This window comes from Colius striatus, chromosome 1 (genome assembly GCF_028858725.1).
Source record: "Colius striatus isolate bColStr4 chromosome 1, bColStr4.1.hap1, whole genome shotgun sequence".
NCBI lineage: Eukaryota > Metazoa > Chordata > Aves > Coliiformes > Coliidae > Colius > Colius striatus.
The window spans coordinates 29,938,368-30,071,097 of record NC_084759.1 but is presented as its reverse complement, the minus strand read 5'-3'; the positions used below and the strand labels follow the sequence as shown (position 1 = coordinate 30,071,097).

Sequence of the window (132,730 nt, the reverse complement as noted above, 5' to 3'; positions counted from 1 at the left end):
ACCCAGGAACAAATGGCTACAATCTTGGTCTTATTATTTTGCATGTGTGTGTGTGAGCCCCTGGCCCATCCTTCACATGCTGAGGAGTCCTGGAAAATTTTCAATATCACAAATGAATGCCTGTATATAATATATTTAGATACTGGTTTGTTGGGTGGTTTGGGTTTTTTTTAGTAGACAACTTATTTTGCCATCTGAAAAATCTGCTGCCTTCAGGAGGGACTGGTTTTATATTATTTGGCTTTTCTTTAACCACTTGAGAGTTTTGGAACCTTTTGAGGCAAGAGGAGGTTTTAAACAAGGGCCGTTTACTTTTCCTCCCCTAAAGCCGACTTCTCATAGTGCCTTGTGCCTTTTTTGCCTCAGCAGGTAAGGCCTCATTGTTTCTGCTTTCTGAGTTGTCTCCCTTGCCTTTTTGGGGAGCTCCTCTGCAGCTATTTGCTGCTGATTGGACTCAATGGTCATAAAGGTCCAACCATAATAATTCTGTGTCTCTGTCTGGGGGAAAAATAACATCTCTAGCAATTCAGCAAGTCAGATTTCTTCATTAGAAAGACAGTATTGGGAATGTTTGTGGGTTTTACTTGGGCAACTAAAGCAATGACAGAGTGACTAAACTTTATGGTTAATGAAAACTTATCCTCATGCCCACTTTTGGAAACACCACTGCCTTGAGAAATCAGTTTATTTTCAGGTGTTGCCTTATGCTGAATCTTATGAGTACATGGTGCTCAGACAAGTCTGTAGCAGGGAGGAGGGCTGTTTGCATGATGGTTTTGTTGTTGTGTGATTCATTTTTATTCTTTGGTCCCTCCTTCTCCAAATTGAGGACTGGTCAGATGTCACAGATCACAGAATCACAGAACAGTTTGGGTGGGAAGGGATGCTAAAGATCAAGTTCCAACCCCCTGCCATGGGTAGGGACACCTTCCACTAGACCAGGGTGCTCAGAGCGCCATCTAATCCTTGAACAGTTGCAGGAATGGGGCAGCCACAACCTCTCTGGGCAACCTCTGCCAGTGTCTCATCATCCTCACGGTGAAGAGTTTCTTCCTTACATCTAATCTTAACGTACCTTCTTTCCATTTAAAGCCAGTACCCCTCATTCTATAACTACATGCCCTGGTAAAGTCCCTGTCCGGCCCTTGTAGGCCCCGTTAGATACTAGAAGCTCTAAATCCTGCTGTTCAGTTGTATCCTGCTCTTGCTTGCTGCCGTCCCTGAGCCCATTGTGCTCTCTGCCCTCTCCAAGGATGTGCCTGAGTTGGGGCTCCATGGTGTTGCTCCAAAACTCTTGTAACAAGAGAGCAGGCAGCCCCTTTGCAGAAGCTTTCATTTAAGCATCCTCTCTCATCTCGTTAATCTTGTTTTTTATCTCCACTCTGAAGCAGCCTCTTGAAGACTTGATGGAATCTGTGTTACAAACTTAAGGTGGAGGGAAAGTGGAACGGTTGAGAGTTCAAATTTAGCTTTTCATTACTTTGTGTAAATTGAGTGAACTTCTGAATTGCATTAATACACAAACTAATCTCCTCTTGCTGATGTCAAACTATTCCCTCGCACAGTCATTAGAACAAGCAGTAACTCGGTAAATTACAAGCTCCGTAAGCTTTTGTGGGAAAAGATGAACTGTCCTCCGCAATTTGGCCATCATGTAAAGCATTTCTGTGGAAAAGTTAGTGGGTGATTTTTCAGAATCTCATTTGAAAAGCCAGAATTTATTTCACAGATAATCCTCCCCATGATTGCTACGTAACGACTCTGCTAAGTGCCTTCTGACATAGATTTAAGGGATTGTATTGCTGTTGTGCACACCAGCCTGTATCACAGCGTATCGACTCCAGGCACATCAGGAAACTGTTCTGTAAAAAAAAAACCCTATGTCAGCAGGGTTTACCTGGATGTGAAAAGCCTATCAGCTTAGATTTCAAAGTGCTTGCCTTTGTTTCATGCTGGCATATGTCATCCTTTATTAATACTGGGTAAGAGTAGGGTCTCCTCCTTCTGAAACCTTCAAATAGGTGTGGAATTCATAGTGAAATCAATGAAAAGAAGGCTTTTGTGGGAGGCATAAAATAAACTGGATGTTTAAGGGGAATTCTAAGGAATAATATGTGTTAATAACAAAAGAAACCACCCATTGGGTCTGCTGTTACCAAGGAACAATTAAAAGCAATAAAGACACTGCAAGAAAACTTGCTGATCTCTTTGCATTTCTCTTCAGGATAAAATATTGAGCTACTATGATGTTCTGGCAAAACATCTGGAAAATTGTGTTAGAATATGGTACAGCAATTCTGTCACCCAAGGAAAAACTCAGCACTTGTAATTTAAACACCTGTTTCTGGAGAGATATTTTTGTTTCTGCTGTTGCAGTCAGTGTTGGCTTTTCTGGATGAAGTGCGTTTCACAAATAATGAACAGCAAAAGAAACGTGTTTAATTAGGGCCTTGATAGTGTCATGTTGAGAGCACAAAAGTGGCATTGTTGATACAGCTTTCTTCTTGAGAGAATGATCAAGAGGAAACATGGGTGTGTTTCTGTCCAGTAGGAGATGGAGTTTGCTGCATAAGATAAAATGCTCCAGAGAGCCCCAGAAGTCCAGGACTACTCCCACATGGGGACTTGTTTTGTTTCTTAAATGTGAACTTGGTTATTTCTGTCCAGCCAATTATAAATTGTACATTGATTCAAGAGTAATATAGCATTAAAAACCAGAATCTGTGAAAACTTTCTGTACAGGCATCCTTAACTTGAGCTGCCCTACCCCTATATGGTGCATATAACTTCTAATTGCCTGATTACCGAATTCTCAAGTAAAACACATGTATGTGATTCTCTGTCCTTATGAATTGTGTGTATTTTATATGCTGGGAAAAAGAAAAGAAAGTTATGCAGTGTCTTTCAGCCAACAGCTTTAGATTTTCTTCGTGTTCTCACTCCTGAGGTGTCATGGGTTTGTTTAGAGCTGCTTTTTGTTTGGTAAAAGGGGGAGGAGTCAGTGCTGGTCCCAGTAAGCACAGAGCCCCAGAGACCCACTGAGGAGGTGGAGAGGAGCTGCAGCCCTTGGGATGAACATGTCAGAGTGTCCCATGCAGGGCTGGCCAGCCTGTGAGGGACACTGTGCTGGAGCAGGGAGGACTGATGAGGAGCCCGTCTGCCTTGAGGAAAGACAAGCAGCAGGAGCCATCGGGAAAGGACTGGCCAAAACCCCCATTCCCTGTCCCCTGAGCCATTCAGGGAAGGAGGAAGTAAAGACACCGGGACCAGGGCTCTGAGCCTGGGAAGAGGAGAGTGGTGGAGGGAAGGTGGTCTTAAAGGGCTGGTTGTGCTCTTCATCATTGTAGCACTCTGTTGTTTTCTGTTTGTTATGGTTTTGTTTGGTGGTGGATTAAATGTCTTTTTTTCCATTTTCTCCCCCAAGTTGAGTAGCCTTGTCTGTTTTGCCTGGGACCATAAGTGCCAAGTGAGCTCTCCCTGTCCTTAGGGAGTTCCAAAGGCCCTTAATGCTTAATGGCTGGTCATGGTCCTTTGTTTTGGGCCTAAACCACAACAGGAGGGTATTTTGTTACCTGAAGTCAATGAAGAACACAAATGCAGGCTTCAGTCATTGAGCACCTGTGAAATGTATCTTCCTAATGCCTCCAGCTTTGGTAGCCAAATGGGAAGTGGTGACCTTTCTGGGCTTTTAAATGGTGACATGAAGACTGAGGTGTTACCTGTGCAGAGGTGGTCTGTTCACAGCAGCCCCTTCTGGGTCCTCCCACAGGGGCTGTCACCACAACAGGCAAAAGCTCTTCTCATCAGCCCATCTTTGTTCCTTGATGTTCTGATCATCTCTTTACTATCACTGGTCTTTAAACCAATAATGAATCCCATTGCTCTTTGAAATGGTACCCATTTTGAATCAGCATGGCAAATCAAGCCTTACTTTTTTCAATAAAGAAAGGTCTTTCTTTAAGAATGGGAACTTAAGGTCTCTGGGAGACAGCAGCACAAACTGTTACTTCAGTGGGAGCAGCTGCAGCTGGGACTTTGTCGAAATAAGCAATCAAAGCATAACTATTCTAAAGCAATTCTCACAAGCACACTTCAGGGGGGGTGGGGTTGCAATGGTGAAAAAGTAAAGCAATGGCTGTCCCAGGCTTTCAGCTGCTTACCATTGCAATCACTTGCCTCACCTCACAGGGTTGTAGCCATTTATGCTTGCAGATGTGCACCTGACCAGGAGTTTGACAATTTCCCAACCAGCTACAGCTTCCATGTATCCTGTGCTGTCTCTCTCCAGGAGTCTTGCTCCCTGCATTTACCAGTACCCGAGCTGCTACAAAACACTTGATGTACATCAACAAACACTTTTTGCTATGACTTAACTTGCATGAGCCCTGGAAGAGCCACTGCAGCTCTCCCCATCGATCCTCTTCATGGGCTGGTTCCACGAATCAGTCAGTTGCAGTTTGGCAGCTATTCCTTCATGTTTCCTAGGATTCATCCTGAAGTCTTGCTGGCCTGTGCAGGGTTGCCACTCATCAGCCACTTAGGGTCAGGAAGGAATTTGTCTGAGCCCAGCCACGATGGGGAAGAGGACAGGTGTTGAGTTATTCCATTGGCCTTGGCTCATGGAAGAGAAGACTCTGTGCCCACTCTGGAGCTTGATAGTGGCATTTATGGTAGAACAGCAGAGCTGTGACACCATCCTGAACTCAGCATCTACCTTGGTTAAGTCCCTCAAGCCAGACTGGTTCAGACACTGGCTCAGTCCTGGAGCAGGAGAGCCCCACAGGTACATGCCCACCTTCCTTAGCCTGAGCAGCCCTGTCACTCAGTAGGACCATCTTCACAATAACCATGCCCCTCCCTCAATGAATCTCTTGAAGACACCTCTCTTTGGTGTCTGGCCAGGGGGCTCTCACGGTCATACACTGTTGGCTGGATCTATACTGGCTGCTTGGCTCAGATCTCTGTGGGCATTTACAATGCCTGACACCTCCTGTCCCCATGAGAATAGAAGGGGTGCAGCCACATGTCTAGCATCTACTCAGCACAGATTGGCCTAAGTTCATCATGACTTCTTGTTATTAATTTGTTAAGCATCCCTGGAGCAGCAGTCTCCAAAGTAAGTGCTCTGAAACTGGCTTGGTGCATGTTATACAGCAACACTGCTTTGGCTTGGCATTTGGGGCTGAGGAGGGAATGAAAAGCCCTGTGAAGACACCTGGTGTGTCTCCCAAGTCAGGATACAGGAAGCCACTCAAGCTCACATGTCTACCCAGACAATGCTAAAAATCAGCAATCCCCTCCCTCCCTGCAGCACATCAGCACTGGAGATGGGAGGACTTCCCTGCGGCGTCCTGAGGGCCCCCTACCAAAATCACCCCCAGTAGTGTCCCCCACATTGTTCACAGGGAGGTCCCATGTTGCTGCCTTGACAACCACCACCCTTGAATTCCTACAGAGTGAGTTGCCCCGTAGAGACAGCCTCCTTCTCTTCCAAATAGTATTTAGAAGATGCTGAAGACACAAAGATGTAGTACCATAAACTCTGCCTTCAAAGGAAATGCTGGTGTGGCTCCTCTTTCTTGTCCGGATGGGTTATACATACATGAGAAAAATGCACTGTTAAAACTGTAGTGGCTGTGCATGTGGTTGGGACACCAGACTTCAATCTCATTAGACACATTCTTGCATGGCTTTTGTTCTCATCACTGGAAACACACTTTAATGTTTTCCAGAGGTTACCCACCATGGAAGATGCAAATAGCCAAAATAAAGCTGAAGAGGCACAAACGTGAAGGAGCAAATAGGCCAAGATATCATTGCCTGTGGAATACTGAGGTGATCTGCTAAAAGAGGCAAAGGGAGATGGGCTCCCAGGTTGCTTGATAGCAACCAGGATCAACTAATGCAGCAATTTGTGTTCTGTGGTGCTTTAACCCTCAGGTACCACTCTCCTTAGTTTTCCCCTCTAACATGGAGCGAGGTATGGGAAGAGCATCTCCAGGAACCACAGTGTGACAGGAATGGAGTAGCACATGTAGAAAGGAGCAGACACCAAGATGCAGCTGATGGCCAATGTTTGCAGTTCCTGGGGCCCTTCGCCATCACAGCTTTAGTCATGAGGAAACCAAAATTCCATTCCACCTCAGACACACTCATCTGACCATGCTGAGCATGGAGGAGGCTTGGAGTGCATTTACACTGATGACACAGAAGATGAAGGATCTTTTCTGCTGCTTGACATACGATTTTTTCTGTTTATCTGTTTTGTACCTCTCCTGTGGGGGCAATGAAGGTTTGGTCTTACCAGGGGAATGTCTGTGCTATGTGAGAACAAGCAAACCCACCTCTAACTGCAGCTTCCTGGTGTGGTGCCCTTCAGCATCTGATGCCCCAGAGGACCAGGAGATGGTGAGGAAAAGCAGTTGGTTCCCATCTGGGGAGAAAAGGTATGATGGAAAACCAGCAGCTTCAGGTAAAAAAGGAAAGCCCACAGCCTGGGGGAAGCTGTCTAGAAACCATCAAGGACTTGCTGTGGTTTCCAAGGTAACTTTCATCTTCTGCAACCCAGGTGAGGCTCAGACTTTATGAACACATGGGCAGAATACAAATAGTGGGTATGAGGTGGAAAACAAAATGCACACAGAATGCCATGTGTCACTCCAGCTGCTCTGCTAGCAGTTGCTTGCCTTCTACCCTTCTAAGGCAAAGTGCCAGGAACCTGGCCACCACAGCTGAACTTTCAAGACTCATTGCTGCCAGAGGGAAGCCAGGTAATTCAAAATTACAATAGGAAGGTTTCCAGCTGGAGTTGTGACTCCAGAGCCCATTAATGTGCAGGTCATTGGCATTCACGTTGCATGTCTCTGGCCTTCCCTAAGTGCTCCCCTGAGAGCATCCACTAGTCTGCTGGCTGGCATTGGCACCATCTGGGCTCGGATGTTGCCTCAAGACTGTCCCAGGATCTTCTGGGGAAATAAAGAAGTCAAGGCTGCCCAGACATCATCTCCATGGCAACCGCTGGAGTACTGGGCTGTTGTCAGAGGAGAAACAGGTAACTATTCACATGTGGGGTCACCCAGGTCAATACTGTTCACCTCTGCACCGCCTACTACAAAAGCCACTGTGTTTTAATTGCTTCTTCAAAACCAGCATGAGAAAGGAAAACAAGTGCAGTGAGAGGATGCACTCACAGACACATATTGAATGCGATACTTTGATGTATGCACTATTGTCCACAAAAAGAAAGTTTCCAAGAACAGAGAAACCAAGGCCACCACCAAAGGATTTCCACAGTTCTTCCTTTTGCTGTCGTGCTGTGCACAGGCAGGGAGCCAACCTCAAAGATGTCAGTTCCCTGCAGAGACCGTGGTCAGGTCATGGCACTGCTGCTGCCCTTGGTCCAGTATCTTCTACTACCTTCACACAATCCAGGCCTCAGCTGGGAGAGTGACACAGGAGCCAGGCCAAGTCTGTTGGGGCAGAAGCCAGCATGAAACCATCACAGCAGTGCTGAGGGCTATGGGCAATGCTCTTGAGGAGGCTTCTGCACAGTACTGATGCTCTGGCAGGAACTGGTACATGGCCAGGAACTAGAAGGGTGCCTGGCAATGACACCTGCTACAAACATCTGAAAAACTTGGCATCACGAGGCCCTCCTTTCCAGGTGTTTGCAGCTTTCCTGAAGTATTCTCCCAGCTGCCATTACCTATCCTAGATGTCAGTTCTGCTCTACCCACAAGACTCCATGTCACTTTTCTTTCTCAAGTGTTGCAGACCACAAACTCTGGTAGCTCTGCTGATACTGAAGAGTTCCTAGCCCTGTGTTGCTGAGAAGCTCTGGTTTGGACTGAAGTTTGGGAGAGGCAAATCAGGGAGTCTCACTAGCATTGGGAAGATTATATTTTTTTTACCAAATCTACCTCCACAAACACTGAGAAGAGACTGGTTGGAGTTTGAGGAGCAGCTCCCTGAGACCTACTCTGTTGTTGCTGTACCCTCAGGCAATGGGGCCAGCTGCAATCTCCTTCCCCAGGCAGGCAGGAGCTGCAGCAACACCAGGCCGAACAGATCTGTGAGTGAGGGGCTGTCCACCCCACAGGACTAGTTTTCTCCCTCTATGTGGCTGGGCTGGCCTGCAGGAACCTCATGGTCTGCTGTTTTGAAGGATGCAGAGATGTGCTCTGCCTCGTTTATTCCTCGGACAAAATGATGTCTTACCATCAGCTTGGCAAACAGTGACATTTCTGTCCCATCCCCCTGTGTAAATCCTGCTTATCAAGGTCCTGGAAAACAGAGTGGAAGGAGCTGCCTGGACCTCGGTTAGTCGTGATCTTCACTAGCACTGGGAGCTGGGCACAGACCAACAAGCTGATACCTCCCAGAAAATGGACCTTGGGCTTTCTGCTTTGACACCTTCTGTATCCCTGCTGTCCTAAGGAGGAAACGTTACCCAGTAGTGGATTTGGAACATGTCAGCTGGTTTTAGGCACACAGAGGAGGCAAAGACCCGACAAACATTTGAGCAGCAACAGCGAGTGAGGTGAGACACAATGAAGGCAGCTGAGGCATCATCCTATTTTGACTGTTGCACAACCCTCAATTAGCAGCTGAGCAGTTTTGGTTGGAAAGTCACATTAAAAACTCTCCACAGGGAAGAATTCTTGGTTTATCAGCTAAGCTGAGACAGTGAAGATCTGCCAAGTGCTTGGGAGTTTGAAATGCAATAGGCACAACTTTGCAAAGGCAAAAGAAAGCTTTTTACTCAGCCTGTCAAAAGATAGAATCTTCAACTCTTCATACAAGTCAGCTGGATAAAGTGCTTCCAACAGGCAATATTTCTCACAGTACAGTCATTCTGCCTCTGATGTCTCAGCCCTGCTTCTCAAATAAAGCCTACAAAACCTTCCCTAGCTAAATCTGAGAGCTGTATCTCATCTCTTTCCTGAATACTAAGGGTTTAGAATACACTACCATCCTGCTCCTTTCACCATTCCCACTAATCTCTCAGTGCTCCACATTGTGCAACTATTATTCTACAAATTACCCGCCTCTCTTTTCCCCTTAGGAGATAACTGCCAATATCCTCTTCATGTTCCACGAGTGCTGTCAGATGTCTAGCTCAGACACAGGTGTAATTAAACCCAGAGCAATTGTTTTCCCATGTGCAGTTTAGGTTTGAAATTCAGTGTGTCTTTCCTGAGGAGCGTGCATGCCCCAAACCTTATCTGCTTCCTCCAGCTATATTAGCTGGCTTCATAAAAGCTATTACACCTACCTAAAAATCTTTATCTTTAAACCTTTGGCTCTAGCAATACTGACACGCTGAAAGGATGCATAAACTGGAAATAGGAGAGGCAGTGTGCAGCTGGGTCTGGTTTATAAAATATAGAGGTGTAACACTGCGACACGCTTCACAGAATCTGTTTCACAGGACACGGTGGAGTTTGAGCACTGGTTTAAAATCATCTTTGACTAGCAACACTGATCCATGGCTACAAGCTTGGGTGCAGCTCAGCCTCCCCTTTGCTTTTTCAGCCCGTGCCTCAAAGGAAAACCTCTTCAGTCCTTTTCTCTGGATGCTCCTCTCCAGAACTGAGTCTCAGTTCCCCATATGTAGAATAAGGAGGTAATTGGCCTCCCTCAGTTCTGGGAAGACAGATTTGAGGTTAGCCACTCTAGCGTGCTGTCAGCCCCGCTGTGTATCCATAGCTGCTCGGGGTTGCTCCTGGCTGTGGACAGCTGTGCTACAATGAGCCACCCTCACTGCTCTCCAGGGCTTTGCACAGTGCCTGTCAACTGACTGCATGAGTAGGACAGTGTGGCCTACCAATACCTCCCAGGGCACCTGCAGAATACCCCTGTTGTACATTTGCATGGAGGGGGAGGATATCTCTCCCTGAAGCCAGATTTCCTCACTGGGAGCTTCTGAAGATGGCTTGTCCGATGTTTGTGAAGCCCTCCCGTGCTACAGCAGCAGCTGCTGTGGGAGATCCCGTGGAGAAGGAGCATTGCTCATGGCAGGCAGCATGCAGGGCAGAGGATGTGAGATTCCCCACAGTGTGAGCTAAGCCAGTGCTACAGCAAGGCCTCCACGGGGAGTGCTGACCACATGAGGCTCGGCTGTGCGGAAGGGCAAGGGGCTCTGGGGCCAGAGTGTACCCAAGATGACGGCAAGACAAGCAACCCAAGGACTATCGCTACAATATGTATTTACCTCCTTCAGAGAACCAGCAAAGAGGTAAACATCAACTGTGGCTGAGTGTTTAATAAAATATACTAAGGCTTTTCTCATACCTGGGCATATTTAGCATCTCTGTCCTTGGTTTGCTCCTCTAGGTGTCTAGTAAGGACTGAGTTTGCACTGTTCTCTCTCTTTCACAGGTTTTCTAGCAGGATCTCTTTCTTCAGTTGGCTCTCCAGTTTCCATGTATTTATGGCAGTGCAGTATCTTTGAGATTTCGTTGAAACCAGTGGGTGGTTTCAAAAGCTAGGGAGGGGACAACTGTCAAGCAGACAATACACCTACACAGATAGCATGACCACAAAGGTCCCTTCCCATAGGAAAACAAGCTAAACACTATGTAATCATGACATTCAAGGCTCTATTATAATGTAGAAACGTAGATGTGGAGAAATAATGCCTAAATTTTGGCCTCTTTTAACCTTTGGCTACTTGAGTCTGCAATTTGAATGACTCGTTCAAGGAAGCGTTTTTCTACGCAATGCAGCACCTCGTGTGATGGCACATTAACTTTGTTGTAGCATGTACAGGTGGAAGAAGATGCCTTTAAATTTTGTGCTGATTTCCAGCCTTTTCTGCATTCTTCCCACACACACTCTCTCTTTGCACAAACACGTGCGGGATCAGCGATGCGAAAGCCATCCACATCTCCGTCCCTGGGCCATCACAGGTGACGGAAGGCCGATGAGTCTGATCCTCAAGCCTTGCACACAGAGGCTTATTGAACTTGACAGCACCACTTATGTGCAGAGAGATGACTCACTGGAGCAGAGGCTGAGGGATTTGCCCCTAGTTGTGGATCTGCTTTCTTCATAGCAAATATTAGCTGTTCAAACAACACTCATATTTCTATTTTGGGTAATTGTTTGTTTACAAGTCCAGACTAACAGCAGTGAAAGAAGGAGAATCTGCTACCATCCAGTGCCCTTCCAGTGCTCTCAAAAGCAGCTTACAGAAGCTACATTTCTGGAAAGGGTCAGAATAGACAATTGCTGTAAATGCTTTAGAAAGATGTTATTAGCTGCCAGACATTTCACATTTCCTGAGAGGAAGGTGAATATCTGGCACTTTCCCTAGCAGGTTAGAGGAGTAATTATTAGTGTGGAGACTTAAATGCTGACTCTTATCTTTGACAGGTTGTCGATGATTTCTAAAACGAGGGAAGTATCACAGTGTTTTCAACATACTAGCAAATATTCCAGTGAAAAGCTGCACAGTTTTGGTGCTTAACTGAAGCGCCTTTGAATGGCTGGCTGAAATAACTTGTACCATTGCTCAGCAGAAGCAATGGATGGTTCAATATCTAGGCCTTTTGTTACCCACAAAAATGTGATATAAGTACACATCTGATCCAAAGGAAATTGCCACCCATTCTTCTTACATTTGCTTTTCTCTGTGTGAATTCGTCTGCTGTTTCAGCAACCAGTTCAAAGTCTTTCATCACAACCGTAATCATGGTTCAATCAGTAACATTTTAGAAAAGGAAAAATGCCTTGACCTACAAGTGCTTGAAATGGAGGTCATGCCAAACCTACAACTCACTGAGATGTGAGGACATTTAGAATGACCTGCCTTGATTTTCAAAAGCTGAGTTTTACTGAGCAGTCATCTGGATGATTTCATGTTGTCCACATCTCTAATCTAGCAGTAGGCTCCTCTGTGCAAGAGATGCTGTATGTCTGGGAAGCCTAAAATGCACTGGCAGGCACAGGGGACTTCTGACATCTGCGTTTTCATCAGCACAAGTATGGTTTGCTGTCACTGAGATCAGAACAAAAGAGCAAGGAAGGCAAGTCCCAGAAATTTAATCTCAGCTCTGTCACTCACCTCTCCACATGGTGAGTAAAACCTTACATCTTTTTCTTCTTTAATTTTAACCCTCCACATGTTGAAAAGTAGCATTTAGTTGTTAATGTATTATTGTTTAAGACTTAATGATGGGAGGAAGGCTCATCTGAGCCAAAGGAAGGGCTCAAAGTCAGTCAAGCAAAAGACACAAGTGGAGGAGAAATCAGATCTCATTATTCCTAGCACTGCAAGAACAAGGCCTTCTCTCTCATCCCAGAAGATCTCCAAGATAGTTCAGGTAATTTAACCAGCATGCTGTTAGGGAGATGTTATCAACAAGAATAACATACCACCAATGAGGATAAAGCCTGTGCCTGGCTTCAAGTCATTGCTTTCTCAGCTGCTGATCAGAAGTGTTGGGATCTCCAGCAGTAGGCAGGGGCCAGCAGAGGCGCTGGTGGTGCACAGCAGGGACAGTGAGATGAGCGAGGAGCTCAACTGGGGCCAGCCTTGCTCTTTGGTGTTTATTTGTGAGACGGCGCTGACTCAGAAACGGCAACAATAGCAAACCTTTAACAGCAAATCGCTAAATCAGAGGCAGAGATGTTGAAGGCAGAGACATGTTGTGACTCATATCGGGGTGTTCCTAAAAGGATGATGTTTGGTCTCTAAGAAATAACTAGGTAATGTGCCATGCAAGGATGAACCAGATCTGCAGAGCAAGGCAAGAAAACAGAGGGAGAGTATAATTTCTTGAAGAACAGTGTAGAAAAGCAAGTTGATGATCTCTTGCAGAGGTGCTCTGAGCCCCTGACTGCGGAAGGACAGATTAGGCAAATGCTCTGCTAATAAGAATACTGAAAGGATAATGTTATATGTGATTGATGCAGGACTGATGCTGCACAAGAGATGGGGCTTTTAAGAAGGTGCATGAGTAAGAGTATAATGGTAATGCCTTGAAAAAGCTGTCACAACCAGGAAGGTTATTTAAGTGAGGACAACAATGTATGTTAAAAATGAGAGCAATTATCTAAGGTGATAAAATGAAGGCAAAGAGCTCAAATTCAGTGAATAGCAATGAGAACCACCAGAAGCCAGAGGGTGAAAAGAGAAAAGGTCCTGTGAGCCTTAGGGCATGCAAAAGTAACAGGATGAGGTTTTTGAAGCTAGTGAAAATACTGCAGGCTCTGAAGGCAAATCTCATTGCAGTGAGGAATGGCCTTCTGTTATTTATGTTTCTTTCTTCTGGTAACTCTAAGAAGTTAACATTCAGCATTGTTAGGTAAAGCTTCACTGCTTCATCCTTCAGAGTATATGAAGCACAGAGTTGAAGTCCTGATCACATTGGGTGTCCAGAAATCACACAAGTGTATGTGAAACAGGACGTGAGCTTCTGGAGAGAGGTGGACACATGCTGCAAACTGCATCTACTGACTTGAAGGCTGCTGCTGAACATCTGGTGTCCAGGAGCAACCATTTCCAGTGGTAAGCCTGCACTTTTCATCAAAAGTGGACTATGAGGAAACAGCCTCTGATGATAAATAATCCCCAAATCATTGTCTTTCTTTCCCCCAGTCCCATGTGCCATTTGCCAGAAGACAAAATGAAGGAACACAAGGCCATCAGGGTTAACTGCAGTCCCAGCCACTCTTATCACCTGTGGTACCCATGTTCTCATCTGATCTTCTTGTCCTCACTGGGGTTTTATTTGCTGCTTTCCTCTGTTCCTCTTCTGTTTACTTTCCTCCCACTGACTGAAATGCCGTTTCTGTTCTTCTTTCATGTTTAACTCATAGTGATCAACTAGAAGGCAAAATCTCAGACCTTACTTAACCTCATCCATCAACAGAAACCCAGTGGAATGTGATCCACTTGTAGGTCTGTAACACTTTGTGCTTATTCCAGTTGATTAATTTCAATACAGTGGGAAAGGCCTTTGTGGCAAAGAGAACACATTTTGCTCTGCCCTGTAGAAGCATTGTTAACTTTTGCAATGAGAAGACAAACCATCCTGGTGTAGTCATATTTATTAGATCATTAACACTGTTTTAGAGAAATGCCAACAATCAGCACTTAGCAATGAAAGAGAGCTGGCAGTAAAGCCCATTAGATGGAAAGGCTTTGGAGGGAAGCTGCAGGTAGTTTGCAGCAGCAATGAAGCAGACTGAGGTCTCCAGTAAATTATCTCATTGAGAGCTTGTTGGGAGGTGATGCTGTGGCTGAGCTGTAACCAGGGTAGGATACAAGGTTAGATGCAAATATATGTGGTTTGTTTCCTTCAACGACAGCAGGTAAATATGTGGCATTGCAGGATACCAAGAGCAATTGTTCCTGAAGCAGTGGCACCCACAAACTAGATGCCTTTATCGCATTTCTGTATACAGAACGTCAAAATTGCATGTACTTGCCTACGCTTTCAACTGCAGGCAGCCACAGGAGGTTGTCAGCCAGTCCTACACACATCCAAACAGCGTGACCCCTGATGCCGTGAAAGCGCCAGTCAGGACACAATAGCCGATGAGACTATTAAGCAGGTATTTTTTATTGCAGCACTGGGTGTACAGGGGATCTCTGTGCCAAACATGCACACCCAGCAGTCAGACTTCTTGTTTTAAATATACAAAGATCTTGCATATTCATTATCCCAAAAAAGTTGGGTTATACTAATTACTTCCGAGAAATCCATACCACACGCTCCCCCCATAGTTCCGCCCTGGTCTGTCCCGGTTACGCCTCCACCACGCCTCCTTCGGTGATCTTCAGGGATGAAGACCTTAGTCTTCCTCACGGTGTACTCTTCACCTTTCTGCTCTAGGTATGAGTCCAAACAGCAATTCTGGTTCTAACCAGTCTTTCTCAGCTGCTTTTCTTCTCAGGTCAAAGTTTAAGCATAAAACATGCGCTTTCAGGAAACATCTTCCCACACGCCTTATTAAAGAAAATATATGGTTACAGGAAGGATCTGCCTTCCTGATCTTGTTGCCTAGGTTACATGTGCAGTAATAAGAGTGGACACTGGATAATGGAGGTTTATCAATAAATCCTACCCTTAAACTATTCTAAGCTAACTTTATATTACATTTTAAACTAACTTTTACATTTTAGTCTGGTCTCCCTGTGATCCTTTATTTCACCCCTAAACAAGACTGGCTGGCTTCCCAACAGCAGCCTCCTGATTTTCTTTAGCAGCCTTCTAGATTTGTTCTTCTGGTCACTAATGTTGTCTTAGCTCAGCTTAGTCACAATCTTCTCCTGCGGTCACTGAAAAGCTCCTTCTGCAAAACAAAAGCCCACTAGGAGATCATTTATATATCAATAACATCCCTTGGCAACTGTGTGCAGTCTATACCTACATAATTATGTGGCAATGTAACTGACATATAATCTTGTTTGTTTAATAAATCCTTTGAAAACTGTTTTGTTTTGGTAGTTTGGGGATTTTTTTTGGTAGCTGAACAGAAAATGCCTCTCTCTTCACCAGGCCATTAGCAGAAATTCCAGGAGATGTGTGACTGTAGCTACTGCTGACCTTTTGTGCTAAGGTAGAACACCACCAGAGAAAACTCAAGAATTGGAATAAAGGTAAAAAAGTAGAGGACTGGAGAACAGGCAGCACTCAGTTCTATGTAACATCTTCTAATCGTCTAAGGTGAAAAGTCACTTTAGAAAGCAACAAAGCTATTCCAGGTTACAAAGACAAATTGCAATGCAGGCAAGAGAATGATGCATCTCAGTTGAGGATGGCAAAGGTCTGTCATCTGCTTGCCCTGGTAGTTCAAGCATTAGTGGTAGTTTTGAGATTTGATTCTTGCACAATTGTGAAGGCACGGGCTCTTTTCTGGATGGAAAAAAAACACATATCCAGGCTATAGGAGAGACTTGCACTGGCCAGTGGAGCTCTGCTGCTGCTGTATAGTACTTGTAATGGAATAGGCCAAGCAGATCTGTAATCATCTCCCTCCATTACTTTTCCTCTTCCCTGCTTACCTTAGTTTCTTAATGAGGAGCTTGGCTGTCAGGAATGAACAAAGTCAGAGCATTAGCTGTTGGTGGAAGAGTCTCCTTCCTGGCTCAGTGTTCCAAAGTGAAAGTCAGCTTCTGCAAGATCTTCTTGCCCGGCAGCAGATCCCAGCTCTAGCTGCAAATGTGTTGACCCTATGGAGGCCCAGCCTAGCTCTTATATACACAGCTGAACTCAGGGAACATTCAGATGTTGGCAGCACTCAGCTTCTCTAGCACACAGAAAAGCTAGAAAACTATTGTATTCTATTGTTGCTAGCAACAGGACAAGGGGTAACGGGATGAAGCTGGAACACAAAAAGTTCCATTTAAATATAAGAAAACCCTATTTTACTGTTCAGGTGAGGGAGCCCTGGCACAGGCTGCCCAGGGAGGGTATGGAGTCTCCTTCCTTGGAGGTCTTGAAGACCCGCCTGGATGTGTTCCTATGCAACCTGATCTAGATTGACCTGCTTCTGCAGGGGGGTTGGATCGGATGATCTCTAAAGGTCCCTTCCAACCCCTACCATCCTATGATTCTACGAAAACAGACTGGAAGCGTCACTCCATCCATGGAGAAGAGATGTGAAATCAGGTTTCTGGAACATTACTGTTTCTCAGTGAAATGCCTCTTGAAACCTGGGAACTAAGCGATGAGCAAACATCCCAATTCTACTAGAAATCACTTGCAGATGCCAAGGGCTCTCACCAAATGTGAAGTGTGACTCAAGTAGGTGCTGGTCCTGCAACATGCTCAGCACCAGCAGCCAGAAAAGAAGGGTACTCCAGCCATGCCCAAGGAGACCTACCGTGAGGAGGAGTAAGAAACAACCAAAACATTCTAGCTGCATGAATCCAAGCAAACACTTTGTTCTTAGACACCCAAACCTCTGGGCTGTGAGATGGCCAAGCTGAATCTGGCCACAGGAAGGAGGCTGTGGCCTGTGGCTTTTAGGGCCATCTCTTGGGACAACCAGTCAGCCAGCATGACCTGGGCAGCCTTGTGGTCTCTCCCAAACTCTTCCCTCTCCTACATGTCCCCAGCTACACAAACTTCACACCACATCCACAAGTTGTGGGACAGGGGCTTGCTGGCTGTGTCCCAGTGCCTTTCAGGGAAAGGGTAGCCTGTGGCCCAGTGCTGTGGTTTATCTTGCAGGGAGAGCTCATGGTTAGACCTCTGCTGCATGTCTGGATTGTGAGTCTCAGAGCAGCAATGCCTCCATCTCTGTTCAGGTAAGAAAGGGCTTTCATGTGCTTAATGGGATTTCACAAGACCACAGCCAGGAGCTGCAGTCCTTCTCCTCGCATTGTGCCAGACACACACTTCATCTCCTCATTCACCATGTGGAAAGTAATAAAGATGGGGGATCTGCAAACTCATTGCTGGCAGAACAGTGAAAGGGAGCCAGAGATGGCTGTGACTCCATTTTCCTGTCACTCAGAGCAATGATCTTCTCTGCAGTCATGCACCTGGGGTAGGGAAATTTTGTTCCTTGTGTTAAAATTCCACATGTGCACTCCTTACTTATAAACTGAAACACAAGTTGAGATCCACCTGCTTAATATAATTCAGTGCTTGCAGTTTACTGTGATTACAGCTGATTTGTTTGATCTAGTGTATGAAAACTGTTTGTCATCTGCTACTTTATCTGATGTGGAAGGTTTGGGGACATCTGCACAGAGAGCAGTATAGATCTCCGTTGTATTAGCTCATAGCACACTAATTATAATGTGTTCAGTTGTATTTCCTTTTTACACAGCCTGCTTCACTTCCTCAGGGGTTCCTCTGCGCTAGGAAAAATACGGGAAAAAAGTATGTTTTCATCAAGACATCCAATGTTTCTAAAACAACATTATCCCATGACTTCTTCCTGCCAGGCAGGGATTAAGAACTATGATGAATCATCTTGCAACTAAAACTGCTGGGGCTGGGGCAAAGGAATCCTGACATCTTCAAAAGCTGTCTTGTGGGTCCTCCTCTCTTTAGTGCCCAAGCTCACCAGCCAACTCTCTGCCTGTGTGTCCAGGTCACTTTCCCTCCAGTGGGAACCAGAGAGCCGTGTCTCTAAAGGTCCCTTCCAACCCTACCATTCTACGATTCTGTGAAGCAGTGACCAGCACGTGCATGAGTGCCGTCCCTGGTGACAACCTTGGAGAGGGGTATACACCATGTCAGGAGCTGAAGAGCCTTCTCAGGTGTTATACTTTAGTGCTACCTGAAAATAAAGCAGGTTCTCAGCAAAGAAAACAGAGCTGAGTGGTTTGAGCACTCTCACATGCAATTCATTTTGCCAGAAGGTGTTTTAGTCCTATAAACTTGTATTGGGTCTGACTGAGATAGTGGCAATTTTCCATAGCAGCCCTCACAGTGCTGTGCCTTCTTTTGGTAGCTAGAAACGTGTTGATAGCACATCAGTGTTTTGACTACTGCTTGTACAATATCAAGGCTGTCATAGAATTATAGAATCATTTTGTTTGGAAAAGACCTTTAAGATCATTGAGTCCAACCACTAATCTCACACTGCCAAGCCCAACACTAAAACTAAACTATATCCCTCAACACCTCATCTATGTATCTTTTAAATACCTCTGGGGATGGTAATTCCACCACCTCCCTGGGCAGCCCGTTTCAATGCTTAACAACTCTCTCAGTGAAAAAGTTCTTCCTGATGTCCAATCTAAACCTCCCCTGGTGCAACTTGAACCCATTTCCTCATGTCCTGTCATTCATTACTGGCGGAAAAGAGACCAACCCCCAACTCACTATAACTCCCCTTCAGGTAGAGAGTGATCATATCTCCTCTCAGCTGCTTCTTCTCCAGGCTAAACACCCCAACTCCCTCAGCCACTCCTCATCAGACTGTGCTCCTGACCCTTCACCAGCTTTGTTGCCTGTCTCTGGACACCCGCCAGCACCTCAAAGTCCTTCTTGTAGTGAGAGGCCCAGAACTGGACACAACATTTGAGATGCAGCCTCACCAGCACCAAGTACAAGGGGACGATCACCTCCTTGGTCCAGCTGGCCACACTATTTCTGATAAAAGCCAGGATACTCTTGGCCTTCTTGGCCACCTGGGCACACTGCTAACTCATGTTCAGCTGACTGTCGATTAACATCCCCAGATCCTTTTCTACAGGACAGCTTTCCAGTCACTCTGCCCCAAGCCTGTATCATTGCAAGGAGTTTTTGTAGCCCAAGTGTCTTTCCAGCACTTCTTCCCCTACCCTCAGCAGTAGGCTAGGGGGAGTTAGGATCCTGGGGGGAGACACGGCCAGGACAGCCGAGCCAAACTGACCAAAGAGATGTTCCATACCATATGATGTCATCTCAGCACTATATACTCGAGGAGGAGGAAATGGGAAGGGGGGGTGAGATTTGTGGTTTACATTTGTATTCTGAAGCAACCCTTATCTCTACCACAGCCCTGCATCCTGGGAAGGGGACAGACATCAGCTGTTGATGGTAAGTAGAGAGTAATACTTTTGTTTCCTTGTGCTTTTCACACCTTTGCTATTATTTTATTAAACCTCCTTTTACCTCAGTCCATGAGGTTTCCATCTTATTTTCTCCCCTCCCTGGCTTGCTGAGGAGGATGGTGATAAGAGTGGCTTGATGGGCACCTGGTGTCCAGCCAAGGTCAACCCACCACAAAGCTCCATTTGATTCCTGAGGAGTGTTTCCAGTGAAATTTGTCTGATGGTATCCATCACTGACACATTAGATCCAAGGAGCACACCTCCTCTTGTCCTCACTGGGCTTTGAGGGACACTCGTGAGTTCCTCATGGCAAAACTCCCATCAGCTTCCACAGGACAGCATGAGGCCTTTTGCATCTGCTGCTGTGCTCATTTCCAACCAGCACCATCAGGCTGCAGCAATTAGCCCGTTCCTAAACCCCATGAAAAGAAACCACGTGCAGCTGCCAATGACACCGCAGACTCTTCATCTCACCTAATTGGATAGAGGGGAAAAAAAACCCACAGCGAAAGGTTGCACAAGTCTGAATTTGGCCACCTCTCTCCTCAGACACAACACCTGCTTCTGGAAAGTAAGAAGGAAATGGGTGACTAACTCACAGCTCTGCTGCTCGGCAGCTGGCCCTTGGATCCTCCTCCATGGCGCTAAATGTGTCCCTGGCAAACAGAGGGTTGAGATTTTAAATAAGGAATTAATGAAAAAGCTCTCTTTTCCTGCTTGTTGTGCCTTCAAATTCAGTTTCCATGGAAACGGGTCTGGAGAGGCTGCCTGGAGGGAGACAGGAGAGATTTCTGCCTGGCCGCCTTCCCCTGCGGGTTGCCAGCTGAGCCACCTCAATTGCCAGGCTGTTATAGAGGTTTTGGCTATTGTCATTTAAGGCTGGAATAGGAGTCATGGCTCCTCATGGGTTCTTTCTCTAAGGAGTCCTGAGGTGGTCAGCCATGCTGCTGTCACCTGCAGCCAGGCCCTTGCAAATGAGTAGAGCTCCTTTCCTTCCATTGACTGTCTGGTGGAGCGCAGGTTCATCTGAACCTGGCATGATGCTGCCTCGCTGGAAATGTCACTCCGATTAGAAACATTCACCTCACAGCTTTTTTCTCTTTTAAATGCGGTGCCAGGTGTGATCTGAGCACACTGACTGAGCTGGGAGTGGTGGCAGAGGGACAACTTTGTCATTAATTCAGTGTTTATCCAAGGGGAAAATTTGAGACTCCATTTGGAGAACCACATTCAGCTCTGGGGTCCCCAACACAAGACAGGCATAGACATGTTGGAGCAAGTCCAGGAGAAGGACGGGAAAATAGTCAGAGGACTGGAGCACCTCTGCTATGAAGACAGGCTGAGAGATTTGGGGATTTTTCAGCCTGGAGAAGACAAAGCTCCAGGGAGACCTTCTTGTGGCCTTTCAATATATAAATGGCACTTATGAAAAAGACAGGGAAAGACTTTTTACCAGGACCTGTAATGACAGGACAAAAGGCAATGGGTTTAAACTGAAAAGAGGGTAGGTTTAGATTGGACATAAGGAAGAGATTTTTGAAGGTGGTGTAACACTGGCACAGGTTTCGCAGAGAAGTTGTGGGTGCCTCATCATTGGAAGTGTTCAAGGTCAGGTAGGATGGGGTTCTGAGCAACGTGATCTAGTAAAAGATGTCCCTTATGGCAGAGGGTTGGACTAGATGACCTTTAAAGGTCTTTTCCAACACAACTCACCCTGTGATTCTAGGAAAATTATTATCACTGAGGCACTCATTTCTGTCAGACACATCACTAAGCTATCTTACAGCAGCCCATATCCTGAAAAATGGCCAGAGAGCTTCTGTCTGTGCTCAAGGTTGCAATGTTTCTTGGAGTTATGCTGGAGGACCATGCTGGGTATAGAGAGCAAGGCAGGATGCAGCTGCATCCATACCTTCCTGGATATCCAGCTGTGCCTCTGGGTTTCTCTTAGAGGGAATTCACTGGCTTGTTCTCAAAAGGGAGCCCAGGAACAAACTTCCCTATGTACAGCACAGAAAATCAGCAGAGTAGGACCCAAAAGCAAACTGTAAAGTGATGGTGTCTATGTGTGTAGATCCATCTTTTTCCAGGTGAACAAAACCTAAATGTCTCAGACCTGTATTATATATGGGGGTCTCACAGTGTGAGGAATGGTGCCTGTTTTCATCGCTGCTGAGATGCATCTGCTTCCATCTTTGTTGGTCTTCGAGAAGATGCCTCCGGTGTGTCTGTAACAGGCTGTCTTAATGAAATCTGAATTTTCAGTGGAAGCTGACTACAAATATAATCTTTCATCCACCCTCCCAAGTAAGTTCTGCAGATAAGTACAGTTCCAGTGTAAAATAAATTTTAAAATGCAATTAATCAGTAGTTCCATGTTAGCTGTTGCTGCTTCAGATATTCATAGAAGCATCGCCCTCCTTGGTTACCTAGATGCTTGCTTATAATTAGAAAGGCAGACTGTTGTATCTGATATGTAATACTGAGACTGTTTTCTGCAAGCCAGGTGAGAAATGTCTTGCATATTGTACCAGAAATATTCTCTGCTTGCTGCTGGTGCAGTCTCAGACACATTACTACTTTGACTGCTGTGCAACTAGACTTCAAGGAGGATGTGAAGTCCACACAGGGGAAAAATCAGAGAGCAACAGCCAGAGGTCTATAAAATATGACCTATCAAACAAAACAAAGGCATACATTTCAGTGAACAGATAAAGCTAAACTGTAGAGAGGAAGGTAATCGTTTCTGTGCACACAAGGTGTGAGAAAGAAAGGATGCTTAAACTGGCAACTCTTCGTTTAAAGAAGCCACCCCTGTAGCACCCCACTACTAAAAGCCTGGCCCAGGCAAAACCACTACAGCCTTGTAGTCATGGTAAACAATCGCCGACTTGTTTTGTTTGTCCCCTTTGTGACATCACTGCACGCAGCGCACCCCTGTCCCTCACCAAGCCGCCATTTCTCACCACACGGGACAGTGCTGCCACGGCGGTGTCTCCTCCCTCTGGACTGCTCCGACAGTTTCTCTACACCCCTTTGCATGCTGCAGCCGCTCTGCAGCACGCCGCGACACCCCTTCCCGCACCGGGAGAGCAACCCTTGCCGTGTCCTCCTCGCCGACAGCCGCCTTTTCCCCGGCGGGGACTCGAACCGGCGAAACAGCCGTAGCCAGCGCTTCGCCGTACTCCGCTAGCGGAGGTGGTTTGTCCGCCGCGACCCACCGTCTGCCGGCGGTGCGCTGCCGGGCGAGTCCGGGCGAGTACAGCGGCCGCGGGAGTAGGAAGCGCAGCCCGCCGGGATCGCGAACTCCCCCCGCCGTCCTTTCTCCGCCTCCGCCCGGCTGCTGCCCCGCCATGGCCGAAAAGGGCGAGCTAGACCTCACTGGGGCCAAGCAGAACACAGGCATGTGGCTGGTGAAGGTGAGAAGCCGCCGGTGCGCCGCCGGGCCCGGCGCGGCCTGTGGCGGCCGGGCCTCCCTTCCCCTCCCGCCGTGCCGTGCCCAGGCTGGCGGCGGCGGCCGGCGAGTCTCGCGGAAGAGGCTGGGCGGCAGCGTGGAGCGGGGGGAACCAGCCCGCGGCCTGGGGCCGGGGCTGCTCGCGCCAGGTTTGCCTGGTCCCCCTGGGTTCTCCCTGTTTGCCCTCGTGGGCGCATGATCAGGGCGAGCGGCGACGAGTGGCGTGTGCCCGAGTGGCTGCTGGGATGGCTGAAACACCATGGGGAAAATGGGGTCGCCCGGGAGCTGTGCTTGAGTCGTACTTTATTAGGGGTAACATACACGGGAGCATAACTTTGATTTGCCCAAGACTGAGAGAAAGTTTGAGTGCTTGCAGACCCACATCCTCTTTAAAAAATGTACAGCAAGAAGAAGAAGCACCTCTGTCTTGATACTACACCTGGAAGAGTACAGCTAGAGAGAGTGAAAGTGCTGTGAAAAGATGTAAAAAGTTGTTCAGATCAAATCCAAGCACCTGTCAGGGGCAGGGCCATGCTCATTGCTGTTGCTGCTGCTAATGAGGCCACCACTGCCTACATGTCAGCTCTGTTCTGTGTAGGGTCTATCAAAATGGCTTGACTGCTTCCGCTGGCAGCAGCAAGTGTTGGCTCAGGAAAGGGGAAACTTGCAAACAGTGGGACAGTATGTGCCTTGGCCCCCTTCTAGTGTCCTGTGGATGTCCCCTTCTTTTTCTAGACCTGTATTTGTTCTGTCTGGAGAAAAACAGCAGCTACCTCTTCCTCCTTCAAGGATGGAACCAACAGTTCAGACCACCAACCTGAAAGAAGCTTTTGGAACAGAATAGTACCCAAATACCGGTCCTGAGTGGTGCTTCAACTAGAAAAATGTCTTATTGTGGCTCTTGAAAATGGTGGGGAGTTTCGGTTTGCTGTGCAGAAGTTCTGATGGCGTGGAGATTGCTACATTTGGCTTCCTGTTTCATGCTGAAACCTGAATGTCTGGTTTCATGAAACTGTAATGAACACTGCATAGTGCTCAAATTGTAATAACTTATCCAGGACAGCACAAATGAAAGCTAACAGCAGAAAGCTGCAGAGATATGTCATGTGTACTGAGTGACAGGGTGATAAGATGGCAGACAAAATTCAAAGCTGAAAAATCTCATCTGACGTGCATAGAGAAAAGCTGCCCTAATTACACATACATGGTAATTGGGTCTCTGCTGGTGGTTGTCGTTCAGGAGGAGGTTTAGGTTTTCAATGACAAGAAAAGAGGTAACAAGCGTAAGCTGGAACACCAGAAGTTAAACATAAGGAAAAATGTTTTTACTATGAAGGGGAGGGAGCACTGGAACCAGTTGCCCAGGGGAGTTGTGGAGTCTCTTTCTCTGGAGGTTTTGAGACCCACCTGGATGCGTTCCTGTGTGACGTGATCTAGGTGAACCTGTTTTAGCAGGGGGTTGGACTGGATGATCCCTAGAGGTCCCTTCTAACCCTGACCATTCTGTGATTTGAAGAATGCCATGTCAAATGAGCAGATTCAACACTGGGCATGATTATAAAAGAGACAGAGAAAAAACCAAAATATTATTGTGCCATCATGTTGCCTATATCCTGAGTACTGTGTGTAGTTCTGGCCTCATCCTCTCAGTTGTATACAGTGAACCTAGAAAACAGTATATGGGAGAGGAGCAGGAATGGTCTGGGGAACAAGGAGTGGTGGCTGTAGAGGGAACACGTAAATAGATTGTTACCTTTGTCTGGCAAGGTGATTGATTTGGAAATCTTAGAGGTGAAGTAATGAGTAATGTCACAGGTGGGTAATGAATTTGCAATGGTAAATGGGACAGATTCAGTTTTAACACAAGAATTAAGGGAGCTCTGAGCAAAGAAAGCAGGTTCTATTTTACATAATATGTAGTTAAAATTGAGAACTTATTGGAATAGGAAGTTGTGAATGTCAAAACTTTGCAGAAGCTCAAAAAGCCATTAGGCAAATTCAGTCAAGGAAACAATATTGAAAGATTAAAAATGAATGTGCTTCCATACCCCAAGACTGCTGAGTAAAAAAATCCTAGATATGAGAAGAGCATGCTGGGGAAATACCTTTCCTTCTTAAGATCTCCTGTTCTTCCTAAAGGTTCTACTGTTGACTGCATTTGGAGACAAGACATTGAACTTGCTTGTTCTTTAGTCTGAAAGAGTCTGGTGTTTCTTGAAGCAAGTCAGCGATATTCAGGCACATCTTTGCTTACAGTTGATGTCACCCTGTGCGCACAGAATGCTACCTGGTTAAGTGAGGAAAATGGACTAAAAGAAGGCTTAAATGTTACTCTTCCAAATAAGTGTTAATGTAATCCTTCCTGCAGTTGATCTGAACTTAAAGTTGTATTATAATTATGTTAAAATATTACAAAGTTGCTAACACTGATAGACCATAGCAAGGGATGTGCAGGATGTTATCCTTTGAATTCCTTTGGGTCTGAGCTTAGAAACAATCATCCTTGTTACTAGGACCCTCAACACCCTTGGAGGCATGGCAGCATGTAGACCTGCACTTTTACATTCTCTAGCTAGGATAACAAGGCTGAATTTATCCTTCCTTTGAGGGAGAAGGCAATCAGTCCTGCTAGTATTAAAACCCCGGCTTACTTATGTTCCTTTTAGTGTATATTATACTAGCACAGGAAGTATTCCAGAGAGACTACTTAAGTGGCAATAAAAAGTGTAATGGTGAGTATTTTAGAAGCATGAGCATTAAGAGGAGATACCAGAAATCCAGTGAGTGGTGTTAGTACAAACCCAGAAAGCAATTGGAATATTTTTTTCTGTATTTTCAATGAAAACTCAGATAGGGAAATATAAGAACTGTTGCTTTTGTCTTGGGGAAAAGCAAAGCCCATTTAGTGTTAGCCATTTGAATTGTTAATTTCTTGTTCCCTGTCTGGTGGTTTGCCTTTTTTACTTTATCTGCTGAAGTGATCTATACTTAGAAAGATATCTTTCTGTAATTTCTTTTTCGTATATTCAAAGGAAAATGAGAACAGAGAACCTGGCATCAGCTTTGCTCAGTTTGCGGTATACATACTGCATACAAACTACTATAGTGAGAAAGAGCTAACTTCATTTCATAGGTAATTGGAAGTAGTTTATTATCACTTCTGTGTTTTGTTCTAAAGGCAAATAGGAAGTTGTGAATAAGCTAAAAGATATGTTGGACAGAGGCCCTTGTGCCATACATTACCTGTGGGATGCCTGGGTGTTTGTGTAATGTGAGTAGCAAGAGGAAAACAGCACCATGAAGAGGCCTTGAAGTAATGCTACTTAGTACATCAGATTGCTTCTCATGATTAAATGATATGTTTTTCTGTAGAGGAGAATGTTCTTACCTACAAATCCCAGAATAAAGGCTACTTGTCTTGAGGACGTTCAACAGCCTTTCAGTGCAGCAGATACTCTGTCCACAACTCAGTCATTCTGTGGATGTGTTTCAAAATCCTGCTGTAGTATCTCTGAAAATTCTTTCTACTCTGTAAAAGCAGATTGCTCTTGTTTTTCTGTACATTCTTTCAAGGAGTGTCAAGAGTTTGAAAACTGACTGTCCTCCCAAAGTTAAAATTTTACTATGCTAAAGTGAAAAGAAAGTGGCAAATTAAGATATCTACAGAGTGTAAGACCTTACTTAATCTTTCCTGTGATTGTTTACACCATTAACATGGAGCTAGTTTAGTATGTGGTTTTGAGAGTACCACCTGATTTTAACTGAAGTATCTGTGTATAGCTAGAAGTAGTCCTTTGATCATAACTCTTACTATCTTCATAACACTTTTTCTGCATAGCCCTTGACTGCAGGTAGGCCGGCAAAAAGATGCTTAATTGCTCTCTTTGAGACTGTCTCCCATGCATCTGAAAGAAGTATGATTGATCTGCAACCTCTTAATATGAATAAATTATCTGTCTGATTATAGTATATGGCAAGTCAGTGATTTTAACAGCATGAGTCCTTCACTCCTTGTTCACTCATATTGAATATCCATCTACATGATTACCTGTCAGTGTAGATTAGACACAGATTAAATCTGAGCACATAATGATATTTCTATTGAGTCAGCTGGCGCACATGTCATAGCATTTATCTTGGCTTTAGAAAGAAAATTATACCTGACATGATCTGACATGAAATCCACTGTCAAAAATTATCACTTTTTTTTTAGAAAGAATATATATCAATAGATTGTGCCAATCCATTGCTTCCTGTTGTGCCTTTGTGGCATTTTTGACCCAATATTAGGACTTTATGGAAACCTGGACTGACGTTTAGTTTGGCTGAGCAGTTGAACAACATCTGGATTTTCTAGCTATTCCACAGTACTTCATGGGGTGCTGTGAGACTAAAGGAAAGGGCTAAGCACCAGTACCAAGATGTTTTCTGGGGTTTGGGGTTTTTTTTTTTTTTTTAAGAACAGGTAAATGCAGGGTTGGTGTTAAATTGCTGTGAGCTTCAGGAAGTTGGCAGGTTGCTGTTTGTCAGCAAATTCCTGGAACGGGCTCTTTGCCATCTCAGCTGTGTAGTAAAACTTGGCTTAGTTTTATTCTATGCGAGACAAAAATCAGACTATGAAGGGCTTCTTTGTTCTTGAAACAGAAAATGCCACAGGCATAGCTTAGTACATTTTTCTCTCTCACTGGCTCTGTCTCACACCATTTTTCTATGTGGGCACAGATGTTTTGAGTTGCTGTGGACTGTGTGAGCCAGAATAAACTGTGCTGTACCAGTAAAGAACATTGCTGCAAATTAAAGAATGTAGAATTGTCCTGATGTGTCTTGAGCATATGAATAAAAAAGATAATAAATTCCCGTATCAGGATACTTCTTTAATATGTGGCATTGGAACAGTAAGTGACTTTTTTCCTTTTAACAAGTCACTGTTTTGTTGGACTCTTGAGACTGTTGTAGGTCTTTAAGATGATCTTCTCCCAGTAACTGCTGCATCCTTATTAGAAAGAAGGGGGTCTGTAGGAAGTAGTAGCTTCTATTAGACTGCTTTCCGCTATTTCCTTTCAGAAAAAACATCTGTAACTTGCATATAACTTGAACAGCTTACAGTTACTTTCAAATGTCAGATGTGAGATTATCCTTATTGCCTCAGATCTGCATTCTATCTCTTTATGTGCTACAGTACTTTTGTGTCTAATAGGTTGTGTGGAGGGGGGAAATTGCTCTGATCTCACATTTGTTGCAGAAATGTGTCATGTTCAGTCTTTCTAAAACAGCTGGTGTAGAAAAGACAGTTGTAATTGCTGAATGGTGGGGGAAAACCCCTGTGATCTGCAAATCTATGTTATCTGCAAAACATTGCACTCTGTGCATACCACTGGTTGAGCTGACATCTTGCAAGGAAGAGTAGACATGGCTAGAACTGATGCTATGCGACGGAGCACAGAAGGTAGAGAAGTTCCTCTTTCCTCTGGGTTTAAACTGAGAAGCTTGAAGTGCCTCACCAGGGCCCCATTTTGAAGTCCTGGGGAACACCACTCTTACAAGTGTTCAGATGTTAAGTGTTCATCAACGATAATACCACATATTACAACAAACGCTTAACCTTTTGATTTCATAGAATAAATATTGTTTGCCATCTTTAAAGAGAACCAGGGTAACTCTGCTGAGCTTTGGACACATTCTCCTGCCATTAACTGTCTCCAGAAAACAGAAGTACTATTGCTGCTGCACACAGACATGCATGCATGCATTGTTGCACCTGGGGCACACCTGGCAGTCAGAAGCATGGGTGTGCAGCACAGCAGCCGCAGCAGCAAAGCAGTGGAAGTGCCAGCTGTTGGCGTCTAGTTTTCCTGGTGGTTATTAGCTGATACTCTTTTGGCCAGAGAGTGGAAAGGCACACTGTGATTTCAGCTAACCCTGCATTGATGGGAAAAGAGGCAAAACAAGTTCATTTGGAAAACCAGCTTCCAGCTTGTTGGTTGGTTACCTAGACACCTTTACAGCCCACCAGAATCCCAAATCACCTGATGTTGCAGGAAAATGATCAGAGGACTGGAGCACCTCTGCTGTGAAGACAGACTGAGAGACTTGAGGTTGTTCAGCTTGGAGAAGAGAAGGCTCATGGGAGACTTTACAGCAGCCTTTCAGTACCTAAAGGAGGCTTATAAGAAAGCTGGAGAGGGACTTTTTGCCAGGGCATGTAGTGACAGCACAAGGGACAAGAGTTGGATACTAATATAAAGTAGGTTTAGATTGGACACGAGGAAGAAATTCTTTACAGTGAGGGTGGTGATGAGGCACTTGCATAGGTTGCCCAGAGAGGTTGTAGATGCCTAATCCCTGGAAGTGTTCAAGGCAAAGTTGGATGAGGCTTTGAGCAACCTGGTCTAGTGGAAGGTATCCCTGCCCATAACAAGGAGGTTAGATTAGATGACCTGTAAAAGTCTTTTCCAACCCAAATAATTCCATGATTCTATATTGTGTACTGTATTTAGCTCATACTGTGTTCTGAAGTGGTCAGGATAAAAGCATTTAAAATACATACACATACACAATTCAGATAGACTTTTAAAATGTACTTTTCTTGAAATGTGTCTTCTTTCCTTAGGTCCCCAAGTACTTGTCACAACAGTGGAGTAAAGCCTCAGGAAGAGGTGAAGTAGGAAAACTAAGGATTATCAAGTAAGCCTTTACCATACTTTTATTGGTTGCAATTCTTAGAAATTACCTGCAGTAAAATAGATTATATCGCATCTCTTATTTCTTGCAAACACTGTGCATATTTCTCTGATATCTGAATGGTACTTGCTTGTATAGTGTTTATGAATATAAATTATATGAAATGATACTGGGGAGTGGATGAATCCCATTACATGATGTTTGATTTCTTAAACCCAAGAAATATGCACATCTAACTAGAGAAGGTTCTTTAACTTACATGTACTATTTTGCTGCTTCTGTTCTCACGTGCTGACTTTTCCCATTTATTCTTGGGCATCAGCATAAAGAAAAAAAAATAAGCAGATCAGGAGTGAAGATGAGTAATAAAATTAGAATTTGAATTTGCTTTTTTTATCAGGGAAGCTAAACTTGTGAAATTAGATTGTGGAAACTAAAACATCAAATATTTTCTTTTGCAGAAATCAAGGAAGAACAGAAGTAAGTAATTACTAAATGCAAAGGCTGTGACTGTTATATTTTGGATTCTTAAAACTGTTAAGAACATGCTGGTTTCTAATGTAACTTTTTTTTTGTTTGTTAAACCTGTAATGATGCACTGTACCACAGAATCAGGAGGAGAGAATCCTGGTTTTTGCTTTGTTTACACTTTTATTGTGCTTACTTATCTATAGTAGCAGCCATCTCTCTAAACATTTTGAGATGTATTAGTGCAAAAGGCTGTCTGAGAACTAAGGAGTATGATGAGAAAGAAAAAGAAGTTTGAGATGGAGGGTTGAAAGAAAGTATTCTTTCTTTTATTTAGAATTCAGTCTTATTTAACAGAAGGCAACCTGAAGGTTATTCTGCTTCTAGGCTGGAATACAAGCCAACTTCCCTAGTTTTGAGCCCCACACCAAAATCTTGATGTTAATGAGAGACACAAAGCTCATTTTGCAGTACACGTAGATCCAAGCAGTGAAGAGTCCCATGAGAACTTACCAGGGACTCAGTTGCTGCGTGACAGAATGAGGCTAAGAGGGATGTACCAGAAAAGCACACAGCGACATTCTGAAATATCCCTCTTCTGGTTTCTTGTTGTGTCCTACAGCTTGGGATTCTGGTTACCCAGTCCCCCCAGTACCTCCTCAGCTCCTGTATTGGGCATACAGTATAAACATGACAAAGGAGCTGCATTTGAACCTTTCCTGGGTTACGTGCAGTTCAGGAGTCCCTGGGCTAATAACACTTCTCCTGGTATATTAGCACTTTCTCTGGAACTCAGATGACTGTGTGAAATGTTTTAAAGTACTTGTATACTGAACAATATCTGAAACCCTTGTTATGCGTTGCATTTTAATAAGTAAAATTGAATTCTTCTCTGACCTCAAGAGGAAGTAATTTTCAGTTTCTTAAAGGGTGAACAAATTTTATTAAGTACACAAAAGCTTTGAATTCTGTATTTCAACAGGAGATCAAAATCATAAGACTCTTATCCAACTCTTCATGTTTTTCTGCATGGAAATGTGCTATACTGCTTGTGTTTTCTCTCTTTTTGTTTCCCCATAACTTGTAGAGCTGCATAATTGAGTCTGTTTAGTAACACTGTGGTAATTATGACTGTTAGGTGTCATTTACTTTGAATGAAGAACTTGCAAGCATCAATGATATTGGAGGAAAACCTGCTTCGGTCAGTGCACCAAGAGAACATCCATTTATTTTGCAAAGTGTGGGAGGACAGACCTTAACAGTGTTCACAGAAAGTTCAGTAGGTAAGTTAGAATTCAAGTAATTTGTTACGATTCCAGTATACATGACTCCAATACGCTGAATGGTGTAAAGGCCAGAAGACTCATAAGTCAGATTTTGTATCTGTTTTCTTGTTACCTACATACATATTGCTATTGTACATTTTTGTGTGTCTATCTCTACTTCAAATGATTGAACAACTAATTTAAATTCTCTGCATAGGGTTATCATGTATATGTCAACTGTGGGTCTGCTAATGGGAACAGGGATAGCATGGAGTGCAGTACATTGTGTATTCCCCTTTAGGATTTTCACTGGCAAAAAAGTATTTTTGTGTTCCCATGGTCTTTTGGGATCAACTAATTTTTTCCCCCCTTGATTTGGTCTCTGCTGTGAATTAGTTTTATAAAAATGCTGATCCTTCCTCTGTACAGTTGAATAGATTCAGTATGTCAATAAACACATGTGTTGACCACATTTTCTTGAAGTATCAATATGGTTTAAGTGTATTAAAGCTTAAAAAGGTCATAACACCAAATAGTGCAGCAGTAAGATTATAATTTTTCTCATGGGACTGCAGCTGCTTGACATGCCTTATGTTCAGCTCAGTAGTTGTATGAATGAGTAGGATATCCAAGATCATATGCCTTAAATTGCATGTTAGGCTTAAGGCATGTGGTAGTGTAACACTGTACTTAAGTTCTGCAGGCTGCCTTGTGTGTGACTCCAGTGTGATATAAGGTTTTCGACCAAAATGATGTGATTGTGTTCTGGATGTTAAAGTATCTGCAGAGCGCTGCCTCATTGTCTACAGAAGGTGTTTCAGTTTCAGATATTTAGGTTTTGGTAGCCCCAGAACACAAGTAACAGTAATATTTTTGGTACTCTTTCCTTCTGTGAGGCAGAAAACATGCTGACAAGTAATTGCTGTGATAGCAGTGTGATGCTTTATCAAATAAATGAAGGAGGGCAAATTGTACCTCACAGGAGAGAGTTGGAATATTTTGTACATCTGATTACCTCCTTTTAAAAATCTGTTTTAAAGATTTAATGTCTGAACATTGAGCTATTGAGGTACAAGTAGCTTGAGTGTCTCAGTTGTGTTTAGAAATACAGGCTCTTAAGCTACAATTCAGGTACTTTTCATTTATTATCCCTTTCTCTGAAATGAATGTAATTGTGTTATAGTTTTTTTTCACTTAAAAATCCAAACCAGTATTTTCATTTGTATGGCTTTCAGCACTTTAAAAATACTGGAGTTTATAATTCATAAATGTAGAAAGAGATAGGGAGTAAGTTTTGAAGCATTTAGTAGTACTTCATCCTTTTTTGTTTCTCTGTGCCCCAACCTCAGAATGTTTGACAGGAGAAATTTCAGAAGTGAAAGTATATTTACAGTATACATTCAGTGATTTTTTTGCATATTTGCTGCAAATCCCATGGGATTTTGCTTTCTAAGAACTCTTTTTGATACAAAATGTTATTTCAAAACCCTCTGATGGTAACTTTAGCTGCAGTGAGTACAGATGCTTAAATGTGGAGTATTTGTCATCAACTAGTATGGAAGTCGTTAGAATATGATAGCTAGAAGATGTCCATTTCTTTCTGTTTTGCCATCTGTGTTACCAGTGTCTTAAAACTTTTTGGTACTTAGAAGCTGTCCAATTTTTATTTAATCAAGTAACAATTTTGCATTTCTTAGCAACTAAAATCATTATTCAAAGACCATGGATCTATTGAGTAGAAGTTATTATATTATCCGGGAGCAAGGGGTAATTAGTGAAATGAGAAATATTTGGAAGGAAGCACTGAATAAGTACAGACCCTGTCAAAATTGGTTTTGCTTGCCATTAGCAACCATAACATGTAGTCAGTGAGTTTTCATGAAACTTGCTTAAATGCAAAATGGCTAAAATGTGTTGCTGGCGTTGTTAACGCTGGTGTTGGCAGTACAATCAAAAATAAACTTTAATGTGCTTTTCTTGCATGACTTTTTTGGGTTATAAAGATGAATGTGACACAGATATTCCAAATTCCAGCCATTTTTTTTTACAGACACCATGTTCTTGCAGCCACACTCTAGTATTTCAATGTATGTGGCCAGTATGTTTTGAGCTCCATGGCCAGTTTCAACAAAATCTGTAGCGAATTATGGCTAGTGCAAAAACAGGTGTCTGAAGAATGGAACCAAACTCTCTGGATATCCCAACTGAAAGGAGGACTGCTACCTTAATTTGATGCCAGAAAATCCATATGGCAAAATCCACTATAATTATACCAACCCTTGAAAAAGACAGAATAAAACCTTACCCATTTTTGCACATCAGTCAATCCACAGTATGAGACAGTCATAGGAAATTGCAATTCATTATTTTTATGTTCACTGATCTGAATTTGTGTTCAAATTATAATTAGCATATTTTTATGAAAAACATGGGTGATCTTGTTCCTTTTTCTTTTGCCTAACACCACGTAACAGAATCAGTATGACAGTTTGAACCGTGGGCCAAAGATTAAGCTGGTATGGAACTTGACATTGCTAATGCTGCATCTGGAAGGGATGCATTTGAGGAATTAAGCAAATGAAATATAGATAAATCAATAAAAAATCAACACCATTCTTGAAAACTGAACTTGCCTACATTGGAGGAAATGGCATAAACCAGTTGGGTTTCTTTTGCAAAGGGTGGGTGTTTTTCAGTTGTGGGCTTGTGGTATGGGGTTTTTTTCCTTTTTTTAGCAGATTGAAAGCCTTAAAATCTATTCTCCGTGCTGTTCTCTAACCCTAGGATCCGTATGTTGTAGTGACCATCTTTTTGATGGTCTTTCAGAAAATGAATGAGAGATGACAAATCTGCCTCTGAAATATTTTGTAATCTCGAAAGACGCTGCACAGGGTTTATATATTCTGGATAATTCATCAGTTCACATTGACTCATCAAATCAATTGTTAGCAATTATTAGTCATTACAGCAGGCAAAAGAGATCAAATTTGACAAGTAAATCAATTTTTTTCTGCATGATGTAATTTGTAGACTTCTGAATGGATTTTCTGTGGATTTTGTTTTGTCTTAACTGAACTTACTTGTAATACCTGTTGTAGTTGGAAGAAATCCTTCAGGTTTTATATTGTAAACCTCTACATGTCAGATCGTTCCGTATTAGTTAATGGACAGCAGTAGGCTTTTCTGAGTTGCGATTTATTATGGCCAAAGTCTAATGAATTGCAGTTTCTTGCTCTTTTGCAATGTATGTACTAGATGTGATCTGATATGAGACAGGATAAAGTGGATCCCATCCCTGATCCTATTAAAAAATCTGGTCTATGCTGGCTTTCACACACAGTGCACTTTCTATTTAGACTAACTTGGGTTTCATCTGTTTCTTTTATTTTCCTATTTCTCTGTTCTGAAATAGCTCAGGAACACAGGATAGTACAAAGCACTCCAAAAGCAGTGGTTGCAAAATATCTCCTTACTTCCTTTGCGAGGCTGTTTGTACATGTGAGAGACATTGTGTTGTCTTCATTGCTGGGCAGATCACTAAGACCTGTGGCAGTGGACCTGATCATCAGTTTAGCAAAGCTGACAGGAAATGTAACTTCAGTGGCGACTGCAGAGGGATCCAAAGCACAGTTGCCTCTGGCTGTCCAGGTCTTGCTGTCTAGACTGGTTTTAGTGTTCTTTCTGCATTAAATACGAACTACATTCTGTTCCATAAACATCACCATATGTACATCAACAGTTGCTATGCAGCGATGCTATTTGTGCTTCCAGTCATTTTATCTTCTCTTTGTCATCCACTATCATAGCTGTAATTTTTTGGGCGGGAGGAAGGGAAAGCATTTTGCATATATTTCAATGTGTTGCATTGAACAAGATGTTTTTTTCTTATGCCTGTATAGCTAAGAGTTTTCTAGGAGCAAGTCATGGGCCTGATATAGGATAGGGTATGTTTGGTTAAAGTTTTTTTCCTGAGCTTCCTACTGACAGACACCCTGGCATAAGGAACTGCTATAATTTGACAGTTCCATTATTGCTGAAGGAATGGGAACATGTTTTTTGTTAAATATATAACAGCAAACTTTTCTGATTGTGATTATAAATTAATTCCCTTACTGCTTTAATTGCCTACTGCTTAATTTTTCTGCCAGCAGGTAGTTTAGGAATGCTGGCTCTAAATATAAATAAAATATGAAGCGTTATTATAGATAATGATAAAAATTTCTTCCTGATGGTGTTCCCAAGTCTTGGAAAAATGTGCTACTAATGTTACTTTGGAAAGCACAGACCTTGGCAGACAATTGCATTCCTAACTGTAAAGGACTAATGGGTGGAGAGGAGGATTTTACACAAATAAAGTATAAGATATTTTTGGAAAGTTGGATAAGATGACTCATTTTATTGAGATTTTGAATATATCTTCACAACTCCCCCTTCATAAGTGGGATTGCCTTAATGCCTATTTTAGTGACTTTAAACTCCTTCATGCTTGTTCCATCTTGCTGAAGGTAAAAAGCATTTAGAGAGTTCCATTGACAGAATGACGACCAGACCTTTGTTTCTGAGCAGCATTCATGTGTGAATTGTTTCACTGTTTCATGCTTCACAGAAGATTGCTGGCTCTTAAAATTGCATTCTCCTCCAGTTTTCCAAGTCTCTTCTTCTCTCAGAATCCTAATTCATGGAATAGAATGTTATTTGTATTCTTATTCAATAATACACATAATGCTACCTCTATACCTTAGAAGAGGTCCTTTATTTCCACCCTCCTACGTGAATCACACCTACTGTGTAACATAAGATGTGCAGTTGTATTCCAGTGAAAATCAATATCCAAAGGTTTATGTTCTGTGTTTTGAATATTTGTATTTTGAAATATCAGATATATTCAGCCATTTCAAGAAATGTGAAGGAAGGAAGCACTAGTGAAAAATCCTGGAAAGTTGTTTCTTTCATCAAAGCAGTTACTCCTTTAATAACAGTTAATTATTTCCAGTAAAATACGTAGCACTCAGAATCTTGATGCCTTGTGATACTGCTTCCAGTGTGATTAGATGAATGTTTGACTTCTTAAATTTCTCATCAACCTGTTATTTAGGAAATAAACGCCCTCCCTCATCGTTTGGCTGTCTTAGCCTTGCCTGCTGAGGAGTTTTGACGTACACTTGTCTACTTTAACAGTACTTTCCAATTGCCTCTAATTGTTCAGGCTGTCACTTAACCACACATTTCAGTCTCCAAAATGCTTTGGGGTCTTAATGCTTCTTTATTCTGTTATGTACTTCAGTCTTTATGGACTGTTAGCAGAAGAGGAAAACCTCTATCAGCAGACTCATTATTAAAAAAAAAAATAGAAGCAAGAGCAGCCTTTCAGATCTCTGTCATTTATGCAAATTTCCAAATATCTGTGAGGATCGTAAAGAAGATGCAACCCGTGATCAGAAAAGCAGAATTTGTGACTCAAGCTACTCTAATTACAGACAGCATTTTGACAAGGCAAGATTTTCATATGTATTAGTGCGACATACAGTGCATTTATAAAACAACTGTGACTGCTTACATCATCTCTCTATCTCTAAAAAAATGGAAATTATATTTTTTTACTTGCTTCATATGAGTGTAGTGAGGATTAACAAATTACTGTAAAGTGCGTTCAACTGGCTGGCAAGGGTAAGTTCCTAGTTTTGTTTTCATTTTTATTATTAAAACTATAGACTGTTACTTCCTGTACAAATTTAAACAATTGAGGATATAATGCACAAAAGATATGTTATATTGGAGTGGGCTCAGCATGATGGGGATAGAATTGACTTTCGGCCTACTTCATTGACTTAAAATTTCTTAGCTATTTTCAGTCTTAATGGTGTATTTGTGAAAAAACAGCATCTACCCCCTCTGTGCCAAAAAAAACCCCTGCAACAAGACAACAACAATAACAACAAAACAGCCAACCAGCCCAAACCTGATGACACTTGTCTGTGCATCTTGAATGTTGTGGAAGAAGCTGAGCCACTGTAACCTGCGTGCATAAAATATATCGAGTTGACAAAAGTACAACTTCCTTTAGCTTCTTCATGATTTCAGTACTGAGATGACTTTTAAAGCAGAGACTTGTGACCTAATCATAAGAAAAACAAATTGTCTAAGGATGTGAAAGAACACCACTTTATTGCATGGCTTGACTTTTTTCTGTGTTTAATTTGGGGTTTTTTTGTTGAAGGCAGATTCTGTTAATACATACAACCACACACAGTCCACATGATACACATTTATTGTTATTTGAATTAGAAGTGCTATTCAGAGTTTTGAGATGTGCTGTCTTCTGCAGTAGTTTTGGCTAGGTAACTAGTCTTTTGTTGAAACAGTTAAAAAAGAAATAACTTTAAATCCATCTGCTTTTTACGTCTCAATTCAGTATGCTTGCACATTCTTCATTATGTCCTCTTCGTTTCTTGTCTGGGTACTGAATGTTTTCTTAATTGTTACATCTGAGATAGGATATTAATAACATTATGCTCTAAATGTGCTAAATACACATTAAAAATTATGACAATAAGAAAATGCATGTTTTTATGCAAACAGGCTATCCTGCATGTGTATCTGAAAGTTGGCTGGGATCTTAAACCACTTAGTGGATTCTCATGGGTGGGAAAGGACCATATAATGATGTTAAGAAAGCATTTGCCTTCAGCTGCAATGACTAATGGCAGGAGCTGGGAAAGAAAGAAGGATCTGTGAGATTCTCCATTTTCCATTTGCATTAGTCCTTAGGCTGTCAGCCATCTCAATGATAAAACAGGGCTATCAGTCATGAAAGCCAGCAAGAAAACGATTTTGTAAAATATTTCATGTTTTCAATTCTGTTAATATGCAGCCTGTAAATGGGAGGAATGATCAAACTAACTGAACTCAAAAATTACTCTCCTGAGTTTGAACAGTAATTCACTCTTGCCTGTAAGTAAATAGTCTGTAATGATGGCTGTGGCATCTCTGAGTTGAAAGCTAGGGACAAGTATATTTTACCATTTTAAACTGTGTTTCAGAGAAGTGAAAATGTTCTTTTTATCTTCCACCGTAGAAAATGTGTAAAAAGAAGGAATATAAGAGGAGCAGTCAAATTTCAGGTTGATAAATTTATGTAAGGGTTTAATTTCATAGGACTTGTTTCAACTTCTATTACCAAAATACGTCTGCCAGCTGCCATTTTTTGAAATGTGGGATTGGAATTTCACGCAGAAAGCTGCTTCTGAATCTGACTCTGCCATTCACCTCAGTGATTTTGACGAGTCATTCGCAACTCTTGTGTCAGGATTTTTCCTTCATACATACTTCAATTCTCTGCTCTGTGGAACAAGGGACTTTTCTGATTATTTGTATTTTTTTGTATCTAACAAGCTGGGCTATGGTACCATTTCAGGGTCAAAGCTCAGAAAGAGAAAAGATTGAAGGAAAAATTTTGTGTGATCTACAGAGAGGCGGTAGAGAAGAGGATGATCAAATTCATAAATTTGCTGAATGACAATTCTGTTTTAAAATATATAAAAATAATATTTGTTTGCCTAGAGTGACCTGTGAGATAACTGGATACTGTTCATTGCTTAAGCACAATCCTGGTACTGGATTTTGTATAAATGTGTAACTTCATTCTTGGAGAGCTCAATTGGAGGTGTGATGGAGTTCTGTCATTTCAATTGTGAATTTGAGTACTAAAGGAGATTTTTTTTTTTTAATTGTCAGTGATGGTGAAATATTCTTCAGAAAGTAAATTTATGAACATTAATGAAATTCAGTGATTGTGATTTTATCATAATTTTTTATCATAATTTATCGTTCTTTGCTTTGCAACCCACTTTTTAGATGTAATTTCAAATAATCAACACAGAAAATTCATGTTTCCTTTTTGTTCATTTGCTCTTTTTCCAGAAAGCCAACCAGAAGAAAAATCTGAAGGCAGCAGTGTTGGTGAGTATGGACACCTTCTTTTGAAACAGTGAACAGATTACTTAGGACTGTAGCTTTTCAATTTTACTTTTCCATAAATTGGTAGATTAAAAAATAAGAGTATTTTTATATTTCTAGAGTACAATATCATAAAATTGAAGAATGATTTAATAAACTGTTTATCTGCTGTGACTAAAGGCTTTAATTATTAATATTTTTGCTTAAATGTGAAGGAGAATAAAATGTTGAGACAAAGCTTTAGAAATGCATTGTTCTTTGGAATTAAATTTTAAATTTCTTTTTATTATTCCTCAGCTTGGGTTTGTTTTATTTGTGATTCATCGTCTGTACTTTTTAGTTTAAATCCTTTCTTCTTGATTGAAAAGTTTGTAGCAAGTTTCCAAATCATTTGTTATTTGGTTTTAATAGCACAGACTAAGCAGTCAGAAACATAGTGTACTGATATTGTAAAGATTCTGTAAAAAGAAAAAAAGATTTATAAATTCTTTGGAGAGAGTGAAAAATGATTAGTTCACCAATACTATTTACCAGTTACGCATTAGTCAGCTCAATCGTGTCTTAAGTACATTTAAAAATGTTTAGGATGCTTCTCAAACCACAATAGGTATAGTAAAAGGGAGGGGTTTTATGCTGTTCAGAGTGGTAAATAAAAATATTGCCCTTTGGTGTTTTTCTGAGAAAGGGGCCACGTGCATCTGTCAGCTAGGATATCAGCCTTAGGCATTTAAAGATTTTGTTTCAGGTCCTAGCTAGTGTGTACAGGCTTCCTTTCCAGCAACTGAAGACAGTTCCAGAAAGTCTTACTCTGGCATAGGTATGTGCAAATGCAATTCCCCAGCAGCTTGAGCAGAGCTGTCTTGAGGCTGTATGCTTTGTACTTAAGGAAATGGTCTAATGGTCATTAGGGCTAGGATCAAGGCTGGACTCAATGATCTTAAAGGTCTAAGAAAGGATTCTATGATTCCTAGCTTGCTCCTTTCTCTCCTGCTCAATCTTACGTTACTGAAATTCTCAGGCAGGTGCACGGCAACATGAAAATCTTACAGTGTCAAGTAGTTTTTTAATAAAAATACCTTTCTTTTATTAAAGAGTTGTTTCAACAATATCACTAACCTACTGGTGCAAATAAGTGCCAATATTAGCAAGAGCCTGTGAGCCTGTGAACCTAGACACAGCTAATACAAAATATATAGACAAATCTCAGTTTTGTTAGTAGAAGGATTACCTTGGTGCACACAGCTTAAATAGTACAGGGAGAGGCTTGGCATAAAGAAATGGTAATGTCAGAGACAGCACATGGACTGGAAAGAGTCTCTCTTTCCTGTCTTTCCTAAAGGCAATTCCTAAATGTAAGACTAATGCTAAAAAGCAATTCCTAAACGTAAGACGAGTGCTAACGGATCTTCAGAATGTCTTCTTGAAAGTTATTTTTCAGGCACTTTAATATGGACGTATCTATTTTTTTCTAATATTTTACTTTTATTTGAATTGCATTTCAGTATCAAATGTTGTCAGAAATGTATTTTTCATGTCTGGCTAGGAGTAGGATTTGGGCCTTGGTTTTTGTAGAAGAGAAACCTTTGTAATACTGAGGTTACTGAGGTTTTTTTAAAATTACCTGACTTAAGTATGTCACAAGACTAGTGTTAGAAATGTTATAGTCTGTAGAATGGTACTGAAGATGTTTTATAGCTTGCACTTTATACACTTACATACCAAATTCTGTTCAGATTATGCATTAATTGTGATGCTGTTTTAAAGTTATGAAGAGCTACTTTCTAAAGAATAGGATTTTATACCACTTGAAAACTGGGACTCATTGCTGTGGGATGTTGCATGTAAAGCAGATCTTGAGAGTTTTAACTGATAAAATGAACCAAAATTTTACAACAATTATGTTGTACTTCTCTGATGTTCTTTAGTTGTAGGAATGTACTCTTTGTTTTGCTTGGGTTTAGGGTTTTTATTCTGTTTTGTTTTACATTTGAGTGATTGAATTGTCGGCTCTTAACTCTTGGTGTCTCCTCCTTGTTCTGTAAGGTGACCAAGTGGTTAGTTGTTGGTATTTTTGCTTCGATCTGAAGAATTAATTATTCTATGCTGTGGACCTAACATGACCCTAATGTCTGCTTTTAGGTATTACTGTAATAGAAATATGTAAAGTTTATTTGCAGTTAGAAAGTAAATAAAGCAAATAAATGAGACAGGTAACATTTAGAAATCCTTTGATTTACTTCCTTAAAAGTTCTCCCATATTTTTACATTGGAAGAGTACTGTAAGTCTTCAGCCTTAAATAATTCATGCCTCAAAGACATCCAGAGGTGGGATGATAGTGTTTTATTTAACCAACCTTCATGAATTTTCCTTCTATGAATTATCCCAGTTGGCTGATCTTGTGTAACATTTAGTATCCATTACATTTTGAACAGTGCTACAGTTAAGAGTCAAAATATTCAGGAAACAAAACGTTTGAGAAATACATTTACCTGAAGTGAATTTGTTCTCCTTTTGCATATTGTAATTTTAGATTACTTTTTCTGTATAGAAATCCAGTTTACCTAGTGTTTGTGCTAAACAGTGCTTGGGATTCAACCAATGTTGTTTAGTGCCTGAAGGCTGGTTTGTGTTAAATGTGAAAGCAATGTAGTAAATTACACTCTCAGCTAAAGGTGAAGAGAAGTGAGAATTCACTTTGCTTGTTCCTGAATAATGATGTGATTTAAACTCAAATATGTTTATGCAGCTCCTAGTTGCCTATGGCTTTACTATAAGTTCTTTGCTATAAGTTCCTGTAAGTTCTATCTGTGGTGACAGAAGCTGTGAAAACCAAGCATTTGTGTCAGTTAAAACGTGACCTGCATCCCTCCATGCCCAAGTAAAAATTCCCAGAATTCCCGAGCCTGTGTAGTCTGTTGAGAATGAATTGGTAAAGAAATGCATTCTCATATAAGAGCAACGTAATTAGGTACTGTACCTAAGGGAGTGTTATGTGCAACCTGCTCGTTGAAATTCCTGAGCTGCCTTCAAGTCGACTGAACTCCTAATTTAATGATATAAGTTTATAGCAAATTTGATAAAGGTTTATAGCAAATAGCAGCCTTCAGTACCTAACATGCTTTAGGACAAGGTTGTTAGTCATCTCTTTTCCCTAAAGCTGCCAGTGAGTAGTATAAATGCCTTCTAGTGAAGAGAGAGGCACCATTGGGACTATTTGCGATTTGACTTTGGTTAGAAGGAATAAATTACTTGAGCTGCTGCAGGTAGTGTGAACTTAATACTAAAGTTTTTCCAGTTGTGAATGTACAGGTTTGACTGCAGACACAAATACACTGGAATTGTCTGTAGCTCACACTTGCTTTGTTTTTTGATGTTGTAATAAAAAAATTTCAGATGTTGGTTATACATATGTTGGAATAGTTGAAGTTCAGTGTAAGCGCTTTGATAAACGCTGAACCATGTCCATTAAAATCAGCAATTTTTTGTTAAAGGCACAGAATTCTTACATTATGACATGGGACTGTATAAAGCTGTTAAATGCATGTTTGTTTTCATCCTCTTTAAAGTGGTGAACATAAATTAATTGTACTTTAAAAGTGAAACTAACTTAAAAGTTATCATCAGGAGAAATGCAACAATAATTTGTAACTTAAATGCTATCTCAAAACTCATTGTTGAAGATAATTATGTAATCTGCCATTTTCAAGCCACAGAAACAGGTTTTGTCTTGGAAAAATAACTGGTTTTATCAGCAGGTAAATGCAGCAAAACTTAAAATACAATCTTCCCAGTAGTTTTCCAGGAGCCATAATCAGTAATGAGACTCCATTGTAGCTGTTACAACACATAAATCAAAGTCAGTCAACATACTGGTTATAATAAATATTGTGGAGAAACAAGGAAGGTGGTAGAAGAGCAAAAAGGATGCGGATTTATTGTTATTCAACATTAACTGCAGTTAAATCTTTTAAGAACTTGTATAAAAGGCCTTAGTACCCTTAGGGTCTGACTATTTATTTTTTTATACTGATTGAGTGTTCTGATATTTATATTTGCCAGAACAGCACTTAAATATTTATTGTCATGCAGTCTCTATCCTGAGAACAGAACCCAGTATAAAACAGTGGGAGTTAATTCCATGGGCTTGTTCTATCCTTTGGTGATGTCTGTGTCCAACTTGCCAAAGAACTGCACTAAGGAGAATTATAGTTTTGGCTTGTATCTGAGTTCTTGGTTTTAACTCTTGAGGAATCCCAGGAATGTCAGCCGTGCCTGGCATCACAGATCATGACTCCAGAAACTGTGTATCTTCTGTGAGGGATTTTGCTGATTATTGCAGTTCACCCATCTACAAGCACGATCACATTTGATGGGTTCAGACCTTTGCCGTATTGTAAATTAGAGCCTTGAATGATGGATCAAAGGGGCAGAGAGATCAAATGCTTGCTGCCTTGGCTAGTACAAGACTGGTGTGTAGCAGATGTAAAGCTAGCAGGAGGCAGTTTCAAAGTAAATAAAAAGAGGTGGTTCTGCACTCAGAGTGTAATTGAGCTATTGAATTCCTTGCCAGAAGATGTGGATGTGAAGGTGGTATTTGCTAAAGGCTTACATGACCTCAGAGGAGACTAAAGAGGTACATGAAAGAAAATCCACCAAAGAGAGCTGAGATTGTGAGGACGTTTGATTTAAAAGACCCCAAGCCACAGAAGCCTCATGGACCCTGGGATGTGCACCCAGGAAACTAACTGTATGTGGCTGCGCTGTCCTTAGGCTTCTTCATGGGTATCTGCTTTTGGCCATTTTGCTGGGGTCGCAATGCTGAGCAAAGCAGTCCTTTAGTCTGATCCAGTACTGTTACTCTCAGGTTCTGATGGGTTTTTTCCCTCCTGTTTTTCCTTCACTGTTGTTAACACAGCTTGCATTAGCGATAGTTCATTCTTCTTTTTAACCATGGAAGTAATTTTTAGGGGGATGGGCAATGAAGGCAAAGACAAGAGCAGGTCTTCTAAGGTTGTCTGTAGTCATTTACCTCTGCCTTTGCTAACTGCAAGAGCACTGGATGTTTGGTTCTGAAAACAGTCTAGCTGAGCTCATTTGGTGCTCTTCCTGAGCTTTAAGGGTTTTCCAAACCCAACATCTTGCCAACAGCTGTGGTGACACAGGAGCAGAAACAGCATGTAGCTGTGCTGCAGCATATTGTCTTACTCATGCAGGTTGTCTTAGGGATTTCAGCACTGTGCTCTGTGATAAAAACCCTAAAATCATCATCTGTGCATGGCAGAAAAATCTTACAGAGATAGACTTTTATCATGATACTAGAAGGCATAAGATAGCTTACATATTAGATTTCTGCCCTTTTGGGAGAGAACATTATTTGCTTTTCAATTGTAGAAAATGTGTTGAAAATATCACAAAACCTGGCAATGCTGCAGGCCTTAGATAAAGCTAGTGTTGGTAAGGCTTCTAACCTGAGAGTACCTTTTCCTCTGCTTGACTGGTTCTTACCAGCCTGGCTTGCAGGACTTTGAATTTGTCTCCTCTGAGATGACCAGTTTCAGCATTGAGAAAATATACTTGCTTTATCTCTAATACTTAACAAAGGTTTTATTTAAGTAGTAGACAGGCAATAAATGACTAGGCTTCGTGTTACAGTTGATTATTCTGTTTACATTTTTTGATGGTTAGCCTGTTCATTGCTAGTTTGTTTCCTTAATTTTTTCGTCCTAATTGAGTCTGTACCCACCTCTTACCTATTCCTTTTTTCCCTCATCTGTTCACTGTGGTACAAAATCAAGAAGCTCCTTTGAGATAACAAGCGGCTTTCTGTGGAGCTGAGGCAGTAGATTTGTAGCTTGAGGTTTTCTATTAACAAATTTTTAAAACAGTGAATTCCTCTGACTTCTGCTGCAAAAAAAGAGAAAATTGCCTTTCTGAAACCTGAAATGTGAAAAGCCAAAAGAGAAATTTATTTGTGGAGGGGTAAGATATGATAATTTCAGGATAATTAGACAGTTGTGTTGTAGAACCTTAGTGTTGCACTGTGTTGGCATCTGTACCTTCTCCATAAATGCAAGGCCCGCCTGCAGGTGACAGTCACTGATGCAAAGTTCCTCAGCCGTTGTCTTCATCTCCTAGTGCTCAAGTATTGAATGATCTCTTGCCACACTGCTTCCTTTCCATCCTCACTGTTCAGGGAGTCCAGCACTGCAAGCTTCCCTGAGCATCAGGCCCACGGCTTGAGCAAGCCCCTTGGATCCTCATCTTGCTAGGACATTTCTCTAGCAAGCAGCCTTGGGCTTTTAAATAAGAATTCTCAACGCTCTGGTGTGTTCCTGTGGCTAGTGAAGTGTCACCCCCTTCCTTACTCAGGACGTTAAATCTCTCCTCAGGAGATATGAGCAAGAAAACTGCCTCATTTTGGCCAGGTTTTCCATACCTGGAACAAAGCTGCTGTTGGAAGCTTGGAGTGGAGTGGCATCAAAAGTAAAAAAAAAAGATGTATCCTGGAAAAGTGTAGAGATGGAGATGTAGATGTAGATGTAGAGATGGGACTCAAACATTTTTCATATGAGGAAAGGCTGTGGGAACTGGGACTCTTTAGAAAAGAGGAGACTGAGGGGGGATCTCATTAATATTTACAAATATCTAAATGGTGGGTGTTGGGACATCCCTTTTTTCGATGGTATCTAGCAACAGGACAATGGGATGAAGCTGGAACACAAAAAATTCCACTTAAACATAAGAAAAACCCTATTTCACTGTTCAGATGAGGGAGCCCTGGCACAGGCTGCCCAGGGAGGGTGTGGAGTCTCCTTCCTTGGAGGTCTTCAAGACCCGCCTGGACACATTCCTGTGCAACCTAATCTAGGTGCACCTGCTTCTGCAGGGGCATTGGACTAGATGATCTCTAAAGGTCCCTTCCAACCCCTACCATTCTATGTTCCTATGATGTAGTTTTTTCAGGTAACTGACATAATGCTTAGGGTGAGACTAGTAGAATCCCTCTTTAATGTCCAGAAAGATTGTAGGTTTCATGAACTTGTTGTAAACCAAAGTTATGTCCCCTAAAGTCATGCCACTGGTAAATAAGGCAGTACTGTAGTTGGGTTTTTTTAGCATCATCGGGAGAAGTTGTCAGATCTTCGGAATGGGTGGATTTTTAACAGTCTTCTTCTAACTACTTGGTTGTGAAACCTTAATACGTTGAACTTGCATGTCATCGTGCCTTAACGAGGTTTTAAACAAGTAGCAGCTGTTTACAGCTATAATTATCATACCAGTTTTGTCAACGGTTTTATTCCTGAAGCAACAGAACAGTTTTCTTTTCTGAAGCTTAAAATGAACACACATGGTGTTAAATGATAATAGCAATGATGTTAAACTGTTACCAGCACAGACAGAAACAGCTTTTTGGGACACTGTTGCTTTAGCTGTGTGTGGTACTCCTACTACAAACATTTTTAGGGGAAAAAAACCCTCAGATGTCTGGTTCTATGGGATGTTATGCTATCTCTTTCAGAAAGAAAGGCAAATGTGCTTTCTTTTTCTGAATGCTTGCTCATCTGCATTCCTCAGTGTCATCATATGTCTCCCTTCTACCTTCCTCAGTCCTTGCCACGCCTCTCATTTTCTGGCAGTTTATTGTGAATAATGATGATTTATTGAGGCAGTATTTTGAGACAATGTTCTGTACTGGTACATAAGACTTACCAAATTGTCTCTCTTAAAAGTAATTAAAACCCATCATGATGTTAATTTTCTGTTCTTAAATTTCTTAAATGCCTTATCGATTGCTTTTGTTTCAGCCTAGTAAATTATGCAAGTCTGTGTCTCCAAATGAAAATACTTTTAGTTTTTTTAGCTAGTAGTTGCTTTCCTGGCAATCGAAGAATTTCTGCCCTGTGTTGTACGACAGGAGGCAAAATTAGAGCTAGACAGTAGTTGTCTAGCAAATGTGACATAATTCTAGCCTAAGAAAATAATGTTTATTCTGTCCTAGGCCCAGGTTAACTCGTTCCCTTCATCCCCACGCTTGATTCATTAGTCAACAGAATTAGGGCAACATGACCCTTCTGTGCACATAAACTGATAGATGAGAGACTGCCATTATTAAATTGTAATATTTGTTGCCTGCCCTCATTCTGCTTGTTATAGTAATGGAGAGAGAGGGAGGATGATAATTTTTCTTAGGATGTTTCCATCTTATTGAACCTTGTAATGCTTTTAAGTAAGAGATGAAAATAACAATACCAGTGATTGCTGCAAACAATACTGTAATTTTTTTCCCCTTTAGGATCTAAAGAAATACTAGCTACCTTGAAAAAGAAGTGACCACTTGTCACTTGACACAGTTGAAATAGGTACAAATGCAAAAACACAATTAAAAATAAGAAAAGATTGTTTGAAAAATGTCAATAGTGCAATTACAATGCTGTGAAACAGTGGTCAGTGGGTGAGCAGGTACTGAAAGTGGGGAGTTGGAGCTGTAATTTGAATTCGTTGCGCAGCCTGTGTGTTTCACAGCAACAGAGGTACCTCTGAGAAGTCACATCTGGCTCTAGAAGTCATTGGGCAGTAAGTGACTGGAGATTGCAGGAGTCCTTTAAGGGAACATCATTGTGTATGCTTTTTTTTCTGATTCTTATGTCCTTCCTAGGTATCTGCTTTTGGCCACTGTCTTTACCTCTTGAGTCAGGCTGCTGTTCAACCCTAACAAAGCCCACAGGCCTCCTGGCAAAAGGGAGGGATATGGTGAGAGAAAAATTGAAAGTAGTTGTGATGCGAGAGGAAGACAAGGGGAAGGATGTGAGGGTCAAAGGATTAAAAATGGGGATAATTAATCATAAGCCAGCAATGTTCCCTTGTGGCCAAGAAGGCCAATGGCATCCTGGGATGCATCAAGAAGAGTGTGGCCAGCAGGTCAAGGGAGGTTTTTCTCCCCCTGTACTCGGCCCTGGTGAGGCCTCATCTGGAGTCCTGTGTCCAGTTCTGGGCTCCTCAACTCAAGAGGGACAGGGAACTGCTGGAGAGAGTCCAGCACAGGGCCACCAAGATGATCAAGGGACTGGAACATCTTTCATACAAGGAAAAGTTGCAGGAACTGGGGCTGTTTAGTCTGGAGGAGACTGAGGGGAGATCCTATTAACATTTATAAATATCTAAAGGGTGGGTGTCAGGAGGTTGGGACATCCCTTTTTTCTATAGTAGCTAGCAACAGGACAAGGGGTAATGGGATGAAGCTGGAACACAAAAAGTTCCACTTAAACATCAAAAAAACCCTATTTCACTGTTCAGGTGAGGGAGCCCTGGCACAGGCTGCCCAGAGGGGTTGTGGAGTCTCCTTCCTTGGAGGTCTTCAAGACCCGCCTGGACATGTTCCTATGCGACCTGATCTAGGTGAATCTGCTTCTGCAGGGGCATTGGACTGGATGACCTCTAAAGGTCCCTTTCTACCTCTACCATTCTATGATTCTGCCCAGAGATATGAAGGTCCAGGGGACGGACACAATCCACAGTCTCCAGGGGACACTGTGCTAGATAGACCATTAGTCTGATGTAGTGCAACTCTTCTTATGTTTTGTCCTTATGTAGGAAAACAAACAAACAAACAAAAAAATAGATGATAACTATGCCAGTGTACTGCCAAGCTCAATGAAAGAGCTGTTGGCTTCTGCTCTGTGGAAAAGATGGGCACACAAGTGTGGGAGGAAGGAATACAATAGGTATTTTGGTCAGTTTGGCTTTGTTCTTTCATGAGCAGTTATTCATGGAACTCACAGTTGCAAAGACATTCCCTTTTTTTCAAATGTATGGGAGTCAGTCCTACCTGCAGCTCCCTCTGGTCTTAGAGGTTTTTCCCAACCATAATGATTCTGTTGGTTCTATGTTTCTAAGAATTGTCTGCTTGGTGGGCTTTTTTTTCACCTGAGAAGATGGGCAGGGAGGCAAGAGGAGCTGACCTGTGTGGAAGCAGATTAAGTGCATCCTTGGGGAAGGAGGAGGAAGTTCCTTTTTAGTCCTGCTTGAAGAATTGAAGATCATCAGAGAAATTACAGAAGTTGCTGATCTTTCCTGATTCTTGTAGGGCTGTTCTCAAAGTTCATTGTGATCCAACTCTTAATGTGAGAGAGTTGAATAGAAATACTTTGCATGTACATCATATTCAAAGTAACGTTGTTAGAACAATTGTTAGTATTTCTGATATAGGCACTCATAGAATCACAAAATCATTACGATTGGAAAAGATTCTTAAGATCGAGTCCAACCACTAACCTCACACTGACAAGCCCATCAGTAAAGCATGTCCCTCAGCACCTCATCTACATGACTTCTGAATATGTCCAGGGATGGTGATGCCATCACCTCCATGCACAGCCCGTTCCAATGCTTAGTAACCCTCCCAGTGAAAAAGTTCTTCCTGATCTAAACCTCCCCTGGTGCAACTTGAACCCATTTCCTCACGTCCTGTCATTCATTACTGGAGAGATCAACCCCCACCTTGCTACAATCTCCTTTCAGATAGTTGTAGAGAATGACCATGTCTCTTCTCAGCTGTCTCCAGGCTAAACAACCCCAGCTCCTTCAGCTGTTCCTCGTAAGACTTGTTTTCTAGACCCTTCACCAGTTTTGTAGCCCATCTCTCAAGATGCTCCAGCTACTCTGTGTCCTTCTTGTAGTGAGAGGCCCAGAACTAGACACACTGAGGTGTGGCCTCAGCAGCATCGAGAACAAGTGGACAATCATTTCCTTCATCCTGCTGGTCCCAGTATTTGTGATACAAGCCAGGATGCCATTGGCCTTCTTGGCCACCCAGGCACACTACTGATTTTGCAGCTTTCACATTGTCATAGTAGTATTAAATACTTACTTGCCAACGTTAAATTAAGACAGAAAAGTTAACTCATCTATTTTTCTGTCATGACCTACATTGGTGGAACACAGGCATCACCTGAATGACTGATTGTATGCAAAGTATATTTATGTTTTATTCAATATATTTATGAAGTAAAAAACTCCACTATGGGAGCTTTACATGTCATTTTGTCCATATACCAAAGCAAGACTCCCCCACTCTGGTTTGAAAAAGTTACTAAGATTTATAACAAGTTTGAATCATCTTGAAGGTAGCTGATAGAGTGAGATTCAATGCAGTTGTAAATTTGTTCAATGTGAACAAGGAAGAAAATGCTTTTGTCACCTTCATCTTCCCTCTGTTTCTGCTACGTCAATCAAACAGCTGAGTGACGTATGAGGGGGACTGGAACATCTTTCATAGGAGGGAAGGCTGCAGGAACCGGGACTGTTTAGTCTAGAAAAGAGGGGACTGAGGGGGGATCTCGTTAATATTTACAAATATCTAAATAGTGGATGTCAGGAGGTTGAGACATCCCTATTTTCTATGATATCTAGCAACAGGACAAGGGGTAATGGGATGAAGCTGGAACACAAAAAGCTCCATTTAAATATAAGAAAAAACTATTTCACTGTTAAGATGAGGGAGCCCTGGCACAGGCTGCCCAGGGAGGGTGTGGAGTCTCCTTCCTTGGAGGTCTTCAAGACCCACCTGATCATGTTCCTGTGTGACTTGATCTAGGTTGGCCTGCTTCTGCAGGGGGATTGGACTAAATGATCTCTAAAGGTCATTTCAATTCTGTGATTCTATGATTCTATGACGTGCCTTTAATCAGAGATGGCACATAAAAATTTCAAACCATGACACCTGCGGTAATAGATGCATGAGTGCTCATGAAAATGGGAAAAGACAAAATTGAAATTAACGTTACAGCAGCTGACTTTATATGTATGCCATAGATATCAATGTTATTTACACAAATTTTTTTAAGAGCAGTGAAACGTGGACAAACACATAATGAGTCATTGAGTTTGAAATTGAAATAATAAACCAACAGGAATTTATTTCTTCTGATGATTAGAGATGTACATTTATCACTTAAAAAGAGTTTCAAGTGCTCTTTCTTTTGTACAGATTAAGAGGGAAGTAGGTACTCTGAACCAAAGGCCTGGCAAATAAAAGCTTTCCAGTAAATATTTTAAGAATCGTTTAGAAGATATTCTTAGAAGATATTTCAGATGGTTTGAATTTTATCTGTGATTGCTAGCTTATGAATAGCTTATATGCCAAAAGTATTTTTCATAATAAATGCAGAAGCAGCAAGTTCTTTTTCATTTTTTCAGTAGCAAGTGCTTTTTCATGAGTCAAGTCATGCTGTGATGGAAAACTGGTACTGGTCTCTGATACTGAAGTGCTAACATTTTCTTGATATTGGGCATCCAAAGAGCCCAACTGAAAGGCAAGCAACCATAGCATATCTTAGTTAGCATATAAGTATATTAATTGTTTCAAGTAAAAACTGATTATTACTATTTTTCTTTTTTCTTTTCAACTGCAATGGCATTTTAAGTCTCAGTCAAAAATCCATTGCAAGCGAAGATTGTAACTAGAAGTATTTAAATGAAAATGGATACTTTAACATCCTGGGAGCAACAGCCTTCTCCAGACTTTGTGCTTCTGCAGGCTGTGTATTTGACAGCACTGAGAGCATGCTTCTTGAAAACTTATAGATTACTTATGAAGGTTTTTGAGGTTGTCTTGTCACTTTTTTTTGCTCATGTAGAAGAGAACTGTGTCCGCAAAAGGCTTTTCATGTGGTTGTTCTGGGATGGTGCTGTTAGTTCTTGTCCTAGAAGATGAGCAGGATTTTTAATTTATTTTAGGGGAGCTTTTACATCTACTTTTCACAGAAGTCCTACAAAGTCTCATATGCACAAGATTAGTGTGCATTTATTTTTAAGATATCAATTTGAAAATAACTTAAGGGAGCAAGAGGAAAAAGACACACAGTGATGGTGTACATAAAGAATTGTATTTTACTGTGTATCTTTTGTTCCTAGAGACTGTTAATGCATTTGGACAAACTCAGAAAAGTTTGGGGATACACGAACAATTCTTCAGCTTGTATGCATGAAACGTAGTGCGATCTGTTTTTTAAACAGTTCCGTTTGGAAAAGTTCCACCTAGAACCACATCTTTCATGATCTGTAAGTCTGTAACTTGGGCTCTGGCTAGAAAAGTTTCTCGTTTCTAGACAGTCTGTTCATTCTGCTGGATTATTCTGGAGAGATTGCGTTTCTCCATTTGGCAAAATGATACTGGAGTATGTTTCAGTCACTGCTGCTTGCTCTGGAGATGTAGAGTGCCCCTCTTAATTCAGCTCTGGTGAGGGACATAGTTAACAACAGCTATTTTATGTTACGTGTGAAATAAGAGTTTCATGTTGAAGGATAAGTGAACCTTGTATTTGCATTCTCTGTCACTACTAAGGATGGATTTGTTCCCACTAAGATCCAAAACAAAACTGTGCTCACGCAGCCTCATGTTAGCTGTTTTCCTCAGTTGTCACTTATAGTATGGATTGGACTGCATTTTACTGACATGCTTAGCATTTTTTTTTCTATACAAAATTGATGTTTTGGGAAAGTTGAAGCAACTTGATTGTTTTTCTCTTTCTTTAATAGCATTTTACTTTAATTTGGGGTTCATATGAGCTGTAAATGGTGGTTGGTTTCAATGATGGACAAAACTTAGACTTAGTACAGCTTCTTTTTGCTTTTTGTGATAATTTTCCACTCTGCTTTTGTGGAGTGACTGGTTTGTAATAGTTGTAGTTAAATTAGTTACATTTGCTCTATAAGAGCTGTTAAAACTTTAACATATTAATGAAAAAAAAAAGATAAATAGTGGAGATGAGGAGAAACAAGGTTTTTATTCTGTTTCTGTTCTGTTAAAGTGATGCATCTTAAATGCCAGCAGGTGGTCTATTCAAAACAGAGCATACTAGTTGCTTTTAGAAAAGCATAATGCAAAGCAAGGAGTGTTAATTCCCTGTCTTTAGGACTACTGAGGATTAGTAGGAAATGGTGACTTTGGCATTGTAGGCTATCATTACTGGAAGCCTGTTACATGAAACTCTATGTCAAATATTTTTATTAACCATTTGATAGATGTATACAATTAGAAAAATTAGCATTCTGTGCAAATTCAACTAATTTCCCATAATAGAACTAATACCCCCAACATTGGTTGGTTGGTTCATGTGTTTTTGGCAATTGTTGATGTAGTAACACAGCTATAAATTTGTTTGAGTAGCCGAGAAACCATTTAACTTTAAAATCAAGTTGATTAATTTTAAACTCTCCTGCAACCTTGTTCTTTTGCAAATTCAGTACAATAGATTAACATAAACACTAATGAACATTCAAAACCATTTATTCCAGCTAAAATACGTTCTGACTTTGTTATAAGCAAAACATATTTTAAGCTTGCTTATTATATGGAAATACTCTGCTGTTCAGCAGAGCAGTTAGGTGTGTGCATGTTACTTATACAAGTACACAAAAATTCAGCTTGGCTCTCTGGTCAAAAGACAGCATTGAGAAAACATATATTGCAAATAGCATAAAACATTCAGTTTCTGTTTACAATGTTTAACAGATAATTTTTATTAAATTCAGGCATAAAATTTTCATTCAGCTTGAGTAAGCCAGAGATGGATATCATTATGAGATTTACATACCATTAGCTCACATCAATTGATGAGCAGCCGATCTCTGTTAAAAGGCTACTTAGATACATTATTTGTGATGCCAGGAGGCTGCAGGTCAAGGAGGTTTACTGGCTGCATGCTCATTTCCTTTGCTTTTGTGATTACTTGATAAAATGAAGTGCATCACTGTGAACAATTGACCCTTTCGAACAATCCAGGCTGGTCAGCAGTCTAAATCCACATTTTAAAGCCGTCATTATAGCCTCAAACTTAAGAGTTTCCAGGGTGCAGACAAAGGTGTTGTCCTCCTTCAGTACCAGTCGTGTTCCATTTTCAGACTTTATGAAGTACTTGAATTGAATAATATTTGAAGATACTGAAAACTCCTCCGGAAATCCATCCAGCCTGCTTTTGGATACCAGTACAATTCTGGATTTTATTTTTGCAATGAAATCAGGAGCATTACAAAAGATTCGAAGTCCTTGTGAACGGTCGTGGCTGTCAGTTATTTCCAGGAAAGTAGTCTCTCGAGATGCTAGCTGTTCCTTCTCCCACCTTGATTTCACTGCATCCGAGAGTACCTTTAGCTGGAAAAATTCTGCTTCTTGTGCCAAAAGTTGATTTTCTCGAAACCCTTCTGGTAGAAGAAGTTCTCCATTTCGTAGGAAGTTGAGAATGTGTCTGAAAAGGAGTCCATCTCTATCTATGAAGTAATGACCATCTGCGTCGAAGGGGCACATTATTTTTCCATTTATGATCCTTTCCAGAAAAGAATCTGGATACTTGGTTAGTGTCTGTTTCTGTGTGATATAGAGATAGCCACCAACATTCAGGGTAATCAGAGACGTTTTATAGTCCTTGTCTTGCTCAGAGCCTTCGGAGTTGCTGTGCTTTTCTTCGCATTCCTTTTCTATTTTGTTTATTTTTCTCTCCATTATTGAAGCTAGGACAAAAAGCCAGCGATCTTGCTTTGTTCTTCTCAGCTTGCAGAGAGATGTGTGTTTCTAAAAAGCACCTTTATTCAGCTCCGGCACGATGTTGGAATGGAAATGCTGCTATCATTGCTCCGACTGTCAGCTCGGGTTTGCAGTAGGTGGCGTGTCAGCTGTGTATTGAGGGAGATAGCAGGAATATGACTGTAACGGAGAATTTGCATTTAACTATCTGAGGGAAGAAGGGTGTAACAACTGTTTGTCTCATCCTTTAAGTCTGAGAAGTTTGCATGGTTTTGGGGTTCACTCACAGAAATAACTACTGCTGTTCCAAACAGCACTTTATTTTCAATACTTTATGATGTTATTTGTAGTATCAGCTGGCCAAATACTGTTTAGTGCTTATGGTGTTAAACAGATAGCTTTGCTTATGTTTCAAGAATTTTAATTTTCAGCTTACAAGTGTCTTTTCACTTTTTTTTTGGTACTAGTTACAGTACCTGATGCATAGAGCAGGATGACACTTGAAAGGTGTTCCCGTGTGTACAAGGGGGGATGTCACCTATGGTGTGCATACACACACATATTCCTCATTTATTGGACATGTGCAGTGGTAAGATGTTTTCACAAGAGATACTCTGTGGTGCTGAGGACTTGGTCTGACAGTTTTAAGCTTCCATTTGCAGTTGATGGGAGTATCTGCAGTGCAGCCTGATTAGGTTTTGCTTTTTGCCTTTCTCTGTGCCACAGATAAGAACTCTTTTAGGAAGGGGATTTGCTGTTTATATTGATGTTGTTTTTTTAATTCACAAAAGCTATCTAGCAATCAGTTAATTCTTTCTGGGGAGAAACAACTCGGCTGCCCTGCAGAACAAAGGGCTAGTGTGCCTACAGATAGCTTTGAACATCACATAGCAACACTTGGGTACAGGCGGGGGGGGGGGGGGGAACATCAGCAGAGCGTGCTTGCATCAAATGGCTGTCTTCATCAATCTGTGCTTTGAGGCTCACTCTGGGTTGCCTCTTTAAAAACGGTTTCCCCTTTAAACATCTGCAGCTTGAAGAAGGAGAGGAAAAGCTCCCCACACATCTTTGTGTGCATTTCCTTGGGGAGCAGGCAGGAGCCGCAGCATGCATTCCTCAGCACCCACGGGAGTGAGCACTTACCTTGGGCTGGACCTGGAGAGGAGGTCCCACCTTATTCAAGATGCATTTTTCACTTTAGAGGTAGATGTCTCCTGCTTTGCCCGATCAGCAGTGAAAAGTCAGGTTATTCTTCTGTGAATTCTTCTGCTCTGTTTCTAAATATTTTATTCTTGCTGCTCCCCCTGTCTCTAAGGCTCTTTATCGATACTGTAGAGACATCGTTATAATATTTTATTAATCAATAACTGAGTCTAGTAAAAAGAAATACACATTTTTTTTACTCGCTATTCTCCCTGCCAGGGTATCCCTAGCACTGATAGGCTAAATTTTTCTGCTGCTGTATGTGATATATTAAGCAGATATTATTCATTAGATTAGCTTTATCAGGAATTAGTCATGGTTTTTAATTTTAACTCTTTGATGTCATTGATATGTTTTTCATAACTTCAGTCAAAGAGATTTCAACCAGTTTCTAATTTGTAAACATTTAGACATTTTTTGAAATTAATTCCTTTCACAATTATTGAGTGAGTGAATGAGTGAATAATTGAGAAAATTAAAGAGACAATTAATTTCAAGTATGCTTTTTTTTTCCATTCAAATTTAGTTTATTACTAAGTGATGGAAAACTCAGTTATGTACTTAGATCATGCATAGCTGCAGTATTGAACATGCTTAATGGCTATTAAACCCTAGGAGAATGATTTCTGTGGTGCTTTCATCTTACACAGTGATCTTGAAACACTTTGAAGCTGAACTAGGAATGTCCTGGCACAAGTAAAAAGGGCTTTCCAAGAAAGGAGAGCTGAGATTTGTAAAAGATGTGAAGTTTTTCTTGGCCAGCTAAATTGTCTATGTGTTAAGAGACAGCAGTTACAGAACAGTATCTGCTCACTTAGTTTTTTGTACTCATTGTCTTGTCAATGTTCTAACACTTGCAGCTGAAATTCTTCACTTTTGTGAAGACGTAAGTAGTCTTTGGGAGATCACACAAAGTCAGTTTAGTGGTTCATATGATAAAATATTCAAAATTCATTTGATGTAGAAAATATACTCTGTAGAAATCATGAATATTTACATTTAAACGTTTGAGACGTGAAAAACGTAGAGCTGATGTAAAGTTTTAATTACCACAGACGCCTGTAACTTTACTTCGCTGCAGCTGACAGTCATCTGTAACACTAAATTAAAACCTGGCATATCTTTTGGAAAACTTTCCACTTTCTGTGCCACACTAGAAGACAACTTTTCCAAAGAGCCCTCATTTCTCCCATGTACTTCCTCCCCACTTGGACTGAGACAGAGCAACCTGCTGCTATGTACTCTCCCATGCTGTGAGTGAAAGGTCTATTTCTGCACTATCCAGCTGAAGTATCCTGCTTACCAGCATTCGTTCCTAGCTGAAGTGATCGCTGCTTCACAAATTGTTAGTACCACCTGTATGTTGGAGTTGACCGTTCAAATAAGGAACAGCCCTGGAATCCAGCAATTGAGAGGCTATTGTTTTGGTTCCAGATTAAGTCAGAAAATATATTAAGCATTCTTGCACATGCTTAAGAGGGTAGCTGTAGTAGTAGTTCACCATTTACAGTTTACTCACCTTTTGGACTGTACCAGGAGGGCAATCCACAGAGCTATTCAGTTGCTTCTCAGTCAGACAAGCTGCCCTGGAGACAGTGAAAATGTGCTACTGGTGTCCATCACAGGAAGACAAATCCAAGGAGGAGGGGGCTAGGCATCTGGCCCTCATTCTGTCTTACATATTTCCTTTTGGAAAATAATCTTACTTGTCCTCAACCTCCATTCTTAACCTGAACTTCCTGGTCTGGAAGCTTGAGCATACCAGGGAGCTGAGGATTCAGGACTGGAGCACACCACAGGAAAGTTGGTACTTTACTGATGTTTCAGCTCACTCGTGTCTGAAGAGTATCAGAGTCTGCTGTCTGTGAAAATGACCTGGGTTATAGAAGACAGCTACTTTTATTTATTACAGTACAAAAGGACATGAGGAGAAATCCCAGCTGCAAGAGGTAGAGAATTTTTGATATGTATTAGGAAGCCATGCTAATGAAATCTGTTTGGGTTATCAAGGCAATTTGCTAGTCACTTAATGTCATAACACAGAAAATTGGCCAGGTTGTTGGACGATTAAACTATTCAATAGCTACTATCTCACAGTGTTGATAGCATACACATTATCATTCCAATAATAACTCTAGGATGTTGATTAACTGCTATTGACGGCAAGCTCTACATACTAATTAAAACTGATGATTTTCAGATCAGCAAGTCTGAATTATTTGCATTCAGGAATTTGAAAAGACTGTCTAAGAAACTCTTATCAGCTGTTTCTGTTGATGTTTTTAATAACTTTTGAGCACTGCAGTTCTACAAGACTGAAAAAGCAAATTCTGTGCCAGTATTTGGAAGGTGAATCAGATGGCCCAGATATTTAAAACCAAAAAGGGACTATAGGAAAAAGAGTAAAACATCTGACTTGAAAGTCAATCAGTTAAAAATGAAGGGAAAGTAACATAATACTAATCACTTGTGGGTGGAGGGAAAGTGGAAAAATGGATTGTGCCAAAATTTTCTTTTTTTTTTTTTTTGCATTATGATTTGTTCAGCATAGCAGATGATTCTTTTTTTTCTGTCAAATCTTTGAGTATGTCTCATTTGTTATTTTGAATCAGAATATATATGATATTAGTTTGCCTTTCATTTAACTATACAAAAATTATGTGAAGGTTTCAAACTACAAATGTTGAACAGAGAATTATCACAAAAAATATTGCTGTGATTTGGTTCTTCGTCCTATTTATTTTCAGTCAGTGATTGTTGTGGTTTTGGCCTAGACAGGAACAAAGAACCACAAGCAGCCACTCACTCCTTCTCCTCCTGGTGGGATGGGGAAGCGAAAAATACCGAAGGCCTTTGGAACTCCCTAAGGACAGGGAGGTCTCAGTTGCCACTTAAAATCCCAGGCAAAACAGACAATACTACTCAAGCTGGGGAAGAAAACAGAAATTAATTTAATCTACCACCAACAAAAACCAAAACAAACAGAAAACAGCACGGAATAGTACGATGAAGAACACAACCAGCCCTTTAATACCACCTTTTCCCCACCTCTCCCTTCTTCCCAGGCTCAGAGCCCTGATCCCTGTGTCTTTACCTCCTCCTACCCTGAGCGGTGCAGGGAGGCAGGGAATGGGAGTTTCAGTCAGTCTTTTCATGATGGCTCCTGCCACTTGTCTTGCCTCAAAGCAGGCGGGCTCCTTGCTGGTCCTCCCTGGTCCAGTGTGGTGTCCCCCACAGGCCGCTCTGATGTGTGTTCATCCCGTGGGCTGCAGCTCCTCTCCGCCTCCTGGTGTAGGTCTCCTCTGTGGCTAGCCCTCCGCCCAGCACAGCCTGCACCATGACTGCCTCCCCACACCATCTTCCTGCCCATCCAGGCCCAGTCACCTCCTCTGGCATGGGCTTCTCTTGGGAGCTGCTGGCAGATTTCAGTCACACCAATGCCCTCCATGGTTGGGTTGAAGGGGCACAGCCTGCCATCTCACCTCAGTTGCAGGGGAGTCTCAGGTCTGGAACACCTCCTCCCTTCCTTCTTCTCTGACTTTGGGGTCCACATGTTCACCATCATCTTGTCCCCTTCCTTCTACTTCTTCCAGTGTGGCTTTCCCTTCTTAAACAGTGATGGCAGAGATGGGTCCAGCTTAGAGCCAGGGAAGTTTCGAGAACTGCTGATGGAGGTCAGCACCGTGGCTCCCTCCCTGTTACCAAGCACAAGCAGCTCAACACAATCTCAGCGCAGTAACAAGAAGGAGGTAGTTACTGATTAAGTTTGGAGATGAGGCAGACCGAGAATTTAATTAATAAGGAGATCCATTGTTGATGCAGAACCATTTGAATAGTCAGTTAGGATAACATTTTAATATGTTCAGACTTGAAGTTTATATGCCCAGAAATGCACAGCAGATGAGGGTTGCAATACATATGTTTGTGGGAGGGTTAGGGTAGAGTATTTGTCCTACGTATAACACACCATTGACAACTGAATATGAAGTTGTTGTTCTGTGCAGTGGACAGTAATACAAATGTAGTTTGTATGTTTGGATGCCTGAATAAGGGAGCGCCAAGTGAAGACCAGGCAGTCCTGTTCACTAGCTGTGTAGCTGCCAGGTAGGGGTGGTCTGTAAAACATCAACTTTGAGGCTGCTCTTTGAATGGAGGAGAGGTACCATAAAATGCCTCTGGTCTGAATGAGCAGAGCTGAGATCTAGTGTAGGAGGGAGGTGCTCCTTATCTGGCCATCACATGCAGTAGCCTGGAAGTGGCACAGTGGTGTAAGTGGGCAGCAGGAGCTACTGGGGCTTCTGACTTGTATGCTGGGAAGCAACAGCGCAGCTTCTACCTGCTGAGGGACCGGAGGCACATGTGTCCATAGCCTGCTCTTACTGCACTTTTTTCCACTCTTTCCTGCTGCCTGGGAGTCACGCGTCCTCAGGCGTGACTTCATCTCCTTCGCTGGCACTGCTCATAAAGAGCAGGAGCTGGTAACGTCCACATCCTGTCCCACATGCTGTCAAGTCTGTCTGTGAGAGACAGTATCTCAGGAGAGACATTCATGAATTGAACTTTCTCAGGCCAATAAAAATGATTAAGAAACTGAAAAATAGGCCTAATGGGAAGATTCAAGAAAACATGATTTATTTTTATTAGGTTTGATAAAGGTGGAGAGTACCTAAGTGCTTGGATGGGCAGAAATGCATTCATAGCAAGCTCTTCAACTTATCAGTCAATGGTCTAACAAGACCCAGTGGCTGGAAAATGTAGCTGGTTGCAGTCCAAGAAACCTAACAAATTTAAAACTAACACATTAAAATCTCCAAGCCAGTCTACTCTCTCTCAATGACCCCCCCAACTCCTATCAAAAATCTTCTGCCCTATTCCAGTAAATTTCCCCAGTGTGTGTTTATTAAGTTTGCCTTCAGCATTTTAACCACATTCTGTTCATTTGATGGTGATTGTCAGCAGGATTTGAAGCTGGAATCGGCTTCTCCCCAGCATATCTCCCCGTCATCTCACTGAAAGAGTCAGCAGTTGAAATTCCTTTATGAATTGGCACTGAGACATTCAGACAGGGAGGTCAGCCTGAGCATGTGTTTGGACTGCTATGGGTTGTGTAGACCACACTGTCAAGAGCTTCATTCACAGTATGCTTACACTTGCCACTCCATATGAGGCAACTGAGAGCATGAGATACTTGGGGAAAAGTCTTATTTTCCCTTCTATTTGCTATTTTTATGTAGTCTTCCAGATGTATTCATTTATCTTGTACTATCTGCTTTCTTTTGAGTGGGTACTTTTAACAGGGAATTGCCACTTTCATGCCTTTTTCATGCTGTGGCTGATGTGACTATGAAATTATCAATGCAGACGTAGCAATTTGGATGCCTTTTATTGCAGCAAGTGAAGACAGACCCAAGTCTCTGAACTTGAGTTTGGTGATGAGAGCTAATTAGGCTGTGAAGGAAGTAAAAAACTATGTTCCCCCACGCAGTCTTGCATCCAGAGGTTTGCATGCATTTTTGCAGATTTATTCTGCTAGAGCCTCTGAATGTGATGAAATCCCCTAGAGAGTCCAGGGAAAGTAGGACATAAACCTTGACTTTTGAACAGCAGATGAGTTTTGACAGCAAGCTTAGCTTAGCTTAGCTGCAAGGCAGTGTTCTTGGAGGCTTTGGACAGCCTCATACTGTGAAGCCACCAGAACATTAAAAGGCAAACCCACATCAGTGGTAATTGAAAGAGGATATTAGCCAATACATCAAAGAGGAGATATTACCAAGGATAAAGATGTTTAGCTGGTAGGTTAATTTCCTAAGTAGTTGGTGTGAGGGAGTTGGTGTGACATCTGGTTCACTGATCCTGATTCTTAAAACTTAAAAATTATTTGAGAATTGTGGAAAGTGAAGAAAGGTTGATAGTGTCTTTGCACCCCTGTAATACCCCTGAGGCCATACTTCAAGTACTGTGTTCAGTTCTGGGCTCCTCACTACAAGAAGGACACTGAGGTGCTGGGGCTTGTCCAGAGATGAGCAACAAAGCTGGTGAAGGGTTTAGGGAACAAGTCTCATGAGGAGCGGCCAAGGGAAACTGCACTTGTTCAGCCTGAAAAAGGCTGAGGGGAGGCTGAGGAAGGAGACCTTATGGCTCTCTACAGCTACCTGAAAGGAGGTTGTAGCGGGGTGAGAGTCAGTCTCTTCTCTCAAGGAACAAGTGACAGGACAAGAGGAAAAGGCCTCAAGTTGTGCCAGAGGAGGTTTAGATTGGACATTAGGAAAAAGTCCTTCACTGAAGGGGTTGTTAAGCACAGGAACAGGCTGCACAGGGAAGACCATCCCTCTAAGTATTCAAAAGATATGTAGATGTAGCACTTAGAGACATGGCTTAGTGGTGGATCGAGCAGTACTGGTTTAGTGGTTGGACTCAGTGCTCTCAAATGTCTTTTCCAACCGAAAGGATTCTGTGATTTCTGTGTCATTCTTCTGGGCTGCATGACTCAGGTGAGTATAGGCTAGTTAGCCTTGAACCTGTACTATAGAAACTAGTGGAAAAACTGTCATGGAGTTCAAGAGGTAGAAAAGATCATGAATATAATGAGTGCTAGCAAACACAACTGAATGTAAAGGTTTTCCAGTCAAACGAGTTTTGGAGATTGTGTGTTTAAAGTAAACAGCATGTTTACAGCCTGCTTAGCATTTCATATTACACATAATTTAGAATCTTGTGACACTCTGATTTATGTCTAAAAGGAAAAAAAAAAAGCAAGCACAGAACAACATTAAAAACTGACTGACAGTTATCAGAAAATAGTTATCAGTAAGAAGCCACTTGGATTGTATTTTAAGGGCTTCCTCCGGGATTGGCAAGACGGACAGTAGTAAGTGAGAATCACTGCTTATAAAAGGTGTCATAACTGACACAAATGCTGGTCAGATAGTGAGTAAGTATGACAGGACTGTCATGGTGTGACCAGAATCACTTAATTCACAGAATCTGTTTAAAGACAATGCATTTTAAGCAAGCCAAAGGCAATTTACACACCTAGGAGCAGGAAATGCAGAGCATGTTAGGTAAAATGAGAGGCTTAGAAAAGACTCAAAATAGATGTATTAGTGATTTAATTGCCAGTCAGTGCCATCAATGCCCCCGGAGCTTAATTATTAGAGACAAATTGATCTTAATCCAGTTTTAGCCATCTAAACATAAAGCACAGTCGTGGATCATAGATCCACCCCCAAACAAAACAACCCAAAACAAAACCACAAAAAACCCCGACAGCACAGAGCAGATCATTGAATTCTACAAGAGATGTAACCAGTTTTGAAAGTCTCCTTCCCTCTCTCAGATGAATTCAGAGATTCTACTGAATATCATTGAGATTGCTAAAGTGAGGTGAGAGAAGCTCCAGCTCCTTTATCTGTTATTTTACCTCCATATGTGCTTTTGGTAAGACCAGTACAATAGCACTTTTCTGGTCTCAGTATTCTTAAAGTATCATTGCAAGACTGAAAAAGATGCAGGTACAAGACCTAAAATTAAGTGTGGTGTAAATGCTTTGTGGTGAGATAATGCACAACCTTGAATTACTTCATTTACTGAAAAGATGTTTGAAAAGTGATTTGATTACAATGTATAAGTAGTTTCAAAGGGAGAAAACACCAGGTACTAAAAGGCTCTTTAGTACCTCTTTACCACTTTAGCCACACAAAAGTTACTAGGTTCTATAGAGAAGAAAGAAGATAGAATATATCTCTCCCTTACACAGGAGATCAGGCAAATCTGCCAAGTTGTAGGAGTCTGTAAAATGGGAAATGTTTTAATATAGATTTTCTTTGTTTCATTCAAAACTATCTGGAAAAGTGTAGCAGTCTTATTCCTTTCAAGGATTTAATTTAAATCAAACCAATACATTTTAGATTAAATAATTTTCAAAAACATGATGTTGAAGTAATTATTCAGGGAGAACAAACTTAGATTTCCAGATATAATAATATTTCAGTCTATAAGGTGTCTCAGAGTGCCTTGTGTTACTTGGCATCAATACTTCTAAATGTTTCTGTTAGCTTCTGTGTCATCATCAGCTGAAGGTGATGGGTAACAGTCTAGTATTCTACACAAGTAGCAAGACAAGGCTGTTGGAAGGACATCATAAATAGTGAGACCTAATCAAGCCGTTACTGTTCATCCTTTCTTGTTATGCAAGGCTGTTCTCGAGGGGGTTGTTTTACACTGAATGCACTGGCTATGCCCAAAAGGGATAGACAAATTACTACACACACCACCTGCCACACACACATTATGCACTAAAACATCGTTGTAGAGAAGCTGGTGTTTGCCCACCATCACTTCTCTCTTCCTTTCTACCTCAAGGTACCTTTACTTTTCAGTCTCTTCCACCACAAAGTAGGCTGGGACTACTGCACTGCTCTGTGAGTCATCATTGCTTTAGGGCAAAAGGTGTTCACATTGGATTACAAAATGACTTGTGTTAGAGAGGTGAGTGTACAGAGAGCAGTATTAAGTAAAACTTCGTTTGTGATCTCCTAGATTACTAACTGCAAGTTTTTACTTCTTTTTCCCAATTATTAGCATATGTAGTATTATTACTTTGTTGCATTGTGTTCTATTAGTAAAGAATATTTTTTTAAATTGTAATAAGATGAAAGTAGATTACTCTTATCCTAAGAACAGGAATGAAATTATAGGAATAAAATAAATTCTTATTTTATCTTCCACTAACTTTGGATACTTTGATGATCAGTTCTCTTTGTAGATAATTTTTTTCATGGTCACCAACTCTATTCAGTGCATGTTTCTATAAAACAGTTCCTAGACAATCTAAGTGCAACAATCTAGAGAAAGGAGGAGCATTGCTTATTTAAAATTTGATTAATTTTTAATATGTAAAAATCTGATGGCAAAATAAGGAAGCCTAGGGGATACCAGCTGTGCAAGTATGTTTTTCCTGCTTATTTCTTCAGTGTCTGAATAGGAGAGATTTTAGAACCTAACTTAAGAATTGAGAACTTGTAATTACATTCTATTTACTAAATGCTTAATTAGTGAAAATAATTTAAATGTTGACCATGTTGTATCCTATTTTAATATCCAGTTTTGCTCTTTTCATTTTAGATAAACTGTCCTTGGAAGGAATAGTGGTGCAACGTGCTGAATGCAGACCTGCAGCTAGTGAAAATTATATGAAACTGAAACGGTAGGAGTGCTCTATTACAAATATATATGTGATACTTGAATTTGATGTTTTTATTATTATTTTACTGGGGGTGGACTACTTCAGTATTGTCATGGCCTTATGTAGGATTTATACAAGTTCAGAACTGTTCTGGTTTTGGGGTGGATTTACTCTTCCATCCTGTAGGGAGGGAATGAAGGCTGATGTGGGGCTTTTACCTCCCTCTGGTATTTCCTGCTGGGATGATGTAGACTTCTGGGTTCAATCATGTAAAGATCTTACTAGAGCACACCTTTTGCCTCATCATACTTAAATGTATGAATGTGTGTCTATATTAAAATGTGATTAAAGCTGAATTTCTTGAGGCCTTGGAGGTTTACATTGATCTGTTCAGGACATGCTTCTTGAGTATGGGTGTCGATTTGAGTAGACCAAATTTAATTCCACTTAATACTGTGCCGTGCTAGACAAAGAGCACCTCTGAAGACAGAAGGGAGTTCAAGGAGAAGGGCTAGACCTAAAGTGGCATGCTTGCTAGGAAAGGGTAATCGCTGAAAATGTCAGAAGTGGCATGGAAACCACAAGACATACATTTAACAAAATCATTTACTGACTTTTGAAAATTTAATGTAATATGTCTAGAATTTACTATCTGATTCGTGTATCATATGGATAATTAGTTTGATTTCTTTGGCAATAAATCACATTTGGAATTGAATTGTGCAGTATATTAAATACATTTTGATACATATTATAAGCATGTGGGTTTTAATTAAATCACCCTTTTATGTTGTGAATTTGTTGTAGACAAATGTAAAGCAGGAAGTTTCAGGAAGAGAATCATCTGTGACTAGTGTTAGATTTGTCAAAAGAAATACAGAAAAGGCAAAGTGATGTTTTTCACCAATTCCTGATCTCTTTTCTGTGTATCATAGAGTACACTTACAGTATCTTATGTCTTATTAATGTCCTCTGTCATCTAAACTACTCCAATATTTTCTTACTGTGTTAATTCAATTCTGAGACTTTCATGTTCTAGCTGTTGGCGAATCAGTACCGTAAGTTTGCTGCTATACACTGAACTACTTCATTTCAGACTGTGTTCTGTGATTGCTAGCATGATTTTTGTCATCAGTGTGAAATGGAGTATGAAGCAAATGTGATGTTACTAGAAGAGGACTCATTTCAGTCTGGCAATTTTAAATATATAAAGAATATAGCCTATAGGTTATATTTGCCTCATAATTGTTTTTGCTTCATCCGAGCGCTTTTTTGCATTTTTTGTGCGGTTCTCTATTAGTTAATCAGATAAGCTGCTTCTGGTAAGGCCACAGTAGGAGACCAAAACAAAACTGGAAGCTTTAATGACCACCCAAACTCTGAATTTTTCAACATTCTGCTTTCTGTCATGCACGTATCCATGCAGCCTCTCCTGGCCTTTGCTGTTGTCACGTTCATGTCCTGTAGGAGCAACAAAGAGATACAAACACAAAGGGAGGTTATGTGCTTGAAAGCACTGGCATCTGAAAACTGATGGTATTGTTTTTTCTTTCCTGTAGAAAAATTGTCAGGCTGTGTATGTCTAGTTTCTAACTTTACATATTGCTAAAGATTTTTTTGGCCTTTACAAAAAACTTCATAAGAAAAAATCTTATCCGGTAGGAATCAGCATGAGATTTAGCAGATCTAGCAGTCACAGCCTCCAAAGAAATTGATTTATGTCCAAATATCATCTCTGGCATTTGAGTAGTAAGATCTAACTTTTCTTTTCACTCCCTTTACTCTCTCCCACCCTCAACATGCTGCAGTCTGTATTTGTGCTTAAAAAAAGTGACAGCATTGAAGATAAACCACATAAGTTATAAAGCTGTGTTATATTAAACCATTTGTATTCAGTTTTCTATTTACTATTGTGCTTTACATGAGACTTTCCAAAAGTGTAATTAATAACATTGATAAGCCAGCAAGTCTGTTGAGTAGGCTTTAAGTGCTACAATTGTAAGCTGAGTTGGAAAGGAAATAAAATTAAAAGAGAGATGCAGTTGCTTCAGACTTTGAAGGTCTAGAAAGTGAAGTTAAGCTGCACACTCCAATAACTGTAGTCTTTTGGCTTTTGAGAGCTGACAGTGACCGAAAGGGATTCCCTACCTCCATACCTTGCTGGCATTATATCCAGATATGGATCCCATGTATTTTACCATCTGTATCTGGATCAAGGGAATTGACTGATGAGTATGTGATGTAGCACTTGATTTCCATGCTGCTCTGTCGAGTTTCGGTGAGAAGACAAACTGCTGGTCTTGTGATGGGGCTGCCAGCAGTTAGGTGGGAGATATGTGTGACATGTGGATTTAGGAATAGGTAATGAAAGCACAGAATTTTCCAACATGTAGAGATGAAAGCTTTATCAAATGTAGCAAGACATAAAGGTTTTTTTCCAAAGTAGCAACTTTGATTTGAATACAGGAAGAGTGTAGATGGCTGATATTCAGAACACTTGGAATACAAAGTACAAATGTGCATCTAAGGTTAACTATTCAGAAAGGTAAAGCAAAGGTTGTGTGACCTGCACTTGGTATTTTCCTTTTTGGAAGCTTTGTTGTTGGCAGGCTTGGGGATTTTTTCCATTTTGCTGAACTTTGAGTTCTAGAAGGGGAACAAATACCATAAAATGCATGATATACTGCAGTAGGAAAGCTTCATGCTATTGAATTTCCTAGATTTTTTTTATTAACAATGTATTTGTTCTTTGTAACACGGGAATGATTAGTTATACATTTGCAGTTAATGTGGATGATGCAGTTGTGGATAGCTTTAAAATAATATGTGGTTTCCAAGCACCTGTCCTAATTTCTGTCTTGTGGGAGTAGATCTCATGGTCCCACTTAAAAATATTTGGACTATGCAGTAAAAAAACCCAGGCAGACTCCTCCCAAATGCAGATGGTTTTGGTGTGTGGTAGTCACAGAAAATACTGTCCCAGCACTGCTCTTTCTGGTTGCTACTTCTTGCCCCATCAGCGTCAGACAGGGGAAGGTTGTGGCACACAAATGGCTGTAGCAGAGGGTGCATATCACAGACAGTATTACAGGCATGGCTTGTCCTACAGCACACACTGCATTTGTACCAGTGTTGTGCCCTCACCAACCATGTCACTTTAGGTAGGCTGCCTTGCCCTTCTCTCAGGCTGCCCTAGGCAGGCTCCATATCCACCTTAGCCAGTCTCCCCCCAGACTAACTATTGTCTTCATCTTACTGTAGTTTTTCCACTATCTTTCAACCATGAGGAGGCATTATCTGCCCCTTAATTTTGTCTTTCCAGGACTTAAGATATTTTTGTTTCCATTACCTTTATTCTGTGATCCCAGTGTTTGAGTGCCTTGGGTTAATGACTCCCCAAAGAGAGAGGTCCTGCAAGAGGCTTATCTGCACTGGGAAGGACAAGGCACAGGGAGAGAGGAGTCTCCCAAGCATTCTGGATCCCTTCAGGCTCCAGGTGACTTTGGAGGAGATGAAATTAAGATTTTGGTAATCCCAGGGGGCTTTTGCTATGCACAGAAAGTGAAAATGAAGGACTGCTATGCATCCTATCTCAGATTCTGTTTGTCAGATGACCAGTTTCCATCCTTGCACTGGTCCTCACATCCATTCCCTTTCTCTCCCTGACCATAGTGAACTGTCTTCTTCCCCAATTCTTTCTTAGCCCCCCTCTCCCATTTCTGTTTACTTCCATTTCTCTGTTTCATAGAACCACAGAATGGTCGGGGTTGGAAGGGACCACTAGAGATCATCCAGACCAAACCCCTGCTGAAGCAGGTTTTCTCACAGAAAGAATTTTATCTTCAAAACCAATTTGAACATGTCAGTATCACACTCAAACTACATTACATTTTGAGGAAAAGATAAGAGAGGAAAAAAACCAAATCTTAGGGAGCAACTTCTGAAAAGCTCTGATTCAAATGGATGTTGTCGAGTAGCTACAAGGTCTCCAGGACTGCTCAGGTCCTTTGCAACGGGCTGGCTGGGTACCAGGCTCACAGTTCTTGAGGAGGAGGTTTTGAAGACACATGCAAAATGCAGCTCAAGCAGTTGCTGAATGCAGTGTTTGATAGCACTTCCCCAGCAGTAGTGGATGGCATGCAAAAACTGGGATAAAATTAGAACCCTTGTTTCATTCTCAATTGTGCCAGTGAAATGCTGGTTGCCTTGCAAAAGGGATTTTGGGACAAGTCCCAGGATTACAGGTTACAGAAAGTCTAGAAGAGCTGACATTTAACACTGCAATGAGGCTGGTAATTCTTACAATTCCTGTGAAGTAACTTAAAAATGCATTTTGAAGTATTGTTAGTGAGAATGGTAGTTGCCAACATGGCAGCTTGTAACAAGGCTGCAAGAATTTTATGTATCTTCTTGCTTTTTTCTTTTAAGAGTTTTCTACAGAGAGTGTGATGAAAGTCCTTAGAAAAAGCTACTCTAAGAAAGATATATGATAGACTTTTAGGATAAATGGTTTGCAAAATGTGCTGGAATAGTTAAGGAGTTTCTGTGCTTGAAAAGTCATATTTCTTTACATCCATATTAGGAAGGCCACTAGAAGTCCTGATACTTCGTGGTCTAGGTCAAGCAAGTGAAATTTAATTAGTACCTATGAGTTGCTGATCCTCTCTCAAATACTGTGAGAGGATTGACTGACTGACAGTTCAGTATATTGCTGAAAATTAGCATTGTGCCATTTTTTCTCCCCAAATACCCCCTACTAGCAAAAGAAAATGAATAATTTGACCAGCATTCCACCTCATATATATTCCTGTAGATACGGTTAGTCGACTGTGACTTCCCTTTCAAAACAATTCTGTGTGAATACATTTGTGCATTTCCCACAAAATCTGCCACACTGCACATGTGCTGTTGAGCTTGTTTGAAGTGAGTGGCCATTTTTACGTAAAGCTGAGGCTGCATCTGCCCTGTCAGTCAACATAGCCTTGATTTTTCAAGTATTGAGGATCAATTCCTTTGTCTTGAAGTAACATTCAGCATAACACAAAAATTTTCCTCAGGATGTTTTAACTCCTTATTAAGTACATTTTTTTTTTTCCATGTGCCAAAATATTTCCAATACAATTTTTTCCTGGAGAGTAATTTGCAATTTGTAGGAAATTATCTAATGATCATATTCATAAGGGTTAAGCTGTACTGCTGAGAGTACTATTACGTTCCTGAACACCCACCAGTTTTTACAAATCAAGCAAATATCATTTTACTTGTGAGCAATTGGCCTGTACCAGGCACACTAGTACTTAAGTTTCTTTGGTCACTTTGGGTCCATTTCTCATGTTTTTGGAATAATGGAGAGGAAGAAGTAAGAAAAATAAGGTTAAAGTGAGATGAGTTCGACAGCACGGAGGAGTGGTTATTCTGTGTTTCAGAGGTCAGGAGAGTTGCTTTTGTTGGTCTGCTACACATTTCTTCTTGTGATCTTGGACTCTTTTATCTACCTCTTGTCCTTTCGATTTTGTCTGTTGCCTTTTAGTCTTAACAAGTGCTGTTCTGAGGCTGGATTTTAATAGATCTTTTGTATTACCATGGTTTTTTTGTTCAGTGATATGGAAAGGTCCTAATTTCGGTCACTGCTTCCAGCCATTACAATCATGCTAATAAATAAGGAATAACCTACTGTTTGTAGTGCACCAGGTGTTTAATCCTGTTTATCTTAAACCTGCAACTGTATGCAGAAAGTTATCATATCCTTTTTACCCCATTGTTTTCAGTTTCTAATTGCCAGGTGTATATAGGCATATAGGGAAAAAAAATAAGAAACATGAAATATTCTTATTTCTTTTCCAATATACTTTCTAATATATGAATCGTATTACTTATGGAAGCTGATACTCTCTTAAATTTTGATGGAGACCATTGATATGATCATTGGATCTCAGTTTTCTTCCTTTGCAAACACCTGGAGAAAAGATGAAGAAAGTAGGCTTCCTTACTGTCTGACTTAGCATTCTCCTTTTATTTTACCCTAAAATGACTTTGTTACAGTGTGAAATGAAATGTGCTTTCTTTCATCTTTTAAATGTCATGATTTCCAGGTGACATGCACAGAATACCAGACTGGTTGAGGTGGGAAGGGATCTCTGGAGGTCATCTGGAACTGGAACTGGGAACTGGGACTGGAACATCTTTCATATGAGGAACAGCTGTGGGAACTGGGGCTGTTTAGTCTGGAGAAGAGGAGATCGGGGGGAGATCTTATTAGCATTTATAAATATCTAAAGGGTGGATGTCAGGAAGTTGGGACATCCCTTTTTTCTATAGTAGCTAGTAACAGGACAAGGGGTAATGGGATGAAGCTGGAACACAAAAAGTGGCACAGGCTGCCCAGAGGGGTTGTGGAGACTCCTTTCTTGGAGGTCTCCAAGACCCGCCTGGACATGTTCCTATGCAACCTGATCTAGGTGAACCTGCTTCTGCAGGGGCGTTGGACTAGATGATCTCTAAAGGTCCCTTCCAACCCCTACCATTCTATGATTCTATGATCTGATCCAACCCCCTTCTCACGCAGGGCCACCTAGAGCCAGTTGGCCAAAACTCTGTACAGATACCCCTGCATTTCTCTGGACCTGAAGTCATGTGATGCAATGTTGCTGGGATGCTTCCACGATTCGTAATAGTAGGCATACTGAATGTGTTCTGTGCCTTTTAGAAAGGCACATCGTTGAGAGGATCCTAGCATGAAGGTCGTTTTCAGAAAGAAGAGAGATGCTTAGAGGTGCCTATCTAAGAATGCATACAAATATTGCATGGATTTTTCCTTATACTCTGGGAAAGGAAATTAGTAGCTGTAATTGGAGAGTTCTCATTCTCCTCTCTCTTTAACATGGTGTTCCTGAAACTGTATTCCTCTTCTGATGGTTATACTGCTCCTTCTCCCCAGCTATCAGAGGCGTTGCAGTTAAGAACATATCTAGTTTGCCTTTTTGGTAATTAGCCAAAAAGCAGGCATTTCTTTTTTATCCACTGAAAGGGGCGAGGCTAAAAATAGTTGCCCTGGAATATGCTCAGGCTTCAGTCATAGCCAGCTTCTTCAGGATGAAAGAAGCCTCATTCGGCACCAGTGCTCAGCACCAGAAGCTCTGGGTACCTGTACTTCCAGTAAACCTGAATGTCAGTGGCACTGATTTCTCCTCTTGAAACCAGAGTCTTCGGGGTTGTGCAGTGCTGGAGGTCTTTTTACCTTACTGTTACCAGGGCTACAATCATTACAAAGATGCCTCTGCTGCTAAGGTCTTTGCAGACTTCAATGAGGGACTTGTATAGTACGTATAGATGTCCTTCCTGTTCCCAGGAAGCAGCACCAATGCCTTCTTTTCATCTTCTTTTCCACCTGCAGTATGAAAGTCACACTATGATGGGTGGAAATCTCTGAAAGAGTGCAGTTTTAACTATCACAGCTTATCCTGTGTTACGAGACATAGTAACCTTCTGTTCCTTTTGTTTACCTTCATGCTTGGCCTTGTCAGGAAAGTGGGATAGGTCGCTGGTACAAAAAAAGCACTTTTGTACATTGGTGTTAAGTGTTCGGATGTAAATCTTTGTTTTCTCTATTTGAGTGCTGAGCTCACTGAAGCTCAGGATCTCTTCCTAGCCACCATGCCAGATGCTATAGCCATGCTGAGTGCTGCCAGTGTTCTGGGTTCTGCAAAAATGCTTTGGCAACTACCGGGCTGATGAGCTCAAATTTACTCAATATGTAGAATGTCAGCACCACAGCACATCTATTTTTAAGCAACTTTGTTCATGTACTACTGATGATATTTGCAAGTTGTGAGAGATCAGTAGATGGGCGTCGTCCAACAGTTCCCTGCTGCCAAGGAGCTCCAAAAATTGTATGATATCACGAAGTACTAGAAGTTATCCTTGTGCAAAACCAAAGATTAAGAATCACCAGGTGGCCAGCTCTGTTGGTGATGTATTGATATCCAGGCTTATTAAAATATTTCTGAAATTCATGGAACTACAGGAAGGCACTAAAACAATGGCCTGAGGGTGACAGGGTACATATGTATCCATCCAAATAGCAATTTTTACTTGGGATGTTGCCAAGTTCAAACAAGTTCATAAGTGATAAAAAAATCAATCCTCTGTTTCTGGTCCTTTTTTGAGGAAGGGTCTGTCTGCAGGGCTCGAATGCTGCTTACACTGGAGTTCTCGAGGTGATTTAGTTCCTGAAGACATAGCAAAATTCCAGCAGGAACTTCACTATTAGAGTAACACAAGGGCAGCTACACCATAGAGGAAGCAAACACAGGTATCCCCTGTATTCCTCTGAGGCTCTGTGCATGGGGAAGATCCCAGCTTTGGAAATTAATCACAGCATTACATTTTATGGGAGAGTTTTTCATTCTCTAAATATCTCAGATACTCATACAAGATACTGAAGCACTGCAACCCTGTTAGTATTCAGACACAATCCAGAGATGTTTTCCAAAAGACAGGAGGATATTGTGCAGCTACCTGCTGATGCTGAAGTCTGGAACAATTTTAAAACAACTTGGAAGTTGAATGCAAGTGAACACCATAAAGTGAAAAAGAATAGTAAGTTCCTTTTTGTTTTTCTTTTTTTCTTTTTTACATGGACACTGTCCTAATCACAAACATTCTTACAGATTGAGTAAATTTGAGCTCCTTTGAATTTAATTCATTTAGAATATATAAATTCGCTTTTTTTCCCCCTTGAATTATCTGGATAGAAAAAAATGATACTGCTAGTATCAGAAGCCAACAATTTATACTTATGTTGCAAAAACAGTGAAGGAACCTTAAAATCCTAGGGGAGTTATTTACATTTCAAATAAAGTCCAAGTCATTTTCAGTAATATTTTTCACAAAATCCCTTCTACAGAATGTTACTTTACAGAACTCAAAAGAATATAGAGAACCATGGCCTAAAATATTCCATACATACATGTTTATCCATGCATGCACAAATGTAACAATATTATAAAAATGATGGGTTTAAATTCTGCTTATTTTCCATGCCTGCATTTAAATATGGACACATCTGCTTACGGCCTCAAGAGAAATATATGCTGCTATTTTAATTCTATTACCATCACAAGACCAACATGGCTGTGAGAGAATGAGATGATTTGTCTTTGAAATGGTATTTTGTCAACAGAATGTGACTTAAATGTCAGTGCTAGCGATGTGCAAATCAAAAAATATTCCTTCCCTTTGAGTCTACATTGAATTTGAAATTTGCAAGTTGCTTTGTGCTTTTTAACGAAATTGATTTCTTAAGTGAACCTCATAGAGGATAATCATACAGTTCCTGGGGTTTCTGGTTATGGTCTATTACAGTGCTTCTGCTAAGCTGTTGCCTCCTTTGTTTTCAGTTAGTGGTTTTGGCTGGGATTTAATCATTGCCATTTCAGTATCTGTGATGCTTCACTGAAAATTTTACATTATACATTAAGCTGGTACCATCAGAGGGACCTAATACAAATGAATCTGCATTGGTAGGAAAAATACCACAAATCTGGCTGTAAGGGTGTTTGTGAATAGGACAGTGTCCACGTGAAACCATTGTAAGGCGGACACTCTTTATCCATACCTGAGACCAGAATGAATTTTTTTTCTGAGCTAACCATGTACCTTGAGCGCTGCCATGTACCCCAACAAGAATGCATGAGTGCCAAGAACTCACTGCCAATCAGTTCCTTCCTTCCTTACTGCTGCCCATGGCAGAAAGCTGGAACTGAGCAGTTTCCTGATATCTACCTGTAATCATTAAAGTTTAGCATCAGAGTTACTCTAGAATTTTGTTTGAGCTTACTCTTGTATAATATTGTCTTCTGTAGCATGCACATGTGTATGATGATATGCAAGATCCTGTACTTGGGTCCCCATTATCGGTACAGGCTGGGTGGTGAATTGGTCAAGAGCAGCCCTTTAGAAACAGACTTGACGATACTGGTGGGTGAAAAGCTGGACATGAGCCAGCAATGTGCACTTGCAGGCCAGAGAGCCAACCCTATTCTGGACTGCATCCAAAACAGCGTGGCCAGGAGGTCGAGGGAGGGGATTCTGCCCCTCTGCTCCATTAGATTAAAAGGTTTAGTTAGATTGGACATATGGGTGATTTTTTTTTGTGATGAGGATTGTGAAACACTGAAACAGGTTGCCCAGAGAGGGTGTCTCTGCCTTTGACAAGGTTTAAACTAGATGACCTTTAAAGGTCCTCTCCAACCCAAACCGTTCTGTGACTCTGTCAAAGTAATATATGGTTGTCAGACTGGACAATCAAGTTCATGACTGAGGCAAGGAGCTGACTCCTGCCCTTGCAGTGAAGGCAGAAATGCCATGTTGCACAGGAGTTGTGAAGATCTGTTTTGCCTTGGAGGCAGCTGTTCCAGGTGACTGCTCTGTGCTTTCCCAGTGCCTCATGAAAAGACTGAAATGTCCAAATACAAAGTTAAAATGGATAGTACGACACCTGAGAGTCGTCAGCTCCTCCTGTTTCAGGTGCTTGCAAGCTGTGGGTTTGGAAGCAAGGTATAGCATAAAGTGAAACTGAGAGAGATTACATGCTGGTTTTTGAAATTAAATTTCCAATTTAATTCTTCCAATTACTATAGCTAAGCCACTACATGGAAATAACAATTAAAAAAAGATAAGTATGCTCTTCATCACCCAAGTTTCTGCCACACATAAACACTGATAACTTGGTGCACTAAAAGTTATTCTGCACAGCTAAATTAATATCCGATTGATATCCCTGTGTATCATATCAGTATATATTGATGTGTGTCATCTGTCCTATCAAAATTATTTCATTTTTTTTCTTTGGGATCCATTGTCTTGACTAAGGTGGTGTAACATAGCTATTTAAAACCATTTCCGTTGCACAACCTCTGAACACTGTGTGCACAGACCAGAACTTACAAGATGTAGGAGGGCAATAGTGAAACCTGCAGTGGTAGACTAACTGAAATTGGGAAGTTTTGGAGGACAGACTGGTTTTATTCAATTGTTCACTATCTGTGGTTGTCTTTTCCATCCCCAACTTTTCCTTCCTTTCTCTCATCCAGAGTGCTTATCTCACTCAAACTTTGTATGCCAGCTACTCTTTAGTGTTGCCAAGCTCTGTTGAAGATTTGTCGGAGAGTTTAGGGTGGCCCCTTCTGACTTGGATTAAATTGCAAGTGAAATTGCAATTCAGGGGTGGTCTTTGTCAGCAGTTTTGAAATGCAAAGCAATTTAATTCTGTGCTCAACTCACACAGTGTGTTGACAATTTACAATTTATTTTACAAATAACTAATGCCAGAGATAGCAAACTTCCCATTCTCTTACTGTATTAGTCCATCCTGGCAAAAGTTCCTGGAATTCATTCTGCTGAAAGTCCAAAATCACCTGCCAGTAATTAACGGGTACAGCTCTGTCCTGCAGTTCCTGGACGCTCTGAAACAGTAACTGATAGAAGGGTCAACAGACTGGGTCCTAACCAAAGTTAGTGCCAGTGAATTATCTATGTAATACTTCAGTATTTTTTCAGGAATATCTGGCTAACCCCTTTTTAATTCTGGTGGCAGAATCGGGAGAAAGTGTACCCTGTGACTTGTAATATAAATTTGAATTACTGTCCTGCTGTTCCCTCAGATTGTGTGTATGTGCTTGAGTGGTGACTGAGACCTTGCCAAGGAGGAAGATATATAGTAATGGATTAAGAGAAGAAACAGATCACCAAAGAGCTTTCCTCTGTTCCTTCTGCCCTTGGACTGTATTCAACTTGGAAGCTTTGCACAGTACTCCCATTAAGAGGCATAGGGAAGTCTGGAATTTTACAGGGTTCATTTCTGTGAATAACACAAGGCTCTAGCTTCATGATCCCAGTCTGCAGACTGCAGAGACCCACAGGCTTCTGTCCTTCTACAGAATTGGTTGGACCATGTTAGCTCAGTTTAGAATAAGTTAGGAATGTTACAACAGCTTTAAGATGAAGAATCTAAATGTAAAAAAAAATAGTCTAAGATAAGTGCTTAACCTCCTCTGAACCCAGGCCGTTGTAATCCTTAGACCATCATGATCATGACAATGCAACTACTTCAGACTTAAAAGCTGAGGGAGGTGAAAAAAATCACTTGTGAAATTTTTATTTAAAAAAAAAAAGGTTTAGTTGGGTCTAGAAGCAATGAGACACATGTTCTTGTTGCTAAGCTCATTTTTAAAAGTTCCTGTGTTGTATCTGAAAGGAGGAAAAGATCCTAGCTCTCCAACAGTGTTAACTATAGCTGTTTCTGAAGAAAACCCTGTGTTCAAAACCTGTTAACAGGCTGAACATTATCTCTATCATAGTTCACGCCATTTTTTGTAGCTGGAAAACAGACTGGAGAAATGGGAGCACAAAAATATCCATGGCCAGACTTCTTTATATAATAAAGGGAAGAAAATCCCAGCTTTCTGGAATATTTTTTGAATTGAGAAGTCATCTTGAAAGGAAATTTCAATGTATGTGAGTGTAGGTGGAAGCATAAAAACATGTGGTAAGAATAGCAGACTACATGGAAATGAACACCAATACATGGATGTATATCTGGGGATGTTACATGATAATATCTGAGAGAGAAATATGTGTTAGATCTATATTTATATAGTACTTTTCAAAATGAGAAAAAAAAACCCTTGTATAATTTTAAAAAATATATTTCAAATAATCACTTTATTTTGAGTTCTAATTTCAACTCAGACATTGAGTCCTGTTCTCACCTTTGAGAACTGCTTTGAAATATCAGGATCATTTACCATCTTTGCAACGGTTGAAGTGGCATATGTTGAAAATGGATTTTTCAACTAAGTCCTTGAAAAGCAGGTACTCTTTATCTGCAGTAAAAAGCAAGGACTAAGTACTACATCCTAAAAGTCTGAAACTATGATCAAAATACCTAGAGCACTAAGGAATAGCTATACTGCAGAAATGACCTTTCCATTGACAAGAGGTTATTTGATCATGAGGTGTCTCTTTGTAGGCTCTTGTAAAGCACAATTGTGGGTACAGCAAATGGAGAATTCTCATACACAGTGTTTTGGGGATCAGAAACGAAAGATACATTTTGTACAGACAATCATGAGGCAAATTTATTTATACTGTATAAAATGAATTGTCCTTCAAGTTGGTATGGTAAATGGACTGGGAAAACCATTGATACTTTTATTCAGCACTCTTACTGTACTTCATGTCTTCAGAAAAACACATTTCAGATGTGCTCTGAAGTGTCAGTTGGTCTTTGTTATTATCAGCATGATGCAGAAGCAGCATCTGTCTACAGGAATGCAATTTGTGATAAAATACAGATAATTAAATCCCATGAGGATTTATATTCATGCATGCTGTGAAACTGAATCATACAAATATTCTCTATTAAATTGTAGCAGAATTAAAGTGTCTGTCTTAATTTTTAACTATCTGTACCTAAACCTTTATTCCGTGTCTTTCTACCATAAATGTAAAGTAATACAAAATACCTTTTATTACTGCAGCATTGACTGGGAGAGATATTCAGGGGAACTTGGAGATAAACACCTACAGCATAGTTATGCTGCCGCATAATGGAGTAGGAGTAATGGTGTAGTTTTTATAAATTGACACCTACATCAACCAGTCGAAGTAGATTATTAAAACTGGTTTTACTGCTGCTTCTTTTTTTCTAATTATTTTTAGCTCTTTTTTATATTAGTAGACAAATATCCAGTGTACTGTTCACTCTGTAGAGGACAATGCTTCCCATAACCTGTACTGATTTGTGGTACCTTAGGAAGGACAAAGCTGGCAAGTAGTTCTTCCAGATTTGAGACATTTTACTGCAATCATACACCGATATTTTTCTTCCTCGTCTGTCTAGAACTCATAGAGTTACTAGGTGTGGCACAAAAAGAATTGTCAATTATATAACCTTTTGATTTTTTTTTTTAAAAAACCTTTGAGTATCACTTGGATATTAGTTTGTACTCAGTGGAGGATATTTATGATAAAGCATTTAGATTTAATTTTCATTAGCTCTATGTTAGTGAAATGCTAGGCTAGTAAATTATCTATGTTAGCAGTAGCATGCATATGCTGATATGTGTTTCTGAGCATGCCTAAGAACCAATGCTTGTGGAAAACGAGCTGTGGTTTTCTGTATTCCATGAAGTCTATTAGTTGCTGTGTAGCCTGTGCCTATGTAAGCAAATTTGTCAGAACATAAGATTGGATTATGGGAATTATTTGGTTTAGTTATTTCACAGGCTCTTACAACCTACAAAGTTCTAATTTAGGTCTATAAATGTGCATAGTACAACTGAAAGAGAGGTTTCACATGCTTTAATTACCTAAGCATGTAATTTGTGGAAATCTAGAAACTGGTGAAATAGAGGAAAAGATATTGGGGAAATAAAAATAATTGTATTTTTATCTACTGTGTATATACTAGGCCTTCAGCTGTATGAAGGAAAGCAAGATTTGTGAAGGCTGCTTGGCCTAAACAGGGCACAGTCATTCATCTAAATTAATGAGAGAGAAGCAAACAAATCATATACTCATCTATTGATATTATTTTCCAACAAATATTTCAGATGTCAAACAGTTAAAATATGCATTTCTTTTAATATAATTTTTAAAAAATTTTGTAAAACAGCATGTAAAGGATCACAGGTAAAGTGTTACCAGCTTTAGTGAATCCAACCTGATATGTTTTGGCTTAAGGAAATAATACAGCATACATATTTTGCTTGTGGTTTTATTTCTCTGAAGGGGTCAGTAAATTCAAATAAGTTTCTACATCTCAGGGACTTCTTGGTCTCTGAACATCTGGGTGATGAGGATAGAACAAGGCACTTGAAAACAATATCCTCTCTTGTAGAGGAATACAACCAAATTCAACAAATGTAATTAGTGATGTGTTCCAATCTGGACATAGGCAGCTGTATGACTGGTGCTGTGTAAGTATTACAGAGATAAACGTGCGTAATGAAAATCAAAAGTGCCTAATTATGCATGAAGTAATTTGGACTTACATCGATTATGGGCAGATCCATTTCAGAAACTAATGAGTGAAGCACAAGCATCCTATGTATCATTCAGAGAAGATGAAGATGATTTATAAGCATATTTGCCCAAATGTCACATATGCTATTAATTTAATAAAAGTATAAACACAGAGTTTATTAAACATGGGATTTGGGAAACCTGGTGAGTGCAAAGTAGTAATACTTGGCAGAGATGTTCAAAGCTTAGTAGAAAGCAAGTGTGCACAAGCTCTTACTAAGTCCAGAAAGACCTATGACCATTTTGGAAGCAAGGGAAACATGTTGTTACACAGTCAGCTTTCATGTTTATATGGGCCTTTTGATGTATTTGTGTGTCTATATAAAAAGTGACTGATGTTTAAGACACTTATGTAGCAAAATTTAAAAGGCAAACATTAAACGATGTTTTGAATTCACAACACATTACACCAATCAAGTGGTTATTTGGAGCTCCTGGGATTTGATTCCTAAATCCTGTGAAATCAAGGAGGAAGACTTCTATCGGGTTCAGCAGATATTAAATCCAGCCCTTTAATGATGGTACAGAATCCCATGCCTTATCTATATTTTGTGGTCATAACAATAGTTGGTTTCCTTTTTTGTTGTTATTGTTTTGGTTTTTTTCCTTTTTTCACTGGTCTGCCTTTACTTTTTAAGCAAAGATAGTGCTGCTGTACTGGTGCGGTCTTTTTCCTGAAACAAAGTACAAGGTGGAGGCCACCCACTGCCTAACACTGCCTTCAGAATGATTAAGTATTGCTTTGTCACCCAGATGCTCTTTGGATAACCTGGCTTCTCACATGGGCTTGACAGTTGCATCTCTTCTCTTCATTAATCACTATGAACACGAGCAAGCGCCTTGGACTCAGTTACTGTCTGAACAAAATAAATTGAACCTGGCTTTGTGTTCAGTTTTGAGTGTAAATTTTAAGTCCCTTGTGAAAGGAATTGAGGCTAAAAAGGATCATCTGATCTGAGCTCAAACAGACCAGGCAATTAGCACACCCTTTTTTTCCTTCTATTAAGATAGATCAGTACTTTTCATTATAAGTATAGATATCTCCCTTGCTTAAAAAAAATAATGTTTTGCTTTGGTTCTGTTCAGAATGTTTCCTAAGCTAAAGCAAAAAAAATATTGAAGGTCTGGCAAGATGCAGTACTTCCAGTTCATTGCAATGTACAATGAAGGGAAAGAAAAGTCAAGTTTAGAAGATTTAGCTATATAAAAGCCAACTGACGAGAGACATCTTGTTCCGACATAGCTTCTCGCTGCAGTAGGTAAGAGCTTTTTGGAAATAACTCCTTCAGAGTAAATTACTCAAAAAAGTAGCTAGTAGCCCATCTCAAAAGAAAATGAAGCTGCAGACATTTTTTTAAAACCAAGATTATGAAAAATACTTGACTCCATCAACAGTGTCTGTTCCTCATTCAGATGGCCTTGAAGGTGCCCTATTTTGACCTCTGGAAGGAGATTAAAGTGCAATAGCAGCTACACTGTCTCCACCTACAAATAGATGTGTTTCTCCTAAGAATCCTTAGTATACGAACAAAAGTCTATGTGGTGTCTCTAATCTTCTATGTGAAGTACAGAAAATTAGTATCTTAGGATTGCTGTCTGTTTGCCTCTCTTTTCTGTTTGTTGGTTATCTTCTTTTCATTTATATTGTGCCTTTGCCCCTTCTTGAATAAATCCTCTTCTATTTATGTGATTGTGGCTTCTTGGGTACTTTAAATTAAACTCTTCAAAAAAACCTCCCAGTTTTCTGTAATGTTTCTGTCTACGTTTTCATTCTGTTTTGTCTAGCTGAGTGTACGGACACATGGGGTTCCTTGCTTGAGACTGTCCTCATCAGGTCAGGAGTATGTTATTATAGCCTACCTAAATGTAGTAACTCTTACACTATCTTTTTTTAAACTGCATTTTAGTTCTTTTCAACCAGCTGTCAATTAACACCTCCAGGTCCTTTTCTGCAGGCAGCTTTACAGCCACTCTGCCCCAAGCCTGTATCTTTGCATAGGGTTGTTGAAGCCTAGGTGCAAGGCCTGGCACTTGTCCTTGTTGAACCTCATGTGATTGGCCTCAGCCCATCTATCCAGCCTGTCCAGGTCCCTCTGAAGAGCCTTCCTCACCTCAAGCAAGTCTACATACCCTCCCAGCTTGGTGTCATCAGCAAACTTACTGAGGATGCACTCAGTCACCTCATCCAGATCACTGATAAAGATGTTAAAACAGGCCCCAGCACCGAGCCCTGGGGAACACCACTGGTGACTGACTACCAACTGGATTTAACTCCATTCACTACGACTCTCTGGGCCTGGCCATCCAGTCAGTTTTCCACCCACCTCAGCGTAGGTCCATCCAAGCCATGGAAAGCCAGTTTCTGCAGGAGTATGCTATGGGAGACTGTGTCAAAAGTCTCACTGAAGTCCAGAAAGACCACATCCACAGCCATTCCCTCATCCAAGTCTTGCATTTGACATAATACTTACCTGAATCAGAAAGTGTTCCTTTCAGTTTGTCTTCTGTTACTTAGACCTATTTCCAACAATTGCAACAATAGATGCTTTTCTGTCCTTGTATTTGATCCCATCCTTCTGTTAAGAAGTACCTTTGAGCAGAAGCTAATTAAATGTACCACACATTTGGAATGACATTTTTTTTTTTCTCATCTACTGTAGCTGTTTATGACATTTGATTACTAGCCCAGTAATTAACATTTCTCAGGACTGTCATTTCAAGCGAGTGAGAAGAAATCACAACAATGTCTGAAAAATTTTCTCTTTCTGGGTTGTCAGTTTTTTTGAGCTGGAGCAAGCACTTAACACATCCAAAACTTCATTGTCTCTTACAGACTTGCATGTAGCTATGCTGTAGTCAAAAAGGAGAGACTCTGCAGTTGCTCACTTTTGATATGCTGTGGAAAGCATACCTCATACCTTGCACTGCACAAGGGAAGGGGAGAGTGCAGAGTCTCCTCAGTTTTACTGCTAAATCCAGCACATTATGTTTGTCCTGTGACATGCGTAATGTTATATAGCATGCATATAATATGTTTTATGCCTGAATTTAAGTCTGTCTCTGCTGGGTCAGAGCAAGAACTGCCTCACCAAATGTCACAAAGAGTTACCAGTAGTGGGGTGGCTTAGAAAAAGACTATTAGAACAGGGCAAGCACCTGCCGATACTTCCTCAGCACAATCTTTGATTCTCCAGCAGCTTATACCTCAAGGTCTGTTGGTTTGTCCTGGTGTTTAACAGCCATCAATACAGTTATCTTTTGGGAATTTATCCTTTTGAACCCATATGCACTTTTAGCATCCATAATGTCCTGCAGCAAGGAGTTCTGTCGTTTATTTCCAAGTTGCATGACTAACTGCTTTCCTGTGTTTGCATTGAATTTTCCTGTCCTTCAGATTTAATCCCTGCTAATTCTGGTAGTCAAACTATACAGCTGTTCCCTATGTGTTGTCTTCCTGGAACAAATAGTTTTGTAGAACTCATATCTCTTTTTCTGTTTTCCATGTAACTTACTCTATGCCTCTTTGAATTTATACTTGGGCATAATAGTGCCCCAATAGTCCTTGTTCCTTTAGTGTCCTTTCACAGAAGATTGCCATTTTTAATGAAATACTGTTTCATTAATTGCAGTATCTTACTGGCCTGGAAATAATCATCCTCACTACTGAGGATGCGTAGAATAATAATGCTGAAATCTCACCCTGGCTTCTGAAGCATTTAGCTCAGGTTCATTTTTGCAATGCTGGCACATCAACTGAGCATCTAACCAATGCGTCAGACACACTTTTCAGCTCCTTATAAGAAGGGGTCTTGTGTATGAGATGTCAGCATTTCTGACATCATCTGGCCGGCTGCCCTGACAGTGGGTGGCGTGGAGACCTGGCTGGCGGGGGAGTGCGAAGCTCTGGCATTCCCAAGCAAATCACACGGCTGGGCTACCAGAGACATGGCACTATGGGTGCTCTGGCAGCCCCTGGGCAGGAGTCTGAGGTTGCTTTTGTCATTTTTGTCACCAAAGCAAGGCATGGAAATGGCAGTTGTGAAATGACACAAATCATATTAATTTCAGTCAGCAGCTGCTGAGGATACTGGGAAAGCATACTTTGTTTTGGGAACATCATGTTTGGGTTTCCAAAACAAAATTTTGCAGGATTTCTGTTCCATGAAAATTTAAATGTTGGCTTACCTCCTGAGTCAAGGGGTGTCTTTTCCTTGAAAACACAAAAAAGATGTAATCAAAATTCAGATTTCCAGCCAGCTCCACTTAGGCTTCAGCTGGAAGTTTTTTCATTTTTTCCCCTACATGTTATTGGTAAGAAACTTTATTATATTTAAGCCTTTTGCTTTTGCATTTGTGTTTCTCTCATCACTGCAATGACTGTGATGGTCCCAGTGTGCTGCTTACATTTTCTTTTTCCTAATTTTGCTTCATTTGTTCATTGCACAGCCTTCAAATTACCTAGCTGCTTTTTGTTTACACCCTTGACTTCCACTAATGAGGATGCTTTTCAGTCATTCTATAGCTAAGCTGTTTGTCTTATAGTCTTCTGATTACAGAGTAAATATGCAGCTATGGAAAATACACATTCTCTAATGTATATTAGTAGAAGCAGATGGTGCAATCTGTTCATAGATGAAATTTAGTTTCTAAAACTGATTTAATCTGGTCTGCAGCAAATACCGCTCCAGTACCGTCTGTCTTGGAATATGTGCAAAGGAAGAAGTCCCATTTCAGGTTGTTTGTATTTCATTGCAGTAAGATGTTTATTTCACATGTAAAATGGAGTATCAGATACCAGAACACCTATTGTAAAGGTGTTCAATGTTGTTTCAGTGCATGAGTCAATGTTCTTCAGTGTTTGGTATTTTCATACATTATTATTTTTCATTACCCTTTTTGCATTGCAAAGCTGTGTATCGCCAGTCCCTTTTGCAAACCTAGTTTTCATGCAGCCGTTAATAGAATTTGCACTTGAGAAGGACTGATGGTGAAGTATTTTCTTAATTTGTGCAGAGGAATTTGAAATTAATTATAACAGTGTTTTGCCATGGCATTTTCCTCATTGTGAATGGAGGATTTTCCAAACTTACCAAAGCCAGAAAAGCTGTTTGTGTTCTGTTTCTGCAAAGGCAAATGCAGAAAAGAATACAGTTTGTAGTGTCTGTCTTCTTCAGCTCAGGCAGATCTTGTAATCTCTAAAGCAGGAACTACTTAGGCTGAAATGGTGACTTGCTATAGAAGTCTTGGGGCTCTGCATAGCTGAAGAAACGTGCCTGCAGAGACAGCTTTCTACTAACCACAAACACAAAATGTTTGCAGCTTTAGATACACGTTGCAAACAATAAAGATGGTAATAGTGGTAGTTTATATTCCATTTTCTTCTGCACTGAAGGATGTAGGAATCCTCAAAAATCTTGTGGAGTTAATAAATTCAGTGATGTGGTGGAGTAGAACAAATAGTCCAAGAAATATTGCAGAAATAACATGATACAAAAACATCAATTTGGAAGAAACCTGTTTAGGCTTCTTACCTTTCTGAGTAATTGCTTGACTGTTCTGTGCATTTTGAGAAATATTAACTAGAGATGTTTCTTTCTTTTAAGTGATTCTGTTTCACCATTCTTTTCTCTAGAGTATCCTCAGTTCCTCTGGAATTACAGTTAGAATTTAAAAATCAATCTCCCACACAGTTTAAACACTGTCCACCAGACCTAAAGCTGTCAAATGTCATAATTTTCACAAAAGATAGTTTGTTACCCAGTTCCCCTAGAGATGCTTTATTTTTCTACAAAGCCACTAATTAATACATTAAAAAAATTAACATGGCATATTTCAAGGTGATAGTATTGTGCAGAAAGAAACTTGATAAGAGCCATATGAGTGGGAACCCTGCCTTTTTGGAAAGCAGTAAATAGATGTGATACACTGTCCTTGTTCCTAAAAATATGCCATATATGCCACTGAAGAGAGAACAGATACCCAACAGTGCACGTTGTTCTGAGCTGACCTGTATTTACTGCAGGCAGCAGTTATGTGTGGTATTTAACACAGACTACTTCTCACATCGGTGTGAAATGTCTTTTAAGATTTTCAGTTCTCAAAATCTCTCATCCCAAGGTAGGTTTTCATGAAGTCACAAAGTTATTAACATTTCTAAGTGTGGTGGGTTGAGCTTGACTGGCTGCCAAGGTGCCCACCCAGCTGCTCCTTAACTCCCTCTCCTCAGCAGGACGGGGAGGGGGGGAGAAAATAAGATGGAAAAACTCATTGGTCAAAATAAAGGCAGTTTATGAAAGGCAGCAAATATTGTGAGTGGAAGAAAAGCAACAATGAAGGAGATTTATACTCTGCTTCCCATTAGCAGGTAATGTGCAGTCACTTTGTGGGAGGCAGCGCCCCAGTATATTAACGTGGCTGCTCAGAAGACAAATGCCTTAATAACAAATACCCACCTCTTCCTCCTCCTTTCTCTGAGCTTTAATTGCTGAGCACTAAGTCCTGTAGTATGGGATATTTCCTTTGTGAGCTGGTCTCAGCTATCCCAGCTGCATCCCCTCCCAACCTCTTGTCCACCAGCCCTTGGGGGTGTTGGAAAGAGCCTTGAGGCTGCTAGACAGTATGTGGGCTGCGATGGGGAAAGTTAGCCCTGTCCCAGACAGACTCTGTCTACTAAGATATGCTGTTTTACACTGCCATTTGATACACATGTACACACTGAATTAAAAATTGTAAAAGTTTATGGAAAACTGTACTCTTTTGTCAATAGTAATAGTTGAACAGTGTATTTTCTTTCATATTTGGTTTACTGACTAAAATTCAGTTCCATGCAGGTTTATAACAAGCCAATGAAACTTGTGTGGAACATTTCTTCTTGCACACACACACACACATATATATGTGTGTGTGTGTATATATATATATATATATATATTTAATTGCAATCCTAGGCGTAATTAAGAACTATGCAGAGCAGGCTTTAAAACATAATGGTCCTGAATCTTCTTTAGAGACTGGGGTTTTTTCTGGGGAGAATGTACTCAACCAAATAACACATGTATGGAGTCTGCTTTCACACAGATCTTGCGGACAAACCCAATTATCCAGTTTCCTATTAGGGAAGCTAGACAACGTTTGTGCTTCAGCCATTAGCTGGGTTTGGAATTTGTCATGCCAGACAAATCTATAATCAAATTTTTGGGTTTTTTTTATTTAATAACAAAATAGGTATGGCTTCACAAAGTCTGGGTGAGCTTTTTTCTGTTCACAAATTACAGGCACTCTTCTGAAAATCTCTAATTAAGAGGGGAATACTAATGTGGCAGAGCTCAGAAGTGCATGAAACTTAAGTTTGTTTCTTAACAAATAATCTCTCCAGGGAGTGTTCAAAAGGTGATGTTCCGAACTTCCAAGCTTATGTTGTTGGTGTCTTCTTCAAAACAAATGCAAAGTTAGGTTTTAAATTATGTGTTTCAAATGCAAAATGAAATCTTGCTCTGGGGTCAGTTGCCTCAAAACCTAGAACCGTCCTTGTTGTGTCTTGTGGTCATCAATGTGTTTTTAAAAGAAAGATATTCTGAAATAACTTTGAGAATTGTTGGTTTAAAGTTGTAGCAGAGCTGAGTCTTGAACCAGAGCCTCCAGATCCTGAAGATATTTTCAAAACACTGACTGAGAGCTCTTATCAGGGGCTAACAGTGATATACCTGGGGCTGTGGTGCTCACCATACACCCTGGAGATGATGCACAGAAGCCAAGTAAGGCTTTGTTAAAAAATTCCACTCATGTTTGCCCTCTGCAGCAGGATTTCAAAGACCAAACCCTGAAAAGGGTACTCTAGCCTGGCTGAATGATGCAGGGCTGGTGTAAAACCATCTTTCACACAGCCTGGCGAGTGGGAGGTCTACGGTGGGTGGCCCTGCAGTGCCTCTGCTCTCCCCATTGCCATCACCTCCCAGCCACAGAGCAGCTCCCACCTCCATTCCTGCTCACCAGGCTACCTTCACACAGCTGGTTTCTGCCTCTGCCTTTGCCACAGCCAGGGGGTATTCCTTCCTCTGTGGGAGCATTGTCTGCACTCGAACAACAGCAGAGGGGTGTCATAGCAGTGACTTTCAAGTTGAGGTGGGCAGGTACGTAATGTCTCAGGAGAGGGAGCTGGGGAAGCACTTGATTAATTAGGAGGTAAAATGTAATTAAGCTATTTGAACAAATACAGCAGAGGAGCAGTGCTGTACAATTGGCAGAGGAAATACAGTTGACTGAAAGAGTGATCATCAAACTTTAAAAAAAAATCTGTTTCCTGCTTTAACTGATACATCTTTTAGTCTACTCCTGGGTTTGCTGGGTTACTGTTTTGTTTTGGTTTTTTTTTTCTATGGCTTGCAGGAGAAACTGGTAAGTTTTCTAGTTGAAGGATAGACAAGACTGCTTTTTCACATGGACTATGGAAAAAGACAGGCTTCTTTTCCTTCCTGTTTGCTCTGTATTTTATAGCTTAGGGTTCCTAGGATTGCGGAGCCTACACAACTTTTCTTTTCAGTTTAGTGCTGATTTTCTTTGGGTTAAGCATGTTTCCACACCTCAGTTAAAAAGAACTTGGTTCTCTGCTTACAGGAAGGAGTATTGGGTTAGGTTAGTTTAGCAGTTCAATGTGAGGTAGTTCAGCAGTTTGGTGCAAGCATATGGTTAAGCTGTTTAATAGAAGCTGAACTGCACAAGATTATCCTTTAGGCTATCATGTAGACATTAACATGTAGGCCTGTGCAATACTTTCTCCCACCAGTTTCATTTCAGTGCCATTTGCTGCAGTCTGTCACTGGTTATTTCCAGGTTTATTTTAACAGCAGGAAGGTGGATATCCTCAAAAAGGTGTTCTGCTATCTGGCATTTTAGGTCTGCAGTCTAAGGAAGGCAGAGGCAGAGAAAAACCTCGAGGATTTCAGACAGCAAGGTTTTCAAGGGAAGCAATCCAAATGTTTCCCAGGTTGCCACAAACTGTTAAATTGTTTACTGTAAATTTTAACTGGAATATCCCCAATGGAGCCAGATGCCATGGCTGGCTGCAGAGCTATTGAGGGAGTGGTGAGGTATCTGGGAAGTGGAGTTTTAGAGATGGGAGAGTGTAGTTGGAGGCAGTGCTGGCAGCTGCAACTCCCTCAAGATGTTTTGCAGAAGGGGAGGAGAGGTTCAAATGGAGAAGAGTTAGCAGAGATTTCACAGAATCACAGAATCTTAAGGGTTGGAAAGGAACTTGAAAGATCATCTAGTACAACCCCCCTGCCAGAGCAGGACCACCTAGAGTAGGTCACACAGGAACTCGTCCAGGTGGGTTTTGAATGTTGTAGGGATTCTTTTTCATTTGAGGACTTGTAGCTAACAGTCTGCCTCTTTCTTTCCAGCTTCTCTTTAGCTGTGAGCAGTTTCACTGTAGAGTGAATTGACTGAGCTTGTAAACCATCCACCGTTTTACTAGTAATTCAAGGCCTAGGCCTTTCAGGGTATGTGGATTTTCTGTCTAGCAGACTTACTCCTAAAATTCTTCCTTCTTGTTTCCATTAGCAAAATGTTACACCAATTCTGGATCTGTAGACACCGACAAAAAGTGTTTAGCTTTGCATTGTCTGAACTTACAAGTCTCTTTTTTTTGTACTACTGGTTTCAAAGCCGAAACAAGCACTGCAGATTAGTTTTGGCAAGGAAATTATGATTACATGATTTTGAGACAAGTCTATCTATTTTACTTTTAGAAATAATTAGTGGTTGTGAATTTAAAATTCCTTTTCTAAAATTTCAGTTGAAATAGTGTCTAACAAATAAATCCATTTGTTAAGGAGAAATTTGGGGACTGAAGAAAAAGAGACTGCATCTTTGAAAATGGAAGTAGTAAAGGAGACTTTAAAAACATGACAAAAAAGTATAGACATACAGTGATTCTTCATCATTTTTGGTGTTTTGAATCACAGCAGGATGTTTTCCTATAAAAGAGGTAGCTAAATTGAAATTATCTCACTGGATACTCAGTCAGTTGTACAGAGGAGAAAAAAATAGATTATCATTTCATGATTATAATGATCATTTCTGTCTTTAAAAAATAGAAATACCTCAAGGTAACTTCATTTTTAAAGATCTGTTTTGTCTTAGTTTTCACATTAGGATTTTTTTCTTCCCTCATCTCCTCAGGCATCTGAGTGTAAGATTGGCACTAATGGGTTTATGATATCAAAGAAAATACGTTGAAGTTTTTTCTTAAGCAGGAAGCAGTTTATTGCTGCAAATTCCTGAGTACAGGCACACACACACACACTTTCAAACACATTATTTATTCATATTGGTGGCAGAGTGGGCAACCCAGGGTAGTCAGGACAGACCTATAATGTAGGACCTGATGATCCTCAAAGTTTGAATAAGAGTAGGACACCAAACTGCATAATTTTCAGAAAAGTATACATGGCGTAACAGGGTGCAGAGCTGGTAACAAGGCTTGAATTTAAACATATCCCAAGTTCCTGTGCGGTAATCTCAGGGGCACAGACATCATTTGTCACCCAGATCAAAGCTCAAAGTGCTTGAGCTTGCAGGGTTTAAACCTTTCACTCTTGCTGTTGTTTTTTGCAGTCTGCATTTTGTCAGCAGTGTTTCAAATACTTTATTTCTGAGATGGTTGGTTGAGTTTTTTTTTGTTGACAATTTAGAAGAAACTTCTCTTTCAGTAAAAGCCAAGAGGCTTCCAAACATCTGGCTGCAAAGCAAGAAGTCTATGAGCCAGGAAGGGGGAAGATAAAATTATTCCTTATGCTTTTGCCTTAAAAATAAGTAGTATATTTCTTGTGTTTTTGCCTGTATTTAAGCTCACTTGTACATTTTCAAGAAGACTGACCCCTCCCTAAGACCATGCAGTCATTATTTTCTTTTCCAACTTACCTTGAAACAGTCTAATAGCATAAAAAAATCATTCCTTTTGAAAGGAATGTATCTGGCTTTAATTCAGGAAGATAATCTTCATGTATATATGTGTTGTACACATCTCTATGTGTTGTACAGACTTCTCCCTATCCAGCCTTTCTCTTGTGTCTTCTCTGTGTTCCCTCTCTCTTTTTCCATGGGAGACAGGTGTGTGTCTGCACATCTGCATGGCTCTTCAGAGCTCTCTTGGGAATTTCACCTGTATTCCCATTGCTTCTGGCATGCTGCCTAATTTCTTCTGCTCGACATACCTTGTCACTCTGACAGTCTTATGCCTCATCTTGTGCCTGTGCTCAAGGTACCCTGCATGCTCCATACCACACAAAAGGGAATCCAGATTTTACTTCACCCTAGTTTTAGACCTTTCTGTCACTTGAATAAAACAGAAGTGTAAGCACTCTGGTATAAAAATAAGTATACTGAAGTTTTATCCACTTAGAAATTAAGTTGTGTTGCCCTATATATAGAAATACGGCATGTAGTGGAGCGTGCACGGATACATTTGCACCTTGGCTTAGTTCTTGGAGACCAGACAGTCCCATCTGACTCTGCTTTTGCTTGTTCTTGAACTTGATCTTCTGGCTTGTTGTGTTGGGATTTGTACTGGGCTGAAAACTGGGCAGAACAGACACATTTGTGGTGTGTGTATTAATAAGAAAATGTTGAAAGTATGGTAGAAACAAATAACAGAGGATTTGTTTTCCTTCTGATCACTAACTGATAGAATATGATGACCACAGGCTGGAAGAGACTGCAAAACTCTGACATTTGCAACAACTGCAGAGCTGCAGTCTTCTCTGCTCTTCCAGAGTACAAAAATTGTGTAAGAAAATGTTCGTTTCTTTGCAATAAGCAGTAGGACAAGAGGAAATGGCCTCAAGCTCCACTAGAGGTTTAGATTCAATATTAGGAAAAATTCTTAACTGAAAGGGTTGTCAAGCATTGGAACAGGCTGCCCAGGGAAGCAGTTGAGTCACCATCCCTGGAGGTATTTAAAAGATGTGTGATGTGGTTCTTAGGGACATGGTTTAGTGGTAGATGTGCTTGGCAGTGCTCAGTTAAGAGTTGTACTCGGTGATCCTAAAGGCCTCTTCCAAAGTAAATTATTCTGAGAGTCTATGATTGTCAGCCTTTCTGTTGATCCAAAGCATGACAGTGCTGGAAGAGCCTTTTCTCCTGGCAAGAGAGTGATGCTGAGTTGACCCAAGTCCTCCTGAAGGGGCAGGGAGGGTGCAGAGGATGCAGAGGCTGCCTTGCTTCACAAGGGTGTATTGAGCATCTGCGCCTTTAAGGGTATCTGATCAAGGAGCCTTTTAGGTGCAAAAGGAAGAAAAAGGTGAGTAAAGGAAGAAAAGCAACAAGCAACACATACAGAGGTACAAAACTAGGCAGACAAGTCTGAGTCAAAGACAAGAAACAAACTCCATCAGCCACACTAACAGATGGGCTACTTAAAACCTCCCTTAGCAATCACATTGCATAGAAGGCATCTTGAAATTACATTGTCCCCAGTATGGACCAGGCACCACCAGAGCCTGACTTCATCAGCATCAGGATGTTTCTAGAGGAAATATCCATAGACAAGTGTGAGATTGATTAAAAATATCCTTGATGTCAAGTAGATCTTAGAATTTTCTTTGTGCTAATTGCTTTAGGATGTCACTTAAAATGTTTTAAGTTGGCATCAAATGATAGAGAAAGTTACTTGATTGTATCACTGCTACAATGCTAAAGTCTGTCTTATTTTACCTTTACATTATCTGTCCTCATGACCTTGGCACAGAAGGTTTTTATCATTTGGAATACTAAACTTAGAGGGGGAAATTGGGAGCTTAGTAGTTTTAATCAATTATTCCCATTTCATCAAACCAGAAAATAAAATGCAAAAGAAATTGTCACTTACTGTTGAATTGCCATTCATAGCACCTTATGGTCTGTACTGAAGAAAGATATGTCGAATTGGAGTCATTATGACTGTGTTGCCTATCTCAGTATTAAACATGAAATTATCTTATATTATTATGATTCATTGCTCACCCTTCAACATTGAAGATGTCAACTTCAGAAAAATCTAATGGGTTTCCTGAACATACAATAATTGCAGCATTTTTCTTGAAATGCCAGGATTTCAAGACCTAAAATTAGTTATAAATCATATTCTGTATTAATAATCTGAAACGCTTCGTTATTTAATGCTGTCAAACGCATTTCTTAATGCCATTTGCATTCAGCCTATCTCTGCCTGTCTGGCCTTTATAAATGGGAATGGATTCACTTTGCTTTTGAGTGGGTGTGTGTGTGCCAGAGTAACAGCACCTGAAGGAGAACAGTAGATTCATCCCTGCAACAGGCTGCAGTCCTCTGCCTCCATTAAATGTGAGACAGTTTAACCTCTTACAACAAAACACAAAACTTGGAATTGGAATGTGCTATTTCTTATCTTTCAGAATATATGATGGATTGCTTTGTGTAGCAACAGACTATACTATAATCATTATCAGATAATGTGTATTTTTAACAATGTGGTCATTCTGGTCATTTCTTGTGTTGGTTGTAGTTGGACACTGCCATGTAGTTGTTTTAGCAGGATGTGTCCTACAGGATGCTGAATTCCCTTAGTTCTCTCAGAATTACAAAACCTTTAATTTTCAGCATCTTGTAGGAGTTTTCATCTCTTACCTATAATCTGCTCACTTCTACTACTAATATTCTTGCTTGGAAGAAAATTCAGAAGCAATACTTCCTGAACTTCCTTACGTACTAGTGCCTTGTGCAAATACAGCCAAACATCAAAGGTATCAGAACTTTTCAGTCCTGTTTGTACAATAATTTCTTTGGAAATGGCAAGGCTTCAAGTGCTAGCAGCATTTCTTACTTACACCTGCTTCTAATATTTGAAACATTTATTTTGTAACAGAAGATTAATCACAGAAAATCAACTATTCTAAACAGCTTTGGTTTGTTTTTTTAATGATCGAAGAAACATATATTTAAAAGCCAATGAGCATCTCCTCCTAGGAGTGTACATATTGCCTTCATCTGTCTCCCTTTATGAGCCTACTGCATGTTGACAAGTCCTATAGAATTATTTCCAGCTTGTTTGAATGGGGGTTTTTTCCCCTTATTCAAGTGTAGGCACAATGACTAATCAGAGTTGCAGTGTAAAATGTGGAAATGACCGTGGTGAATTCAATGCCATGCTGGTTACTCGCTGTATTTCAAGGCAGAAGAGCTATATTTGATCTTGGGGGTGGAAGAGAAAACCACCATGTGCAGGCTGGTGGCTGCTCTGTCGCTGATTTATTGGCAGTTTTATGTGGGGAAAAAAATCTGCTGCTTTTTTTTTCTTTCATGAATTATGCCAGTAAGGTATTTCAACAAGAGTCAAGTGGAAAATTTAACTCCTTGGAGAGTACTGTGTGGTTCTGAGCCATAACTAAGACTTTTAACTGTCATGCTCCTGCAAATCATAATAAAGAGCAATAGGTAAAAAGCCACTGCTCCTTTAAATCAGTCACCGGTGACTCAGACTATCTATTGATTTTTTTTCTTTATTCTTACAAACAGTTTCAATTAAGATTCAGCAGATCTACTCTGAGAAAACCACCCTGTATAAACCACTTCATAATATTTTAGTTTAATACTGCTTTTAAAATTCTGTTTAATAAATGAGCAGTTAAAAGTAATTATGTCTGTAGGACCTTAAAACATCAGTCTAAAAGGCTAGTATAATGCCCAATTCATAGCCTTTGCTGTAATTTTTTTCAATGTGTAATTACTAGAATGTATAAATGTATATTTAATCAATTTTTTTCAACCAACAGCTATACAATTTTTAAAAGTAAATCATATTCACTACTTGCTAAATACAGGAGAATTACATGGCACAGTTTTGAAAAAAAACCCCAAACCAACAAAACAAAACAGACAACCCACACCATATTTTCCCTGCAAATAGTGTCTGTTCCAACAAATCATCTGGACAAAATGATTACAGGCTATTTGTCTTTACCCTTTGTAATGCACTAAGCAAATTTCAGTGCTTCATCCACTCATGAGCCATTTGCTAATTTGGGGTTTATAGCACATTTTCAGGCCCTTTACCTGTATCTGTGTGTTTTGGGAAGGCTAAACCCAGATGTGCAGCAGCTGTTGTTCCACATCAGATTGTGTAGCCATGTTCCACATGGAAGCGCAGTGGAAGGAAGGCAACTTGAGGCTCTGTCATTCTCCAGGAGATCTTGAAAGCTGCATTAAAAAAAAAAAAAGAGAAGGATAGCCATTAGGGAGAAGAGCAAGATGCACATGTAGAATAAATGCATATTAATAAAAGGATTTGCCTCCTGAGTCACTGTGCTTCCCATTTAGATTTTCATATTGGCATGTGGCTACTGCTGTAATTGCTTATGTTAAAAAGTAGCACCAGGAATGTCATATATTTTTAGTTCCCAGTATAGCAATTTATCAACTAGAAACAGAGAAGAACTTAAGTTAACTTTATACTGTTAGCCAGAAGACCATCTGACATCTGTGGGTCGTGATTTGGAAACATTTGACAAGAAATCTTGAAGTACAACATGGATATCTCTGAAATTTCTTTCAGACACAGATATATTTGTAGCTGATGTAGTAGGTACACAGAGATCATTCTGAAGTGTTCTACCATTTCACAAACTTAAACTGTCCATTTGCATTTTCACTTGGTAAGCTTCCATCCGATTTCCTAAACAGGCAAGGAGTTTTTCTTTGCTTTCAAGGTTATGTGCTGGGGAATTTCACATGTTCACTGCCATCAACCTTCAGAAGCCTCGAGAAGTGCGTTACATCTCCTACACATTTGGTTTTCTACTAGCTTGGAAATCAGGAGGTCAAAGTAAAATGGCAGAAATGCATATCCTGCATGGCAAGTGAAAGTATTAAGAAAAAAATGGATGGTTTTCTTTCATGGAAAGAAGGATTAATTTATGAAATCTGCAGCGAAATGGGGGTTGAAATTTCCTGTATTGTAATTTTTAAATCCCAGAACAGGAAGAGACCTTCAAGACTGAGTGGTGTCGGAAGTTCATGACAGGCTCCAGCCTAAGAAGCAATCAGTTGTTTGCAAGCTTGAATATTTTATTTCTCTGAGAAAGCTGAAGAGTGTTTGACATCACTATTATAAAGCTTTTCCATGAGGACAGCTTGAGGTGTTCAGTCCATATTTTCAGTGTCCTGGAATTTGAGCATTGAAGTGCTAATGTTCTTTGTCTCTTTTCCTGAAGAAACTGAGAATATTGTATATATACATTGTAAAGAGTAATGAATATAAATCCTGGTGCAAGGAGGATTTAGTGATGGAGAAAGGCCACTGTTGAAAGCCTAGTGCTCCCAAAAAATGTGAGACCATCTGATGGTCTTAGTCTGCTTACTCTGCTGCAGCTAATGAGAACAACTCTGGAACAGCATCACAAATAACTAAATCTGACCTGCTTAAAGGTAGTGTAGTGGTCTTGGAGGGGAGAAGAATTCCCAGTTCATGTCCAGGAATCCCTGTCTCATGAACAGGAGCAATACCTGTGAAGAGGTTGAGCAAGAAATCTCCTTTATGAAAAGGAAAAATATGTGAGTGGAGAATTGAGATGACTAATAGATAACTGGAGAACTGGAAAATTCCCCAGAGGAAAAAAAAAAGGGAAATATACTGAGGAGCTGCAAGAAATTTGTTTTAAAAAAAAATAAAGCCAAACTATTTAACAATTTTTAAAAAGTCATTGAGACAAAAGAGAAAAAAATTAAACAATGAAGATGTGGAGAAAAAGGTACATTTGAATAAAATATACTGATTTAGCTTCAACCTGTGCCTCTTTGTGAAACATGAGTTTAGAAGATCTTTATTAACCAGATCAATAAAATCTTTAAAATCATTTAGATTGAAGGGTAGAAGATCAGCTTTTGTGATAATTACTTCTAGCTTTATTTACTGTAACAGGGACAAGCAGTGAATGTTTTTTATCCCTTGTTTAAACTGCTGTTTAAACTGCTTGTTTATCTTCCAATTGATGTTCCTCCAAACTAAGAAAACACGTGCTACATTTGGACAGATGAAAGCATTGATGTACCTTCTTCTAATTTAGAAATGTAGAATATGGGGCAATGGTTGCTTAAAGGTAATTAAACTATAGAACAAATGACTAGTGTACAGACAGTCAAGAGGAAGCAAGTTTCTGTTTATATATGAAGGAAAACTGCTGGCAGCTACTGTCCAGCAACGCTAACTATGAGGATGATTTGCTTTATTTCCAGTTGCCACAAGTAGAGAATTTATTTCTTAATGTAATGTGTAGTTCAAATGTAATTTATTTAGGTTGTTCTGGTGTTATATCAGAAGCATGCCCAATTAAATTTAACTTTTTGGGTGTACATTATATTTTTACACAAACATCAGTGATCTCCAACACATACAGTGTTTTTAAAGTACTGTTTTACCATTGTTGTGGTTTACATTAGTAAACAGGTCAATATTATTTGTGTTAATGTCACCGTATTAGTTTTTCTTTGGAAAAAAGCAAATTTCACTGTACATTCACTGGGACAAAAGTCTTAGATTGCTGTTAGTGAAAATTTCTGCCTAGAAAACGCACCCTTGGAAAGAAAGTAACGTCACTGATGATAACTTAGTTTTATCTCAGTCATAATTGTGTGTACCATTAAGCTATTTTCTCTAAAGGGATGTGATCCTGCAGCTTTCTAAAGTTTGGTTTCATGAAGCTTTGTTTCAAATAGCAATTCTTGTTAAATCTGAAGTAAATGGAGCATTCTTTCTGCAACATCACATGTAAGCTTTAAATCACATAGAATTATAAAATGGTAGGGGTTGAAAGGGACTTTTAGAGATCATCTAGTCCAACCCCCCTGCAGAAGCAGGGTCACCTAGATCAGGTCACATAGGAACACGTCCAGGCGGGTCTTGAAGACCTCCAAGGAAGGAGACTCCACAACCCCTCTGGGCAGCCTGTGCCATTGCTCCATCACCCTCACAGTGAAATAGTTTTTTCTTATATTTAAATGGATCTTTTTGTGTTCCAGCTTCATCACATTACCCATTGTCCTGTTGCTAGCTACTACAGAAAAAAGGGATGAGCTCATAGGGATGAGCTTGACAAAATGTATTCAACCTCTGAGCTTCTCAGACTCTCTCCCAAATAGGACTGAAGGTCATGTGTTGTTGACTTTGTGACTTAGACTTGCTTGTACATTTGTTTGAACCTGGGTGGATTTCTCTGTCTTCATGTTTTCTAAACTGCTCATAAACCAGTTACTTGTGTTCTGTTGCTGCACTATAATGCCAAAAAGAAAAGTCAACAATTTTTACATTTTTAAGTTAACATACCTAAGGGAAGATCGTGGAGTCCGATCTTCACTGCACTCTGCGAATCAGCAGGGGTGGATTGAAGACTTTTTCAGCCCTGAGCTGAGTAAACTGGGGAGATTCTGGGTTCATTTGGGTCGTGTTTTTTTGTAAGAGCACAGGTTTTTTTTCCATCGGATTACCAGGCTTTTGTAGTAAAATTTGTGTTCAAACATGATTTTTAGTATCTTCCCTTCACAGTTGCTTGGTTTTTAGTATTTCAGTATTTTCTCCAACATATAGTGTTGTAATCATCTACAGTGTCCTCGTGCAAAAATAAAGTAGGAAAAACTTAATTCAGGAGAGCGCATCTGTTTTGCCTTGTGATTTGTTTCCATCTGAGCTTTGATAAGGAAGGGCTAGTTCCTACTTGCAGATTTTTACAATTCATTTTGAGTGTGTGCTTGTCTGAATTTTTTGTTAATTCTCTTCTTTACTTTTGCAGATTACAGATAGAAGAATCTTCTAAACCTGTAAGGCTGTCACAGCAGCTGGACAAAGCCGTAACCACGAACTATAAGCCTGTGGCTAATCATCAATATAATGTAAGGAGCTTTCAGTGTTTTCCCGTATTCTCCTAGCTAGGAATCTGGCTCAGGACTCAAGAATGGCAATGCTGCTGTCCTACAGCCCTTTTGCTGACAGCTGGCCACTGTCTTTGGAAATGTTCCATGTTATCTGGTTTCTCCCTGATCTTGGCTTCTGGGGATCTTCTTTGTGTCTCAGGACCAACATCATCCTTGGGGCTAAGGTCTGCCAGTCCTAACTCTCTTGTGATACCTGATGGAGGGCAGACTGCCCTTAGCCAAGCCTTTTGTAGTGACTTTATTTCATCCTTCCTCTAGCCTTTTTTTTTTTAAATGTAATTTTGAAATTTGGGGCTAACAGGCAGTTCTGGCTTTATGCTGTGAGATGTGGAAGCACTCCTTTGAGCCAAATAAAATATCATATGGAGGTGGGTAAAAGACTTGAAAGGAATCATTAGTTTCCAGCCCTTTGCAGGATCTGACAACAAGTAGAAAAGAATAACAGCTGATAATTTTTCACAGTTTCGTACCTTCATAGTACGTGTTATTTGCATCATTAGATTTGTCAATATTACACCCACACTGCTGTTCTAGATCAGCTGATGTACATGCAAACTCTAATGTCCTTTTTCTTAAAGATCCTCTTTGAGCAATTTGTATGTATGCATATATAATCACTGTTGCTGTTGAATGTGAGAAATGTTAAGTCATACTGAAAGTGAGTCACTGTGTTAGTCATTTAAACTTTTACACTTTTTATTAAGATTTTATTTACATAAAACAAATGACAATATACTGGTTGATATTTAAGCATTATTCTGAAAGGCAGTCTATTTCCAAAGAACCAAAAATAATAATTTCTCTCTCATGGGACGATGTTGTAGTAGCTATTGTTCAAAGTCTGATCTATACATAGACGATCATACCAATATAACTATTTCAGCTGAGGGAATGACATTTAACCAAAATAGTTGCACTGGTATATCCTGCTATGCAAATGCAGTTTTATATGAGTGTATTGTTTTATGATGCTACTGTTACTCTCCTCTAATTCTGGAGTAAGCTTCTCTTTCTAGTGGGATTCTGTGCCATTTCCCAGACACTAGTGTAACTACAAAGCTAGTTCTTCAACCTGGAGACAATCTTGGCATCTTTATTCCAGCTGCAAACTGCTATTCTCTTATCATTACAGAAATTTAAGTCTTTTGTGAGATTCTGGGAGTATAACCAGGACGTCAACAGGCTTCTTAAATGTTATGGTGCTCCTGTGTCCTGATTGTAATGTTTTTAGCAGTTACATAGCTGTCCCTGCTATGTTTACTTTTCATGCCTACCTTAACAATGTTGTGATGGGAAAAAGCTAATGGGACATACATATACTTGAGTCATACTTGGCCTTGTCTTGACTCAGAAGGCCTGGGCGTTACTATTTTCCACCACTCTTTTCATTAAGTCTTTCATTGAGGTTAAGGTTAAATGGCTGAAGAGATGTACAACTGGGAGAACATGTCCATGAACTTTTTAAACCTCTTGGTAATTTTTTTTCTGATGTCGCTTTCTTCAAACTTGCTGTATTGCTTGTAATCATACAACAGCCCTGCTGGGGACCACACTTTTCACAAGAAAGAAGAAAAATGGTTCAAACTACCATACATGCTGATACATTCAGTCATCATTTAGGGAATTTCTGAAGAAAGAATGAGTATGTGCTAAATAAGAAAAAAAGGGATGACATTTACTGAAGGAAGAGATGATAGAGTATTAAATGAGGCTTAAGTGTATCTGCTCCATGTACCCATCCATGAACATAAAATAGGAAAACGGAGGGTAAGAAATTACATGTAGATGGGAAATAGCAGTAGCCTGGTTGAACATAAAGACGGGGAAAGTGGTTCGGGTTTTTTTTTCCCCAGAAATTATATTAAGCCTACCTTTTTATTAGAAGAAATTGCAATTCCATTACTATATATGCCAGGATGATAACTTTGCTTTTCTTCTCTGTGAGAAGAGCCTTCATTTTCTGTGTATCTGTAAATGCTAGGCATCTTTAAAAAGATTGCAATGTTAGTCTTCTTGCAGGTTAAATCTTTTTGTGACTTAACTGGTTTACATAATACAGCAGAAAAGTTTTGTAGTGGTCCTGGTTACCCCTTCAAAGGCTTCTTTGCAGTGTCCCCTCTTTCTGCTCTCCCATACTATAGAGGTCGGTGCCCATGTTTCAGGGGACTGGAAAACCTCTGAAACTTTTTTGACACATCTTCAAGTGAAGCTTTAGATTTAATCTCACTTCTCTGTCATCTTTGTGTTACCCATCTACCAAAGCAGTGTAATACATCAGCTTCAGTATTAATGATACCTTCAAGAGGGCAACTTTGGCAGTTTTTCAACAAGCTTAGCAACATCCTGGGAAAGTAAACAAAGAGAAATTGATTTCTGTATGAAGCCTTGCAGGGATAAACTCTCAACTTCTACACAAGACAGCTTGTTCTAAAATAGTCCTTCCTTGAAATCAAATCATATTTTAATGATTTTTACATTAACAACTCACAGAATTTTAAATAAATATTACTGGTTTACAGTGTACATGGATTTAGTAGTATGGCTCTCAAAAAGTGCTTTAAGCCTACTGCATGAAACACCCTGTTTGCAAACAAAACAAGAAGGAAAAAAAATGAAAGGCTGCATTGTAACTTGCTATGAGCAGTGTATTCACAAGACAAAAAGAAGAAAACAGCAACAGATACAGTCCATCTTTTTGTTTTGTTTTGTTTTTAACTAGCACTTCACAATGCACTCTGTGTTTTTAGACAACAGTAGGAGCTGTTGCTGAAGTGGAAGGGAAATGCTGGAGTGTTGATAATTAAAATGTGGACAAGTGGGACACCAGCTGCAAATAACTTTTCAAGAAAGGGAGAGTTTGCTATTCCATTTTCTGTTCAGGTTGTTTTTATACACTAATGAATTAAGAATTTTAGAATCTTTCATTTGTACAGGGTGTACAAACAATCATCCTTGATTTACTTTAGGTCACCCTGAAAATGTAAAATAGATGCTCGTTTTGGGAGCCTGTAACTGTCTGTCTTTATCTTTCACACCACATCTTTCAACTGGTGTATTTTTGAGTCAGAGAGAAGTCGCCAACCTTAAAAAGAAATACATAAGTCTTTACACTGAAAAATGACCTCAAATGTATGCAGGGACACAGAACTCAGTCAAGCTTTGCAAATAGAGATAACCCTCGTTTCTGCTACTATCTCCTGGACTTGACCTCTAAAGTATCAGAGGATCTTCCGGCAACAAATTAAGGTTGGATAGTCCATCTCTTCATCTTGTAAAATGCTAACATGCCCATATATTCAAAACATAATTAAGTCCTCAGTCCTAGTCTCCCGTAAGTCAGTATCTCAAATGCAATAGACCTCTCTTGAAAATCCGGTAGAGCATTGTTTTACAGTGTCAGCCATGACCTGATCAGCAACTGCAGAGAGAAAACTGCAAAATTTTGGGAATCCCTGGGTCAAAAAAGTCTGAAAACACAGGCTCAAGAAAGCCCACTGCAGTGGCTAAAAAGAAAATGCTGCTTGCAGGAGAACATAGTGACAGTGTCTTGATTTTTGAAGAGAAGTCCAAAAAGTTGTAGTTCCTGCTTATTGTTATGTGGAAGGAAATGTACCAGATATCCCACTGGAGGTAATTCCCCTGTTTGACTATGAAACACCAAAGAGAAAAAATCTGGAACAGTTTTTAGACAGGACCAAAAAAATGTTTATTATACCCAGCCACATTAGATTATTTTTAATAATATTTGGGTTGCTGCTGTTGACTCATTTTCTTCTGAAAACACAACGTAACATGGTGCTGGCTGCAACTTTGTGCATGCCAGGTATTTTCTCTACCTTGGTTTCATTCCATGAAAAATAACGGTACTGCCAGATTTTGTGATCATCTTACTCATTTGTTTATTTGAAGCACTTTCAGTCTCACTACTTATGGGACAGCGGGTTTGGCTCTTTGACTCTCTCCAGCTTGAAAAGCAAAGAAGCAGCTATCAAATACAAATAACATGAGAAAACAGAAACCAAAATTGTCTTTGTAGATGGAAATATGACTTCTATAATATACAGTGAAATGGGATTCTGATCATAACAGGTGCTTTTCATTGCTAGTGTGAAGTATCAACATTAGGCTGTAGCCTGAGATGTGACATATTCAAGTAATTTTTAAGACCAAATGGAGATCTGTCATACTAAAATGAATTTAAAATGCATGTATTGCAACTAGATGCGGTCTACTTGCATTATCCCGCATAGTGAAACTATACGCATAGACAAACACCAATTGAATCCACAACAGGGCTTCCAAAACTTGTAATTAAAACCTTCAGAAAGTCAATTCCTAATGAATTATCTGATGGACTTTTAGAAGCAGCAAATGTTTTGACCACTATTGTTTATAGCAAGACCAATGTCCTAGATTTATGTTCTTACTCAAAGTTTCAGTGTCAAAGCAGTTTTGCTCTAGATTTTGACAATTGAGAAGATATTCTATGAAGCTGTTTTCTTGATGCTACAGTTTGTTATTGTTGCAGAACTTTCACTCTTTTGAAGATTTAAGGGGTTTTTTTTAAATGTAGAGGCTAGAAGAGTCAAATAACTACACCAAAGTGTATTAGTGTATTCTGTCAGTTTGCATGAAGAGGTTATATCTTTTGTAACACTGACATACAGCTAGAAAAGCAGACAAATATTCGGTGGCCCAAGCCCATCTTAGGTTTTAAGGAGAAGCAGCAAGCTTCAGCTACAGAATAGGAATAGTTGCTCTGCATTCAATTTAATGATGTACATCTGTTTCAGGATTTAAAAGAGAGAGTTTGCTGGTCATGGTCCCGTGACCAACAGCAAAAGTGGCAATAGTCTTTAGCCACTTTGGGACAGATAGCCAGAGACAGGTTATTTTCACTCAGAGAGTAGGAGGGAGTTAGCTGACAAGGAAATGTAGGAAAAAAAAATCATGCCATAAAACTAATCTCTCCTAAAAAAAATAAGATTTCTAGTATCCAGTAGAATTTTCATTTCTAGACTTTCTCTTGAAATCCAGGAGAAAAGGCCATCCAGCTCCTCCTCAAAGACTGTCTTCACTTGGTGGAGATTAGTTTCATGTGGACAAAGTGATAGCCTTGAGTGCTATTTCTGGAGCAATTGAGGCAGTGTCCAAGGGACATTTGAACATCCTTTGGGAAGGTGGTTGTCAAAAGTGTGAATGTATCCATCATGGTCTGTGGATTTTCCCCAGTGTGGCAATTTGTAGGCTGATATTTACCATTATACTTCAGAAGCTGATATCAGCAGAGGTGGAATGAAAGTACCATATCAGTCTGGATTCCTCTACTAATATGAATTCTCTGTCCAGGTTTGGACACATCATGCAGGTTCTGTTTGTGGGGTTTTTTTACTGATTAAAGCAGAGATACGTATCTGAGAAGCTTATTGTGCTGAGGAAAAAATGCTTAGTTTATGTTCATAAAAGAATATTTGAATGCTCAAAAGAAAATTTTCCATATGAAAAGCACTGAGTCATTGAACAGTGTTTTCTTAAACAGAAGAAGGGTTTTTATGTCTTAATGTTCATCACTGAGAATTATACCATCTTTAAATCATTTAATTTTGTGTCTGATAGATTGAATATGAGAAGAAGAAGAAAGAAGATGGAAAACGGGCTCGAGCTGATAAACAACAAGTGCTGGACATGCTTTTTTCAGCCTTTGAGAAGCATCAGTATTACAACATTAAAGACCTGGTGGACATAACCAAACAGCCAGTGGTATGTACTAGTAGTCTTGTAAAAGAACCATTTTCAGTGGTTACTATTCTGTGTATTTTCTGTGTCCAGAAAATAGTTTAATATACACTGTATGCATTTGAAATCAGGGCTCTCTTAATGTCTTTCACAACAAAGGGAAACCATTAAGTTTTAAGTTTACCATTTGTGGTAGTTTGACCCTGGCTGCATGCCACGTGCCTACCACACCGCTCTATCCCCCACCTCCTCAGCAAGCCAGGGAGGGGAAAAAATAAGATGGGAGTCTCATGGGTTGAGATAAAAGCAGTTTAATAGAGAAACAGCAAAGCCGCGTGCGCGGGAAGCAAAGCAAAAGCAGATAAGCTGTTACTCTCTACTTCCCATCAGCAGCGATGTCCGGCCACCTCCCGAGAAGCAGGGCTTCGGTACGCGTAGCGGTTGCTTTTGGAAGGCCAGAAATGAATCTCGCCTCCCCTTCCTGCTCCTCTCCCCCAGTTTATATTACTGAGCTGACATCATATGGTGTGGAATGTCTCCTTGGTCAGCCTGGGTCAGCTGTTCTGGCCGTGGTCCCTCCCAAGATTGTGCCCACCCACAGCTATTGGTGAAGGTGGGGGAAGGAATGCTGGAGGGACAGCCCTGATGCTGTGCAAGCGGTAGTCATAATATTGATATCAACAGTAAGCACAGCACTGCAAGAACTGCTGTGGAAAATCACTACCATCCCAGACCCACTACACCATTGTAGAACTGTGGAGGAGACCAAGCTTTGCAGTGTATATGTTTGTTTTTTTCTTGGAAGAAGTGATTTAACGAGCTTAAATGATCATTAAGGTTCACTTTAACACTAGAAATTAAATTCTATAATGCTGTACTGTCTCCCACTCTACTCCTGTCCTCACTGAAGTAACAGCCTAGTTATGTTGCAGTCAGCTTGAGAGAGTTTGTGTAAGGCAGGTGGTCAGCCCTTCCTTCAGCCTCTGAACTTTTTATCTTGGCATAGCAACAGTGACTATTCCCTTGACTGTGGGTCTAGAAAATTGAGCTTCATGGATTGATTTAGTATTAAGTGTATACATTATCCAAGTTAGGAGCTCAGACATTGTGTCACTGCCCCCGAATCACTAGATTTCCTTTAAAAATAGAATAATGTTAAGAGTAGGAATTTCGTGGATTGATATTTGGGGTTTTATTTTTTTCTAAACACTGTTTTGATGCATAAACAAGAAAGCATGAAGGTGTGTGCTCACATGCTGGTTTTGTTATCCTGCAGTGTCTATGAACTATAAGCATCTATGAACCCTAACTCTCCAGTTCTTTCCCCTCTTTGCCTGTTCAAGGTTTCCTCAAGGAGACCAGGCAGGAGTGGAGGAGGCAGTGGCATGTGAAGTATCTTTGGTGCTTTTTATGTTTTTCACTGGTGTTTCACTGGTTTTGGTAGTTATCCTCAACTCAGCTGCAGTTTTCAGAAAACTTAAAGGGTCTTAATTTTGTTTGAGTCTAAATGGAGCAACAATTTCAGAAGTTGTTAGAGCTAAGGAGGAACAGTGACAGCTGCATTATGGCAGAGAAAAATTATTCCTCTGTAAAAGAGGAGAAAAAATGGAGATGCCTACTAGTTTTGCTCACTTCGCTAGTAGAATTAAAGTGGGTCTGCACCAGAGGATTTGTACGAGTTGCACAATCTGTTTTGTCAAGAAGCTACACAAAGATATTACACTTGAAAGATGTTTCTTAGGAGAAACTAGTTGGATAATATATTTGTTTCTTCTGTTCCATTCATTTATCTAATGAGTCAACTCCTTATCTGTGTGGCAGAGAAGGTGTGTGGATTATGGGAGCTGAGAAGGAGGAAAGAACTGGAGGAAGATGTGGAGGGAGTGTCAAGAAAATGTTAAGGGGTTTTTTTTTGTAAGGGATAGGTGTGTCTGTCGCTATCTCAATCACTTTGAATGTAAGTGGGTGCAGATTTACCCTGTTTTCAGCTAGAAACAGTCAGGCATGACTCCCACTTAGGATATGGGAGCACAAAAGTTTTCTCCTTCCTGTGATGTGATTTATCTCTTGAATGTACCTCCCTCTCTGCATCAGCTCAAAGGAGCCTGGAAAACCTGCGCTTCTGGCACAAGGTTCTTTGTTAAGCACCACAAGTTGGGCAAGATTAATCCAATTTTTGTCTTAGTCACTGCCCTAAGGATTAGATGTACAGAGTAGTTATTATATTAGATGCATAGAGCAAAATACCTCACATGAATGCTTTTATTACATTTATGATGAATTTCTGTGCCTGTCAATATGCTCCTGAATATATTCTGCCTATAGCATAGTACCTTTGTGCTGTATACCTTCATCTCAGCAAATCTAGCCTTTTTTTTTTTTTGCTTTTTTTCAACTACTCTGGTTATACAGATACATTAAGAAGAAACTGTGGCCTAATTTGCCCCAATACCACGTGTTATTTGGGCTGTATCTTTGCATCTGTGTTACTTGTTTGAGACTCTCCACCGAGAGCTAAAAATCCCACAGGGCTCCTGAGATTAATTAGGCCATTAAATGCTCTTCCCCAGAGTGGACTGTGCCATCTCAGTTTTGAGCTCTGTGTGAGAGTTGGGGGTTTCTTGTTCATTCCCAGACAGGGGTTTGCGTGCATTCCCAGATGGGATTTTGTGTGCATTCCCAGCCGGAGTTTTACCATAGGTGTTGGTACCCATCCAGCTTCCTCAGACCCAAATATCCTGGGAAAATAAATGACCAAAATCCTCTTCTCAATGCCTTTCTTGATTCACGGGCTAGCCAGTATGGTGATAAATTCAAAACTATCAGTATGTCATCTGTCCTAATTTCCCATCTGGATTCCCATTAAAGACTTCTGTAGGGAGCTGTTAATGGCATCCATTTCCATTTTAAAATACTATCTCTTGGCTCTTGCTGCTCAGCCAGCGTTCTTTCTGTGTGAGAGCATCCCTGGTGCTGTGGACTTTACCCTCTGGTGTGCAACCTTTGTTTTTTTTTCAGAAAATCAAGTCTCAGTTCCTAATGCCCACTGCAACTTCATTGTTTGCAGAGAAGCTATACCTGACAAAAAAAATGACACGCTAACAGGTGGATAGCCATGTTTTCCCCATGCTGTACAGAGGTTGTCAGCTAATTAATCCTCTGCTGAGCATTCTCTGCTTTGTTTTCTGTCACAGTGTCTAAGATTGTCTGGGTGTGTAATTTCTCCTCTGAGTTTCTAAATGTTGAGGTTATTTTCAAACACGAGGAAAAAAAAGTGCTGCTGCTGTCTCCTCACCTCCCATTACAATGAAGTTCTAGGTGCTTATATCCTTAACACATTCATCTAAAGGAATGAACGCCTTTGTTAGTGAAGTAACAAATATGTAAGTGTATCTTTCTTCTGTAATGACAAATGTAAATATTAAATTAAACCCTTGCTACAGAATATGTTGCATGGGGAATTGCTGCCATCTTTATTTCATGACAGTGAATTCACAAAGCAAGTCTGTTCTGAACACAAAGTACTGTTGTACTAGGGAAACCTGGGTTTATTTGTTTTCCTTTTTAGTGAAAAAGAACAATGTGCAATAGTAGGCAAATGTGTTGCCACCTACTGAGATGTAAATACTGAGTGCTCCCTGGAAATACTGCAGTAATTCTAGATTTGGACTTCATGGCTGAGAACATAGTATGATTTTTATGTGAGCAATCAAATATTTGTGAAGAATGGAACCAGTATGGAACTACCGGTCTAATATGAACTGTGGTTTTCAAAATGGAGTAAACTGATTGCAGTTTATTCTTTTATTTCAGCTTTAAGTAATGGTTATCCTAAATACAGTGGGTTGGTTTTTTCCCCCTCAACGTTTCAGAAGCTTGGAAGTTAACTCCTCAGAAATTTTTATCCCTTGGTTCTGTAATAACCTTTCACTTTATAGGGAGAAAATCATGAGGGAAGGTGTAACAGAGCAGAGGATGCCTTAAATGTACAAACAGATTACGTACAGAAATGCTCCTGTGTTAGAATTATATGCGTATAAACATATTGAATGCCTTTTTGAGAAGAAATTGTGAGTCCTTGAGAGGTGCTCACCAGGCTCTAAAATCCAGGATTTGTCACCACTGGAGGAATTGGGGGTGTTGTCTCATCGATACAGTATCAGATTGAGTAGGACAATTCAGGATGTATGTGTAAGCCAACTTGGCACGGCACAGACCTGGGTGAAGGGTCCTTGTTTCTGGAAAGAGAAATGATCCTACCCAAAAAAAAATATAACATCCCCTAACTTATCAAGCCACTTGCTCTCAACTGTGGTACAGTACAGCAGGATTATCCCTCATTTGATCAGGGGACAGGAACATCTTTCTTATGAGGAGAGGTTGCAAGACCTGGGTCTGATTAGCCTGCAGAAGAGAAGACTGAGGGGGGAACCTCATCAACACTTACAAGTACCTAAAGGGTGGATGTCAAGAGGAAGGGGCAGCACTTTTTTGCCGTAGCACCCAGTGACAGGACAAGGGGTAATGAGCACAAGCTGGAACACAAGAAGTTCCACTTGAACATGAGGAGAAACTTCTTTCCTGTGAGAGTGAGGGAGCCCTGGCACAGGCTGCCCAGGGAGGGTGTGGAGTCTGCTTCTCTGGAGGTTTCCAAACCCGCCTGGATGCGTTCCTGTGGCACCTGATGGAGGTGAACCTGCTTTAGCAGGGGGTTGGACTGGATGATCTCTAGAGGTCCAGTCCAACCCTCACCATTCTGTGATCCTGTAATTTCTCATTGTCTGAAAGCTCTGGTAGTTCAGCATTGTCTGTGCACACAGAGTGATTTTTTTGAAGTTAGTGGTCTCAGCTGACCTCCGCTGTTGAATCAAAACTCTTGGAGGTCATGCCCAGAGAGAAGCAGAAGTGCCTGAGGAATTGTGCCTGAAGAACAGTGCCTGAAGAACAGTTGAAATTAAAAGTAACCTTTAAGTGAGTGAATGGTTCAGAGCCGTGAGCAAGTGGTGAGAGGGGAGAACTGCCTCAGTCAGAGTGTTACCCAAAGGCTTTGCTGCTCACCAGCAGGGAGCTGCAGGGAGCAGCGACCACGCAGTTTTGTTCTAGCCCTGTGGCATCCTCACGCCTTGTCACCTGCCTTCCCAGATGCCGACTGGGTCTCTCAGACCAGAAACTGCACGTGGATGTACCTCATGAGACTGTGCAATGATCTTTTTTCCCCTACTCATTAATCTGTCCGTGTGGTCTAGAGCAGAATTTAACCTTGAACCCGAGTGCTTCCTCCACCTACTCTGCCATCTTTTGAAGCGCCGGTCAGTGACACTACCAAAAGCTTCCTCGTGTGCATGCAAACAAAGCAGTGGGTGTGCAGGTGTACACACACTTAACTCCGGTAGAAATGGCTTTTTTTGCCTGCTTTCAGCACTTTTTACAAAACGCTTTGTGCAACAGCAGTGCCAGCCCACGAAACCCTCGGCGCGCTAATTGCTGTTGCAGTGAGTACGTTTGTCTCGGGTACCTGGGTCTCGACTAATGACAGCATCTCTGGAGCCGAGGAGCCGCGGGAAGGTGTGCAGAGATCAACGTGTCCTGATCCCCTGCTGCCACCTGCTGGGGTTTGCATCCTCGCTCTCGAAGAAGAGCCATCCCCGCAGCACAGACTGAGCTCCTGCTCAGAGGAAAGACCCGAAGAAGCTACTCTGATATGAAGATTCTTACCATCATCTTTCCCACTTGTGGGACGAACACCCCTCTTTGCTTTGAGACAGGTTTTTAACAGTAATTTTGCTACACGAATCCACACAAAGTATCGTCATCAGTGTAGGATCTGGATTTTTTTTCTTCCTTTGTAAATTTTGGATGCATATGTACCTGCAGAGAGAGTGAAGATCAGTTTCTCTAAAGGAGACGTTTTTCACAGACTTAGAACCTGTTTTATTTATTTCCCCAGTTCTCCATTTAGCAAAAAATGGGAAGAGTGTAAGGAAGAGACGCAGCAATCAACCTTTCTATTTTTTCCTATGTCATCAACAAGTAATTTCTTTTTTTAATGACTTGGAGTATGTTGATGTTTGAACTCAGTGCAACTGTAGATACAGTTCCAGTAACTCCAGTTCAATATATGCACTCAAAGAGGGTTAAATTGCTCCAAACTAAAGCAGTTATGAATTTAATGTGGCGATTCTCAAACTGTGGTCTACAGTTACCATGGCAATCCATTCAACTCATCCCTGATTAATATTTAAACAAACAAGCAGACAAATGGCTCTTTAAAAAATGAACCACATTACTGATGTTTATAATAAAGAGTAAAGGAGGATGATAGTGAGCTATCTGGTGTCAAGGTTATACTACTGGTCTCATGGATTTGCCCGTGTTTTTTTTAATGTCTCTTCCTAGTCTTAATGTTTGAATGTGAGGGAGCCCTGGCACAAGCTACCCAGGGAGGCTGTGGAGTCTCCTTCTCTGGAGGTTTCCAAACCCACCTGGACACTTTTCTGTGTGACCTGATGGAGGTGAACCTGCTTTAGCAGGGGGTTGGACTGGGTAATCTCTAGAGGTCCCTTCCATTCTGTGATTCTCTGTCAGCTCCTCAACTCTCCTCTGAAAACAAGGCCGTAATAGAATGCCTAAAGCTTTGCAAAATGGCCTGAAAACCAACAGCTTGGGGGTTTGATGGTGTCTGCAAAAGGCAGAGGGTCTCAAGACAATCCCAGCCCAAGCAAGATGAGAAGCCAAGAGCTTTTAACTCAGGTGCAGAAATTGCAGCAGGAGGAAGATACGCAAGATAACCTGAGCATCATCTTCCTTCCCAGAGGTGCTGGGAGATGCATTTCAGAGCATCCATGCACGTGGTACCTGCCCCTGGGCACTCAGCAGGCCTGCAGGAGCTGCCCAGGAGCCCTCATCCTCAGGGCTCAGGGGCTCCCTGCACCTGCCCTTGCACCCAGGCACCTCAATCCTGATGGAAGCCTGTCCTAGGGTCATTATTGCACAAGATAGTACCAAGATGAGCCGACCTTGCTGTCCGGTGGATCAGTTTTATGAAGGGAGCTGCTGGGATGGAGCAGATGGTGAGGCATCGTGTAGGAACCATGGGAATTGCCTGCCTATATAATTTGATTCTTTTTGTCTCCTTTCAGATATACTTGAAAGAAATCCTACGAGAAATAGGCATCTACAACGTGAAGGGGACCCACAAAAACACATGGGAGCTGAAGCCAGAGTACAGACACTACCAAGGGGAAGAAAAGAGTGATTAACAAAAGTGTTTAATAAACAAGAGAGAATCAGAGTGGCTGCACTGAGGGAACCGTGGTGGGTTCACAGACAGGACTGATGCAGCGCTAATTTTGCAATGTTCAAGTTAAAGCAGCTGATACTTTGTAATTTTCTGTAGCTTTGGGTTGGTTTTTTTTCCCAAGGAATATTTCCCGTATGTTTCTATAAGTGTTTTTGCCTTTTGACGGAAAATAACTGATATTTATAGAATAAACTTGTATTAGATTTATCTTTTGTTAGCAATCTTTTGAGTTCTGATTTTAGTTTTTCTCGGTAGTTCTGTGGCTTTTCCAAGCCTTGATGATTTTAAAGGAAAATATGTCTTAGAGGAACCCCTAACTTTGTAGTTTTGCATTCCAGTAGAACCAAGTTAATACCCTGACTTCTGCTGAGATCTGTCAGGGCTTCATCTGAAAGGCTGCCAAAGTACACAACCCTTTGTGTAGTGTTTGGGCAGAATGGAACAGCACTTTAGGAAGAAGAGACACAACGTTGGTGCTCATCACAGTCCTGAGACTCCATGGGAACAAATCATGCAGTTAAAAACCCATAAAGCAAAGGCTGTTTGGTACACAGGTCAGCAGGAAGATGACAGTCCCCTCCAGGTGATCAGGAAGAAAAAAAGAAAAGAACTGCCTGCCTGGTAGGTAGACCAAGGAATTTATTCTCTTTTGTTTGTTTTTTATGATGTTTCCTGTGGTTTATGTTTAAGCGTATCAATAAAGCCGTCATCTCCATTTGTACCCCGCGACTTTCCCCATTACTGACCGAACACATCGTGATTTAGGTGGCTTAAGGGTTTTTTCAAACCATGTTTTTATTGCTGGTCCTGCCACTGAGTTTCTGTGTGTTTCTGTGTGGGGGAAGCTGTGTTTCCATTCCCCCGTTTTTGAAACAAACGCTGCAAGGTTGTCTGCTCAGCATTGGGCTTGGGAGGGAGGTGAGATAGGGCTGTTTAACTATGTTCTCTTAAGCTTTTATGTTAAGAAAAGAGCAAATAAAACAGTGGGAAAAACCTCATTAAGGTACCTGTAAATCAAGCAGAAGGTGAGGTTTTATAGCACAACTTTAAACATTCCCTCAGGTCCTTCAGATGTGTGCATCACTTCTGCACACAATAATAAAACAATAAGTCTGTATGGAAAGCAAACATTCCGTTTTTGGAAGCAATGAAAGGTTCAGAGGGGCTTCAGATGCCTTTGGAGATTTGTAAAACAGCTCTAACCCTCTATGGATAAGTCACACGTTTAAATTTTGCTCAATTAATTTTTTTCTAGCACTGTTTGTGTAGGTATCTCTCTGCAGTTGTGCTGCCTGTGACCAAAAATGGCTGGTTTGTTGGAGGTGGACTACTGAGAGTTTTTGAAGAGCAGACCTTGCTCCAGGGATGCGTGTGTGTGCTTTCAGAAATACTGCCATTGACTCATGTCTCCTCAGGTTTTACAAGCAGGACCCAGCTCACTAATGGATGCAGGTCAGATGAGGATGCTGGGAGGAACGCAGGTCAGCTTTCATGTCTTGCCATGGTACAGAATGTGCTCAGCAGTAGCCACCAGAGCCTGCACACATGGCAGTCCTCTTCACACTGTTTGAGCCCTCCAGAGACTTGCATTTGCAAGTGTGTAGGATGAGAACCCTTGCTTTTCATCAGTTGTGATCCTCAGTTAGAAACTCGTGTCCTGTTTGAGCAGCTACGGTACCTAAAAAGCCACCTTCTCCCTCATGTAGCTCTTCAGGGGAACGCCATGCAGTCCTGATTTAGTAGTGTTGCAGTTCAGTGCCACCACAGGTGAAAAAATGACTATGCCATTTCAGAGGGAGAAGGTTACCTTTAGTGGGATCTCCAGCAGGATTAGCTCAGCAGGAAAGCCTGTTGGATCTGCTTGCATTTTTTGCTTTATGTGAGTTTACTGCTTCACAATTTGTCTTCAGTTGAGAGGGACATAATCAGTCAGCATGAAATGCCAGAGTAGGTATTTTATTGATCTACAGAGTGCCTTTGGACAGAGTAAATAGGCTCTACTTGGCAGTAATGGAAAGTGCACAGAGGACGCTGTGTTTTATGGGGTTTATGTTTTTTACAGAAGACTGATTTTTTTTTTTTACAGGCATCATTAAAAATGTGGAGAGCACTAGAAGAAAGCCAGCAGTGGAGTTTTCAACCAAGGAGCAGCAGAAAGGTTGAGGGAAGGCACAGTGCCCTGGGTTTGCTTGCAACCTTCTCGGGAGTAGCACCAGTTTTCAAGGTAAAATGGGGATCAGGACAGTGAGGAAACTCCCGTTTCAGAAATGGAACTGGGAAATAGAACTAGAAAACATTATGCCAGGATAATCTTAACAAAAGAAAGCTAGTGGGCACTCCAGAAGTCAAGCAGCTCATAAAGCGCTTTTTTACCTACTTCTTTCCATGATCGTAAAGGCTTTCTAGCTTGTTAGTGTGCCACTGAAACTTCAGCCTTAAAGGCAGCCACAAAAATCCACGTGGCAGGAGAGAAGGGCTCCAGGAGCCTACAGGGTGCTGAGCCAGAGGCTGACAGATGCTCTCCTGGGCATTCAAGGACTCTCTGGCTCCTCCCTGGTGGGAGTGCAAGCTAAAGATGGGGGTGGAGTTGTTGGGTGCCATTGGCAGGTCATCTTCCAGCCTGCAGGCAAGCCACAGGGTCTTGCAGCACAAACCATCCTATACAGAAGCAGAAGGGTAGACACAGCTGTATTCTCCCTTCTGCAGTAGCTGAAGGCCCTGTAGAACTGGTCTAACCTTGTGTGAGACTGCAGTTGGGGCAACCTCATTTGGATCCAGCACAGAATAACCTGAAAAAACTCTCCAGCTCTGCTCTGGCTATTCTGCAGGGGGACCTTGTGCAAGTGCTGTTAGTGGGATTGCCATCTGCCAAAAAAGAGGAGGAGGCTCACAGGTGTTCAAGCCCAATTCCCCAGCCCCCACATTTGGATTAGTTTATGCTCTGAACTCTGTGTAGTGATGAACACCGGTTCCCTACTGGGCTTCCCATGTGGTGCTTTCTCTGCTCACTGCTGAACTCCACTCATGCAGATGTTCCTGAGTATCAGTTGGCGAAACATTGGTCCACGAGTGGGTTTCGTAGGAATGGGCAGAAGCATCAGTGTGCTCAATGCCATTAAGTGAAATTAAAAGCACATTTCATCTGGCATTATTTCTCCCAAATGACTGGTACCTGGAGTCATCAGAAATTGAAATGATGCATGCAGCTGCTCTGCGAGGAAGGACGGTAACTTTGAACTCAGCATGGGACAGGCTGGTGGTCCCAGTGCTGCCCTTCCTCCCTCCACTGCTTCCTGCAGCCAACCCAGAGACTGCCAATGGGACATGCAGGGCTGCAGGAGCCATGAAAGCAGAAAACTTCACCTTTGAATATTGGCTGCAGACCAGCTGAAAGTTATCATAGAATGGTAGGGGTTGGAAGGGACCTTTAGAGATCATCTAGTCCAACCCCCCTGCAGAAGCAGGTTCACCTAGATCAGGTCACATAGCAACAGGTCCAGGCGGGTCTTGAAGACTTCCAAGGAAGGAGACTCCACAACCCCTCTGGGCAGCCTGTGCCAGGGCTCCCTCACAGTGAAATAGTTTTTTCTTATGTTTAAATGGAACTTTTTGTGTTCCAGCTTCATCCCATTACCCCTTGTCCTATCACTGGATACCATAGAAAAAAGGGATGTCCGACCTCCTGACACCCACCATTTAGATATTTGTAAATATTAATAAGTTATGTGGCTATGAGACATGTGCTGTTGAAATCACATCTTTGACAGAGCCCAGATCCCATTGTGGATCAGAGCTCACTAGCTGCTGTGATCCCAGCAGATGCTCCCTGAAATTGTCCATGCTTTGTCAGCTACGTATTGCTTTCACCAGCTGCTTGGAGCTGCAGCTGAGCACACCTCCTGAGTGTGTCAGCTGTGCCCACCCACATTCACGTGTCCCTGTGGCCAGGCATTTTCATTACTCACTCTATTTATTGACTCTAACAAACCATTTTGCTTGCTAAGGCAGTATCTCAGCTGAGCCATTGCTCCGGGCTCACCTGGAAGATGTTTCTCCTTCTTGAGCCACTCGAAGAGATGTGGCTGCATACATCTTGCACCATTTCTCAGACCAGTGGCAGGACTAGAAGACTCAGTCTTGGCTCTCCTAACCAAGGCTGCGTGTGGCTACCAGGCTGCAGGGTCAGGCTTTCTCAGGGAGTGTTTAATTATTCACACAAGAATGACAAACTCCCAACAGGAAAGGTTTCCCAACAGAAAAGCCCTTTCCAGAAGAGCTCAGCATCCCGTGCTGCTGCAGCAGCTGTCTTAAGGCTCACATCTCTTCCACCCTCAGCTGTTATCAAACTCAACAAATTTTTGAGTGCATTGCATTTTGGAGTGAGGAATTGATAAATATCTCTGAATGGGAAACACAGGGCAGCTGTAAACCAGAGAGGTCAGCGAGTGTCCTTACTTTGGCTAACCACACCTAGGGCTTGTATGATGAGCTCAACTTGAGCTCCAGCCGCTCACAGCAGGTTTATTTCTGTTGATTCAATAACGCATCACAGATATTCTCAATCCCACCAAGTCTGCTTATTTCAGAATCATTAATAAGGCCTTTCACAAAATCACAAAGCTGACTAATAAGCTGCATGCAAATATAATGATAATGATGCACTTAGTTTGGTTTTATTTGCTTTTGCTCCCGATTTCTTACAGTGAAGGGATTTTTTTTCACCAGTTTCTCCCGGGATAAACACTCCAAATTTACTTCAAAAATGAATGAAACAACCTTCACATATATTCAGTTTAAATTAATAATGCTGATGTTAAAAAACCAAACCACAATAAACTACAAAATTGGCATTGTGGCATTTACCATATTATCATATTAATTATATTTATCATTATTTATCATTTAACATATTATTACATTAATGATATCCACCAAACAGTGTCAGTCCTTTCCATCTCAGAACATACTATGGGCAGTACAGGAGAGAATGGGTTGATTTCAGGTGGAGATTGAAGATAAATCAGTCTATCCCCACACAGATATTAAGCTGACTCACTCCTTAATCTTTAGATGAGCAAACATAAGATCATTAAAAACACACATTGAATTAACAGGAAGAGTTGTCTGGCTATAGCCAATCTGAACGTTTTTGGCAATCTTGGACATACAAATGAAGTAATGAAGCTACAGACATTGCAGGAACTCTGTCCTGCCCAGCTCAGCATACCTCAGTGCAGTGAGCTGCTTGGTACTGTTCTTAGGAGTACCTCAGCCAAAATGCATTCCTTGGACAAGTGCAGCTGTCTAAGGGGGCTTTCTGCTTCTGACACTTAAGACGGGGAATTTGAGCTTTTGCTGCCAGTATGTTTGCAACATACAGCAAATAAATAGAAGGGAGAAGTTGAAACACTTGGTTTTCAGTCCCCTCTACTCCATTATCTACTTTTACCTCTGGAGCTCATTCTTGAGAGTGGGATTTCCACGGGCACCTGGGTACCTCCAGGAGGCTTTCAGCATCTGTGAGACAAATAACCAGGTGCCAAGCACCAAAGGAACAGACAAAGGCAAAGGCTTGATTAAAAGTGACAAAGGAAACGATGGGGAGTTCTTCCTCAGCCTCCTGGGCCTATGCTTGCACCCCTCCAGCTGCCCCTGCCAGTCTGTGGTGGGAGGGTTGATAGCAAAGGGGGAGGGAAATGAGATCAACCTCCCCCCAGGCTTCACACATCTAATTTAAGGTTTGGTTTTGTTTTGTTTTTTTCCAGAGAGGCTCACATTAAAAAGCCCTCCCTCCACCTCCCAGCCAAGCCCAGCCCTGAGGAGGCTATTTATACTGCAGCAATGGCAAAGGCTGCGTCCCTGCAGGGTCCATCAGCCCAGGCACCTCCAGACATGGGATTTTCCTCCTGCCCATCCTTCCCAAAGCTGCCTGGCCTATAGTGAGCAACAGGAGACGTGGACACAGAACCCTTCTGCTTGTGGGCAGCTGCTATTTACCCATTTAGCTTAGAAGTCAGGTGGGTTTATGGGGGTCAATGCACCCTTAGCTCTAAAACAGGTGAACCAGACAGCAAGTGCTGCCAGGAGGTGACTATCAAGCCAGGGCAGCCAAAGCTAATAGGTGAAGGGCAACACCAGCCCACTCAAACACCTTTTTTTGTGGGCAGCTTGACCAAGCAGCAGCCGTTTCAGGCAGCTTTATGGCTGCAGGGGACTGAGAAATCATCCCTCCCTGCCTCCAGCTGAGGGAGCCTAGCTGTGCAGACACAGCTGTAGGTAGAGGAGATGAACCTCAGCCCTTGAACCAGACTATTCCAGTAGCAGCAGTGGGGGGTTTGCTAGCTGAGCAGCCCCACAGAGCAGGGAGGGAGCAGCCAGTTTTACATGGCCATTTCTCAAACTTATCTATTACAAAGAGTTTGGGAAGCTAAATCTTAAATCCTCTCTAGACATCAAACTTTTTGGATGTTCCCTCTAAAGATTAAACTGTTGCAGTGCTTCAGCAAGGCTGCCAGCATGCCTGTGCCTCGCTGGGGATGGGAGGACAGAGGCTGTTCTCCAAAATGCCAGCAGTGCTTCCTCCTGCCTCTGCTGGTCAGACAGGGAGGGGAATCCCAACTGTTGGCTCCCAGAAGAATGGGAGGCTGGCAAAGAAATGACTGTTTGATATTTTTTTCACCATGCTCAGCCACCACCTTGTTTGTAAGGTTGATATCACATACCAAAAAAGTCTTAAAATGCCTCCTAGCATCATTTTAAGGGTGTTTTGGCTCCTTACTGACAAAAGCAGAAGGTGATGAAGGCAGCTGTAATGGCTGAAAACACCCAGCAGCTACACACATGCTCAACAACACCCAGCCACGCTCCCACATAACACGCTTCCGGGGTTATGAGCCTTGGCTGGCACCAAAAAAAAGCTCCCCCAGGCTGCAGCCCTGGCCACAATCTTTGCACAACAGCTTCCAGCTGCGGCTTCAACTGAAAGGCAGCCAAGACACAGGGACCACAAACCAGCAGTGGATTGTTGGCAGTGGATTTGGGGCTGTTCATGGCAAAGATTTTCAGGTTCAGCTAGGGGGTTTTTTCTCTTACCAAGACATTTACCTGCAAGCTAAATGAATGGGGTGTTGGGCTGCTGCTGTGCTGCTGTGGGCTAGTGGTGATGCAGGGATCAACTCACTGGCTGATCAGTAATTTGCATATCAGCTTTTTCCCATCTATACCCAACTGACATGGTATGACAGGGCTCAGGGTTTGGGAACAAGCCCAATGTTTCTAGTTAGCCAGGGCTTGATTTCAGGAATTCAGCTTTCAGGGTCTACAGGTACATAGATGCAAGGTGTGTTAATGCAGTTTTTGGATTTCAAGAATGGACTACACATTCTCTTTGTAGACATACATAGCTGATTATTTCTAGTAAAGGATTGCACTGGAGCAAAAGGGTCTTGGAAAGTGTAAAATACTCCATATTCTTCTATATCGTCTTCCCATCTAACACCAAGTACAGTTTTAATGTCGCTCTCTAGCTCCTTTTTTTCTTTTAACCACCTATGCCCCAGCATAGAATCATAGAATGGTAGGGGTTGGAAGGGACCTTTAGAGACCATCTAGTCCAACCCCCCTGCAGAAGCAGGTTCACCTACATCACGTTGCATAGGAACATGTCCAGGCGGGTCTTGAAGACCTCCAAGGAAGGAGACTCCACAACCCCTCTGGGCAGCCTGTGCCAGGGCTCCCTCACCTGAACAGTGAAATAGTTTTGTCTTATATTTAAATGGAACTTTTTTTGTTCCAGCTTCATCCCATTACCCCTTGTCCTGTTGCTAGCCACTATAGCATTCAGTGGCAGTGATGTGAGGCTCCATCCTTTTCACTGTTTCAGACATTACATTCAGGGTTACTTTATCAACATTTCAGTCAGTCACTTGGCTGGTGCAGGGCAAAACATCCCAGCTCACACCACCAGCCGTGTCCTGGGAGCAGTGGCTGCAGAGCTGAAGCACTGCCAGAGCTCTATAGGCGTGGAGGGAGGCAGATCCCCTGTTCCACACCAGCAGCAGCATGCAGAGAACCAGAGGGATTTTGATGCAGATACTGTTGCTGGTTAATAAAAGCATCCTCCCTAGATGGCTGTCGCTGAAAACACTGCCAGGACTGCCGCAGTCTGGCCTAAGCCAGCTCAGCAGTCAGAGACTTGCTATGGGAAAGCTGCAAGTTGCAGCTTGCCTTTTTTTTTTTTTTTTGTCTACATCTTCTTTAGAAAATAAACTATAACCACATTCCAAGATTATGCTAAGCCCCTCCTGGCCTTGAGCTAAACCATGTGAAAAACAAACCCAACTCTGTTCCCTACATACATTCATTTAAAATCTTCCCTTGTGCCTTACAGTCTCTCATGGGACACATGCCCACCACAGTAGCTGCATCCTCTAGCCCCAAGACATCACTCCCTTAACCACAAACAGTACAAAACTATAAAGGGAGATTTTTTTCCCCTCCCCTAAGCTCTCAGCAGCCTCCTAGCCCTGTGTGTGGCTGACACACAAGCCAAGAGAGAAAAGGTTTGTATCCAGCTGCTTAACCCAATCCATGAGGCTCAGGGGAAGGGCTGTTTCACATCCTTCCCAGCTCCATAGCCCTTCCAGCCATGGAAGACACCTTCCCAGGAATAAAGATACAAGCCTGATAAGCACATGTTTCAAAACAAGATGGGGATAGGTGTTAAAGCTGCCCTTCAGTCTGGGCTGTGTTTAAACATCACTGGGAGCATTTGTTACAATGGGGGATTTTTTATTGGTTTAGTAACTCCAAAGCTGTAGCATTACAGCAGCAGGAGACCTCAACTTCTCAAATCACTTCAGCTTTTCAGGCCTAGAAAACAGTTACTTGAAGAGGGGCCAGAAGAGGAGAAACTGGGTTACAAGGAAATACACTGACTTCATTTCCAAGTCAGAGTCACATCATGCACCATTGGCAAGCACAAGTACCAGCCACCGGCCTCCCACTTAGTAGCATGCAGCAATTCCCAAGGCAAGGAGCTGGATCCCAACTTCTTTTCATCTTGCCTCCCCTGCAGGCAGCAACCACAGCAGCAGGGCTGAGACTAGGCTGTGGAGTGATGAGTACCCTCTCCTCTCAGCTGGTGCCTAGCAGGCCTGGCACCTTCCAGCAACACCACCTGCAACACTGAAGGCAGCAATGCATTTTTGGGAAGCACGGTGCAGCCAAGCGTACAAGATGGACAGGAATGTATAAATCACTAGTTAGGCAAATAGGTTAAATATCCCAGTTAGCCTGGGGTAGAGGCAGGATGGCAAGCAATTTGCCAGAAGCCCTTCAGCCTAGCAGCAGGGCTGCCCTCGTCAGGCTTTTAAGCATCTGCTTTTCAAAGCAGCACCTTACCCTTGGTGCACAGCTGCCACACAGCCCCTTTCTTGCTCATGCTTGTGCCCAAGGTTCTCAGCCTCAGCAAAAGGATCCCAGCAGGTAGGCAGTGGGGAGAGCTCTTTTCACTCCCACATACCAGCTCTGCTCAGTACTAAACACTTTTGACTCACTGGAAGCAGGAGCCAGGGGAATCAGGGCTGTCCAGCCATACAAACACTGCCCTCCCCACACTTAACTTCACTCCTCTGAGAAGCAAAAAGTCTCACACCAAGCCAGTACTTCTTCCCCCCTTCCTTCCTGGTTTTAAACAAAGTTGCAACAGGAAGGGTAACGTAACATCCTCACCTGGCCCCATTAAACAAATGCCCTGCAAGGAAAGCAAGAGCTGGCTGACAGGGATTATGTTTAGACTTTGAACCTTGCCTCCCTGCCTTTCAGCCCATGGGGTAAAGGCAGAGGAGTGTGAATTTGCATTGCTGAGATTAGATCAAGGCCATACCTCAGCCAGCAGGACAGCTCTGGCCCAGGATCCTTTCCTGGGAAAGAAAGCTTAAAAAGTAAATGAAGTCCCCTTAGAACTAAAATAGGGTGTATTTAAACCAGACAGGAACCTGGGAGATAACTAGGGAACTCTCCACTCCCACCTACACAGGCAGTATCTCACACCTCCCAGCCTGCTGTCGCATCTATCTCGCCGCTACAGAAACCTTCCTCCACCTCAGCCCTCACCACCAGAGACCAAACACTGACACGAGGCCTCAAAGAGCAACAGCCACGAGTGGGCTGTGTCACTAACAGTGACTAACAGTGTAGTCCCAGGCAGCCTCCCTAGCCAGGGACACAGCAACAGGAAGGCCCTGGCCCAGGTTGTGAGGCTTTCTGTGCTCTGTTCAATCCAGACTGCGGTATATCAGGCAGATGGGAAGTATAAGGAACCCCTTACTGTCACATCTCAGCAAGAACCAGGGCTCCAGGCCTGTGATACAGATAAATTCCTATAGGGAATGCAGCAGAAGCAGCCACTTACAAAACACTGGTCAAGGCTGGACATGCACCTGCTCTGGAATAAACCTAGGGCAGGGCTAGGCCACTTCTCTCCCCAGTACAGAAGAAGTCCCACAACTGGACAGAGTTCTAGGTAATCTGCTCCTGAACAGCTATCCAAAGACCTGGAACCACAGCCAAGCTGCCCTGGAAAGCAGATTCATTCCACCCTCTGCCCACCACATTCCCAGTACAGAGTGCTGGTGTCACTCCTGCTCCATCCATCCTCATGCCTCCTTCTTGCAGCCACACTAAATGGAAGACAGACTAGGGTGTCCTTGTCTGAAACAGCAGCTCAGCCAGCACTCAGCTTCAGCAGCACATACTCCATCCTAGCCTAGTTGAGGTTCAGGTTAATTCATTTTGGTATCTTCCAGAGATCAAGTCTCTGTGCAAGCATGAAAAATGGAGACAGTCTCCTTCACAGTAAGACTTCTTGCCCTTTGCCATACTGCCCTCCTGCAATCCAATGCCAGAGGTACAAACTGCACAAACTCTGTGTGGAAGCAGTTGGGCTGCAGTGCACAGTCCTTGGACAGGACAAATTCCTATCCTGCAAGTCACCTCAAGAAACATACTACACCAAACAGCATCACCTAGAATGGGTTTAAATGTTTAAATGAGTTTTATTTAGACAACCTACATGACATGTTTGGGTATTTTTTTTCCTTTTTTTTTAAAACAATGCCTCCACTCCAAATCAGGGTCAAAATAAGTGAATAAAGCTCAAGATGACATCAGTCCAGTTGTTAAGACATTGCCGATTCCTGGTGGTGTGCCGATGAAGGAGAAACAGCAGCCAGCTATGAAGATGGGTGATCCAAAACCATACTCTTCCATTTGTTACTGAAACCAGAGCAGCAAAGGTTAGTTCAAGGTCACGGCAGTCACTGCAAGTTTCTGTAATTTCTTTGTGTATTCCCTAATTCAATCTGAGCTGCCACAGGCAGGCAGGCAGGAAGCGCAAGGAAGTTACTTTTGCATCTTATTGCAAACCACGGAGCAACAGGAAAAGTGCTCATGGTCTATCAGAGGATGCTGGGCACTTGCACAATCACACAGAGCAACTGGCCATCAGCTCCTTAGCAAGCCACACAGGATACTCAATCACACCAAGTTTCAGTTTTCCTCTCAGATTAAGAACACATCCTAAACTAACACGTACTAAAGCTCACAATGTATGTGCTGCCTCTTGCGAGAAAGAACCCTTACTGGGAAGCTGGAACAAGGGTTTTACTCCCCACACTGGAATGCCCTGCTACTTTTAAGTCCATTTTGAGTTAGATGGAGTTACCCAAATTGCACCTCCGAACGGTCTGCCCCAAGCAGAGGAGATGCCCACAAGCTTCTGTTCAGACAAGGTACTGCCCAGGTGACTGCCTGTTCCAGCGCCCAGGACAGGCAGTACCCTGCAGCCAAGGGCAGGAGGCAGCATGCCTGTTTTGAGCACTAAGCGTGTTCCTTCAGTTGGGTACTGCTCCACATTACAATTTGGTTCATCTTTACATGACTTGCATACCAGAAAGCCTGTAAGAGGCTTTACAGATAAATTTAGCTGGCTATAAACAGACTTCACGAGTCCACAATGGCTGGGCAAAGCAGTCTATGATCCCACACTGCTTGTCTGCAGCGAGTTCCATGGCTTCCCAAATAAGCCCAAAATGCAAGTGTTAGGGCCCAAGTACTGTTTGGTTGCAACCACATTCCAGCATGGATGAAGCCAGCCACAGGAGCTGCCTGAGGTCAAGCAGTTGGAAATTCCAGACACAAGAAGGTTTAAGTACTCGAGCATTACCAAATTCCCAGATCTAGGACACTGTTTAACATGCAGTTCCTGCATAACAAAGTAAGGGCACCAGATTACATGAAAGATGACAGAATGTGACTATGTATGGTACCTCAGAATTAACCCCCACCAAGAGGGATCCGAAGTAGAAGTGCTCCACTTCAGACATCATCTTTAATAGTTTAAAGCCATGACCAATTACATCTCACCCAGGCAATTCCATCTGCATTTCTTAGCCGTGAAGTCACCATGAATCACTGCAGCCAAACTACATCCCCTTTTAGTGTAACTGAAGAGCATGCAAGGGAAGCCTCAGGCACTTTGTGCAATACGAAGCAGCAGTTAGGCTGCACTTACATGAACTCTACATTTAGATTTTAAACTGCCAGCTACTGTTCATCAGGGACACAACAAAATCAGTGATGCATCAAAAGCCAAGCCTGTAGTCAGGCTCTTTCACCTAGTGCAGGTCAGTACTTACACACTTCTCAATTTCTAAGCCATCCTTAAAGAAAATCATATAGGGGGTCACACCGTCCTCACGGAAGTCCAGGAGAGCCACCATGCCGTCTGGATTCATGTTCTCTCCTACAAAGAACTTCAGAGAAATGTGTTATTGAGACATTTGATGAGCTACTACCAGGTACTGTGGTTTAAACCCAGGCAGCAACTAGAGTACCACACAGCCACTCACTTCTCCCGTGCCCAGTGGGATGGGGAGAAGCAAGTGACAAACCTCATAGGGCTACACAGGAACAACTACATATTATAACAATACTAGTAACTAAAAGGAATACAAGAGAGAAACAAAGCCCAAGAAAACCCAAGTGATGCCCAATGCAATTGTTCACCACTCACTGACCAATGCCTGAGCAGTGATCTGCCCCTCCCCAGTTTCTGTACTGGGCATGACGGTATGGAATAGCCCTTTGGCTAGCTGGGGTCAGAACTCCTGGCCATGTTCCCTCACAGCTTCTTGTGCACCCCCAGTATCCTCACTAGCAGATAAAACCAGTAAAGAGTGCCTTTTTATAGAAAAAAGCTACAATATCTCCAAGTTCAGTTTAACAGTCTCCTAGACTAACAGCAGAGATTTAACTTTATGCAAGTTGTCCCTTTTAGTACCACATAACTTGACCACACCACTATGAACAAAAGAATAAGACAGCAGAGGTTGAAGTTATTTGTCTTTTGAGTCTTTCCACTCCACAGATCCTACATGGTGGTAACTATGCAGTTAACTACAAGCATTGCAAGCTCAAATGAGATCCCGAAATATCTAGCAGTATTTTGCCTTTTTTTTCCCCTCCCTGACTCTCAAGGCTCTCAATACTCTCAAAGAAGGTCAAGTTAGATGTCCTCACAACAGAAGCCCTCAAAACTCAACAGGCTAGCTCAGCAGAAGAGCCAATTCTATCTTGTATCTACTGCAATACCAATGTAAGGAGATGCAAATTTCATTACCTGGTAGTTTTTGAAGTTAGCAAGGATGTGTTTGATTTGTTCTGCAGCCCCTGTCATGAAAGGCTTTACTCTCTCTGGCTTGTGTTCCTCAAGTCTGGCTTTGATTCTGGAAGAAAAAAAAAGTTATGAAAACACATTCTAGCTTAACTCCACTGTGCAGCATCACATCAGATTAGGAAGAGTTAGCAGCAGACAAACTGTCTCATTTGGCTGCCCTCCCTCCTCTCCCTCTCGAAGCCCCCGAATCTTAATTCTGCTGGTGAATTAGAACATCCCAAGCTCATTTTACTTCTACACTAGTGACACACAAATCAGCAAGCCATTTTCACAGCACCAAGTGCTATCTATCCACACCACAAACCCACTGAACTAGGAGCAACAAAAACTACACCTTGAATTAGAAAAAAGTTCCACCAGCACAGAGTTTTTTGACATTTCAATTGTCAAGATAGAAAAGCTTCAGGAAGCTTTTCTTCACCACCTGACCCTCCTCCACATGAACATTTGGCATAGAGGAATCCAAAACAAAACAGCAAGGTTACAAATAACATCCAAAGCACATGATAAGGTTCTCTACTTCAGCCAAGGTAAACTTGGACATTGCAGTATCAATTCTTTAGAGCTCCAGTTTTGCCAAATATTAAAGACATTACTGAAGTTCACCGCTGGTTTGGCACCTTTATCAGAGCTAACACCTACTAGGAATAAAGTTCAACTCTATTTTTAAAATCTCTGCAACCTGTGAGTTTTGCAATCCCATTTGAAGAACAAGACTGCCAATACTTACGCTTTCATGTAGTCCTTGATGTACTTCTTGTAGGATTCTTTTGTAAAGCTGGTTTCCTGAAGATGGTGGTTTATTACTATATCAACACCAGTTATGACCGTGGCTTCTGTTCCATCTCCCTCAGGACCTTCAGCAGAGGCATTGCCACCAATTAGAGAGTCATCAATTTGACCCTCTGTCCTGGTGACCATCTAGATTTAGAGACATCGAAAAACTTAACGGCTCTGCAAAAACCTTAAAGCTACCGCTCTTACACATCTATGACCTGACAGCAGAGCATGATTTCAGAGCCACCACAGCTACGTGCAAGGAACCCGACTGTAGCCCCATTTCTTAAGCCAGGCTCCTCTCCCGGTGCCGGACCCAGGCTTCATTACCCGGCCAGCACTTCCCGCTTGGCAGCCCCGAGCCCTCGCACCGCCTCGCACTCCCAGGGTCTCCCCCTCGGCTCTCGGTCCCCGGCAGGGAGCCAGCCTCTCCTCTCCCCGGCCCAGCCTCAGAGCCGCGACAGCGCAGCCTCGCCTCGGCGCGCCTTCCCCCGCCCTCCCCGGGGCCGCGGGCCGCTCACCTTCCCCTCCACTTCCAGGCACAGGCCGTTCGCCACCTCCCGGATCTTGTAGATGTCCGAGAACATCTCGTCCTCTGCAGGGACACACACACACACACACACAAGCGGCCGCCGCCGCGTCAGCCGCCGCCCTCCGCGCCGCCTTCTCCTCCACCCACCCCCTCGCCAGCCCCCATTCGGCCCCACTCCGCCTCGCCCTCGCCCCGGGCCCAGCGCCCCTGCCTGGGCCTCGCCGCCCGCGGCCTCCCCACCGCTCCCGGCCCCCCCCGCGCCGCAGCCGCCCGCACTGCACATGCGCGGCACCACCAAGGCCGGCGCCCGGGCCCGGGCTCGGGCCCAGGCCGCGACCGGCCGCTTCGCTTCCCCCGGCCGAACGGCCGCCGCCCGCCCTCCCGCGCCCTCCCCCGCGCCGCGCCGCCGGCCTTACGGCTGATGCAGTCCCGGTAGATGATCATGGCGGCGGCGGGGGGAGCGGCGGCGGGTCCCTGCGCAGCGGCCCGAGAGCGCGCGGGAGCGAGGCGGAAAGGGCCGAGTCAGCGCCGGCCCGAGCTCATATAGCGGGCACGTCCCGGCGCGCCCCCGCGCCTGCGCGCCCGCCCCCCGGCAGCCCCGCCCCGGCCCGGCCCGGCCCGGCCCGGCCCGGCGGGCGCCCCCGCGCGGCGGCCGCGGCGCCTGCGGATGGTGCCGCCACGGGCTCGCCCGGAGCCCTCACACAGCTCCACCGGCTGTCGGGGGCGGGCCTGGCGGGCCTTCGTTGTCTTCACTGACCTGGGCACGAATCTCGCTCGGCAGCTCAGGCACAACAGCTCCGGGCCGTTCCCGACTGCCACGGCGCTGGGGGGGCCGTTCCCTGCGCGCCCGGTAGCGGCGGCATACGCGGCCCCTCGCCGGCGTCTCCAGGATCTCTGATGGCTGCTGCCAGCTGGGCTGTGCTCGCTGGCTGCTGAGGAGCTCCGACACCCTGTAAGGGCCGTGACAAGTGCTCACTGCACTGAATGCTGCTCTGCATTCTTCAAATAAATCATTAAGCTGAAGAGAGACAGGGAACTAGAGAGAGCCCAGCGGAGGGCTAAAGAGATGGCAAGGGCCTGGAGCATCTTTCTTATGAGGAGAGGCTGCAAGATCTGGGGCTGACCAGCCTGTGAAAGACTGACAAGATCTCATCTACTCTTTAAAGTACGTAAAGGGTAGATGTCAGGGTGACGCTTTTTTCGGTAACGTCCAACAACAGGACAAGAGGTAAAAGGCACAGGCTGGAACTCAGGAAGCTGCATTCAAACACAAGGAGAAACTCCTTTCCTGTGAGGGTGAGAGAGCCCTGGCGCAGGCTGCCCAGGGAGGCTGTAGAGTCTCCTCTGAAGGTTTCTGAACTCGCTTGGACACTTTCCCGTGTGACCTGATGGAGGTGAACCTGCTTTAGCAGGGAGTTGGACTGGATGATCTCTAGAGGTCTCTTCCAACCCCTACCATTCTGTGATTCTGCGTTGTGATTTTGGTTTGGTTTTTTGCTTTGTTTTGTTTTGGTGTTTTAATGGGCATATAATTAAGAAGCCATTAGGCTCTTCCTGCATTACTCCCTCAGAGAAATCCAGTTGGATACGTTCAGAGACGCTGCTTCGGCACTTGCAAAAAGAGACTGGTTGGGGCAGTCACATTTTTCTTATTTTTCCACAGAGAAGTGAGGTCAAGCACAGCAGTCAGGGTCACCATGAAAGGCAGAAGGACGCTAATACCTAGGCCTCTATTTTTTTTTCTCTGCACGTACTTTTCTGCAGCAGCTTGTTCAAATAAAAGTAGACCTTCCTTGAACCCTGATTCTTAGGGGACATTGGCAAAATATCTTCAAAAGACATCATGGGGCCTAAAATGCTTAATGGTGCTAACGATCCTGAACTTGACAGAGACACTGGGGCACAGGGTACAATTCACCTTCCTCAGGCAGTAAATTACTCATTGCTTCCTTTGTGTGTGCCAGAGGAGCTGTGTTCTTGTCTCCTCCTCCCCTGCTATCTCTTCCTTTGCTCCAGATATCAGTGCCTTTTTTTTTTTTCCAGTTGGTTTAGCTGCTTACATAATCTAACTAAATTTATGACTCCTTCTCTGCTGGTTTTCACCTTCAAGATTACTGCTGCTATTTCACACCTGAAGAAGGGGCTTCTGCCCAAAGGCTTATCTCTTTTTCTCAGTGGCATCTGGCCTGATAAAAGATAGCCCCTTTTTTCTCACAAATCACAGTAGAAAAAGAGCAACTTACGTCTTTAACAGTGGGTTGAGTGACAGGGGAACATTTGGCTCTTTCTCTGTAGCGTAATATGCAGCTAAAAACATCCAGTTAGTAGGTGTCCTTTGATTTGGTTTAATTTTTAAGAGATTGTTCTAGAAAAAGAAGAATGTTTCTGTAGTAGTACTGAAACCCCTTATGAATCCAGCTCCTTACAAATCAACTTGATTTAGTGGAGTCAGAGTAGAAACCCTTTAGACACAACTGCTGAGGTAAATGGACCTTCAGGTTGCCTTGCCTTCAGGTCTGTATTAAGAGTTGCAGCTGTGAAGTAGGAAGTGTTATTTTAAAATGAGTTGGTTAAATAGGACAAGGCTCCCATATGAACACTGATGTGGAGTTAAGCTAAATCAATATCGAGCTCAAAAAGCTTTGAGTGAGACTAGGAGCACCGAGATGACCAAGTTTTGCATCCTTTTAACTTGAGTTGCTTTTAAAAGTGATTTGAATTCAGACAACTCCAAATAAATCCCAGACTGAAGTCAGAGATATTCTGATTGGTGTGGGCTTTGCAAGAAGCGCTTCACCCATGTGCCAGTGCTGAAAATGTCCTGTGATGCCACAAGAGCAGATAACTGTGTCATGTGCTGATATTTTGTGATAAACTAGATTATAAAATGCATTCATTTTGATTTGGTTGCATCAAGAAGAGTGTGGCCAGCAGGTCAAGGGAGGTTCTTCTCCCTCTCTACTCTGCCCTGGTGAGGCCTCATCTGGAGTCCTGTGTCCAGTTCTGGGCTCTTCAGCTCAAGGGGGACAGGGAAGTGCTGGAGAGAGTCCAGCACAGGGCCACCAAGATGATCAGGGGACTGGAACATCTTTCATATGAGGAAAGGCTGCAGGAACTCGGGCTGTTTAGTCTGGAGAAGAGGAGATTGAGGGGGGATCTTATTAACACTTATAAATATCTAAAGGGTGGGTGTCAGGAGGTTGGGACATCCCTTTTTTTTACAGGACAAGGGGTAATGGGATGAAGCTGGAACACAAAAAGTTCCACTTAAACATTAAAAAAACCCTATTTCACTGTTCAGGTGAGGGAGCCCTGGCACAGGCTGCCCAGAGGGGTTGTGGAGTCTCCTTCCTTGGAGGTCTTCAAGACCCGCCTGGACATGTTCCTATGCAACGTGATCTAGGTGAATCTGCTTCTGCAGGGGCATTGGACTGGATGACCTCTAAAGGTCCCTTCCTACCCATACCATTCTATGATTCTGCCCAGAGATGTGAAGGTCCAGGGGACAGACACAATCCACAGTCTCCAGGGGACACTGTGCTAGATAGACCATTAGGTGGGTATCAGGAGGTTGGGACATCCCTTTTTTCTATAGTACCTAGCAACAGGACAAGGGGTAATGGGATGAAGTTGGAACACAGAAGTTCCACTTAAACATAAGAAAAAACTATTTCACTGTACAGGTGAGGGAGCCCTGGCACAGGCTGCCCAGAGGGGTTGTGGAGTCTCCTTCCTTGGAGGTCTTCAAGACCCACCTGGACATGTTCCTATGTGACCTGATCTAGGTGAACCTGCTTCTGCAGGGGGTTGGACTAGATGATCTCTAAAGGTCCCTTCCAACACCTACCATTCTATGATTCGATTATTTCTTTCCCCCCCACAGAAACCAGCATCATTTGGAAGAAAAGCTTGGTATTCCTTACCTGCTTTCTGTGCAGGCAGTCCCTTCAAACACCTCTTGCACCTCTCACCTGGCAAGAGCCAAGGTTAATACATTCCAGAGTGGTAGGTTAAAAAGGTTGTCCCTCCACAGCAAGGTCTTGTTAGGTGCTTACTGACATCTAAAGTGATGTGACAGGTTTTCCTGACTGTGTACCTCACCTTTGGAGACCTGTAAATCCCCAAAGCCTGATGGAAGTTCTGTGATTTTTTTAGATGAAGCTTTTAGTATCATTTGAGGAGGATTTTCTAGGCAGGCATCTTCAAAGTCTCACAAGAAGCCTTTCTCCTGGAAGACACAGCAAGCCATGAGTTAATGCAGCTACTCCCTTCCATCAGCTTCTAGCACCTGGACACAACTGTGCTCAACTACTTGTTTCTATCTTGGACTAAAATGGCAGATGACAGCTGATACTTTGCCATTCTTTCTCTAAGTAAACAGTACATTTTCAGCCCATCCTGGCAACTCCTGTGGAACTGTATGAAGTGGGAGGAAATTCTGCCTGCAGCTAAGCCACATGCCAAGTACAATCAGTCGAAATAAATGACAGGTGAGCCTGGGCTCTGACTTAAGGGGCAGCACCAACATGTTCTTCTAGCCTTTTGGAAAAGAAGTCACATAGAAGTGTTATTTTACAACCTTTGCTGGATGTGGGGGAGAAGGTCTTAAAATATATATATATGCACAAATGTAAAGGGAAACTGAAAAACTGAAGAGTAAAGGAGTGAACAAGACTTGGCAGTGCAGAGAAGCCTGGCAGGGCGATCTGTGCCCACTGCGCCCCTTCCCCAGTGTGTCTCCTTGTTATCCCAAAAGTTGGATTCATCACCCAGTGTGCAGATGCCAGTTCACACAGAGTGAAGGTATTTTCTTTTATTAGGTGAATGCACAAGCACAGGTGCCTGTCCCAGGGCACCACATCCAAGCTCTCAAAACAACAATTATTTATACACAAAACATTACCGTATTCAAGGCCTTAACACATATGTATTGTTATTCTGCGCTATGATTGGATAAAATATCTTCATCTAGGATGTAAATTGTAGGTATGCCTCTAGAGTCTGCTCTCCCCACCTTCATCTGTTGACTCAATGCTGGATTGGGAACTGGTGGTCCGTGGGTTGGTGGCTGTGATAACCCTGACACCAGGTTTATCTTTTACCCGTTTTGTTCTTGTTGTGGCAGACCTAAGCAATTTGTTACGGTTTGCTAACCCAACTACTGATCATTCATTCTTGCTTTTTGACATACAACAATGGTACATTGTTTCAAGATTAATTTTGGTCATGTTAAGAAAGTTGTAGAATTACTCTTTAACCTATAATGCTTCAATGTCCTGGCACAAAGGGTCTTGCACTGGAGGAGAAGATGCATGACATCATCCTAACAAATCTGTCTGGAGTTTAGGACTGAAACAAGAGCTGTGATTTTGTAGCCCCTCATTT

General features: G+C 41.7%; 3 protein-coding genes and 1 non-coding gene across 4 annotated transcripts; 1 reads left to right on the top strand and 3 right to left on the bottom strand.

Moving 5' to 3' along the window:
- Positions 1 to 22,732: 22,732 nt before the first annotated feature.
- On the top strand, positions 22,733 to 112,505 carry GTF2F2 (general transcription factor IIF subunit 2). Its single transcript, XM_062020478.1, has 9 exons — positions 22,733 to 22,926; positions 29,572 to 29,645; positions 30,104 to 30,122; positions 31,249 to 31,393; positions 39,296 to 39,334; positions 65,179 to 65,260; positions 99,121 to 99,220; positions 104,879 to 105,022; positions 112,138 to 112,505. The coding sequence occupies exons 1-9, from the start codon at positions 22,861 to 22,863 to the stop codon at positions 112,255 to 112,257; spliced, it is 789 nt and encodes a 262-aa protein (XP_061876462.1). The 5' UTR covers positions 22,733 to 22,860; the 3' UTR covers positions 112,258 to 112,505.
- On the bottom strand, positions 54,058 to 54,831 carry KCTD4 (potassium channel tetramerization domain containing 4). The gene has a single exon (XM_010203810.2). It carries the CDS (start codon positions 54,829 to 54,831, stop codon positions 54,058 to 54,060), a length of 774 nt encoding a protein of 257 aa, XP_010202112.1.
- Positions 112,506 to 123,335: 10,830 nt separating the features above from the next.
- On the bottom strand, positions 123,336 to 127,876 carry TPT1 (tumor protein, translationally-controlled 1). Its single transcript, XM_061994969.1, has 6 exons — positions 127,762 to 127,876; positions 127,335 to 127,408; positions 126,767 to 126,957; positions 125,980 to 126,085; positions 124,997 to 125,113; positions 123,336 to 123,575 (listed from the first exon to the last, which is right to left on the bottom strand). Exons 1-6 carry the CDS (start codon positions 127,787 to 127,789, stop codon positions 123,573 to 123,575), a joined length of 519 nt encoding a protein of 172 aa, XP_061850953.1. The 5' UTR covers positions 127,790 to 127,876; the 3' UTR covers positions 123,336 to 123,572.
- Positions 123,641 to 123,770, bottom strand: LOC133624725 (small nucleolar RNA SNORA31). The gene has a single exon (XR_009818076.1). It is a non-coding gene; the product is annotated as a small nucleolar RNA SNORA31 (small nucleolar RNA).
- Positions 127,877 to 132,730: the final 4,854 nt, after the last annotated feature.

Coding starts and splice junctions, on each gene's coding strand:
- GTF2F2 (XM_062020478.1), top strand. CDS start 22,861: ATGGCCGAAAAGGGCGAGCTAGACCTCACTGGGGCCAAGCAGAACACA. Junction 39,335..65,178: donor ATCTGAAGGCAGCAGTGTTG/GTGAGTATGGAC, acceptor TTTTCATTTTAG/ATAAACTGTCCTTGGAAGGA. Junction 99,221..104,878: donor TGGCTAATCATCAATATAAT/GTAAGGAGCTTT, acceptor TGTGTCTGATAG/ATTGAATATGAGAAGAAGAA.
- KCTD4 (XM_010203810.2), bottom strand. CDS start 54,831: ATGGAGAGAAAAATAAACAAAATAGAAAAGGAATGCGAAGAAAAGCAC.
- TPT1 (XM_061994969.1), bottom strand. CDS start 127,789: ATGATCATCTACCGGGACTGCATCAGCC. Junction 126,958..127,334: donor GCCTGGAAGTGGAGGGGAAG/GTGAGCGGCCCG, acceptor CTCTAAATCTAG/ATGGTCACCAGGACAGAGGG. Junction 125,114..125,979: donor CTAACTTCAAAAACTACCAG/GTAATGAAATTT, acceptor ATTTCTCTGAAG/TTCTTTGTAGGAGAGAACAT.